Genomic DNA, 144,179 nt, shown 5'->3' on the forward strand with positions numbered 1-144,179 from the left:
GTGAATTAAACGTTACTCGACTGTGATCGATGTACTCTTCATCTTGTCTCTAAACGGGCTTTTAATATATTTAAAATTGATTCATTTATAAAACCTAACATTATGTCCACAGGAAACGTTTTCGATCCCAGCGAAGAATAATTCAGTTCGCTTTATATCTTGTACTACCGTCCTAACGATTTTGATAATGTCAATCACTATGCAGCGAAAACGTTACTTCTATTAGCGTGGCTTAACAATTCATAACAGCATAAGCTACGTAGGGCCGACTGAAAGTCTACAAAGCCATACCTGTGAGTTTGAATTTGTTATTGTTTGCCTGAGAATATGCTTCGTCTCCCAGTGTCGTAGGGCCAGCTCCTTATTAACTCAAACTGTTTTTATGAGGGTTTAAATTCCTTGAAAACGGGAGATATGTAAGTATTTTTCTTCTGAAAGCGCTCTCAAAGATTGTTTGAATCACGAGCCAAACTCGACTGGAGAATATTCCCCCGGGATGGAAATTAGTAGCAAAAGTCAACAATGATAGACGCAATTCAATACTTGAGAAGAAATATATATTTTAGAGTATGTATGTAAATTGAAGGGTAGTACATTCTTGACATTTTTACGACATGGGTTGTGTGTCCCAACAACCGCTTTGAGCCACACTTTGCCCTAGAGGATTTAAAGATTTTATAGTGCTGAAATGATAAATAATAATTATTTCTCTATGAAATTAATTGGCAGTGTGGCACGGTATGCAAACTTAACACTTTCATCATGCAAAATAGTATTTTTAGGTCTGTGGTCTCGACTGAACAATAACTATATTGTAATAATGTGCCTAATGCCGAAACTGCACACTCCCTTTGTAGTTGCTAATATTAGCAATTTAAATCCGGTTAAAGCCATAAGTAGCCGGCATATATACAAAAGCAATATATTTAACTTTACCGTCAAATTTCATCTGAAAGATAACGAAAAGACCCGAAAACAAACCCGCCCACAGGTTTCTTTTCGCATACTATGCAATCCAGTGACAAAATAACATAACCTGTACATGTAGAATCAAATGCGGGTATTGCGGAAGTATAAAAGTCAGTAAGATCATTATCTTTGTTGACTGCTGTATAAACACGACTAATGGAAAACTCAAATCGTACATGCTTTCCCACAAATTGAAATCAGTGTGTTTATTTCAACCTTTTCTCATTCAAACCATTTGTTTTATTTCTTTATATAAACACTGTCCAAAACAATTCTCTGCGTAAAACTACTCTATACATCGTACTTACATTGCATAATTGCATGTTACAAAACGGTTCATACAACTGTAATATATCAGTAAATAATATTACATTACACTGTTCATATTCTCCTTTTTCCTCCGCTATCCATCGAGCGTCTTCAAATTAAACCCAACGTCAGTAGATTACTACATTTCCAGACATTTTATCTTCTAATGTTATCACCGGCCACAGAACGAAGACACAGCAGGCATACGGCTTGGTTTCAGTTTAACACTGGGCAGGTTCGTCATTTCTCCTCAAGCTGTTCCTATAGATACTCTCCCGATACTTTCCCCGAACCCAAGAGTTCATTTCTTTTTTAAGCGTTAAAATAAAATAGCTGACAGATCTGATTTCGGTTAATCAAATGGAGCCCCAGATTCGGTCTGGCATGCAAAAAATTTTCAAAGAAAGAAACACCACCATCGATGATGCGCGCTCTACTAGTACTTTGATCGACTAGACCACGAAGGTTGGTCCAACATTTATCGTTTCATTTTAACAAGCCGGGTAGTTGCTCTTCGTCTCTTTATTTGTCAAATACATGAGCGGTAAAACGGGCGGGCAAAGGAAACTAGAAAGGGAGCAAAAGTGTCAACGGTTATACTTTTGAAAATGTATGTTGACTAGCATACGAAATTAAACGTTAAGCTCATAAAATGAATGTTTTTAAAATGTTTATTACCGCTGTTTGTTTTATATTTTTTGATCGCAAAAGTCTTTACCGCGGTTGGTCCAAATAATGGACGATCTGTTCTGTGGGGAAAGTCCACTTTTATTGTGCTGTTGAAAATTGTAGTAGCGGCTACTATGATTCCGAAAGGAGTCGGGAGTGTGAGCCATCGTGAGTCAACGATTCTTCACGCACACGGGCATCATATACATCGTGTTACCCATTCCCGTCACCAGATCCCTGTCACTCTTAGCCGGCGGGGCCTTGACACGAGGAAAAGGTGAGTCTGGAGGCATGATTTGATTGGCTAGATTCTTACACTGAGTAATTTAACGTTCGTTTCCTTCCTCAAAATATGATGTATCCACTGGTTGATCTCTATAACTAACTAAAACAGTATGATTAACAGATGTTTGATTTATTACATTTACTCCATAATTACAAAAATTAAAAATTAATAGTTATTGAGATTATACGAACAGGAGAAGGAGGTGACCAAAGGCACCACATAGCCATACTAGGGAAATCCCCATGAATTAAATGTTAAACTATATATACATATGTGCAATACGTTAAAGAACCAAACCTCTATATAAACCCAAAAAAAAGAAAACTTATTACTCGAAGAAGACTTCTAACCTTTTTTTTAAAAAAAAGAAAAAATATATATATAGATATTTCATCAGCATCTCTAACTTGACTTGGCAGTCTATTCCATATTCATAGATGATTCGATTAAAAAGCTATTTTCAAAACTATCAGGTCTACAGAGGTCTTGAGAAACCTCGTTTCTTAAATTGTAGCGAAGCGAATTTAAAACAGACTCAAGATTCTTACCACAAATGCCATTGATATGTTCGTTATTGAAAATTCTCCCCGTAAACAAGTTTTAACGTTCCTGAAGATCAGTTTGTAGGTCCTGAAATCGAACAGTTTTAGTCAAAGATCGACAGAGCCATTATTTTCTCGCACAAAGCCGAGAAAAAAAAAGATCAACAGAGCCATCTTTTTCTCCCGCAAAGGCCCCGCGGCTAAGAGGGACAAGGGGCTCTGGGGACGAGAATGAATTCAACCGGCAGTCCGACACCAACCATTTGGTCTCGAGAGGGTTCTACATTATCCTTGCGACAGCCAGTAAAAAGCTTTTACTGTATCAAACACAAGGCAATCAGATACCAAAAAAAAAAAAAAACAAAAACAAACAAAACAAAAAACAAAACAAAAAAAAAATACTAGCTATAGTACAAAGTCTGCTTATTTCCTGCAAATATCATTGTCTTACAGTTTAGCAGTGGACTTCCTGGCTAAACACTTCTGTTGAGGAACACGCCGTAAGTAACATGAGAAAGAGCCCTTTATTTAGCTGTTTTGATGTGGAATTTTGGTTGCAGCCTTTCGGCGTGTATAATGCACCCAAATTATTAAAATATTACGGCTAGGTTATTAAGTTTATACATGTGTATTACATGCTTTGCGTAGTACTGTTATTTTGTATTTATGAGATGAGATCTCACAGAAAAAGGAAGATATTTTCTTGAGAAAACGGAAAATAAGACGCTAATTGCCCATAAAAATGCACTTACCACTAGCGCTTCCCTCTTAAACGCCTTTACTGTTTGAAGAACTTGTTATGAATTAAAAAGGAGTAAATATGTCCATGGATGTCGCTTGGTACAGCCGCCATCTTGTGTGCGGTCACTCAGATGCTCTTTTCGTTGATACCGCTGAAAATAAGAATTTCTTGCTCAAATGACCCGCCAAATATTATAAATATAGTCATTTCAATTTTTCCCGCAGCTACCCTGCCCTGTGCCTTTCGTAGAGAAGTACACTAAACAAAGAGCTAATTAAGAGACAACTATAGAAAAAAAATTATAGAGCCAAGGCTGTGCGAGAGCTATTTGAGATACCTGTAGAATATTGGCACTGGTTTTCCGAGAACTCGCAGCGAACACGTACCAACCGAAACAGATGGCGCTTACTAATTATAATTTGTTTTCGCGACTTCTGTTAGAATTTGGAGACTGAATCAAGAGAGGAATGAACAAATGACAATAAGAAAATGCCAACCTTCTGTTCCGAGCAGAACGAGGGGGAACCTCAGTGGAGGTGCCACGAAATTTTCCAACGAAATTTCCTGAAAATTCTGTACCATATATTTGATTTTCCCTGAAGAATTTCGGAAGTTAACGACGAATTGTACGCAACCCCAAACTCCCTCTAAGATGAAGGCAAAATCTGCGTGAAAATTGGCAGACTTTTATACCCCGGAAATCTGGAAGCTTCAGAGCCATATCCCAAGCATTACTGAGACAAGAAAAAAAAATGCTTCACGCACTTTTATAAAGATGTTTTACATTTACAGACTGCAAATATCGCAGAAATTAAATGAAATACCATTGAACTGACAGGGTATTTCATTTAGCTGCTTTCAATGATTCCGTTGAGTTTCAGAAACAATAGCATTAAAAATTTAAACTGAAGCACGCGAAACTATAAATTAGCCAATACGCAGTCAGGAGAATAAATGAATTCATCGATGATTTTTTGCTAAATGTCGACGTTTTCAACCAAATAATAATAAAAAAGAATGATATAAGAACTTAACATGATCTCTAGACAAGTATATGTTATGTATATTTTAGTGCCAAGATGTGCTAATATTATTTGTGCAACAGACGTTATGATTAGGAACTTGATGACTCATTACGGGCAAACAGTGAATTAAATATTCAGTTGTTTTTAATTATTTATGGTTTCCTTCTTTAAAAACGACATTCTGCCAAAAAGTACCGTCTTAACCATGTAATCCTCTGCCATGATTAAGGCTAAGTTTTAAACGTTTATCTTTTTGTCAGCCGTTAAATAAGTACAGATATCTTCCTTGCGAGAAAACCAAAGTTTGCGCTTTGTTTTCAAGGAAGTTATAACATTCTTTCTCTAGACTGCGCTCTAGTATATTATTATTGTTTCAAGTGCCTAATTATCGCACTTTAGTCCAATAATTACCAGCTTTGGAGTGATATGTCATTGTTGTGGCAACCTATAAAGTGAATGCGGTTTGTGGCAAATTTAGATATGATGCTTCGAAAACGTCATTGTTTTTGCAAATTGTTTCCTTAAGGTACTATCTGATCTGTTTCTTCAAGAAACTTTTAATCCCGAGTCAGTTGAACGAAAGGAGACTAAACAGAATCCAAAACAAGTCTATGGCGTACTTGACGACTTCAGTTTGGTTTAATTTGTCACCATACAGTTTCTAGATCTTCGTCACTTCTACCTCGCTCAAATGTTTTTGTCAAAGGATTTCTTTGGACCTCTGTGGATTTTGTTGTTTTCTGTCCCGCGTTTCCAAGGTATGGCATGTCTTTACCGATCAAGTAATTTACAATATACGATCGCTACGTCTTGCATTTTGTCCCAAATCTTATTTATGCCCTTAACTGATCGAAATACGGTGGAAAAGTAATAGACTTTTCTCGCCGTAATGTAGTGTTTTCCCCTGGAAATGGTTGATAGGGTACACATCTTAAATTAAGTTGGCTTAGTTATAATTCTCGTAATAGATTTTATATATGTTGCTGATATAGTTTGACCCTGTAAGGCTTCAATCTATAGCTTCATTTTTTTATTTTCGCTAAGTTTTAAATTACATCTAAAAAGTTGAGAAGAACTTTCCGATATTTCAATGTCCTTTCTTATAATTTCTCAGCGCCGTGCAATGTTGATTAAGATGCAACTGAGATCGATTGGTAGGCAATTAAAAAAAACAAAAAGATATTGCAGATTGACTGAAAAACGGTCCTACTTACTTCACTGATGAAACCTTGCTGTAGTAACGTACTAGGAAATCTATTACATTGTGATTTTCAGCAAAATCTTAGACTTCAATCCGTTTCACCGTATTTTCGATATTCTCATCACTTAATAACATAACAAGACTTCACTTTTTCCTTAATTATATTCAGTCCAGAACTGGGAGATTTTCAAGATCACAAAGAACGGATTGACATATTAATAATAAATTCTAACCGATAGCGTCGAACGAAATCATTCAGGATTCGTGTTGTCGTCTTTGAGAAGCCTTTTATTTGTCTAGAGGATACGTTTACTAATACGTTACACTATATTTGAGGAGGAAGGGACTTTTCTTGTTCTCTCGTGCCTGCAATAACGCCGACCTGGGTTGAGGACCATGAGACAACTGAAATTTCACTTACGAAGAAACATGGCCTCTGTACTAAAGTAAGATAACGATCCCGGTTGAGGCACCCACCGTAGGTGATGTAACGGTTTCGAATAGTTAATAACAGTTATGTTGTTAACTAAGTTACACACCCTGAAAAGGGTTTTCTAGCATTGAAATAACAATTAAATAACTGAGATGACTATATTTTAAGTTTTATTGGACCAGTTGATAAACAATTTCAACTTGTTAATAGAAGACAGTTTTCTTGGAAGAATACAAACATGGTCAACTTACTCCATGTATATTTTTCACATCGATCAACGTAGTTGTACAAAAATCTTTTTCCTCAGAGTTCTGCGCGAGACATTCTTAGTTTTATTTGTTATTATTTATGTATATTTTTCATATCGATCAACGTAGTTGTACAAAAATGTTTTTGCTCAGAGTTCTGCCCGAGACATTCTCAGTTTTATTTGCAAGGAATATTATTTACTCCGTCACTGGCTCAAAGAAAGCAGATAACAGTGGATGAAACAACACACATTAAAAGAAGGCACATAAGTAACCGATATCAACTGATTAACGAGGCTGATATCTCAGACGTCGACTGGGTAATAATTACCCAGGCAGTGAGGCCTGGGTTTAAATTTCGGCTTTTTTTTTTACTCGTTCAGTCACAAATCGCCGTCTGGTCTCTAAGGCGCATGCGTCACCTGCGCATGCGTCACCTGTACATGCGTACAGCACATGGAACAGAAGTTGTCGTGAAGGGTTAGCACGGATTCCATGATTTCTGGGGCATTGAAATCCTATACAAACGAACACACCGTTCGAGGTAGACCAACACTAAAGGACATTAAGCGTTTTCGGAACGGGTCGGTCTGCAAGCCTTACGAGAGATCAATTTACAAGCGAACATTTTGAGTGAATTTATCAAGAATCATGTTATACCAAAGGAGCCATCAACCGGGGCTATCAACTCTTCAACTTGATAAAAAGCATCTTAAGAAGCGTCATCGTATGATCGCGAACCAAGTAGAATCCCAGCACGAACTCAAGAACGTCTGATCAACAAGAGCAGAAAGGTTAGAAAATTTGTTTACGAATGTATCTGTTCGAGTACACCTAAGTAAAACGTTCCGAGAAACTTCGTTGAGTATAATAACGATAAAATCTCGAACTAAACGATATTTTCTCGTTATTTTCTTGTAACAGAGTTATGTGTCTTTACAAGAGTGAAACCCATGTAGTAAATTATTGTACATTTAAGCTGAAAGAAACTAATGTACATGTACGTTGACCCCAGTAAAACAAACAATTCTTGGCTTGCTCTGTCACGCAATCCTGACGGAATAAAAAATTTATTCGACAACCATTTAGTGGATTAAATCAAGAAATTGTGATGTTATAGGAGATTAATAAAGATGACACTTCGCTAATTTTTAAGTCTGTGCGTTTTCCGAAGCGCAGATATTCGTCGAAATATTTTGCACAAATTTACAGAGACCAGCACCTCCGCGGTACGCCAACATTGCGTCCGGAAAATAGTCTGAAATAGTGTAAACATCTGGAGCTTACTTTGGCTATCTAGGCGACTGATTATCTATACTGAACAAACAAGCATTTACATAAGCACTTTTGCTAGTACTTTAACTGCTGATTGGGCTAAAAATCACGGCATAAGTATGTGTTTTTCGAGAAACACGTTCGTAGGTCTATGTCACGCACCACCATAACTCGGAAATTCAAAATGTCTCGCTTCCTCGAGAAACGCAAATAACAACGACAAAGGCTGAGGAAAATAGACTGAAACGTTTATAGGCTGATATAAAAACCTTGACTCTTTTCACGCCCTAAAGACCTGCAAACGTATAATAAGCTATTAATCGATTCCAAGAAATGTAATCAAAAGCAGAAGAGCTTAAGCACATCGATTCGATTCAATTTCGTACAACTTCAAATGCAGACCATTTAGTTTAATTGCAATAAAACTAGTGCTTCTCAGTATAACGACTGCCTGGGTACATGCAGCAAAACGTCTAGTTTTGATATGGCAGGCTTCCCCTCCGTGTTGTAGTGCTACATCCACCGTGAATAGCTATCGTACTGCACTTATGACTTGGGCTGACCCGAAACATGATGCTAACACTATCTTCACCCCCGCCCCCCCCCCCCCCCACCCCCCGCCCCTCTTTTGCTTGATTAAATTCGAGCCTTGCAAGTTATGTAATCACCTAATCTTTGCTTTTTCCTTTAGCTCAGATCAATGAAAGACCGCTGTTTGTGGAAAATCAGTTCATTGCCACATTCAGAGAAGAGGAACCGATTGGTAAACTGTTGACTGTATTTGCCCAAGAGTACGTCGCACCTTTCCCAAGAGAACGTCAGAATCTAAATTCTCCTTAATTATGATAAAAATATTTTACCAAGAAAACGAGTAATGAGAAATTAAAATAGGAGCTCGCCAAGAAATTTGTTTTTCGACTAGTTTTAGAATTCCAAGTTTCATTATTTTTCCTTCGGAATACTGCATTGCATCTTTCTTTTGATAGGTTTTAACGTAATTTCTCATTTTGATGCCATTTACAGGCACCAGAGTGACTCAAGTGTCTGCAACAGACAACGAAGATGACGCGATAACTTATGAAATAGATTCTGACGCTAAAGGAAAGTTCAGCATTGATAATACTACAGGCTGGATAACATCCAATGTGGTCATAGATAGAGAGGTATTTATAGATTAAAAGCAGACATGGAAGTGCGCATTGAGAAAACAACGCAAACCGCGAAAAGAAAAACCCTCCGCATTTTTCCTCACGACGAGACTTTTGACGAACATGTAATGTGTATCGCACCAACATAACTAAGGCACTTCATGTTATGGGAGGGGTCGGTGGTGTAATGATGAGGGAGACCGCTCCGCCTTCTGTAGGTTTGTGATATGGGGTTGATTTGCGCTCAGTGCAGTAAAAAATTTTCAACTTATACTTCAAGTAAATAACTTTTCGTGTGGCTGTTCCGTTTTGGCGCCAAAATGCAGTCGCTAAGGATCTGGGGACGAACTAGCATTTTTATATAAATAGGCGCAACGTAATTAAATGCTTGCTTTTACAATCAACCGAACACATCCGCTAAAAGAACATGTAAAGAGCCGTGTAAAGATGTATGGATAACCCAACAGAATTGTAAGTAACATTTCGTGGCGAATATTTCTAGCCTTTCAAGTGTAATTTCATATTTCAAACGCAGTTCTTTCATTTGCTTTGCAGTTTGACTGTTGCCGACTACTGGCAACCAGTATAAAAATAAAACCGTTATCTGTGCATCTGTAGCCTTCAAATCTAAGTAACGCTTTGCTACGTAAGCGCGAATCAGGGGTCCTGAATGATATTGTGCTATTGGAGTAAGATATATTGCTCCGTTTTATACTACGTTTCTGACAACCTGAGGAAGAAGCTAGTTACTGAGATCAACAGGCATCCCATTAACAAAAAGATTTCATGTTGCCGAACAAAAAAGTGGCACACAAGGTGATAGACGAGTGTCTCCCTAATGTTCTTATTGCATTTTGGCTTTTTAGGTCTCTTTTGTGATCTATCACTGAACAGACGCATAGCTTGCCACTGATTAACTTTTGCATTCTATTGAACAGACTTCTCATATTCAAAGCATCACATTCACCGTGTATGCATACGATGATGTCAATGGAGCTAGTGCCAGGGTAGGCTAACTACAAAGCAAAGCAAGTAAAATTAAAGAAATAAACAGATGTAAGAATGTAACAAAAAGCAAAACTAGCCGAATGAAACAACGCTGAACGCTAACAAGGATAAACTATATATCCTGAATGAACGTGTTGACAAACGAACAATCAAGCAAACAAACCGACAAACCGACAAACCGACAAACCGACAAACCGACAAACCGACAAACCGACAAACCGACAAACCGACAAACCGACAAACCGACAAACCGACAAACCGACAAACCGACAAACCGACAAACCGACAAACCGACAAACCGACAAACCGACAAACCGACAAACCGACAAACCGACAAACCGACAAACCGACAAACCGACAAACCGACAAACCGACAAACAGACAAACAGACAAACAGACACAGACAGACAGACAGACAAAGAGACAAAGAGACAAAGAGACAAAGAGACAAAGAGACAAACAGAAATAGGAAATCATATATAAACTGAACGAGCAGAGGAAAAAAAGGAAAACAAACAATGGAGCAAACATAATCGAAGAAATAAACAAGCTAATAACCAAACAAATGAATTGAAATCATCCATAAGGAACGAGCAGAGGGAAAAACAAAAACAGCAAATTATAAAGTACAAATAAACAGCAAATTACGGAGTACAAACGAAGAAATAAACAAGGAAGCAAACAAACAATTCAAACGAAAAACCAAAGAAACAAATATTATCAAACAAAAAGAAACTGACAGAAAATGTGATATTTTACCATATCTAACCATACCGTTCCCAATCTTTACATCACTTTGCTTACATTGGACTTATTTTTCAGGTATCTGCCACTGTGTTTATCACAATTGAGGATATAAATGACAATACACCGATCTTTCAGAACACTCCTTACAAGACCGAGATAAGTGAGGTGAGAAAAATAGCCTGGATACCGGAGAAATGACAAAACCTGCTAGATATCTTCCCCGCTTCCAAACAGAACGTGAAAGGGACGTAAGCGTAAAAATGATCCCAACAAATAAATGTCCAAACTGTCAAAAGTGTTGATCAATATATGTAGCCTACCTCCCTCGCCAATGCGAACTCTCTAAACACTGCTAAAAATTAATCTAGCGCAGTCTGCAAAATATATTTGAACCTTTCATTATTAATGGGGGACAGAAATGTCCATTGAAGAAAGGTAAGACGTTGTAAACAGTTTCCCGAATGGGACACTGTTGAGTGTGTGGATCAGCCGCTGATAGCCACGCATGGCCGGGGCGATTAATCCTGAACGATAAAGAAAAATGGCTTTCAGTTGTAGTTAAATTTCATCTTGTATACAATAAACATGCAGACCTACAGACAGACAGACGGACAGACATACATACATAGAGACATAAAGACAGACAAACTAACTACAACAATTAGTTTTTATTGATCGCAGGACATAAGCACTGGTAGTACAATTTTCACTGTTACAGCAACTGATGAAGATACGCCAGACCCTCCTGGAAAAGACTTGCTAACTTACACAATTGAGGAAGGAAATGTGGTAAGTGCGATCTCGACAAATGCTTCCTAATTATATAGAGAGAGCTCCAGCGAGGGCATAACCTGAGCGTTAGTCGCACACCTTAAAAAAATTGTTTAACTCGTTCAACTCTTCAAGTTCCGAACGTCCGTCCTTCGTCCGTACGTCCACTCGCATACGTGCGGGCTTGGGCGACGGTCACGCTGAATACATACAAAATCACAGGCATGAAGAGGCTTCGCAGTATTCCTTTAAAACTCGGCTTTTATACGCGTCTTGCCTACATTTATATAGATTCTGAAACTAGCTTTTAGGCCGGTTTTTCTCAAATTTAACTTGTGACGAGCATTTTCGTAACTTTATGTATTGGCCGCAGTACTCCTCTCTGATCTCCAACGCCTAGGCTCGTCAATTTATGACTTGGAAGAAGGAGTTGATCAGCTCGCAACTAATCTTGCAATATTACCTATTTTCTTTTTCTTTTCAGGGAGACAAGTTTTACATCGAGTTATACGGTGGAAATGTTGTGGTTACAAAACGCCTGGACTTCGAATCTATCAATAACTACACCCTGAAAATTGTCGCAAAGGTTGAACCTAGAAAATGATTTGTAACGTACCAGGATCATACTGAATCGTTTCCTAACTAGAGTCACACCCGAGGAGGCTTAAAAGCTACAAAAAGCTGCTAGAACGTAACAAACATAATACAGATCCCTAATCGTATCTTTCTTGGTACTGTAAACAGTACTGGACTAACGTGGACGAACTCCCCAATTATAGGCTACATTTGATCGCAGTCTAGGACTGACTTTGTAGGGTCCTATAGGGAGCCCGAGTTTGCGAAAACGGGATTCCATCGTTTTTATATGCTTGTAAAAAAAATGTTAATCATGTTTTCGCTCATTCTATGAATATTCTTATATCACCTCGATATAACATATTTTATATCACCTTAAAATTAAAGCGATGCCAGAAACAAAGAAAAGTTGGACCACTATAATTTTGGTAAAATTCTAACAGGTTTACTTTATGTCTCTTAGGATAATGGTCCAAACAATGGACTCAACTCATCCACAACATTGAACGTTCTGATCAGTGACGCTGATGACTTGCCGGCTGTATTTTCGCCCTCCTCTTACACAGCTGAAGTGCAGGAAAATGCAGCTAAGGTGAACTCCTCAGTGCCTCACGTCTAGCTTTCTCTAGCTCGAGAAAGGGTGGTATCGGTGCGAGGGTTTTTTTGGAGGAAAACATCTCTTTATATTAAAACTATAAAATATATGAAATATAAAAGTTATGTGTGTTCAAATATAAGACCACTGGCCTGAGATACGGTTTTACACGTAAATTTTATTTACAGGGTACCTATGTAACCACTGTGACAGCAAGTGATGGCGACACAATGTTGAATGCTCCGGTGGAATATTTCATCGATTCAGGTAGCTAGGATAGGGAAAGAAAAGTGTTATCATGCCTTTTTTAAAGACCGTTCAAAACGAAAAACCAGGGAGCCAAGACAACAAAGGAAAGACGAAAAGGGAAGGTGGTTTTTAAGGCTGAACTGAAGGGCGAGTATTCTGCCTCCAATCGGCGACCATATATGGGTTTATGATTTCACAAACACAACTATAGACCAGGAGGTGGAGTGTCCGAGTAACGATTTACGGTTCTTATGACCCAACTCGCACTGGGCCTTTTTTGGTCTTCTGGGACTAACGTAGGGGGTCTTTTGAGGACCTCACCCTGTAACTGTTAGAGTACTAAGGTTATAGTTACGGTCATTTCTGTCTTCCGTTTTGACTTTGAATTATCTTCCACTCCCCTCAAATAAGAGTACCAGCGAAAACCGTCTTAGCACAAGACGAAAGGAAAACTTCAAGTAGTCTTCAAGTAGTCGGAGTAAATGGAAAATTGAAATGTTATATTAAATGAAGACAGGATGAAGGGTTAGAGAATTAATCCCGACCCTCGTATATATTTTATTCCCAAGGTAGTCCCTTTTAGTTACTGAGGGTATTCAGACCTCTTGCAGTTGATTTCACTACGTGCGTTGCGAAGATGTTTTCGTGGAGGATGAAAAGCCGCTTGGGTGTCCACGTGAATAAAAGTCTCAGCTTAGGATTGGCTATTATTAGCCATGCCTGAAGTCGAAGCGGTCTCAAAATAACTAGAGAGGGATTATCTTAGGAACTCTTGTATGTTCTCATGATTAGATTCATTCTATATTTTAATTGTACTACCTATTGTATTCCCTTCTTATGCTGAGCTCGGAAACTTTAAATGCTACATCAAGACTACATCGATAAACTGATGATTCTCTTTATTCTTCTCACCTTTCTGCTGGACAGTGTAGTAATATTGCATGGAGAAATTCGATGTTTTACACCATAGGGAATGATTATGATTGTTTTTTCTTTGAGATACAAACCCTGGCAGCGTATTCATGATTCTTCCCAATAATGGTGTGATCACGGTAAATGGATCCTTAGACAGGGAAACTAAGGACTCGTATAACTTGAGAATTGGGGTGAGTAATTTAGACGTATGATATGTCTGCCACTCCAGTGCGTGCTGGTTGGGTTACTCCTGTATACTCCTGTATGTAGCTGCCTCTAGACAGGATTTTCGAGAAACTTTTAATTTCCAGTAGATTTTCCTACCAAACGGTCTTAAGCCTGATTACGTCGCACGCTCAAAAGTTACCATCAACCCTTCTTTGGGAGAGATTTTCTCAAGTTAAGCTCTGGCGCCTTCGTGTTGTTTTCACAAGGGTATTCTTTTCATCTTTGCTGCTTCGAAAATTTTCTTGCCTTTTTGCCATCACGTATAAGGGCTATTACACCCCGGAAATTTTGGTTGAATAGAAAGCGCTCCTCTACTCTCTAGCTACTGAAGGCTGGTGTAATATTGCGTTCGCAATCGTCCCTTTTCTAGGCAACCTCCACTGATCAAAACCCAGTTTTTGCCACTGTGAAGGTAACTGTCAAGGATGTAAATGACAACCCACCCATGTTTGTGGACGCCCCGTATTCAGGGGCTGTGTTGGAAAATGCTTCTCTTGGAATGACAGTTATGAGAGTAACAGCCGTGGATAAGGATGAGGTAATGGTCAGATAACTTTTTATATATGCCTGACAACCCAGGTTAACGTTGAAGTGAGCAAATTCAGTGCAGAGGAGGGGGAAATAATCATTAGTGACGGGCAGGTGCGACAGAGAACAAATTGGTTAACCTTAAGAAACTGTACAACTGATACTGTCGAGACCTGAAAAACTGTACGACCCAGATCGTAACGCTACATGCCCCAAAAGATTCCTTCCCTCTTCATAAAATAATTAAAAAGCGAAACAAAACAAACCAAAGTAACGTTAGCCATACAACAGTCTTTCTTTATAATTCAATTTTTGTCCAGGGAAACACGGAAGTTTTGAGAACCCTGCATCAAGCCTTTAATCAATGTCTTAATAATTCTTCAGTATAAAACCCTCCTCTCCCAAGCAAAACAAAGCAAAACGACCAAAAAGAAAACAATAGAAGAAATCTAACCCCAAAGTCTAATTCAGATTGCAAAGTTGAAAGCTATAGGTAAATATTAACCATATTTTAATCTTGGGTTTCAGGGCAGCAATGGCGTGTTTTCGTACAACCTCGAACGCGCTGGAGGCAAGTTCACTGTCACGCCTGCTGGCTACATTCTGGTCAATGATAAGATCGATCGTGAAACTGAAGATGTGCATTCTTTTCAGGTCAGTCGCATATAATTATTGTTCAGTAGCTTTGATCACTCGGTATCAGACTTTCTTTGTCTCGCATAACTAACACTACCAAATCAGGCAAAGCATTGCTCAGGAGTTTTGTTTGAATAGTCACTCAAGTCCCTGCTCAAAAACATTTTATAGATCGCCGTACTTGTCATTCTCTAGAGTCTTGTTCTCGCTATTATTAACAAGTCGAGATTGTTATCGTCTTTCATGGGGTTTCACGCCAAGAACATGCGTTTGAAAAGAGTAATGTGATTCTTTCGTAGTGATTAGGTCTTCTAACTACTCCTCAGTTTAAGTAAACCTGCCGAGCACGAAGTAACATATCTCCTCACAGCATTTTCCAAACGCCTCCTCCTGTCTAGTGTACTCTCCTACGAAGAGCTTCTCTGGGTTGTAGCCTGTTTAGCTGGCGGGATTCGCGAGCGAGTGAGCTCCGACGGCGAAGCCGACATTTATCCTTACCAATCCCCACGCCGCTTCGCCGCCAAAACAAAAGCGCTCGCGCGCGAAATCCCGCCAGCTACGCAGGCTACTCTAGCTTCGAAGCTCGTCACGCAAGCCTCTGTGTTGGAGGCTACTCCCCTCCCCTCCTGGTGCAGCCCATGCGCTTATGTTACTCATGAACGTCGTGCTACGAGTTCTGTAAGCCCAGCTCTCTGGCGAAGTTGGCGAAGAAGATCGAGACGCCGACGTCTAAACAACAAAGCTATAGCCAGGAAAAGCATTGGATGTAGACCTTCTACTGGCTTGTCACCAATCTTTTCTTAATACTACCGAGACGAAGGACTGCGTGACAAAGAAGGAGAATGTCAGTGTTTACTACCAGTTAGCTACCAGGTGACTACTTAGGCTGTGAAGAAAATTACTTAACTTTGTACAGTTCGCGCCAAAGCGCTCTGTCGCGAACGGACGTTATGAGAGGTAGCTGTATTGGTAAGCTAGCGGTAGCTTGTTTCGAATAGTGTGTTGTCACTTTTCTTTAAGGTCGTCGCAAAGGAGACTTTGACGTCGGAGCGATTACAGGCCGTTGCATCTGTCACGGTCAATGTCACGGACTTGAACGACAACAATCCTGAGTGTTCTCAAGCCGTTTACAGGGAGACTGTGTCCGAGAACCGACCAGAAAACACGTTTGTAGTACAGGTGAGAAGAATGCGTGACACAGTCACGCATTACTTGTTACTTCATAACTTGTTACGTCATAACTAGGAAACGGATAAGTTTTTGTCTCGTCATCATACATTTTACCAACTAATTATGGATTAGAATTCCAGAAAGAACAAGTTTTGAGACAGCTAAAACGCTATTTCAATACCAAAGTTAGAAACTTAGGATTCCTTATGGCTCGAGAATTATGACTGGCCGAGGAAAATATTGAATTCGGTTGTCGAAGCGGCCGCGTCACAGGAAGCCCAAGTTGTATATCACGCTGAGCAACTGGCAATTAAAAGCAAAGCGCTGTTACCTGACGACTGAACTGCAGGTAATCATGGAAAGACTGTCTCCGAGAAGATTGTGCTGTTATGAATTTGACGGTGTTGGACGGGTATTAGTTAACATATGACATTTGAGTAATCATTTGTTTGCACAGATCTCTGCCTCAGACCCTGATCTAGGACCAAGTGGTACCGTCCGCTTTAGTCTTGTCCCAGACCCCAATGACCATTACAAGTCCTTTACCATTGATCCTCTCAATGGCACCATTTATACCACGGCCAGTTTTGACCGTGAGGAGTTGGGCCTCTATAAGCTAACTGTACGAGCCACAGACCAACCGATCAGTGGACAGGCAAGGTAGAGATTTTACTTTTCTACAATGAATCAACCAGCAGATAAGAATTTATAATGTTCATCGATAACAAAAACAAAAAAAGTTTAAAATATGCAAGTGTTAGCTAATTGTTGAGAATTTGAGACGTTCGTAGTCGTTTGATGCTGTTTTCATTTATTCACTTTAGATTTGGAGACTGTCAAGTACAAGTTACAATTGGCGATGAAAATGACAACAATCCAACTTTTACGAATTTACCAAACGAGACAAGCGTGTCTGAAGGAGCTTCTACGAATACTGCCTTCTATACTGTCATGGTACGTATTCGCACGCTCATGGTGACTATACTTGGTAAAAAAAAGAAAGAAAATTTGGAAACTTCTTTAACCGTTTTACTATGATTTTTATCTTAAAGGCTGTTGACGCCGATGAAGGTCTGAATGCTTTTGTTAGCTACAGTATTTTCTCCGGGAATACTGGTGGCGCTTTCGCTATAGATCTAAACAGGTAATGGCACAACGGACTTGTATAAAACATTCTGTTGATGTTCAGTTTACCTCTTGAGAGAGACGCTTGAGATTTGAGCCCGATGAATTAAAGACACAATCGTTCTAATAGCTTGTTGTTGTTGTTGTTGTTGTTGTTTTTTTGTCGGTAATGAGTTTATATATAGAGCAACAACTCAGGAAAGCTGCTCTAAATTACTGAGTACTGCTTCAGAAGTGCGGATTTTTTCAACGGCTCGAATGTCACTCGTCTCAGCTCTCTCACGACTGATGGAACAAGCACAGGGCAGGAGGACTTGTGCTCTCTCAGGATACCGACCAAAGAAGATGTTATTTTCGTTATCAACTGACGGTGAACATTTCTCCCCTTGGCTTTCAGCGGAACCCTCTCGACTCTTCAAAAGCTGGACAGAGAAAGTAACGCCCAGTTTTCTCTAGAAATCACGGCTAGGGATGGGGGAGGAAAGGTTTGTAGCGCAGTTACTGCACAATCATGTTTTCTGGTTTGTTGAGAAGTTAACGTCATTGTATTTCTCATGAGAGGAGCAAGGTGGATATTGAAGAGTATATGAATAGTAGGCGCAGAAGCAAAGGTGTAAGGGATGATCCAGGCACACACGACATAGATCCTACGTTGGCAACGTTTATCGTATGCGGTCCCTTGCAGTTTTTGGTTTCTCACACACGACATAGCACACTCAGTAGTACGCGCAAGTTAGAGTTCGCGCGAGTAATAGTATGCGCGAGTAAGAGTACGCGTGAGTAAGAATACGCGCGAGTAAGAGTACGCGCGAGAAGAAGTACGCGCAAGTAAGAGTACGCACGGTAGGAATGGAAACTTACAACTGAACACTGTCATTGTTATTCCTAAAAAACCTGCAAAAAGGAATAACGAGTCTATGGTTGCAAGGATTACTTTGACGACGACCAAGAAAAGACAAGTGGTGATTAACATTGTAAACGTTGTGAAAGATGTATTTTGAAGGCGAATGGTGTTTAGCATAGGCATAAGAACCAGCGGCAGACTACACCACAGTATTTTTTAAAGAAAGAAAGAAACCGAGAATTGTTTTGGTCCTGTTCACATTGGTCATGGTTAGTGAAAAGTTATCTGCAATGTTGTAAAGTATTTTCTCTAGGGTGAAAGCTGGTGTTGAGCGCCTGAAAGACGTCATTAGTGACGTCAGACACAGCGGTCGAGAACGCCTGGCTGAAGTTGTTCGCGCACTTTGCAATCTAGTAGCAATACATGCACGATATGTTACTTCTTCACAGGCAACAACCGAGAGTCTAGTGGTTCATATCACTGACGTCAATGATAACCCACCCGCATTTACTGAACCCGAGGGATACCATTTCACCGTAGATGAAGGAAAAGCTGGTCTGATCGTGGGGATGGTCACGGTAAATAAACATCGCATTAGCGGTTTGGAAAATCAATCATTAGAGTCACCAAGTGGTGGTAGGAGATGGGGGGAGGGGATGTAAAATGTAGGGGCAAAACGTAGGAGGGATGTTGAAAAGGGGTTGCCGGAATTAACTGTAAGAATGTAATTTCTGTACCTTTACATGTAGAGCAGGATTCCATACACAGTCTTGCACTATGTCAAGGCAATGATTACTAGGAGCAACACCACCTTAATATGATGCCCGGGGTGTCACAACTGGTTTAATGTCTTCACAACGGAAACTGAACTATCAAGCAGTTTGAGACAGCTGTTTTACTAATAACTCAAACTGTGTCATTTTTACAGGCAATTGACGATGACGAAGGCGTCAATGCAGAAGTCACTTACAGCCTCAAACCTGTAGAAGACTACATGAAGTAAGTTGCTCAAAAAAGTTTTCATGTTGATGTTGACACAGAGTTAGGCTGTTACGAAACATCGTATGTAAACGACTCGAGTTTTCGGAACCGAGCGAGACCGTCTAAAAAGCTTTTCATTGTATTCCAGTATTCATTCTACAAAGCATAGTTAATAGAGGGGACTGGTTATGAGGTCCGGCAAACAAAAAAGGAGCAAACAAAGATGCCAAGATTTATGTTGGAAGGTCCACGACCGTACACAATCTTTTGTTTTTCGCTCATGCACTATGCATGAATTACGCAACCAACACGTTTCTATTGGTTAATTCTTCAGTACGGAGTAAACAACTAAAAAAGAGAACAAAACATACAACAAAGAGCTTTGTCGAATTTCATAACCATTCCCCCTATTAACTATGTAGAAAGCGTATATTCTTCAGTCTTGATATTACGTTTCTTATGGCAGATTTTCGATCGACAAGGCCTCTGGTGAGATAAAGACGGTCACTGCATTAGATCGAGAGACCACTGACCAACACATCATCAGGGTTATAGCTAAAGATAAAGTCAACGAGGTTGAAGTTCAAGTTATGATAAATGTCTCCGACATCAACGATCATAGCCCGGTATTTAGTCAGCGGCACTACGTTGTGGCGGTGAAAGAACAACAACCTGCACATGTCATCTTGAATCTGACGGTTTGTTGACTCTCGTTTCTTAGAACTTGCTTTTGGTTTGTTGTGATACTGAATGTAATGAAACGTTGCAATAATACGTGAATTCGTTTTTGTACCTTGATCGCAGCTATTGCAGGCGAAACGCTAAATATAAGTAAACTAAGACAGAGAAACGCGAAGGAGTAATATCACTGAAAACTAGAGCACTGCGCACTAAGCACGGCATTCCCTAGCCTCTTTCAGACGTTCACTTATATAATTAGTTGGGGCGCAGCGCGAAAAACGGCGAAGGAAAAAATAGGAGTGAAGCAGGATGAGGGAAAGGGAAAGAACGCCTGTAGGCAGACTTAACAAGAGGTCGCTTTATCTCGCCGCGCTTCTCTTCTATTTTTTCGCTCGCCGTTTTTCACGCTGCGCCCCAACTAAGTGAACGCCTGAAAGAGGTTAGTCATTGTCGGATGTTATTTACGCGCGCTTTTGTAGGACAGCTGCATTTGAAAAATTTCCCTCTCTCGTGGATCTAGAGGACAATTCAACTACTTTTACTCGCCAAAAAGTTAAACTTTGCAGCTTTTTTTTTCTCAAATTTTATTTAACCACTTCGTGTCGTCCGATTTTGTTACTCAACTTTATGACCGAAGATCCTACGGTGTATTAACATTACTTAAATGTCTGACTGATGAAAGTACTTTTTTGATCTAGGCAACTGACGGGGATATTGGTATCAATGCTGCCTTTTTGTATTCAATCCTGTCCGGAGATTCTGATAACAGTTTCACTGTTGATCCTGCAAGCGGCGCGCTTTCCACCACCGGCCCCTTGGACCGAGAGGAACACGACTCCTACATTTTATTGGTTCGTGTGTCAGATCTCCATGGTAACCACAGTTATGGCGTAGTGTTTGACGATTCCACAGTCGTTGAGGTGGTTGTCGAGGTAAGCGGGCTTTCTTGTTAAGGCGGATTCCATTCCAACTCTTCAGTGATCGTTATGACAACGAATCAGCACTCCTAACATGAATATCAGAGGCTTTTCTTTCGTCGCGGCCTCTGACCGACCCAAAGGATCTCGCCGTATGACTGAGAATATCAAGGGTAGACATTGTCCATTGCGTAAATCGACTAAAAACGACCGAAATCAAAAGATTTTTAATGGGATTGAATAGACATGGCGGACTTCTTCCTTTACTCTGTTCTGGTCATTTTTTTAACTTCGTTATGCTGATGTAAATTGACAAGGCAACTTTAAGTGATCGTTCTTGGGAATTATTACGGAAAATGCATTTTCTTCTATGAAGGGAGAGATTAAGTACACATAATCTGAAAAATAAATATGCGATTCTTATTTTGTTTTTAGAACACAAATGACCACAGTCCCTTGTTTCCCAACTCTATGTATCAAGTGGACATATTCGAGAACATCACCACCGGTACAGCCATTTTACAAGTCTCGGCCCAGGATCGCGATATCGACCAACTCATGGGCCTGCGATACTCCATTGTCAGTGGTAACAGTCTTGAGAGGTTCTTTATTGATACCTTCAGTGGTGTGATATACGTAAAGAGTCCCATTGACCGAGATCCTCCGAGAAGCGAGACTTCATTCTTATTGACGGTAATGAAACACGAAATCGACCGTTATATTAATGGAAAATGCTCTACCAGGGGAGGGGAAAGGGAGGGGTGCTTTCTTTTCCCTTTTTAAGCGAACCTTTTTTCCGCTAAACTTGAGTCACTTAAATTTTCGGGGAAAAGGACAACTTGAGGAAAGGGGGGAAATGATTCGAGATGTTGTTATATGCAAACAAACTTTTGCCCAGCGAGTGAAAATGAATGAGGAGGAGGAGGAAAGACAAACGTTATGCCTCTAGTTCACTTATTTGGATTAAACTTATAGTTTTAAGGGTATTCCTTGGGAACTTGTCTCATCACCTATCAGCTATTTGAGTCTGTTATTATCTTTCTTAGGTCATGGCAAAAGACGAAGGCAAATTGTCTTTAAACTCCACTACAAAGGTAAAGAAGAAAAGAATAACTGTTTTATTTATTGCGTATTATACTACGCTTTATATGAAAGGAGAACGAGCTCAAGATCATGTCGATATTTTTTCTCAGAAGTGTGTCTCATTGAATAAACGATATCTCTCTCTCCGCATTAGTTTATTTGTTGGCAAAACCAGAATTTGGCTTGGAGAGTCAAATAACTCATAAGTAACCTCAAAAGAGAGTGCAGACTCGCAGGAATTTGTTCCTTTTTTATGGGTAACATTCCGTTGGGCAAAAACGTTTTTTCTTACTTGCGTTTTCTTTGGTGATTGGCAGGTCAACATTACCGTATCTGATGTGAATGACAGTCCACCAGAGTTTGAATCAGGTAAGATCTTTTAGCTAAACTAGAATCGATCGTAGACAGTAAGATCCAGAGTGGTGAGGGAGGAGTAACTGTGTGCGTGACCTTATGTCACGTTCACTCAACAACGCGCTGATATATTTTAAAGAGCGATCAGACCTTGATTTCTCCTGGTCACTAGGAGTTCTGGTGGCACATTATACGTAATAGTCTTCAACTCAACAAAAAATTGGTAACGCATTCTTCATTGCATTGTTATAGCTGTGTACACTGTGACCACACCACCGGTAACTCATTCTTCAATAATTTATTCTAGCTGAGTACGCTGTCACAATGTTATTGGTAACGCGTTCTTCCCCGGGTTCTTCCTCACCTTATTTCTGCTATGTATACCATGAATACAATGCTGGTAACGCGTTCTTCATCACATTATTACTGTTTTACATACCGTGAGTACGTCCCAAGTAACACATTTGTATTATTGTAGCTGTATACACCGTGACCGTACCAGAGGATGCCCTAATAGGGACTGTTGTGCTGCGTCCTGTGAGCAGTGACAGAGATGCTTCCAGCAATAAGGAGCTGACCTTTGCCATTACATCAGGAAATGACCAGGTGCACTAAATCGAGCGTTTGTTTCGTGTTCAAAAATCGTTATATGTTAAAACCGGTTTATATATCGTTCCGGCAGTGTAAAACGCAGACTGCAGACTGCAGACCAGGGGTAAAATGCAGACTGAGGGTAAAATAAAATATTAATAATAAAAAGCACGAGGATCAAATCCGGATCAAATGAAGACTTGGGAGTGTTCGTACGCGTACCCGTGATTTGTTTTTCCAAAATCCCGAAAAGTCAAACCAAAAGGCGTTTCCTAGCCTTAGCCAAACATTACATTATCAAACCTTGAGTTCTTGAACTCCCCATTTCGTTGAACCAAGTTTCCCACAAGGGCCCGAACTAATCGTAATTCTATGCATTTTACCTTTGTTTACGTGTCGGCCATTTTGAATTTTGTTTACGCGATTGGGTCTGGTACCGACCAACTCTTGCAGCGCATTTCCTTCATCCTGTTTTCATCGTCAAAGTCTTAATAACGTTCAAATCACCGCGTGTCTTATAAGTTGCTTAAAATGGCCTTGGAATTGTTCGGAACATAAGGCAAGCAAAACACGACAGCACAACAACAGGGCAAGCTAAACTTGTAGGTATCGAGCCTAGTTTGTGAAAGACGTTCAATCTTTGTACTCGCCTTTGATATATAAAAAACGAGTCTTATATATATATATATATAGGCAATTGTGGAAAACGAGGACGGACAACTTCGAGCGAAAAAAAAATATATATACAGTAAAAAATCTAAGAAATCTAAAAAAAAAGTTTAAAAATTTAATAAAAATAAACGTTTCGGTCAAAGACCTTCATCAGTTGCAGTGCAAGTGAATAATAAATTACAATAACCTTAAATAAGTTTACAGTATAAAAAATGACATAATATTACAAAGATGATTACATAACAGGGCGTGGTAACACATGAAAACGAAAAAATTAACCAATGATAAACAATCGGTAATTACTAAGCGAGATACTATGACAATGCGGTACAAACCTCAAAAGACACAAACCAAATAAGAATAAATAATCGAATATAATACAAATAAGATTAATATAAAAAAAGTAACGCGATTCGTCGAGTCAGCCGAAAGTGTGAAGGGACCCGCGTGTAAAATATTCAATGTTCAAAAAAGGCGGTCCCAAAATCCCCAAACAAAGCCCTTGAAACTATGCCGCGGCAAGGCACAACAGGCGCCCTAAACAGGGCCCTTAAACAACAATAATGTAATAAATTCCCCGATGGGGGCCCCTGAGAAAACCTAGCGCTAACAAAGCTAACAAGATCCAAGGTCAGGGCCTTTGAACACCTGAACTAAGATAACCGCCAAATTTGCAAGTTATTTTTGCGCTAATTGTAGTTTATTCTTTTTTTCGAGTGGAATTCCTGACGTTTGTTCAAGCCAAAAGGTGCCAGAGAGAACAACTGTGCACTCCAATATGCCTCTTTAGTGATTAAAAGCTTTTCGATGTTACTTGTATTGTTTGCATTTATCTGCACTTGATCAATACACTGGAAAGAAAAGTCGTTTAAGTCGTGCGGTGTTCTGTTGAAATGCACCGCTACCTCACAAGTCTTTTTCTTGGTCAGCATAGCAGACTTGTGGTTGCGAAATCTAACTCTAAAATCTGTTGTTGTAGAGCCAATGTATTGTAAGTTACATTTCTTACACGAAGCCAAATAAATGATATTTTTTGAATCACAGGAAAGTTTCAATCGTATCTTATAGCTCTTGCCTGTTTGAAAACTTTGGAAAGAATTTGATTCAACAAAGTAGAATCTAAGGTTATTGTAATTTATTATTCACTTGCACTGCAACTGATGAAGGTCTTTGAAGATGATGAGGTCTCTAGAAATAACGTTTGGCTACCGTAAACGGTTGACGTTTTTCTCGTTCTTTTCTTTCACTTGCTTCTCAAGGAAATATTCTGATCTTTGTTTGTTCCGCTAATGACAGGTTCCTCCTCAGTTTGAGGTGGACAGTTCGACTGGTGTTATATCAAGTTACCAAGAGTTTGATTACGACGAAAGTCCACAGAAATACACATTGACACTGACCGCCACAGACGAAGGACATCCACCGCTTACGGGGTCAGTAGTTTGTTGTTTTCTGTTCTAGCTCTGCGCCCTCCTCGTCAGTTTCGGGGAGCTCCCCTTTTTCTTCACGAAGATGCCCAGTTGAGACCTAAAGAGCCTAGCTAGCTACAGCTAACCCCTAATCTTTCCCTACATACAGCCCACGAATCGCTCGTCTAAGCCTTTTGACCTCTTATATCACTCTTTACTTCCGCTGGCGTTCAAAAACTGCAAAAAAGACTACACTTAACGAAAAACGAAAGGCTTCACTGGGTTCCTATTCAACAAAAAGACTCTGCTCCATGTCAAATCTAGTTAGAGAGTAAAATGAAACAAACGTCAGGGGCGGATCCAGGATTTTTGTTAGTGGGGTGCACCGCTAAGGAATGGCGCAACTGACTGGTGAGGTAAACAAATTTTAAAAGCGAATACGAAGAAGAAGGCTCCATCTCAGAGGAGGGGGGGGGGGGGGGGGGGGGGAGAAAGGTTCCACCTCCTGTGACCCTCCCCCTAGATCCGCCCCTGCTATTTTATCTACTGCGGAGCAGACCGTATCATAATAAAAGCAAACTAGTGATGTCATTAAGACATCGTCTCGTCATGATACTAAGAAACAGCGTGAGCTTCTGCTATCTCTAAATCAAGGAACGTTACATGAATTGTCGCAAAACTCTTTTTTCTTTTAGAAATACAACAGTTATTGTCGAGCTTGAAAATGTTAACGACAACACTCCTTCGTTTACTCAGCAAAAGTTCTTTTTTACTGTAAAAGAGGTAAGCATCACATCGTGTTTTAATTCTTCTTTCTTGTCTTCCCCTCGTAGTGTCTAAACATGAAAGTTTAACGAGAGAATTTTTCGCTGTTTGCTTGTTTACTTTTCTTGATTTCAGGGAATGTATGCCGGTAACAGCAAAGTTGTTGGTCAAGTGACTGCCATAGACAAAGATCAAGATGAAATGAATTCTGTTTATGGACAAATTAAGTACGAATTCGTTAACCAAACAAGTAAGTACAAAACATTAATATCTTGTTGATGGCAAATTCGTTTGATTAATAACATAAGTCGCGAAACAGGTTAGCTTTCAGGTGGCTGCAAAATTACGTTCTGGGCAACGGTGTGGCGTGTGCTGTTGTGGTGTATGTATCCTCAAATGTCGTCACATCGTAAGAGGACTGGGGAGGGGGTAAGTGCGGGGTGTTTGTTGGAGCTACGCGAAGTGTATATGTCAGATGAGCTGAACAATCGACGCGACGATAATCGGAGCCTCTGGAACAGATGCGAGTGGGAAAAACAAGGACATCGAATTGCGATTTCTGTCCGTTGTTCAAAACGTCCCACTGTTATTTTAATTTACGGCTTTAAATTAAATTCAGTTAAATTTCCCTAATCCTTTTCGAGTACGAGCATGCAGAAAGGAGTTCAGTCACGGTATTTTAAGTTATTTGGGTAACGTACAAACTTATCTTTAAATTGGAGGAAGCCTAAAAATAGTAGTTTACTAAGATAGGAAAGCACCAAAGAGATACTAATAAACCATAAAGGAACGAGGCTGGTTAACCTCACCAGATAACTGTGCTACTTGTCCCTACATTTCTCACGGACTTACTACATATACCTTCTTTTCTACCGGGGAAACGCGCCCCATAAAATCCAACCTGACCTGTGAGACTAAAAACCTCATCTACATGATTCAATGTAACCGCTGTAATTTACAATACATGGGAGAGACGAAACGAAGATTAAAAGACCGATTTAATGAACACTGCCGTACCATAGATAACCCTAACAACAAATCTAAACCTTTTATTGATCGAGATCCTCACTGGTACACACGTAGGGTCAAGGAAGCTATTCACATAAGACTTCACTCTAACAACATCAACAGGGATAGTGGAATTGAAATTCCTGAAGCATGGATACCCACGATCAAGAAACACAACAACAGGAGAACGGTACAACAGCGGACCACTGAGGGAACAGCTACTCGCCGGAATAATGGAACAATAGGAGGATCGAAATGCACCAATCACAGCCGACCTTTGTGATATAAATGATACCGTGCAATCAGTCGACCTTATCGCCTGAAGAAGACTAGCAGTAAGCCGTCGAAACGTCGCGATCTACATCTCAAGTGACTACATCGTGAGACAAACGATAATACACTTTATTATTGCATCTACCACGATGAATAACAACAACCTTTTCCTCGACAAATCTAAACCTACTACAGCCGCCGAACATTTCCTGTCCTCTCCTAACCACACTGTTAACGACATGCAATTAATCCCCATCGAAAAAATCGTTTCTAACCGAGACTCTATCCGTAAGGCCAGGGAAGCTTTTTCAATTCAAAAAGGCAGAACAATTGATCCTAATGGTCTGAACATCCGCGAAGAAACATATTAATTGTTTCCATTTGTTTTCTTTTATTATGTTCTTTTATCATGTTATTTTATTTTACCGTATGCTTATCTTCAATTTACACTATCAATTACTTTTGCGTATTTCCGGTATTACGTAAATATCGGCTATATAAAAACACGCACCAATGTAAAATCTTCCATTGTACATGAAGAAGGCTGGTTTGGCCAGCCGAAATATAGTACACCTTCAAAAAATCATTCTATGTTGTGTCGGTTTTTGCTTTTGTATTCTTCACCAGATAAGCATGGATTGCTACAAACAGCGAACTTGAAAAATTCAGGCTAAACTTGTCAAAATGAGAAAACCGTGACTCAGCTTCTTTAATGGCGGGTTTCTCTTGTTTGATATACACCTTTAGGTTTCTATCGTGATCATCACTGGCCTTTAGACCGAGAGGAGAATGGTAAAGTCCTGGACATTCGTGGAGGTGTTCAGGCAGAGCTGAAGAATGGCGCCAAAATAGTCTCGGACCCAGATCTCGGCGACGTGTTGTCACTCGAAGCACCGGAGGCCTGGATACTTATGGGCAATTTTAAAGGTATTTTACCTTAAATATTTACCTGTTGACATAATTATTTTAAGATATTATTGTTCATGTGCTGATTTATTGTAAAGGTAAACTTTACGCCTTGATCAGTTGGGAAAATAAGTGCTGTTTTTGTTGAATATTAATTTAGAATGCATGAAAGGAGTAAAAAGGCCAACAGAACAGTCAACGTTTAAATCGAGTTTTATCGATGTCATTTGCTTTGATAGTAAATAGCCTGATTAATCATTACTCATGCGCAGAGGAGTCATGTGTCAAACGATGCACCATAATTAAGCGAAAGCCCGAAAGTTCATATTTAAATACTCCTTCCTTCGTTATGGGAAAGTCGAAGGTCTGATGGCTGAGTGTTGCCTTTGACGACCTAGGTATTTCTCGCCATAAATTGACCTTCAAATATTTTAACATTTACTTTTAAATCTGGCGTTCTTTGTATTTCTGGACCAAGAGGAGCCATTCATGCAATGAATTATATCTCAGTCAAGTGTACTGGAAAGTTTTCGTTAGTCTTCAAAGTAAATCAACGAATTGTCGGAAATCAAATATCGCGTGTGTATAGCTCTTAGTTAACTTAGTTAATTAAGTTTAGTGTACTAAAATTAAGATCAGAACATTAGGTAAAAAAACGAAAGGCGACAAAATATCCAGTTAAGCATGACAAACTACACGCTGACTGTTAGCATTTTCTTCAACAATTCTGGGAATATAATAATAATAATAATAATAATAATATAATAATAATTATTATTATTATTATATTTGCGGATGTGTTCGAGTTATTGGGAAATGAAGCCATCAATATGATCTTCAGTGAAACCAAAACAAAGCAAGATTAAGACGGCGCGCTTCAACATTTCACTCTTCTGTAATTTCTGAACGCGATAAATAGTTATATTTTTGCATTACGTCATCTATGACGGGCCCAGACATAAGTAGGTGTTCTTGAGTTCTTTTGTTCAAAGGTTGCCAAATGTTAATAACAAATGTAAATTGCGGCAATGTTTATAAACAATGATGTGTTCGAGTTATTAGGAAATGAGGCCATCAATATGATCTTCAGTGAAACCAAAACAAAGCAAGATTAAGACGGCGCGCTTCAACATTTCACTCTTCTGTAATTTCTGAACGCGATAAATAGTTATATTTTTGCATTACGTCATCTATGACGGGCCCAGACATAAGTAGGTGCTCTTGAGTTCTTTTGTTCAAAGGTTGCCAAATGTTAATAACAAATGTAAATTGCGGCAATGTTTATAAACAATGATGTGTTCGAGTTATTGGGAAATGAAGCCATCAATATGATCTTCAGTGAAACCAAAACAAAGCAAGATTAAGACGGCGCGCTTCAACATTTCACTCTTCTGTAATTTCTGAACGCGATAAATAGTTATATTTTTGCATTACGTCATCTATGACGGGCCCAGACATAAGTAGGTGCTCTTGAGTTCTTTTGTTCAAAGGTTGCCGAATGTTAATAACAAATGTAAATTGCGGCAATGTTTATAAACAATGCTTATTTTTTAATAGAGCGTGAAGGCAGGTCAGTCTTCTAGTAGCTTCTTTCCATGATTCGTAGGATACCGAAATGTAAAACCATGACACATGTAGCTTTAAACAGGCTTGTTTTGATCTCATAAAAGGAGACATAGCTAGAAACAAACGGTACATTCGAGCACAGACGTGGACACCGAGTCTTGCTAGTCAACCGTTCTGTTGTCGTTTGCCAAAATTATTTTACAGGGAAAATAAATTAAAACTGATATTACGGAACTAGAATGGAGACACACTTGGAACCAAATTGTTGCGTTTGTTCGTTTCGTTTTGGCCAAGTAGGAAATATCTAAAAATATATATCTTTCTGAATCATGGAATAGACAAAGTTAAATACATAACAAGCGAAATTTGTAAATTTTTCGCTTTAAATTTATTTACCACCTAAGGCTACGAGTCAACCGAAAATAAATTATTGAAAATACCTTCTAAGACTCTTTATTCAGACAGTGGCTTGTGGGTTGACTAGACTCTCCTTCAAGGTTCTAATTCAGTGTTGAAACTATTTCAGAACTCGCCAGAAAGGTTCACAAAATCGCATACAAAAGGTTGTGTCTTACGCGTGCGTGAGGCACAGAATTATGGTTAGAATTATGTACCACAATGACAATATCGCGAAAACAGAGTCAAATAAATATTGAAAGTTCACACTTTAAGTACGTGGTCCGTTGGGTGAAGGATTATCCATGAATGAGCTATCCTTCCCCATAACTTGACTGCCTTTTTTTTCATACATTTTTGTTGAACCCATTATATTTTCGATTTGTTCATTTCTTATAAGGTTTGTTCCTATTTTATAATTTTAAGGAAAACGACCAATTTTTTAAGTTTGCAAGACATGTTTCGACAGAGCTTCTGTCATCTTCAGTTGAATGAATGATTACAAAGCAAGTTGAATAATAAGTAGGCAAAAATGCTAATCAAGACAAATAGTAACAACAGAACGTGAAAAGGTGTAAGTTAAAAGGATAATTTTAGATTTACATGGTGTAATTGCTGATTGAGGGAAGGTAGTTCTTTTTGAATATGAAAGGAGGCTATTCATATTCAAAAAGAACTACCTTCCCTCAATCAGCAATTACACCATGTAAATCTAAAATTATCCTTTTAACTTACACCTTTTCACGTTCTGTTGTTACTATTTGTCTTGATTAGCATTTTTGCCTACTTATTATTCAACTTGCTTTGTAATCATTCATTCAACTGAAGATGACAGAAGCTCTGTCGAAACATGTCTTGCAAACTTAAAAAATTGGTCGTTTTCCTTAAAATCTTTACATGTCTGCTGCTATCTAGATATTTTATAATTATTACAATAGTTTTTTTTAGACATTTTTCGGCCTTTAAGCAATACAGAGGTATTACCGAGAAGGTGAATCAGCGTTTTCTAATTAATTTCACAATTAAGCACAGGGAGGAGGTATTTATAGATTAACCTTTGAATTTTCAGTGCGCATGCGTGACGGTATACTTTGTCTTCCACATCCCACAATTATGCGACGGACAGACCTGAGTCATATAACTACACGGAGTTTACAATGTTGTATCGAGGTCCGGACGGTTGAGGGTTATCTCTTAGAATTCGACACCCCTCTTCCACTAACTTGACCTCATCAGTTTTCTTCTCTCTTTAATTTTTAAAATGTGATATAGTCCTGCCATAAAACTTTTGTATTTCAGTTACATGTATCTTCAATGCAATAAAATCAATTTAGCTGGCCGTTCAGTGCGCGGTTTATTAAGGAAAGGAACTGACGACACACGGAAATCAGTCTCATTATTTGCTCCTTGGTTTCGTTTAGTACGGGAATCCTGTTTCGAACTCGTCATGCAACATCTTTGTGTTTTCAAACAACGCAGCCGCTCATAAACGTAAATCAATAATAAATGACCCATGCTCTCTGCAAAAACATAAACGGAATTAAGTCGCATATGTATATTAAATAATCATTTCACAAAATTTCAGATGGAAACAGACATTATCAGAAAGGTATTATTACCTATAAACGTTAGAGATGCATGAAAAAAAATTTACAGAATCATATACAAACTAAAAATCATTAATTGTGAGAGATATCTAGTTATGGCACTTTCAGCACGTTATGAATAGTAATCATGTTTTTGTGAGATGTTTCATAAATATAGCATTGTGTTACCGTCACGCATCTCGCTCTATTTTATTTCGTCCCTTCTTTTGAACGGGACTGAAATTGAACTTTTTATCTTCGAGGAAAAAAGGAAATAGGCTATTTCCGACATTTCCGAGTTGCCTCTTACCTCGGTGTGCCGAAAACCATACCATATAGTCATCGAACGAAACCATTCACATGAAAATTTGTTTCAAATGCCCGTTCATCTTCATGCAAATCAATCTCATTTTCAAATGAAAACATTTCGCTCGAGGACTCGTACGTCTGGAAACAGAGATAAAAGGCAAATCAGAAATGGTTGTTATCATAGCGCCATTTCTGTTTGACAGTGACTATTCGTTCACAGGCTCAAGGACTTATTGTACAATGATAAGTTCATTTAGTTTATTGCACGTAGACAGAACGCTCGTTCAATTACTGAATTAGTGACTCACTGAAAGGTCATATTATAATTTCAGAGATGCGATGCGAATTTGCATGTATACGAGATCCGAATCGAGTAGCTTTTCTCGTAGAGTCGTTGTGCCGACGCGAGATTTCACGAGATCTCACGCATTTCGTGGAATCGCCGATTTCAGGAGATTTCACGCATTTCGTTGTACCCGCAGTTCAACATTTAATAGCCCTGTTGCGGGCAGACTTATGAACACTTGCAAACTATCACCATTTATGAGGACTCAAACATCACCTATTTAAGAAGCCAAGAAAGTTTGTAGACTGTTATTTGACAATATCAGCCTCAAATCTGTTTTTGCTTTAATGTTCAGGGAATGCGTAACAGCAATTGTCATTTTATGTACAGTGGTACGTTATAAATATCACGCACCATAAGATTGTAGTCTTCGGCAATCTTCGGAATACGCGGGAGGGCGATCGTCGACCGTCTTCGAGGTTTTCGAGACAAAATTCGGAATTGTTGCTCTTTGCATTTGTACTGAAACATATAACAATTTTGAAATTATAATACATGTATTGTAAAGCCTTTTAATTTGCCGAGGGGATAGCAATAAGGGAAGATTAAAGATAAATTTTCTTGTTTCAAACCAGAAAAATATCTGATATTTATTTTCTCAGATGACTGCATCAGTAATCCGACTCTGTGCATTGAAGGGTTATCACTGGCCTTATGGATGAAGTTTACATCGGGTCAGTCCATTATCTCATCTGGAGGAGCATCAAGGTTTGCCACAGGGTTTGATTTTTATCGCGAGTCAGCTGCTGGTGATTTCAAGCTTATCTTGGAAACTTCAACAAAAGAATGGAGCCTAAAAGTGAACGATATACCAAAGGTAACTCTTGTTTAGTCTAGTGCCAGTTAAATACCCACCATCTAGTTAATCCTTTGGAGATCACGAGCTCCTATTTTATTAGACTCCGTGCACACTACACCGGAGGAAATTGAAAACGCAATAATAACCGGTCATTTAGGTATTGTGGTTGAGGAAAACTAAGGGAAGGGAAATCACATTATTATCTTCATGTCATCGTATTCGAAAAGCTTCGTGCATACTTACGTCACAAATACACGCGCGTCACGCATACGCACGTCACGCATCGTAGTCACGTCAGGCAAACAAGAAAAGGGGACCATATTTTGCAGTCTAAATTGCTAGGGGGAGTTTCACAAACTTCTAACCACTTCAGGTTACAGATCTGAAGTTGAGCGCCACCCAGCCTCAGCCACTGCATTTGGAAACGGCCTAGATGATCACACACATACAGAACGATTAAAAGCCATCATAAACTTCTCGAAGAATTATTTTATCTTCTTTTTGTGTATTGTATATTTCGAAATTCACAGGAGTGGTTTTACTTCGCATTCACGTGGGGTGTTGAAGCTGGATTGCGTTACTTTCAAAACGGACAGCTGATCACATCTACCCAGGCCCCAGAGGACATCACACGTGCAAGTGACATTTTCACCCAACTGACTGTCGGGAAATATAACGCTGAAAGTCTTGACCATTACGGTAATTTGTCGGTCAGCGATCTTCTCATTTGGCGCAAGCGCCTTACAGACGCTGAGGTGCTACATTCGTATAAAATTTCTCGTGAGTATCGATAACTGTTAGTTTTATTAGTTATTATTTTACGACGAAATCAGTTTGGTTAGCCTGGGTATAGACGTTGAAGTAAAATGGTAGATGCGATGGGCTCCTGTAGACGTCTGAATGCAGGCTAAGATTGGTCAATATTTTTTAGTAGAGTAAATCTGTTTTGAGGAAACCTACTTAACCCGAGAGCCCTTTACAGAATGTTCCTCCAACAAAAATTACAAGTAACAAAACTAAAACAATATATAAATACATATATATACTATACAACTATATATATCATGAATCTAGTAAAATTAACACAATCAAATAGAAAAGTATAGTAATAGGAGAATATATCTCCCTCGATGACTTATCTAAATTGTTCCATCATTCGCGACTGTTTGCAGCAAAGTTAGTGGAAACCTAGTACATGTAGTTAGCGATTGTTGTTTAAGTTTATAGTTTATAGTTAGTAGTTGTTATTTTTTTATCATTTGTACACTTTTTAGGGCATGTCACTGGTAAAGAAATGCCAAGCTATCCCCAGTACATGGACAATTTCGCAATCTCAGACGACGGTGTAATAACTGCTGTTGGTGAACTGGATCGAGAAACTCAAGCAAACTACAGTTTCGAGGTGCAAGCTATGGATCTAGATCCAGATCACCCTCGATATAATTCAACCGTCGTGGAAATAGAAGTCCTGGATATCAATGATAATCCTCCAGTATTTAGACAGACAAATTACGTGGCGGATCTCCCAGAGCATTCCGATGTTGGATTTGTTACATTGCAGGTAAATATTGTGGTTGATACATTAGATTATATGTTTTATGAGGAATTTACTTGATTGACTGACTAGTGACGCTTTGTATTGCAATTCTTTTTTTTTATTTGGCTGATGATATTCACATTCACACATGCATAACAGGTTTTGTCTGGCCGTTTGTCTAAATGGCCGCCATCTTGAGGATGTGCGTTCTCTCAAACTACTTCAATAGACCAATCAGAACCCGTAACCCGAGTTACCGACCAGTGTGCTTTTTTCCTGCTTAAAATTTACAGTGCGCTCGTATAATCCTTGTTTATAGGTTGAAGCAGATGACAGCGATGGAGGTTCCAACAGTCAAGTATCATACAGCATTGTCAGTGGAAACTTACAGAATGCATTCACCATAAATGAGAGTACTGGAGAAATCAAAGTCGCTAGGGACCTGGACCGAGAAAACGTTAATCAGTTTATACTTGGAGTTCAGGCTAAAGACGGTGAGAAGTTTTTATGAACTTATCGATAATTAAAGCTGACATAAAAACAAAATTATACTTTGATTGGATTATCTTATAGATATGCCCACAAACAAAAAATGTGATAAGAGTTCGCGTTTATAGGAATTTTTAAAATGAATGATTGAATTTGATATCTGCAAGAGACTTAGATAAGTCCCCTTCTTATTGGCCGAATTCTTTTTTTTTTTTTTTTTCAGGAGGACATCCTTCCCTGCAAAACACTGTACAAGTGACAATAAACATCGTTGATGTGAATGATAATTCTCCAATCATCATACCAAACTCTTATGTTGCAAGTGTAAGAGAGAATTTGCCCTCTGGTCAAAGTGTCCTACGGGTAGGTACATTCCCCCTTACGGTTCAAAGATGTCAGCTGTAATTGACGTCTCTGATGCCCAGTTGATTATGCAAACGATCCAGTTATCTGTAATTATAGCTCACTTTAGATGAAGAATTCTCGTCCCTTCTTTCGCCAGAAATTATTTGTTTCTGATCGCCGAATACAGACGAGCCACACCATTCCTGGCCGAAGCGCTACTGTATTCGCAGACTACGATTCTACCAAGCTATGTCAAATTAATTCTTGTTAATTGATCGCTATATCCAAGAACTTCTCTTTTGCAAACTGTCACTGAGTGACAAAATTCAAATCTTGGGATGCTGTCTTCATCACCTGTAAAACCCGTTTAGGTACCTAAATTGCTTGGTTACGTGAACAGCTTTGTAGAGGTTTTATTGAGGATTTTGAACCTGGCATTTCTTGCATATTTTGCTACACCTTATGCGCATGTCCCTTATCTGTGCGTCTCTGTGTTATACAGCTGACAGTTGAAGATGCCGATCATGGCCCCAACAGCCAGGTTACATTCACCGTAAATACTGACATGTTTGCGATTAACTCATCTACCGGCGTCCTTTACACAACCCAACCGCTGGACAGGGAGGAGCAGGCTCATTACCATCTGACCGTGCAAGCCACTGACGGAGGAGGAGAGGCTGCAAAGGTAACTGATTATTTACCGGGTTGTTTGATATTTGCGAACAGTTGTTACAGTGCTAGTATCCAAATATTGGTTTCTCTGAGTACGCTAAGACTGAAGCTCATACTGAATACTAGAATTTTCAGTATCAGATACTGGATCTTGTACTGTCAGACTTGTAAGAAGGCTATATATAGAGAACGAAACTCGCGAATTGTGTAATGGTGAAAAATAAAGTTCGGAAAGTGTCACAGCATAGTGGTATTTCATTGTCAATGATCGACTTTTGCTTCACCTTTCCCAGAATCGGACGCAGTCTGCACAATATTGTTCCCACGTCACTTTTCCTTGCGCATATTAGGTCCAAATGGTCTAGACCTACTCGCGAATCTGATAGCGTGTGATAGATAATACGTAAACTTCAGTAAAAGTATATTATTTTACAAGTAGCTGCCGTTGGTTTGAAAGCTGTGAAAGATAAGAGTAAAGCTTATCAGTTATTCCTTTAAAGGCATGTTACGTGAATGCGTAGAGTTTCATTGAAAAATAAGGATATGCTAAGGAGTATTGGATATTACGGAAAGCTGACAAAAAGAAAATAGTCGAAAGAAGAGAAAAAGTTATGCTCTTAGCTTTTTGTCACAGTACCAACCTAATTAAGAAATCACGCCGCGCCGGTGTCTTCGTGTTTGGTGTGCTTGGAGTTTCGATCAAATGGCCAAACGATCAGACAAGCGCGCGTTAATTGTCGCCGTGTTAAGTTGTTTGGTAAGAGACCTCCTATAGACTAGCCGCCTCATCATACAGCTGGGGTAGAATAGAGCCCGATTTGCAGAATTGTTTCCCTCTACATATACTAAACAAACTGGAGTTTATTATTGGCACCAATATACCATATTGGACCTAAACTGACCTGTTGATAGTGAGAATGTGTTGATTACGTGGTTCTTTGGGTGATTACCATGGTCAGAGAATCCCGAGGAAAATGGAACGGCATTTTCTGATCAAACCGGCCAACCAAGAGGAATGGCTCTTACCATTTTTTGTTCCTTTCCCGAATTTTAAATCTACTCAAGAGAAGTAGTGCAATGAACCTGTTTGTCAAAATGGAACGGCAAATTTCGGTCCGACCGGTTCGAATTTTCCGGTCGGAACGAACCGAAACGACCTTTACATTTGACTTCTGACAAAAATTTCCGGAATTTTTGGCAAAATGGAAAGCACCCTTGTTTTAGACCAAAACAAATTTTTAACCAGTGTGACGTTACTCTTACAGAGCACCACTGTGTCATTAGAGGTCGAAGTTGAAGATGAAAATGACAACTCTCCCCAGTTCACTGAGTCTGTGTACCAAGTGGCCATCAGCGAGAATGCAACTGTTGCGTCATCCATCATCCGGGTATTAGCTGATGACCCGGATCACGGTGGCAACGGCGATGTCGTCTTCACTCTTATGGGAGGGGACGGGGTTTTTGCTATCAACAAGACTTCAGGTGAGTTACGTCCACACTAAATTGTAAATATTTAAATACAGTAAAAAAAGTAATTTTTGGATAAGAGTCAAATTAAGCGATGTATTGCCTTCGCTGTCATTTTGAAATATTACAACCTGAACTTTTCAACGTTTTTTTACGTTCATGAAATCTAACACGAAGTCGACTAGTCGAGACTGCCATAGCGACAAAAGGGAAAACCCCGGACAGAAGATGGTTAATAAATTGCTTTCACTCCATAATGGACGCAAAATCTCTATGTGTATCATGAAATGTGGCATTTCGATTAATAAGCAAAAGAGACCGCCTTTGTTTATTTTCTGGAGTATAATTTCAAGCAATAACTATTAGCATAATTTACAACTGGTATGTTTGGGGAGACGCAGTGGGTTATAAGGTTAGTCCGCCTACCTCCGGATCCAGTTCGAGCCCTGGCCGTGGACATTGTGTAGTCTTCTTGGGCAAGACACTTTACTCTCACAGTGCCTCTCTCCACCCAGGACCGTGTATAAATGAGTACCGGCGAATTTAATGCTGGTGGAACGAGAGGGGGATGGGGAGGAAGGGGTAGGGGGTGACGCCGCAATGGACAAGCATTCCATCCGGGGGGGAGTGGAAGTACTCCTACTCGCTTCATGCTACTGAAAGCAGTGATACACTCAGACCTAATGGGCCACTTGGCTCTCGTATGCAGACTTTATGACACTGTTGTTTCCATTTTTGTGTAGGTGTTATCAGCATCATGGCTAAAGTTGACCGCGAAGCCAAACCCAATGGTTATTCATTGACCGTGACAGCAAGGGATCATGGGTATCCTGTGCCCCAGTCCTCCACGGCCTTTGTCAATATAACCGTGTCCGACATCAACGACAACGCCCCTCGGTTTGATAAATTCACTTATTTGGCTGAGGTGAGAGAGGACAGTGAAATAAATACGGTTGTTATTGTGGTTCATGCTGTGGATGACGATGAGGGACTGGCAGGAGCAATTATTTACTCTATCACAGGTCTGTAATCAAGTCATTGAAACTCTACTACAGTTTCGTTTTTAATTGTTAACTAATACTATATATGGAAAAGTTTTGTGGACATGAATCTGTCGCCACTACGAGAGCAAACCGCTAATTGTAAAAAAAAAAAAAAAAGAAGTTTAGAGAGTCGATGGAGGATAGAAAAAGCGCTAAAAGTTTTGTGTTTTCTATAGTAGCAGATTACAAAATTAAGTGTACATGAATTGGCAAGAATTGAAAAATATTTGAAAAAAAAGCTTTTACTTCGTCATGTCCGTAGTAATGTTTAATTAATGAAAATATGCCTTTGCTGCCAAGCACTCGTATAACTGCTGAAGAGAACCTGACTTTTCTCGTCCAATCATAATTTAATCGGCTCACGCCCCGAAGGTTGCTTAGAAAAGAGTCTCACGTTTCTATGCAATCGCCTTAATAGCGAATAGCTTGGGTTTCTTTTTTGTCTTAGTGAAGGATGCATTGAATTTACTATCATCTAAACAGCAACGGCACTTCTCACAAGTTTTTTCTCAGTCTAAAAGATCCTGTCCTTATTTGATTCAAAGAAAATAAACGGAAACATGGTTATTGATTTGATTCCAAAGAAACTTTCATGGTATGTCTTTTTGTTTTGTTGGGTGCAGGTGGTAATGTGGGTAATGTATTTGCGATCAACTCATCTGGAGTTATACTGGTTGCTAAGAAGTTAGACAGAGAAACAAAAGACGCCTACGAGCTAACGATAACCGCTGAAGATCGAGCAGGTATCTTTTTGTTGTTTTCTCTTGAATGTTGTTATGTAGCCTTGGAGCAATTCAGAACTCCAAGAGAAAGCACAAATTTTGTTCCCACAATAGTTTTTCTACTACTTGTGCTCGTAAGAAAAAAAGAAAAAACACAATTTTCTTGTTGATTTTTTATTTATAAATCACGCTTAAATTCCGCTCAAGTTTAATTTGTTTTCAGGCTTCATTTTTGCAGCTGCTTTGTTCACATAACTACAATGCAAGTATAAACTATATACTGACCAAAGCTTTTTTCTTCTTTCTCAGGTGACCCAAAATCGACAAGCGTTGAAGTTGATATTAACATAGCTGATGCTAATGACAACCCGCCTTCTTTTCGCGAGCTGACACTGAACATTCCTATTAGTGAATCTGCTCTTCCCGGGATGCCTGTCTATACGTTGATAGCTGATGACCCGGATGTTGGTAGTAATAAAATTGTCATCTACTTTGGGTACTCCTCAGAGGGAAAGTTTGCAATCAACCCACAGACAGGAGTTATAACTACAGTGGGAAAGCTGGACTATGAGGAGCAACAGAAGTAAGCGAGAACGTTTTTGTTAATAGTTAGTTATGGACTCAACGATCGCGCCTTTTCGGAACAAAGTAGTTTACAGAGAATCATATTGCATAATATAACATGACCTAACATAACATACGCCTAAATTAACGTTCGCCGTAAATAAATAGGTCCCAGATCGCTGGTTAGTCCCCAGAATGTCTCGTGATTTATGACCACATTTTCTTACACATTCACGGCAAATTTAAACGTGTTTTCTTAACATCAGTGTTGACGACATGCATTAAAACCTGCTAACAGCTTGAGAAATGGTTTCCCGAACCCGTCAAACACCCAGCTGAGGTATAGCAAATATATCCCTAACTTCATCTTCTCGGCCTCTATTGTGCATTGCGGATCCTCGGTTTTTCCGGTTGAGTTTATGGCCCGCGCTTCAGCTTCATGTTGAGCTATAGGAGCAGAACCTCGGTCGGTAACTTTCAGTACAGACCGAGTAGACGAGGCTGGTAAGAGGTTTACATTTCCCTGTCTGATTATCTTTCATGTTTTGGATGAACTCACACTTAGAAGCGCTTTATCTCAGAGACATCATGCTAGAGTGAGGTTCTGTTAAACGGAAAATTGAACTAAATGTTACTTTTCTTCTCCTTCTGTTGTCTAGTTACACATTTTATGTCGTAGCGATGGATCATGGGAATCCACCGCTTAACAGCTCCACACTTCATGTAAACATCACTGTTGTGGATGAAAATGACAACAATCCCAAGTTTGAGCAAGCTATGTACAGTGTGGAGGTTTGGGAAAATGAAACGATAGGTGGTCACGTGGTACAGGTCAAGGCAACCGAGCGAGACTCGGCCACAGGTTCCCGCATTGGATATAACATCTCTGCTGGTGATCCACACGGACAGTTTAAGATTTTCCATACCTCAGTAAGATGTTCTTTACCTTTTCTTGTTTTCTTGCAGCAGTTGATAAAAATCTTCATCGTCAGAAACTCCGATCGCAAGAATTGACCTTTGTTCCTCAACTACTCAGGAGGCTGTTTTAGGCTGGAAAGCTTAGAAATGTGAATGAAATGAACACGAAGGGAACTCTCAGATGAAGAGGTCGTGGATGCTCGTCGTCTCGCTTATGGGTATAAATCAAGGATTCTGGTCTCACTTAGAGTGTTGATGACAAAACACCTCTATTTCAGTCGGCTGTCAAAGTATCTTTCAGGGTGTACTCGAAGAAATGATAATAAAAACGCTCTTATTTCCGTTTTGAAGCTCGATTTCCACCTGTCTCTCGAGTTCGGTCTACAAGCGGGGGCTCATTTTCCTGGTAATTGAACCTATTTCGTTTTAATTGGTATCTTTTAGGGGTCACATAAAGCTCGAGCCATGGCTAGATTGGTCTCCTTTAGGGGTTTGATTCAAATTTTCCGAAGAGCATCCCGATCTTTTCATATTGGAGTCCCCCCAGGGAAGAAATGAAACAACTTTAGTCGAACGTCGTTTTTCATCAAGAAAAAGTGCCACGTGACAGGGATACAACCCACACAATCTTGATTTGTTTAATCTTCCATTGTTTCTTTCACTTTAACAGGGAAAAATCGTAGTACAGAAGCCACTGGACAGAGAAATTATACCAAACTATACGCTACGTGTCACAGCAACAGACAACGGAAATCCTCCAAGATACGGCGAAACATCGGTCAGTAATGCGAGAAACGTCAAGGTTTTCGATCAGTTTCAACAAGAGACGATGATCTCTTGGTTTCAACGGTACAAGTTCGTAAATTTAATCAGTGTATCTCTAATCATATTAATACCATTACATTCATTTAAGCATACCATTTTGAGAATATTTTCTCCCCATTACCAACTCCTGTTGAAAACATATTCTGTCGGGACAAGCCCGATGATGTCACAAGTGCTACCAAGGTTCCTCAGGCCGTTTTCGTCGGCTTTTTCATTCAAGGTTTAATTCTCCTTTAACAGTTTTTTTTTCTTTAGGTTACCGTTCTACTCAGAGATGTCAATGATCGCACTCCAGTTTTTCAGTTCCAGGATTATCAGAGTGAAGTAAAAGAAGACAGTCCTGTAGGTTCAACTGTCACAACAGTGCAAGCAACTGATATGGACAGTGCTGAGAACACAGTGGTAATATATACTTCAGATCTTTGGCTTTCTTCTACAGTCGAACCTCCACTAAATGCCAACTCTCTACAACGGCCACTTTTTTCGTTCCCGGTGGACAGTTTTTGTATTCACTCTTATTTTAACCTCTCTGCATCAGCCACCTCTCCACAACGGCAACGGGCACTGAAACTCCTCCCAGCTTCCAAAATAACCTCTCGACAGCAGCTAGTTACCCAACGAATGACGATTTGTGTATGCAAAACCCCATTTGTTTTTATTTTAAACGTTCACCAAACTTGACCTGTAGCGCGCGTCGTTGGTATCTGTCTCTGTTTTATTGATACAGTTTGATTTATATGTGCTAAAATAAGCATGTTGCACCCCTAAAACTAAGAAGTTAAAGTGCAGACACATCGTTGACGTCTCCTGAATTATTATGTGTGACATAGTACTTAATAACGTTCGTGTTGAACAAGTATACAATCAATTGCACTGGGCTACAAATTAACCCCCACGGAAGATAATATATGAAGCATGATAAGCCTAAGCTTCAACAAGCTAGGAAGTGAAGTCGAAGGAGTGCGCTTCAGCCTTTTTTGGTTTCTAGCAAGTTAAGACACTCTTAAGTCTTTACTTGTAGCAGACAAAGGTGTTTTTGTCTAAACTGATTATCAGAACCTCGGAATACAGACGAGGTGGGAATGGGGTATGGAAAAATTGCCTTTCTTTATTTCGACATCTTGTAATGTTTTCACTATTTGGTTCCTTGCAGCTCACGTATAGCATCGCTAGCGGTGACCCAGACGATCACTTGAACATTAAGACTGTCAAAACGGATGGAAAATACTTAGGAGTTGTAACTGTGAAAAATGTGTTGGATAGAGAGACCAAGGACCTCTACAAACTAGTTGTGAGTGGCACACCTCTTTGTTTAAATACAAAATTTGGGTCCTTGTTTGTCAGTCGTCAGGTGAAATAAAGACAATACAGCTGAAATTTTTGGTCGTTTGTTTGTTCATCCACTCTTTGTTTCCGTGTTGACCGCATCTCTATAACATTTGCAGGTGCAAGTCTCAGACGGTCTCCATAACAGTAGCGTTATGCTGGAAATACGACTGACAGATGTCAATGATCGTGATCCGGAATTCAACTCCTCCTTACAATACTCAGCAGATGTGCCTGAAGTAAACTTTAAGTTTTTTGTTTTCATCAGTGAACTCTAAATGTTCCCCATCTCTGTCGGTTCCTTGCAAGCCGTGCGGGTTGCTCCTAGTTAAGGTTTAGGGCCTGAAGCTCCTGAAGTCTTTCTCCAGCCGGTTGTGGAACGGCCTCTCTTCCTTTTACCCTCTTGTGTCCTTCTGAGAGCAACCTTAAAGATATTAGTGGTTTCTCTAGGGAGCAGGTCAACAACATCCGAAGTAACTTGATCCTAGCTAATGATTTATAGAACAACGTTCATTTATGATAACAATCCTGTGGAATTGTTTTCAGAATTCTCCTGGTGGACTCTTTGTTCTTCGTGTTTCGGCGACTGATGCTGATCTCGGCGACAATGCCAAGATTATATACACTCTTGAAGGTAATTACGGCCACCACTGTTTATTGAAAAACCCATTACAAAGAACTCCACGAATTGCATTAAACTGACAGAGTTAAATAAACCGTCCTGTCTCTACTTTTTGACCACGTAAATGCATTGGAAACATAATTAGCTAAGTGTGAGCGATGTGCTTTCCCTTCATGTAAGAAGTAAATGAACAAATTTGAAACTGCAGTTTCCGTCTTCCCTTAAATTGTATTATTTATATCGACGTGAGTAACCGTTTAGGAGTTTTGGGGTCTCTCCTGTAATAGACAAAATTTAAAGTTCTTGGCACTTTTACTGTCCACAGGGTCAGACGGCAAGTTCACAGTTGACGCCAACACAGGAGATATCAGGACAAGCCCGTCACCTCTAGACAGAGAAGAAAAAAGTGTTTACCAAATGACTGCTGTGGCAACAGATACAGGAGACGGACAGGTGTCTATATATCTATATATTTATGATAAAAAATACTTTTTTTCATTATTTCGAGACGAAGTGGTTATAGTTTGTAATTTTCAGCGGATACTTTTATTTAGACACAGCTTTTACTCCAGGAAATTTTAAAAAATGCAATCGCAGAGCAGATGACCTTCCTGAACTCACGTTTCGTCCATAACACGAGAATTGAATCTAAGAGAAATTATTAGCTTGCCTGTGTGCTCTCTCTTGCACCGAATTTCCTGCTAAATTGAAAGTACCCTCTTTCTACATAACTTAAAAGTATTGTCATAACGAAGGGTTGATGGTAGTAATCTAAACTAGGTTGCAAATAGATTACAAACAAACAAGGTTAGTTTTTCTCTTCAGTGTTTTTTTTTTCCCTTTACTATAACCAGTTAACGCCGAATGCCGTTCGCCATGCTTTCTTCGCGGTGGATGTTCCATGTGACCAGTTCTGACCAATGACCAGATAGAGTATAGAAACAAGATAATATGTGTTGACTCTAACTCTTTTTTAATCAACAGGGTCGCAAAGAAGTCACTGTTCACGTGACTGACATTAACGACAATGCTCCAGAATTCACGCCTCCTACGATGACAGTGATTCTAACGGAAGGGAATTCCACGGCAGGAATACACGTGATACAAGTAAATGCTACTGACAAGGATGATGGAAATAACAAGCTTATTACATACTCGATCAGTGGAGGAAACTTAGGGGATGTATTTCAAATTGATGGTGATACGGTAAGATACACTAAGATCCAAAATCGATTGCAAAAAGATAGCATTATTAACGTCAGTCGTGTGTGCAAAACAAAAACAGTTTTGTTGAATCCGACGGTTTCCAATTCATTCATTCCATATGGATTTCCTTAACGACGTAATAACAATCCACAAATACTTACACTGTTTTGGTTCGCACTGTAACAACTACTACATCATATTACAGATGCCACATATTCACTTATACTATAATTATGGGAGTGGCTTTTCGATCTCAACAATGCAACACGAACTCTACCCACCCCACACCCCTATTTTTTCTCTCTGACGCTATATTTGCTTTCCTGCTTTTCTGTTAAGAAATTGTGATATCTCAAACTTAGGGTGTAATCACAACAAGGAAAGACCTTGACCGCGAGGCGCCTGGGTTAGCAGTTGATGCAGATGGAAGAGGAGTGTATACATTTATGGTAGAAGCCACTGACCATGGCTCACCAACACAGCGGACTACAGCCACGGTGATTATCAAACAATTGCTAATTTGTTTAAAGGAGCGTTGAAATGGAAATGCTTAACGATCTTCTTGTTAAACTGAATTCTGGGGCTGTCTTTTAGAACAAAGATCAGAGTTTAATCCTCCCTAGTGTTGAGACTTTCTTGGTCAGTAATCTACCAATAAGGGTAAAAGTAATGTTGCCAAAAAAACACTTCATAGCATGGTAACTTAACATTTTGAATACAGTTAAGGAGAACTGAAGGAGACTCTCAAGCTGAAAAATTGAATCTGATGTTATCCATATTTTAACTAAAACGGACGTTACATTTGAGTTCAAAACACAATAACGCACGCTTTGAGCCTTCTTATGAGGTTTGACTTTAACTATCTGGAGAATACTTGGGAACTTAACCGCGGGGTCACTCAGAGAAATGAGGGAGGTTAAAGTGAGATGTTTCAAATAGTATTGAAAATGTTACCGTGCTATGAGAAAATCTTTAGTAAATAATTATCGCACTTATTATTCGAACTTTGAACGGAATCCCTCTTAGCTTTTAACAGTTCTTTTATCTTCCACTGAACTCGTCCTTGTGGTTTGGTTACATTATGTTGGCTCGTTCCAGTTCCCCTCATTTCTCTCTACGGGTCCATCTTTCAGGTACGTGTGCTTATTGTTGATATAAATGACAACACACCGTTGTTCCCGCCAAATGGTTACAGCGTTAAAATATCCGAAGGCGCCAAAGCCAACAGTGACGTCATTGCAGCGGTGGCCATTGACCCGGATGCAGGAAGCAACAGCGAATTGGTTTACGAACTGATTTCTGGGAACACTGGGAGTGAGTCTCATGGAATCAAGTTTTAAGTTTTTTTTTGTTTTTCTTATGTTTTTTAACGATTCTTGTACTTTGTCATAATAAATAATTGTATCATTCTTTCTTAGGTGATTTTTCACTGGATTCACATACAGCCATGATCAGAACTCGCAAAAACCTTGAACGTCAGCAAACATTCTCCTACACCCTTACTATTGGCGTGTCAGATCAAGGAAAACCCGCGCGTATCGCTACGGTATCTGAAATTTAATTGCCTTTCTTTCTGATCGTAGTTAACCTTTTTGTGTTCAATATTCCTGGGATAACATTCGTTCCTTTATTATATTTGTGTTCCCTACAATGAAACAAGTTTAAGCTTAGGTGAAGTGGCACGACAAGAGGTGGCAAGAATCAATGCCTAACTTGCGGGAAGCCATTTGATTTGAACTCTCCTGGAGCTGTATAACACTGTTGTAAACTTGAAGGCAGTTACGAGAAACCACTTGTACAAGACTGAGTGATTTCATTGTTGTAATAAACCGTAGCGTGATTGATTATCGCACGTCGAAGTAAGGATAATATTAACTTGCCGTTTAAGAATATTGAAGTGAAGCAGATTTAAATCTGCTTCACTTCAATATGAATTTCATTTTTTTTCTTGCTGAAACAAGGTTGAAAAATACAGCCACTAACCTCTTTGACTGGAAATTTCCAATTAGGCTGCGTGGAACTTTAGTATTAAACATACCGTAATGTGGAAACAATGAAACTTCATGAAAAAGGTTATTCTTAGATTAATACGGAACTTGTTGCCACTCATTTCACTCTTTTAAGAACCACTAGATAAAATCAAAGTCTAGTTTTATTAATGATAAAGATAGGAACACGTAGACAGTTGCATAGCATTTCAAAAACCTGATTTTTTTCTGAATTGTTTTAGACTCAAGTTCACATCGAGGTTGGTGACATTAACGACAATGATCCGGTGTTTGACCCAGTGAATTATACCGTGTCCGTGTACGAAAATTCCCTCGAGGGAACACCCTTGGTCAATGTTACAGCGACAGATGCAGACAGTGGCCAGAATGCTAGGATTACTTATACTGTCACAGGAGGAGATCCATTCTCAGTGTTCACTGTGGATACACAGGTAAGCCTGTACATCTTGGAATGCGTGAATGGATAAATTATCAAAGGAGAGTCGATTGTTTATAGAGGAGCTTAAAAATAGCCTGGAAACCATCTTGTTCGTTAGAAAAATTGATATTAGTGGTGGGATGACTGATGAATTTGAAAAGAAAAATAAGAACAGAAATGGGGACAATGAATGACTTGAATGCATGAATGTATGAATGCATTCATGCATTCATGCGTGAATGAATGAATGAATGAATAAATGAATGAATCGTAATGAACGACTTCCACACATTAAAAGTGCAGAGGCGAAGGAATGGTCCTCTAGCTCTATGTACAATTTACAATTAAACACCATTATATACTACCAGTCCTTTTCCCCCACAGGACACATATGGAACGGTTAAAATCAAAAGTCATGTTGATCGAGAGCAACAGAATAGCTACACTCTGATAGTGACTGCAGCTGATGGAGGGGTTCCTCTTAGTAGAAAGGTAATATATAAACCTGACGTTTAAATACACTCTATTTGTAGCCCGTTAAGTGATGAGTGATGGCTTGCATAATTATTTACCATATTTACAGCAAAACACTGCAACATTTCATGAATTTAGTAATTTTCTTCATTGTTTTTCATGGAAGAAGCGGAAATATCAAATTAAACCTTTTCTAAATTCCATGAATTTTGTTTCAGGCTTATGCTACAGTGTTCGTAACAATACTGGATAGGAACGACAACTCACCGAAGTTCTCTCAAGCCTCGTACACTGGGAGTATCATGGAAAACTCCAGAGCCGGTACAACTGTGGACATGGTGAGTACGTAGAGATAAACAACAGCAACAACAACAACAACAACAGCAGCAACAGTTTTTTTACAAACAAAATATTCACAACCCACAAGAAGTCATTTGGAAAAACACGAACCGAGCTATTTCGTTTAGACCAGTTTTAAATTGAGTGTCGTAAGACAAAACGAAAGAGATCACTCTTGCGAATAATTAAGGACGAAGACATTACAAAGAATCAATCAAAACTCTACATGTAGCTGATGTGAAGCGCGGGAAAACATGTGCGAGCGAGTCACGATTGGTTCTGGCTTCACGTCTGAGTGGATGAAAAAATGCGCTAGCTTTTATAAGGCAATCGTATAGCGCAGCAATGCAGACCACTCTAACCTGGAATAAACGTTACTTTGACACAACTGGCCCCTGATTCACGTTGTAGAAAAAAAGAAACCATTATTTTAAGTATTTTGTTTTGGGGAAGGCTGATACCAACATCCCTGAGTAATGTTCGCATTCTTTTCACAGCATCAAGAGATTAAAGCTACTGACTTTGACACGGGTCTTCATGCGGATATCCACTATCACCTGAATGGCTCTGAGAGACATCAGTTCTCCATCGATCCCATAACAGGAATTATTTCAACCAGGAAATTCCCGCTTCCGACCTTGGACCACGAGAGAATTGCAAACTACTCATTCTATGTTGTGGCTGTCGATGAGCAAGGAGCTGGGCATGCGTCAGTTGCAGCTGTTAAGATTCAAGTTATTGACGCTAACGATAATGTTCCTCGATTTGAGCCATCGACGAAAAACGTGACAATCAGCGAAGATTCTTCAGTGGGTTTTTCAGTGACTATAGTTCATGCCACTGATCCCGACCATCAACTCAATGGAAAGGTGTCTTATTCAATGATATCTGGGGCGGATGGAAAATTTGAGATTGGTAGAAATGATGGTGTTATCCGCGTCATTGGCGCCTTGGACCGAGAAACGAAAGAACATTATGCTTTGAACATATCGGCTTTAGATGGGAGTTATTATCCACTCGAAGGGTTTGGTATGGTATTTATTACCCTGTCAGATATAAATGATAATAAACCTCGATTTGAAAGTTTGGTATACACCGTGACAATATCGGAGGACTCTCCAGTTGGTAGTTTTCTTGTCAATCTCACAGCTAAAGACCCGGATTATGGTGTAAATTCTGATATTTCCTATTCCATGGATCACCCTAAATTTATTATAGACTCCCAAGCAGGAAGCGTGACGACGAAGGGGGAACTGAACCGAGAAACTCAGGACGCTTATTCATTCATCGTTCGCGTTCAAGACGGCGGAGGTCTGGAGTCCACTGTAGCGGTAAACGTGGTAATCTCAGATACCAATGATAATTCACCGTATTTCCTGAGTGCAAGGTACAAGACGGACGTTATCGACAAGACGCCGGTCGGTACCATTGTGCTAACTATTGTGGCAGAAGATAAGGATATCCATGACAACGGCCGTGTTACGTATTCTATCGCTGACGCCAAGGATGATTTGTTTAATATTGATCCAGAAGACGGCTTCATAAAGTAAGTTTATGATTTGATAGTCAAAAACGTTAACTGATTCACACACTTTTGTTTACTCTGGGTTATGCTATGCTTCACTAAATGGAAAATTTAATGGAGCATAACATAGCTGATTGAGGAAAACGTTCTGTCTCGAACTTGTTTTACAAGAACTCAGTATTACGGATTGCGGAAAATAGAAAATCATCAGAAAAACAAAATCACTGTAGGCTGAGCATCTTGCCAACTTTTACTTAATTACTGGCATGGCCTGTACTAAAGAAGACTATCTAAGAACTCTAATCTAGTTTGGTAGAAAAGCTCCTAAAAGTTTATACTAATATCTGGGTTCGGCAAAGAGTTACACTAACTACAAAAAGAGCAACAGCAGCTTAAGCTGCAGTGTACTTTTCATGAAACATTTTAAAGGTTACCTGTGTAGTTTCACTTGAAAGATCATTTCCGGGTGGAGAGATATGAAGTCAAGTAAAGCAATAATTGCAAGAACTGCTGTCACTCTCACGAGGATTCAGTAACATTTGCAATTTTATCCCTGTTCTATTCCATACTCCATACTAGGCCATACCTACGAAACATTCTGTACCTTGAGTTGCGACAAGTCGTCTAGAAATAGTGAGATGAGAGTTGGGCGGTGGGGAAATGGAGGTGCTCGATCAACGCTTTACTGAGATACGTTTGGTGAGAATCGAGCAGTGAGCTTCAATGTAGATGTTCCTCAAAACTGCATTTTAAACATTTTTCTTTTTTTTTTCCCCTTAGAGTACACAAAGCAATCAATCGAATCGATCTCATCCAACGTGGTGTGATCGATGTCAACGGCTCCTTCATTTTCAAGGTTGTGGCACGTGACCACGGAATCATCCCTCGTTCATCTAGCATAACTGTAGAAATGAATATTGTTGACGCAGGCGATGACAGCCCTGTGTTTAATAGGTAAGACCCATTTGGTAATCACAAAGTAACTATCTAGTGACTGACTGACAAACAGACAGACAGACAGACAGACAGACAGACATTCAGACCGACAGATAAGAGAGACAGGCTGACTAACTGACTAAATAGATGAATGAATTTTCAATGACCAATAGCTCACTTAATTTTATTTATTTGGTGGCTCTCACAATTGATACTGTTTTAACATCTTCAGCTTCACTATACATTATATTACAATTAACAGCTTTCTTGACTGAGCGACCGACCCTCGAATAAAAAAATAATCGACTGATCGACTGACTGACTGTAATCGTTGGATGTTGTCCTTCAGTAGCATTTTGAATGAATTGGTAAAAGTTCAATTGAGGCCTTACACTACTGTAAAATGATATTAAAATCTTTTAAAAAATCCAAGCTTTCGCCGATCTACGGCATCATCAGGGATGAGAAAAAATATTCCGCGTAAGGCTTATGTGTGGATATTTTTTACTTGACGTTGATAATGGCTTTCAAAATCGATGCTGTTTTTGCTTCTCAATTCGTCTGTACATATTGCAAGTGAAAATTTGTTTTTGCTGTTTGAATTGCAAATTTTCGTAGGTCCTCTTATGAAGTCAACGTTACTGAAAACAGACCACCGGGAACCTCCATTTTGCAAGTAATGGTTGCAAAGCTAAGACCTGGAGCGGTCCTGACTTACAGCATTGTGTCTTCACAGAAGGAATTTGAAATTGACGGAAGCACTGTAAGTTGTTCGACTTGGCAATGTTATCAATTGTTAAGATATATAGTGTACAACTGCAGGTATTGTAGATAAGCTAAGTACTGACTGTTCACAGCCACTGGAAAAGTTGAAAATTTACATGGACATGTCAATTTTAATTTACAGCATGTAAATATTGATTTACATTCTTTGTAAATTACAATTTACATGTTAGGGTTTTGTAAAATAAATTTACAGGAAATTTACAGCTTTTAATACAGCATGTAAATGTTCTGTAAATAGTGATTTACATTGTCTTTGTCGACAATGATCATTTGAAGAACATGTAAAAACCTGTAAAATATTTTACGCACTTTTACAGTATCTGCCTTTGTAAAAAACATGTAAATTAATTTGCTAAACCATGTAAGAAACGTGTAAATAATTCAAGCGAATGCTATAAAAAGTCTGGAAATGTTATGTTTGTAACCCTGTAAAAACCATGTAAATGAAAAAAGGGGGCCTGTAAGAAACATGTAAAAACCATGTAAATGAAAAAAGGGGGCCTGGAAGAAACATGTAAAAACCATGTAAGTGAAAAAAGGGGGCCTGTAAGAAACATGTAAAAACAATGTAAATGAAAGAAAGGGAGCCTGTAAGAAACATGTAAAAACCATGTAAATGGAAAACCTAGAAGTTGCACGGATGCAGTGGGGTCTGTAAATAGCCTGTTAAAAACATGTAAATTAAAAAGGGGGACCTTGCAAAGGCTGTGAAAACAATTTAAATGAGATAATGGGGCTTTTCGAAAAACTGTTAAGACCACGTTAATGTAAAATGGAGATTCTTAGAAAAAAAAGATCTAAATTTAAGAGAAGGCCTGCCTAAACCCTGCAAAAACCATGTAACGGAAAAGTGGGCTTATTTAATATAACTCTGGTGTAACGGTTCAACCAACGGAGACTGTTGAAATGATGTAAATTCCAAGTTACCGACAGGTTCGCTATCCTCTTGTAAACGGTTGGTTGGATTTTGCAAAGAAATAAATGAAAAGTTACCCCGGCCAGGTTTAACTTTGGGGGACGGGGGGGGGGGGGCGGGGAGAGGGGGAGGGTTGTCTCGGGTAACCGAGAACATATAAATGGGACCTTTTAAAGGCGCGTAAAGTTAAAATGTAACACCGCCTAAAGCTCCGTAAACCTACCGTGAAGCCTCCATTAAGGTGCCTTTTACGTTGAAGCATTTGAACTTCTCTAAAATCTAAGTGTGTGCTATAGTGTGCTTTAAATTGAAGTTGGGTTAGAAGGTATGCACCAAACTAAATCGCTGCATTAATCGACACTGCACTAAGCTGTCTTCTTGTGAACTTTCCGCGCATCCACAACGACAAAATAAAACTAAAATTGTTACTGCACATGCAGGCGTCCCAAGCTTACGTCTCTAGAAAAGAGAAAAATTAATTCTCGGACACGTACGTCTTTATTCATGAAGGACCATGAAAGCGTCACGAGTTGTGTGAGTTCAAGACGGAAAGAGCCCCGGTGACCGAGTTTGAACTGACGCGAGTTAGGTTAGGCAGGGAACCATAAGGGACACGGTCGGCCCAACGACCGTTTTCTGTCGAATGCTTTGAAACGCTGTTTTAGGCTATCTGGTGTACTTTCAAAGCTCTGTAGGTTAAGTTTAGGTTGCGCAAAAAAAAGATTTATCTGTTCGGTTATTCTAGAGGAGCTTGTGTATCTCGTACTTATTAGTGCTTTTTTGTCCATTTCCCGAAAACGTTAGGACTTATCGCCTTTCCGAAAATGATAGCTGACTTTTTTTCGGAAACCCAAAATGACATTTTGTTTTTGTTTGTTTTTGTTTTTTTTTTGGTGGTCTCTACCGTTCTGTGCTTTCATTGCCGTCACTGTTATCCCAGTCCCTTTGTAAGAGCATACCAGCCTTGTGAGTACCCGATCTCCAACAAACAGGAATCAGCGGTCTTCATGTTAGGTACCAGGTCCTCTCGGTTTTCCCGCCATGTTTGGCAGTTCGTTGGAACTTGCATCGAACTCGAGCTCTGTTTTGGCGGGCCAAAATCCACTCTACCTTCGCTTCGTCATCGTGCACGGTTTCAAGGCAAAGTTTTCCGTTACCCAGAAGCTGAAGATAGCGATTACAGGCAACAACAACAACAGGTAAGCATGTTTGGCATAAGTTGAACGAGTAGGGTAAAGTAACGTCAAGATACGTATACATTTCGTTTTGCCTTTGGTTGTGAATGTGTCATTATCAAGGAGAAGTTACACTGCTTGTGGAATCGACTTTGTTGATTTTTACCTGCTGTGCATAAAGGGCTTTGTTATCTGTTATTATCTGTTCTCGATAACCGAGTAAGAGCATGCGACATTTGTTATTGGCTTATATGCACCTTATGATTCCTTCTGATGCATTCTCTTGTAAGGTTATGTTGCCCTCTGATGTGAATGCTAGTAAGCTAAAATGTAATGTGCCATCTTCAGCAGAGAAATTTCTCTTATGCTAGTGTAAGTATTCTGAAGTTACTCAAGTGTCTACAGTTGTACCTACATGCAAGTTACAATATGCTACACAACTGTACATGGACATTGCACCCACTGGTGCTGATAGTAAGTTAAATGTTGTGAAATTTTCTTTCACAAAAAAAACACTACGATACTTTATAAAGAGGTATACATGTACCTCAAACTGTCATGAAAACTACACAGGACTTGAAAAAAAAAGGAAGAGTAACTTGCCCAGGCAGGAAAATCTACTTGTCTTGGACGACACAGTATAGTCAATCGATTATTTCATAACAATCAACAGGAATTAGTCAATGATATCAGAAATCAATAAAAGGATTCGTCATGAGTAATCGATTGTGATCAAATTTTCAATAAGCATTATCAATTTTGCTGATACTAGCTTATCTTTTAAGCAACATTTAATAAGAAAGAAATGAACAAAAGATATAAAGTGAAATATGAAATCATGAATACAATTGCATAAAAACATAACATTGTATCTTGTAAACAGAATATTTTGCTGGCATACATGTATCGGGGACTATGTTTTGAGGGTCTTTGGTAGTGCCTTTGAAATCTACATAAAAAAGTTACAATCAAACATTGCGTTGAGGGACACAATTTTTCTACAGTTTATGTGAACTAAAAAAGAGAGGCCAACTTTCAATTGATTCTCTAATGACTGATAAATTTGGTAAAATCAAATTGATAACTTGAAACCTCTCTAGCATGTGAGTATGAATTTCTTTCAATTGATTGATAGCACTGATAACACTTACATTAATTTCAATTTATTGATTTATATCAATTTATGGATCAGTTTCAATCGATTGCCTTACCCTGGGATGACCAGACAGCATTTTAGAGACCTGTTACAGCTGTACATTTTACTTGTACGAAATTGGGCTCTTACCAAATACATGCAGGTTTCATGTGTCATGCATCTGTTCATTCATCTGTAGCAGGGCAGGAAAAAAATTGTGAGTCACTTGCCCAGTGGGCCAGTCAATTTCAGTTTTCACTTGCCCCCATTTAAATATTGGTTGCCAGTGTGGTGGCCAGTAAGGAAATCAGAGGACAAATGCGAATGAAGTACACTCGGATTCCTAACTAATTCTTGCTTTCAACCTAATAATTAACTTATCTTTATGTCTTAAGTTTTGAAATGGAATGACTGGAAATTATCATTTATCAAGCTGGCATTTTTAGTCAGACTCACAAGACTACTGAGGCTACATGGTAATTTCACTTGCCCACCGGGCCACTCAACTTCTATTTTCACTTGCCCAAGAGCAAAATTTACTTGACTTAGGAAATCAGACCTGGTTTTTTTCTGCCCTGAGTAGATCACAGATAACACCAAAATGTGGTAAAAACAAAAAATATTCACATAAGCCATTACCAGAGTGTGTCACACAATCTGTGAATTTTTCAGGCGTGTGTCACTGATGTTCTTACCACATTTTGATGTCTTCTGTGATCTATTTCTGAACAGATGCGTGACAACGTAGAATCTATCTGCTTTGTAATATATAACAAAGAAACAAAAACAAACATTTATGACATCAGCTGTACCTTTGTCCACCAATAGAGCATAAGTGCGTGTAAGGAACAATCAAATTGTGCCTGCAAATAACTTGACTTATTATTTAAACATTGTTTGATAGGAGTTTGATTTATTGTGCATGAATATTACAATGTAGAAGATAGTGAACATTGAATATTTACTGTCACACATTTTGAGTTTAGTTCTTCTACATCCTCTGACATTCAGTGCCTTCCAATCAGAAATGCAAAGTTTTTGTCACACAGTAGCTGCAGATGTAGATGTAAGATCTGTTTGATTGATGAATATTCAGGGCTCAAAATAATGGCCGGTCAACAGGCAATGTCTGGCCAGAATGGTGACTTGACTGGCCAAAAACTTCACTCGCCGGTCATGTTGACCAGTCATGTCATGTTGAGACGGTCACGTTGTTCATTCTTGAATAAACAATCAAATCCCCAACTGTAAATCTGAGAGTTTTAAATCTCTTTTTTATTATGACCTCTAATGAAAACATACACCAATGCATACATGTATCTGTTCGAACGGCTAAAGACCATTCGCTTGCTGTTTGTCATGCGTTCAAGATCGATAGGAGTGCCATTCGAGTGACTGGGGTTAAATCCGTTCGGAAAAATATTAAGCCAATTTTTAAATGGTCTAGCAGTGACTGGAACAAACAAACTATATTTGTGGGTTTAATTTGGCTCACATTACATGTACTTGATTTTTGCATAAATATCCTGACTGGTCAGAAATGAGACGTGACCAAGCTAAAATTACTTTGGCCAGTCAACATGACGGGCTACAGTCCAATTTCAAAGGTCACAGTATAAATTGGAATGATAAGAAACAAAATAATAACTCCAATGTAAAATTCACTGATTGATATCATACACAGAATTTGCTGATTCATACTCAGACATAACTTATCTTATTTAACAAAATGTTTTATGTTACTTGTAGGATGAAGTAAAATTGAGAGTGGTCAATACATGCATACTCCTTGGTATTGATGCTTGATCAGGAAAAAATCAGCCACTGAGAGGTCTACAGTACTTATGACTCTATAAGGGGTCCAAGGCCCATTTCTTGAAGGCCCTGGAAACTTTTCGGGCCCACAAAGCCATCTTTAATTGAGCTGTGTCTAAAAACTAAGAGCTGTATATGCCTGAAACTTCTTGTGTGAAGGAAACCTCTGTCCATATTGAGAATAAGCAATTAAAACAGCTCTGTAAGCATAAGATTTCAGATTTTGGTATGGCTATCTGGGTGCGAAAACTTTTTGGGACCTTTGAGAAATGGGCCCCTGGTGCATTACAGTCTAACATGGTGACCTTCAACGCTTTGATATGCTCTGGCAGCTTTCTGGCTTAAATTCAACCACTTTAAACGTTATTTTTTAATGCTTTGAAGTATCACCTACACTGTACCTGTGTTAGTGAATTAGCATCAAATTTAAATATCTTAGATTGCTAGGTTGATACTTATTGTTCAATACAGCAGCTATAAGATATCATCATAAAAAGAAAAGGCTATGTTTACATACATGTAGTACCAGAACAATAATTTATTAACTTATGATGTGTTATGGGAACTATGGTACTAGATAGGCCTTTCAATTTCAACAGGCCCCTGTGAATTTTTTTTTTACAGTACAGTTTTTTTATCACAAAAAGAAAAAGTAAAATTTTGAATATTGTTTACAGTGAATGTTTTGTCAGGGGTCCAAAATGTTTGTACTGTTTGGATTCCGTACAGTTTTGGAAAAAGAAGGAAACTGTGACTTTGTAAACATAGCCTAAAAGATGTCAGAAGCCTTGTTTTATGTTATGCAATGTAGTATTCCTTTGGCATGTTTTTATGATGAATTTAAAATGTCAATCTCTATCTTGTGGTAAATGTTTTTTCTCCCTATTTTCTGTTATTTCAAAAGAACAATTCACTCTATGAAAAAAGTTGATCAATACTTCACACTTACATTGCAGTAATTTTCATAATAAGGTTAAGGTAAAGTCTGCATACGAGCCACGTGGCCCAACAGGCTGGAGCTTATCCCGCTCTCTGTAGCAGGAAGCGACTAGGAGTATTTCTACTCCCCCTGGATGAGATGCCAGTCCATTGCAGGGTTACCCCATCATTAAATTCGCTGCTACCCACTTATACACCTGGGTGGAGAGGCACTGAGAGTAAAGTGTGTTGCCCAACAACACAACAGAATGTACCCACCTAGAGCTTGAACCCGGATCGCTCGATCAGGAGTTGAGCGCACTACATGTAACTACGAGGCCATCGTGCCTCCCCCATTTTTCATTATTAAGGCTAATTTAATCCTACATTAATTCCTTAGTAAGAAAAAACAGTTCATTCATTCATTTTATGACAAAGGTATTATCATTATTTTACATTTGACTTTGTGGATTTAGTAAATATTTAAGACAGGTATCCATTCACAAACAATTTTAATTTAGTAATACACCTAAATTGTAAAAGTTTTACTACTTGTAGCTGACAACAGTATAGTTCTTAATCATTTTATTATTTATGAATTAAATAGAGCTGAATATGACATGGTTTTGCACAATCTTGAAAAGGTCTTGAATTTTAGTAGTCTTCTTGAAAAATGCTTGAATTCGGTTAAAGGAGCTCAGTCGTGGTATTTTAAAATATTTCGGCCATGCACAAAATTACATTTAAGTCGTCTTGTTATGGATAGATAGAAAAGAAAACATGTTTTATCTGTTGCAATGTATACATTGTAAACCTTATTCATGGCATATAAAAACTATTTGAATTTTACTGAGTTTGTTCTGATTGCAATAAATTTCTGATTCTGTATAAATTTGCATATTTTCTACTATTATAATTAAGGTCAACAGATTTGATTACAATAAAACAGTACATTCCATGCATTTTTCTTCAAGTTATTATTTACGAGTCATTTATCGTACAGGGTTTCTGCCTCCCTTTTTCGACTTCCATGTTATTTACAGGTTCCCTTTTTCCATTTCCAGGTTATTTACAGGCTCCCTTTTTCAATTTACAGGTTATTTGCAGGCTCCCTTTTTCAATTTACAGGTTATTTACAGGCTCCCCTTTCAATTTACATGTTATTTACAGGTTCCATTTTTCGATTTCCATGTTATTTACAGGCTCCCTTTTTCGATTTACATGCTATTTACAGGCTCCCTTTTTCGATTTCCATGTTATTTACTGGCTCCCTTTTTCGATTTCCATGTTATTTACAGGCTCCCTTTTTCCATTTACATGTTATTTACAGGCTCCCTTTTTTGCATTTACATGTTATTTACAGGCTCCCTTCTTCGATTTACATGTTATTTACAGGCTCCCTTTTTCGATTTACATGTTATTTACAGGCTCCCTTTTTTGATTTACATGTTATTTGCAGGCTCCCTTTTTTGATTTACACGTTATTTACAGGCTCCCTTTTTCGATTTACATGTTATTTACAGGCTCCTGTTTTCATTTTCCATGTTATTTACAGCCTCCCTTTTTTTATTTACATGTTGTTTACAGCCTCCCCTTTTTTATTTACATGTTTTTTACAGTGTTATGGCACCCTCCCTGTATTAAATTTACATGTTTTTTTACGGGTTTCCAGGTTGAATCACAAGAAATTTTCAGGCTATTTACAGTATTTGCAGGAACAGTTTACATGTTATTTACATGATCTTAGCCCTTTGCTTTGAAACATTTACAGTATTTTCTTCATCATTTACATGTTTCACTTAAAGTATTTACATGTTATTTACATGAAACCTCCAAAACATGTAAAAGGGGAAAAATCATGTAAATTATTCTTTACAGTCTTTTTCTGATTGTTTACATGTTAATTACATGTTATTTACATACTCTGTAAATTTTCAACTTTTCCAGTGAGCCTCTCTATTCACGCACGCGAAAAAAAAAAAAAAAAGCGAGCGAAGCGCTTATCTCGGTCCCCATCCCCTACCCAATTAAGTCTTCCAGTTCTCTCGCGTTTCTATCCGCGCTCAACGATCGAATAAAAATACTAGAAAATGGAGGGCTGCGAGCAGTCTGTATTGGCAACAGCACTAATTTCATAATTCTTTCTTTTCAGGGTGAAATTTCGACGCTGATCGCATTAGACAGAGAAGTACGAGACAATTATGTGTTTACCGTTCAGGCCATGGACAATGGACAGACACCACTCAGCGGTTACACTTCGGTACTTAGACTACGTGATATAAGAATTTCGTCTAATGATTATAGACCATTTTCGTATTCGCGTTACTGGACTGGAACTAGCACGCAATGGAGGCTCATGCGGGGGAAGATCATTACAAAGAGATTAACGTCATTTGCATTTGAAAAGACTCCCGCATCAGCCTCAGCTGCAAGCTAGTTCCAGTCCAATACCGAGAATACGAAAATCAGTGGCGGATCCAGACCTTGAGCTAAGGGGGGGGGGGGAGGGGGGAGGGGGGGGACGGTTTTGTTTTGCTTGCCCTGCCGGCTTTTCTTCCTTCTGTGATTTCTTGTTTCTTCTTGCCCAAAATAAAACATGGGGGGGGGGGGGGGCGAGCCCCCCGGGCCCCTCCCCTAGATCCGCCACTGAAAATGGCCTATTCTATCTCTATTTCCGTCCCATATTAATTGAATTCGTCAATTGTGAGCATAAACAATGGATGGGTGGCGCCAGGGTTTAACGCCCTGACAATTTCTGCCATCCCGCTTTACTTAGAAATGGTAAATGATGGGCAATGAATCCTCTTTTTATAAACACACCAAAAGGTCCAAAGCTGAGTGTCTGTATTATGAAGGATGTCCATATTGTAGAGGAAGACCTTATATGAAAACTGGTTTTTCTCGGACCAAGTGATGTAGCGGTGTGCGTATTCTAGAGGTGTTTGTAAGTAGAGGGTCGACTGTAATTCTTTACCCTTATATTCTTCATGGGTGTGGGCCATGATACTCCTCGATTATAGCTCCATTTACGGGTTTCTGTGTGTCATTAGACTGCAAAACAGTCGTATTTTTTGCGAACGCGAGCGACGGTCAATATTCGAATGAAAGGTCTGGAGCGAGTGTAAAACGGCGAGGGAGAATGGGGAGAGACGCTCGCGCGCTTCACACGCGAGGATCGCGCCTTCCGAAAACGTCCGAAAACGGCTGTTTTGCAGTCTAGTGTGTCATCGTCTGATGGGTTCATTCTAAATTTCTTCTTTAAGGTTACTGTCCATGTGACCGACGATAACGACAACGCTCCTCGATTCCAGTTCCACTCTCCATATAAAATGACCGTCATGGAGGATGCACCCCTGGGGACTAGAGTGGGCCGACTACAGGCTTTCGACAGCGATGTCGGGCAGAATGCGGTGTTTGAGTACGCTATTACACATGCAAATATTGGTAAGGTCCTAATATTTGGGCGAAGTATCACCAGCAAGGGTTTGCAAATTCATTGCTAGCGGTGATATTGAGTTTTAAGTTTTAAATTAGAAGTGTCAAGAAAAGGTCAGAAGCACATATTTTTAAACAAATACGAACTTAGATTGGTAAACTAACATTGTTTAGAGAGAAACGGTCTTTATAGCTAGGAAGGAACTGATGGAAATATCTGTTTTGATTAAGGTCCAGGGCTATCAATGATCTCGATCCACACTGACTGTGAAACTCCCCTGGGACTGGAGAATGGTGACGTAAGAGCCAGTGACACAAGCGCGACAAGCACGTACACAGTCCCCAACGAGGATTACTCTCCAACACTGGGAAGACTTAATAACAAGGTGTTCAACCAATTTGGAATTTCTTATAAAGGTAAATAGCAGCCCAAAACTCTCAGAGAGTTGCTAACTGGACCTTAACTTAGCGAACTTTTCAGTTTGAAAACTGAGAGAAAATACCAAATAATTTTCTGTGCTGCTCGTGATGAAAAAAGTTGGGTGCTTAGTATTTATGATTGAATAATTAGGTAATATTTGAAATTTATATTGCGTAAACTTCTTTTAAATAATCAAATGCTCTTCTCAAAATGTTACTTAAAAACTTAAAAAAAAAAAAAAAAAACTAGACAAAAATTGTTCTACAAAAACTGTTCTTTAAAAAGCATGTTCTTCATAGATTAAAACAGGCATATGAATAAAAAATATTTACACTAAGTTAAAAGTATGTTTTAAAAGGTAAGAGACATGATAAAAGGGTGGAGATAAGACAATCAGCCTAGAAACGTTTGACTGAGAACTGAAAAATAGCCCGAACTTTTATCATTGCAACTCTGCTAACTTTTTGCTGACAAATATCACGAGATTTTTATGGATATTTTTATGGACAAATCGTTTTTCCTTCCTACTCATACAAGGCACCAGACAGCTCACTTGAGAAAATTTCAGGTAATGTAGTTGTGAAAATGACATTTTGGTAATAATGTTTTTCAGGTGCTTGGTGTGCCGGGGTGAATAACAAACAGCAGTATCTGCAAATCGATTTCCGAGGGATGCGAAAAGTGACAAAAATCGCCACTCAGGGGAGGCCTGAGTCCAATGACTACGTTGAAAGCTTCAAACTGTCATTCAGCTTAGATGGAAAGTCCTTTGAATTCCATAGAGAGGTAAAATGCGAATCATATGTGTTTTAAATTACCAGTCAATATAGCTTAAAAGACTGCCATTAATTTCAGTTCCGGGTATTTGTGACACTAAAACGGCTGTCTACTGCGTTCAGTTCACTTCCCTGACCCACCGTCGAGTTGGTTCGTTACTGCTAAATAACAAGTTGTGAAACTCCAGAGGGCTATGAGTGGCAGACCTGGGCCATAGCCCCTTATTTTAAAAGTAAGCAACGTTGTAAAATTACGCACTGGGCTAACTGCTAAGGTGTCCTTGTTGAAATTATTATACCTGTTGTTTCGTAGGTTTTTGTGGGTAACACCGATGGTGACAGCATCAACACTAATCGGGTTCTTCCCCCATTTCACGCACGATACGTGCGAGTTCACCCTCAGTCTTGGAACAACAAAATCTGCTTAAGGCTCGAGATGTACGGGTGCGAGTCTACTGGCAAAGATGAAGGTATGGTTTACTTACAAAATTATATCAAATTTCTTTCATATTTAATTTCACGAGAATATGAAACTGGTAAGATTTAGATAGTATAATGGTCAATACTTATTTCAAGAAAAAAGCACCCACTTCATAGTTTGATAAAGTCTTGGCTTATTTCTGTTGTACGGTCACATTGATGACTGAAAAAAGACCAAATTAAGTACAGAATACCGACAACCAGACAAAACACTTTACAACCGTCACACAATCAGAGGCTTGTTGATAGAGATTTGTTTGGTCCAAATTGTGTTCTGTGAAACATTCATAACACCGTCAGCGGATTTTTAGCAGGGTACCGAAAACCTCTAATAGGGCCTCATATCTTTCTTGCGTGTACGAATTTTGTAATGTATCTTTTTGTTTTAGTTACTCTTCCTTTCATCATTAATCCGGACACTGGTTATGTTAGCACTTCACATAGTCTAGACCGTGAACTACAGCACAAGTATATTCTGACAGTGGAGGTAAGAGGGTGCACTAAATGACATTAGTATATTCTCAGCTCCGACTATTGCATTTCTAGCTCTCTGATTGGCTCAAAAACTCCGACTATGAGCCATTAGTCGGAGTTTTACCTTATATGGAAAACAGTGCGCCAAGTTTAAAAATTTTCCGCTCTGTAAAATTGTTGAAATAAAAATCGGCGGCAAAAACCCGATTAAGAATATACTAAAACAATTATTCCATTCGACCTTGTTGGATATGAAGTGATCATAACCAACTCGCGCTACGCGCTCGTTGGTTATTTATCACTTCATATCCAACGCGGTTTCATGGAATAATTGTTAAATAGTAACTCTTTTAACGGTTTATTTTTCTCATTTGCATTACAAAATCCTGCATGTACATGAGGCAATTTCGGGCTATTTTGTTGTTTCGGCCCAAAATTGCCTCGCATCCACATCGAATTACATTGCAATGCAGGTAAGAAAAGCTAACCCTGAAAAGGGCTATATATATGAAACAACAACAACAACAACACAACAACAGCATCAACAATAACAACAACAATAACAAAAACAACAACAAAAAGAGGAACGACAACAAAAACAGTGACAATAACAACAAAAACAACAACAGCAACAGCAACAATAAAAACAACAGCAACAACAACGGCAAAAAAGCAACAACAATAACAACAATAACGACAAACATCAATAATAGCAACAACAACAACAATGGTAACAGCGGTAACAGCAATAGCAACAACGACAACAACAACAGATTAAAGAGTGGACAACGATAACGTAATTATCAAGAGCGACGATGAAAACAGCGTTTGATAATTATAAGCGAATACTATCATTGGTCTGTATCTAATGATGTGATGAATTCAAGATGGAATCTTCTTTCTTCTACACTGTATGCAACGTAGTATTTCGTAAAGAAGTTTCGTACAGATTTCTTTTTAAAGAAAGCACCCTGTATGAAAGTGCGCGCTGAAAGCTGTACTCTTATCACTCTTTAGAAACACTCTGAGAACAAGTCACGAGCTGTTGACGACATAATGGCGCGAGTAAAGAAAATTTAATTTTGTTTTCTACTTCGTAATATGAATCAAGAATCGCTTTTATTTCGAAGAGTGAAAGAGTAGTGACGAAACATTGCTTGTATTTCGTATCGATTTAGCAAATAAGTCAGGCTGCAAAATACCCTATATGTCACGTGTGCCCTTATTAGTCGTAATATCACACGAAACACAACATAGAAAAAACAACTTCGCGACACTAACATCATTACTCTTTGCTCGTCATGTTTCAGGCCAAAGACAAAGGCATTCCATCTATGAATAGCACCACAACAGTTGAAGTACTGGTCATCGATACTAATGACAACCCACCAGTGTTTACGAAACCCGTGTACACTGCGCCGGTACCAGAGAACGCTTTCGGAGGATTTCAGGTATATTATCAAACGCTTTACATTGTATTGGGATTTCACTGCCTTACTGCGTGTTAGTTTCACTATCAGGATTTAGAATTTAGAACATTTACTTGAGTGGAAAAACGCGAGAAAAATCATCTTTTCTTATCGGGAATAAATTTCCGCGTGTTAAATTTTGGGAATCGTGTATAAAGGACTCGCTATCAATGCATGACTCTTTTACTTTTTTAGTATTATATATATTTTTCTGTGCAAAAGTGAGTTTGAGATATTTTGTCGCCTTTGAAAGGTAATACGAGTTACAGCGCTGGACGCCGACGAAGGAAACAATGCTGCTGTTACTTACAATATCATAGACGGCGCAGACGGAAAGTTCATCATTGAAGGTCAGATACGGCAATATATCTTGATGATTTTAATGAGTGAATGGGGGTTGATCTGACCCTGCTAATTTTAAAGGAGCTACGTCTCGGTTTTCACATCTTGAAAAGTTTAGCCCAAACTGTTCAAGTTCGTCGTTTGTAATCCGTGTCAATCTCCTCCATCCTTAACCATCCTTGTTCCTTTGTGGTTTATTAGTATCTCTTTGCTGTGTGCCTATCTTAGTAAACTATCATTTTAAGTTTACCTTCAGTTTAAAGATAATTTTGTACGTGGCTAAAACAACTCAAAATACCTTGACAGAGCTCCTTTAAAAGGTTCAACCAGGCGATCTTTCGCCCGTTTACCATTACTTTGTGTTTTCAGGATCTTCTGGCATTGTTCGTCCTTCTAGCCGTCTTGACTACGAATCGATGGCGGACAAGTTTTACATTCTAAATATTTCTGCAACTGACAATGGCCATCCGCAGTTTACGTCGTATACTGTCCTTAATATCACCGTCACAGACTTTAACGACAATCAACCTAAATTCTCACAAAATTCCTACAACCTGGGCGTGTCCGAGGATGCTACGGTAGACACTTACTTTGATCAAATCATTGCGACTGACGAAGACGCTGGAGAAAACGCAAAGGTAATGAATGGTCTTTTAAAATGTTTTGCTGAAATTCTACGCAAATTATTTGTCTATATTTCAGCTTTATCAACAATTAAAACCACGGAGTCTTTTATGAAACGCTCTTTATTCTTTCCTTAGATAACGTATTCCCTGAAAGAAGATGAAGGTATATTTTTCATCTCGCCTGAAACGGGGAAGTTAAAGATCCTGCGGGAACTAGACCGAGAGACAGAGGACAGTTACCGAATCACCGTCATAGCCACTGATAATGGCGCCCATAGGCTTTCGTCTCAAGTGGAGGTAGCATTAAGCTCGCCAGATCGATCAGTTATTTAATATGAAACGTAACTAAGACACTGATCTGATGGCAAACAAACCATGCTATTCTAATCATAAATGAACTTCCACGAGTGGTAATATGAGTCCACCTCTCACCTCAAACTATGGGAAAAACAAACGCAACCGACAACCGGCATAATGCCGTTAAAACAACAGAAACGGGCGATATCTGAAAATGACTTACATTGCCGTTGGTTATTGATTTCTTTAAGCCTCGGAAGGTTCTTAAGTCACAGTAACCTTTCATGCTGACCAACACGGCACTGAGTATAATTCTGAAACTTCGGTGCTACTACATCAAATATTGTAAATCTCCTCTAATTACTTGCCTCTGTTCTCGTCAAGTTTTAAACTCTGCGCGAGCTTTCTTACTATCCCTTTAAGTTTTTAATGTACTTTTTTCATTGTTTTCAAAAGAAAATTTTTGTTTTTTTCTAAATACTCGAAGGTCTTTATCCAAGTTTTTGACGTAAACGACAATTCGCCTGAGTTTACTCGCGATTTGTACGCGCGGAAGCTGGTTGAAAACGTTGCTGTTGATACAGTGGTGCAAGTGGTGCAAGCCAATGATGCCGACGTCGGCAAAAATGGTCACGTGCGGTACAATATTACGGCGGGAAATGAAGCTGGTAATGTATCTGTAAAACTGTAAACAATTACTAGTATATTACACTGAGAATTTAGCTGAGATCAAATAATCAATGAACTTGGCTATAGCTGGAGATAGATATAGACAGTAAACTGGCATAATGGTTTCATTACGGTCAAAGCCATTTTAAAAAGCTATAAAAATGTTTTCTAAGATTTCCTCAAAGGAAGAGGCGACTGAATGGTTTGATTTCTGATCGGAATAGATGTTTTCCATATATATTCGCAAGAGCCAGGAGCTTGCGAAGTTCCTTGCATTGCGAACACCCAAAGACTTCAATTCTCGTCACATCCAGACTTTCGCTGGTAAACCACTGTTTCGCAAAGGTAAAAACGGTTAGCATAAACGTTTAAGCCTCGGCGTCATGAGCCAAGTTCGATGGGTTGGGTCTATTGCCCAAGCTAGTCAGAGTTATTTGTATGATGTGTTTTAAAATACGACTTGAAGTGGCGCAAAAGAAGCAGGTGAAAAAAACATTAACTAATCAAATAAAATACTGACTTGATAAACAAGTTTTGAATCATTCATTTGAAGGACTGTTTTCAATACATGAGCTAACTGGAGAAATAATTGTGGCGAAACCGCTGGACCGTGAAGTCAAAGACATCTTGAGCATCAGCGTGTTCGCGGTGGATGATGGGGAACCTCAGAGAAGTGACAAAGCAGAAGTGGAATTTTTCCTGACTGACGTTAACGACAATTCACCTGTGATAAGACCACAGAAGAGCGAGGCCTCTGTTTTTGAGGTATTGATTAGAGCTTAGATTATCTTGTTACTTTAATAGAAAATATACAGCCTTGTAAAATTGGAAAAGAACTAATAGAAGCAAATACATTAAACTTAGTCAGAAATCAAATTGTGTAAAATCAAAAAGAATAGTAATAAAAGAAAAGAAAACCAAACAGGCAAGTTTCAGGCAGAGAACACAGGAAAATACTTTGAAGAGAACCATAGCAACAAAATGTAGATATGTGAAAATGAACAAAAACCAAGGTTGATAAACACCACATATGAATACGATTTTATGAGCAAACATTTATCTCCATGATATTTTTGCTATGAATTGCTGAACGTAACTGGTTGGTATCTTAAATTTTTGATTGTCTTACTGAATACCCTTGGTATTTCTTTTCTTGTTTAGAATGTAAACAGTGGATCTTTTGTTTATGACGTTAATGCAACTGATGATGACATCACGCTGAACGGGAAAGTGGAATATGCCATCATGCACGGCGAGGAAGGGAAATTTGTCATTAATGCTACTTCCGGTATAATAACAACAGCTGGAGCTCTGGACCGAGAAAAAAAGGATTCCTACACGGTACATGTTGCCGTACTGCTGTTTAATTTTAGTTTCAACTGTTTTCATAATCCATCTTAATCTTCCTGAAACTTAACTATCGTTTTTTTTTTTCCTCCTGTTAATTACATGCATTGTTTGTTGGGTGTTTTCCATTCAATTTTCCATTCAATGAAAACATATGATACAGTACCTTCAATCGATTTTTTAAACATTTGAGGCGCGGTGGCCTAGCCAATGGAAGAGCGACGGACGCATGATTCGAATTAAAGCTTAGGCCGCCGGGGTCATTTGTTGTGGTCTCGGTCAGAATTCTCTTCAGCTCACAATCCCTTTCCAGTAAGCAGTATAAATCCCACCGGCGAAGCGTTGAATCAAATTGCTAAAATTCTGGGCTGTAGACTTCCCTCCCTCAAAGAAAAACGAAAACAGATGACATTTCGGCGAGTACTAAATATGTAAAAATCAAGGCATTGATCACTGAGATCATCGTCAGAGTGTTCACAATAATTACAACACCCCATGACTTGACTCCTATATTGTACCTTACCGGTAGCTTATTGTCATGGCACGTGATCAAGGAACAGTTCCGTATATGGACTTCGGAACAGTAGATGTCGAGATTCTTGATATGAACGACAACACACCACGCTTTACAACCGTAAGTAGACTTAAATTCATACTTGGTAGAGTATACCCTAAAAGAGGTTGACTTTTTCCTAACAGTAACTATAAACAACTTATTAACCAAGACTATTTTTTTCAGACTTTTGGACCGTTCATGGCGACTGAAAACGAACCAGTGAACACAACTATAGGAAAGGTTTTTGCTGAGGATAAAGATATCGGGAAGAACGCTGAAATAACGTATTCCATTACCGGTAGGTCTTTATTGGTTGTCAGTGTGATAATTCTTAATTTAATCTATTATGAGAAAATAATCCCTTCAAATGTCCTTCCCGGCGAAACTAACGTAGTGTTGATTATGTATGATTAAGAAATAGTTCATTGGACCGCAATCGGTGGCTAGCAGTACCAACCCTTGAGTAACGCTAACAGTTATAGATATTGGAAAATGTCAAACATCAAAGGTCTTCATAGCAAGATAAGGCTTCTTTTTGCAGGTTTGTTTTCCCTCCAAATTTTCCTCCCTCCATGAAATTGTCTCCTCGAGTGCCAAAGTTCGTAATGCAGTGTAGAATAGCAAATCACAGATGACCTGCTTTGAAATTAGTCAGTAACTGAACAGTGGCAAAAACATCAGCATAAGTTTTGTGAATGAATATTACCTTGACATAAAGGAGAACCTTCTTTTCCAGTCTAGGCCATGGGTCACAACAGCACCTGCTTTAATAGTAAGGACTACCTTACTACACTTTTGCTGTTTTGCCCATTTTACCTGCAATCTGGAAGCAAGGCGTATGAGCACGAGTAAATGATTTTGCTTTCCTTTATTATTACCTTTTTTACGCCAGAAGGAGACGTGGATAACTGTTTTAATATCAACGGAACTTCAGGAACAATTTTTACCAGGAAACCTTTGGTAAGTACTTGGTAAACTTATGATGGAATTTACGTTAAAATGATTCCAGTAGACTCATGGAAGAATATATCGTATTGGGTGCTTCTACGACTTAAAAAAAAATCAAATAAATTTAAAGTTCAGAAAAGTAATTGCAGCCTGTGTTGAGGGAATTCTCGTAGGGGTTGAGTAAAACCCCTCTAGCTAATGAGTATTCCTACGAGAACTCAAGCTTCACTGAAAAGACAGAGGTAATTCTTTACGTTTGATTTTACTGGAAGGACAAACAACTAATTAATAATTTGTAGTATTTCATGTTATGTTAGATTCCATTTTGAAACATCATCCATGATAAGTTACCCAGTCCTGTCTATTTGATCTAGGATCGCGAGAGGACTAGGATTTACGATCTTACAGTATCAGCAACAAACATCGCGTCCAATCCTTCTCTGAGCAGCAGCACGACGGTTAGAGTCAATGTCCTGGACACCAACGATGAACCGCCTCGCTTTAGTGTTTCAAGCTACAACGAGACCATCTCCGAGGGAGACAAAGCTGGGACGTCCATCGTGAAAGTGTCCGCGCAAGATAAAGATCTGGTTGGTGTTTGAATATAACCAGTGTATTTTTATTTTGGAAGCTACTTAGGGCAACGGAGAAACCAGATGGTTAGGTTGTTTGGCCAAAGACACTGTATGCATGCGTTTTTTTAAGCTCTACTTGAGGCAAGCTAGCAAACCAGATAGATGTCTAGGATGTATAGTCAAAAGGAGTGTGTTTTTTCCTTTGAAGCTACTAAAGTCAAGCTAGTAATTATAACCCAGATGTCTACTGAGGATGTGTACATGAAGTCCGAGGCAGCGTGTGTTGTTTTTGTAAGCGAGTCACTCAGAATTTTCATCAACTTCTTTATCAAATTGCAATGTCAGCAGTCAGAGAACAGGCATGAATGTTGAATGATGCCTTCTTGATGGGTCTCAAGACCTTGTCTTGTGCTGGCAGGGGACAAAGTTAGCAACTTCATACAGCTACTCACCATTGACTCTGGCTCTTTGAAATATCAGCATGTCTAGAGCAGTTTTCACTTAAAATCACCTAACTAGACAACGTGTGACTCAAACTGAAGTAAAGCAGACACGAACAAACTAAACAAAACAACAACAACAACAACAACAACTACAACAACTTCAAAAGATAAATTTCGGTCCTAAAAAGAATTTGAGGCATCAACAACGTTCTATTGACTTCCAGCTCACGACCATGTTTGAATTAATTTTCAATGAAAAACAAGTTTGAAATCTTAAACCACTACTAATGCACAGAAACAGTTTCTTGGACGTAAATAAGCACTTAAATATCTTTTCCTAGGGGACGAACGGGCGAGTGTTGTACAGAATTCTATACGACGAAGTAAACACAAACGTGTTTAGCATAAATCAAGATTCAGGAATAATGACGCTGAAAAACACCATTGACGAAGAAGAATACAGACGATTTATGGTCATGGTAGAGGCCAAGGACCTTGGATCGCCCCAGCCCCTCTCGTCCGTTGTACCTGTACACGTTACTGTTGAAGATGTAAATGACAACCAGCCCATATTTGATAAACAATCCTATAGGTATGTTTTTCTTTTACCCTGTCTAAAAGATAAACGTTAGCGTGCTTTTTTGTTTTACCTGTTTTGGTAGACGAAATCATTGCATCTTTGTCAGATGCATCATGGTAATGTTAAAGTGTCTCGATGTTTTTGTTTTATATGATTTCAGCTTCGCTTTAACATTATTGGGGAATTAGTCTTTGCCAAAAAATGTGAAATCATTTTGAAGTACCTAATCCTGAATTTAAATTTAATACCGCAATCATTTTTGTTGAGAAACTTCCACTTTATTCTGAGTTGATGCTATTTCTACACTTAATATTCCTTATATAACTCACTTTGGAGGAAACGTCTACATCTTTAAAAGACGTTTAATGGAATAAAAGTAAAAAAAAAAATTACCCTTAACTGATATAAATACCAATAGCAAATTTGTCTTGTACCTCTGTACTTATACGTCTTGTCCTCTTAAAGTGCTTCAGTGTCGGAGGCCGCTGCTGTTGGTCGCTCAGTTATCAAGGTCAGAGCAACAGACCAAGATACGGGAACTAATGCTGAAATAACCTACGAGATTATAAGTGGAGATGATCAAGGTAACAGTGTATCAAGAAACGTGTTGCAGTGCGTCAGGAAAATTTTTATCGATGTTGCGCAGAGCACGAGGAACGTATTGGTTATTTACGTGTTCTGAGCTGTGTGAAAGTGATATCATACCCCACAATGCAAAATGCAAACAGGTTAGTTAGAGGGGATAAAGAGTGAAAAGACTGTTGAAGAAGAACCCACCCACCCCCCTGTTGACAAGCTGGTGACCCGTATGAGGGTTGTCTTTGTTTCGATTGGCAGGTTGTTTAACATTAACGTGATTCTTAGTGTAACAATATGTATGGATTTTCTATATTTCCACTTGGACAGACAGTAGTATAAAAGCCGGCTATGAAAACTTAATATGACGGACGCTGGCTGTAAAAATTTGGAATATCCCAAAACAGATGTAGACGCACTCAGCTAAGGGTAGTGTGCTATCAATTAAAAGAACCGAATCGACGCTAACCGAAACCCTGATGACAGATTCAGTCACTTCCTTTCACCAGGTGATTTCCGCATAGACAACACTGGCTCTGTGTACGTAAACAGAGGATTGGATAGAGAAAGAATTGCCACCTATTCGCTAGTGGTTGGAGCTTATAACTATGAAACCAAGGCCTTTAATGAGACAAGCCGACCACGGCAGAGAAATGTGGACGGTATGACATCTCTTCAATTAAATTCAAGAGTATGCTTTGATTTCTCTACTTTTTTTTTCTATTTTATCAAAAACATGGGCATCAAATCTTCAGTTTGACTCAGCTCACTTTGGATGGCAAGCAGATTTTAGTGTCTTAATAATTATTTACTAATTACGATAAACATTATTCTTTCAGCTGAGGGTTATCTGTATGACACTTCAACCGTTACGGTAGCTATCACTGATATAAATGACAACGCCCCAACGTTTATCAGGCCACTTTTTACGGGAGGTAAGAAAACCAATGACCTCACTAATGGCTGTTGTACGTATTGCATATCTGTGTTCTCCCGGGCTGCGCCACATAATTTTCTGGGTGACACATGCATTGTGGCGGGAAAGCAAGGCTCTATGCATTCCGTTAGATAACGCCCAAAACTGCAAGCCTTCTGATTGTTTTTCTTACAAACATAGACTAATCACTTGCAAAATTGATGAAAAAACACCGCCATTATGGTTGTGGGGGGTGGGGGTGGGGGAGAGAGGGGAGTCCTTAATTACAACCCGTTAGTAATAAATGAGTTTAAAAAGTGCAAATTTCATTAAAGTAACTGGAAATGATTCACACAGCACTTTGCAAGACATTCTCCAACAATAGATTGAAAAAAAAAAAAACAAAAAACAAAAAAAACAAGGTTCACTCAATAGATTGAAATACAAATGGACTGTACATTAACTGGCTACTCCTTAACTTTAAACATAAATTGTATGGGTAACTACAGTCTGGTGATACTTTTCGATTAAATGATACACGTGGAAACGAGTGACTTTTGGTGATTTGAAACTCGTGATTTTGAATTAATTTTAAATATTTTATTTTTAGGTATTGCAGAAGGTGCAGATCTAAACACTTTCATCATGAAAATCAGGGTGGGTAAAAACAACTATAAAATGAGTATTTTAAATAACATTTCGTCCCATGTTGCGCTTTGTCCGATACGTTTAGAGCCCCTCTTATACTTATTTTGACAATGAAATTCGCCAGATATGGTATCTGCGAAATTTTACCATGTGAGTAGCTTTTGTGAACTCCTTGGCTAATTGCGAATTTGGGTTAGCAATGCTATTTAGGGTAACGTCTATTTTTATCGCAGGCTACAGACAGAGACGCGGGTAACTTCAGTGTGGTGCAGTATAGAATATCATCTGGAAATGACGGTGGCTTTTTCAAGATCGATGAGAACACAGGATTCATAACGACAGCAAGTAACTTCAAAGGGAAGAAGGGTCAGCGGTTTACCATTAAAGTGAGTGCTTACGACAATCATGGGAAGGCTCCTACAAACGAAGCTGATGGAGAGGCAACCGCACAGGTAATGACTGTCCGAATTTGCTATGATTTTTTAAAATTAGTTTCTTTTTATATGATTCCAGTCTTCTTGAAGGTCGACGTGGTCTCATGAACAGGTTCCGGGGGGAGGAGAGGAGGACGGGTACTCTACAAAGGTTTATACGGGCAGACTCCACCCCAAGGTTCAACCCCTTACCCTTTTGTATACCATTTTGAAAGAAAAGATACCCCTTTCGTAGACCTTTTTATTGAAAAAAAGCACCTCTTTCACTTCCCTACTTGAGAACACTGCATCCCTTTTCTAAACCCTTGGAATGAATGAGCAATATCACCAGAGAACATCAAGCATAACCAGGAGAGATGTTAACGACACAACTAAAAGAAATTTTATACTCAGTTCATGTTCACGTCGGACCTGCATTTCTCTGCCCCTTCATATACCCCAACTTGTGAAATCCCTACCCAGGTTTTATACCTTAAGCCTGAAAAAGGTACCCCTTCCGTGCGGAGCCTCCTCTAATAGGACATGATAGGGGGTATCCCCCGAGACAAGTCTTTAAATAAAGAAAAAGGTAACGATCTAATTGCCAATACATCTCGTCATCTTCGCCTCCTCACGGCAGGAGGCGCATTGCGCCTTTCCCATTGCGTCTAACCGTATCCCTAACCCTAACCCTAAGTTTAAAAACCCTGTTAGCTTTGTGCAGTGTGAAGAACGCTTTTGCGACATGGCTTCTTTGTTCTCCAGATATTCGTTCTTGTTGATGAACAGAGAGTCACTCTCAAGGCTGAAGTTGATCCATCTCTCATCGAGCAGAATAAAGAGGAGTTTATCAGGTTATTATTCTATCTCTTCCAGTTTTACGCGGGCGTTACTAACAATTGTAACTTTAAACTATTTATGCATCTCATCTTCATGATTAAGACTAGCAGAGGTTTACAACGATCGCCTATTTGAATTCTAATCAAGTTTTAGGGTAATTTCTCTGTATCATGCCAACAATTCCATCATAATCTTGTTCTCTTTTTTTTTTTTTAAAGTGACGAGTTGCTTTATCCGAAAGTTACTTTTTTTATCATCAGCATCATACTGTGACGCATGTAACGTGGAATTTACATGTACTGTAGTTTAAAATCAGTCAGTAGCTTTTTTGATATTAATAAACGTGATAGAAACACTTCTTAGTTTTTGATGCCGCCCCTCTAGTATGTTGAATAACATCACTGAAGCCGAGGTGAACATAGAAGCGATATTCAAGGTCTTTGCTGAGACTACCGATGGGAGACAGATCGCTAACTCTGAAGTACTCTTCCATGCTGTCAATGTTGAGCATCAAAACATCATGACCAGTGATGAAGTGTTAAGGTAAATGAACTTTAAAATACTAAGCGAGGAATGTACCTTTATTAGCAACTGCTAAATGACTAGGCCTTGTTTATTAATAAGTTGCGGCATGCTTCACTAGCTACTTTGCTTTCAGGGGCTGGTGAGTGGTACATAAAAAACGCAGGTTCCGGGGACTATCTTAATGCGACCTCAAAATCTTTGAAGGCTTTGCGATGAGTCACTTCATCTCGGTTTTGTTTGCTTGTTTTTTTTTGTTTTTTGTTTTTTTTTGCTTTTTTTTTACCGTCTCGGGGGTAAAATCCAGTATCAACGAAAAAAAACTGGCTTTAGCCTTTAAAGAATTGGATCTTACTCAACATATCATAGGTTACATATAATATCTTTACTAAGTTATATCCGATATAAATTGTAAGACCAGCCGGCCAAGCCCGTGGGTTTTTCTCGTTTGATTCTCTTTTCTGTGATCTCTACAAACACAGGACGACGCACCGTTACTTCAAATTAATTATAGTATATCAGAGCTATAGTTTGAATTCTAATTCCTTCGTTTCAGTACAATTGAAAAACACGCTGACAAGTTAGAGACTCTGTACGCCAGATGGAAGATAAGGGCTCCGATTTCCACTACAACAGAGCCTCCAGCAGATGATAGTGGCCTGGGTAACGCTGAACTGGCGCTGATCATCTTGGGATCTGTTGTGGGGCTGCTTTTGTTGCTTGGTCTGTGCTTCGCTATTAAGACCCGCTGCAGGTAATTTAAAACTGATCTTCTCATTGGCCCAAAATGGACCCATTTTGATCGCTTTTCAATTGTTTCGACCAGGTTACTCATCATCGTGATCATAGTCACCAAATCAATGTAAAATACTGTCCTGTCACAATTCTGTTACAGGAAAGGTTGAACTCTTCTGTCACTCGAAAAGGGTTCTGTTATCTACCTATCGTACTGCTTACTCTGGATTCCCTTGCTAATCTGTTAATTCAGTCCTTAGTACGTTGATATTGATATCGTTAGGAGAATTGTGATGTTGATCACTCATTCAAAGGGTTAGATCACCGTGTTTTAGGTAAATCTGTGTATTTTGGTTAATTACGAGTTGCACACTTCAAATTGGCAGAGCAGCTGTCTGTTATTGGCAAAATCATGGTCACCAAAGTCCGAACAGTATAAATGACACTCTCATACAAATTCAGAATAAGCTTGAAAAGATTCGACCGTACGTTTTTCAAGTTTGGCCAAATGCAGTCCGTTTTAGTCTTTCCCAATTTTCCCATCCGTGCTTCCTTTTTTGGCTTTTCTTTGTTTCTTTTGAGTTTGTCTAGATTTTTAAGACATTACTGTGATGTCTCAATCAATTCATGACCGAGTCATTAGCCACTTTAAAGGTAAAACACGGTACAGTAAGGCCCAATTATTTATTGAATGGCCAATCTTTATATTCCTTTGTTCTATTTACAGAGTTAAGAAACGTGACATGTACAACTCACCAAGAGGGCGAAGAAAGTTTGGTGACGTTAATCGTCAGTGAGTATTTTACATCTAGAGATGTCATTTTCCGTGTGTGTTTCTGGTCATCTATTCCTATACAGAGGGCTCAGTTTTTTGGTATCCGTTTAATCGTTTAGAAATCAGGCCGGCCATATTGCCAGGTTTCATAGTTACTGTTTTTTCTCTGTTTTAGTGGATCCTGGTCACAGTACGATGACATTATCGGTTCTATTGAGGGCAAAGGCGTTGCCTCCGTCAAGTATGTTTCAACCTTGTACCTTATACATCTATGGTTTTGGAATTAAGTGTTTTTTTTGTTGTTGTTTTTTTTCTGGAACATTTCTCATTATAAAGTTGTTTTTACTGTAGAATGTCTCGTCCGGGAAGTTCATATGGAAGCGATCCAGGAATGTTCGGTTCACAATATGCCCTGACCAAGAAAAGGCAGTAAGTCAATAACTTGATGTAACACTGAAGGAATTTGACCTTACAGAAATCTGTTTGTTTATATTAACCCTATTACATGTTCATCATGATATTCCCACAGCCACCATCTTTGATCCGCCATCTTGGATTTCTTGATTATTCAAAACGTCAGAGAAACGCCAGAAAACGACTCAAAAACAATCAAAATTAATAAAAAGCAGAAATAAGTAAGCGCTAGTAGCTTTTCCCCCACCCGTAGTCTGTACAGGATAAATTTTACTCGCTTCTTTTGTTTGCATAATATTTTTTTGTTACAACTGGGTTTGTTGTAGCATTGAAGAATGTCATTTATTACTTAGTTTTTCGCAGTAAGTTTGACGTAGCGTGCCCTTATACGCGTGGATGTGTCTTAATTGTGCAATTATAGAAAGCTATTTACTGTATATGTCACTGTCTTGAATGTAATAGATGAATCCATAGCGCATCAATTAAGTTATAAACTTTAGAAGGAAATCCTAACTTCCTTTTATTCTTTTCATGTAGTTCACTGGAAGACAGAATTTGGGATGAGGGTGATTATTACTTATCACAGGTAAAAGCAGAATTGAAACTTCCTGGAGTGCACCGTGCGCGATTTAGATAATCAAAGAATTTTACATTAATAATTGGATTTAGGGACAAACTTAAAACTGTTGCCAAAAAAAAAAACACTTACAAAAATTGAATTCTGCTTACGGCATATTTGAGTCAAGAAATTCCTTTCAACCAATATTCCAACCCTTTTAGTCTAGTGTGCAGTTCTAAAGGAAGGTGTGGTCTCGAAACGGTCTGACTCATTGTAATGGGCTGCATCTATTCAGAGGTCACATACAGAATGATCCTTGCGTTATGTTATTGTACAACCCTCTTGTATTACAGTGCCTCAACCTCTCCCTATATATGATGCTGACTCAGCATCCCATCCAGGAGAAACAGCCAAAGCTTTCTTTATGAAGCTAGTGGATTAGGAAAAAATATCACTTTTGACAGTTGATTTTTCAACAGGATTCCAAACTGGACTCGTATCTTGATGATGACGGTGAATCGGACCACGGAGCAGCAGCAAGTGACATCAGCCAGGCAAGCTCTGCTCATTCATCAGGAATGACAGCTGATGGCATGGTGGTTACTAAAGTGTAGTAAGAGACACGGATCGGAGAGGTGTGGAGGACAACTTACAAACTACGAACTTCCTTAATAGAGCAATTTTATTTACGACCTTGAAATGATTACGAGTGACCATAAGCAAAACACAAAATGGGCACTGTAAAATGAATCGATTCCAGGCTTAGTGAACGGAGACAGGCATTTTGGTTGTGTTAGCGAACACGCCAAGCAAAGCTTACGGAATACGGGCAGCATTTCTTCTTGATCATGAAAAAAAATAGACGCTATGACGTTTCGGCGCCATCTTGAACGACTTATTAAATCTGCATTTGGGATAATGGCGACAAGATGACGCCGAAACGTCATGTTACAGCGTGTATTTTTCTTTTAGGATATCATGAAATCTCTCGGGTTATTTTTTACTGAACAAGGAAAATAGTAGAAACTACTCTCTCCCTTATTTTTTGGATTCACGAGTAATCTTTTCAAATACTGACGGATAAACGACATCGTTAACAATCACGAAAACATCTTCTCAAGGTAGCACGAAAATCGTTGAGTTAAAACTGGTTGTTCGCAGATGAGAGAAAGTTTCCATGACTTGATAATGGCAGGTGATGTCCTGAATTGATTATGCTTTAAAATGGCATAAATGTCACGCCAAACAAACACAACAAGAAATAACTTCTTTTCAGCAAACAACAAATGAATAGCATTGATAACAGTAGTAAAAAATGATAGGCTGCATTTTTTAGCTTTTCACACTTTGGCTTTTGATATACTGTTTCATGTATCGATCACGATGTCCAAACGAGGCTCTTTGAACTTTTCATTGAAGCGCTGAAAGATGTAGAAAGCGCAGTTTGCATAAGTCTCTTCAAACAGTGCTTTCTACTTTTAGACTTAATGTAAAAGGTTTAGAAGAACTGATACTTAGCTTTTGGACACAACAGCTGATTCTCATAAATGGTGAATTGCTTTTATCTGGGAAATGTCACATCCAGTTGCTTTTACGCTCGACGCAATAGGGCATAGCCTCTTGAGCAGGAAAAAATCAGGGTCCCCCTGGACGAGAGAACGCTTAACAAATAGGATCAAGTTAATATTGCGAAAAATGCTATAAGTTACGCGTGCGAGACTCTGTTTTAAAGAAGTGGTACTAAGTTTCATTCACCGACATTTTTCTGGGTTTAAATTAAATGTTACATTGTCTCTAATTATAGAATATAAGCCAATAGATAAAGGGTATTTTTAGACCCTACTGGTAGAGCTTCATAGCTGATCATAGCTACATGTATCTATTTCCTTTTTCCTGCATCAATTCTGATGCAATTCTTGATGAGTCACCAACGATCTTGTTATTTGAAATACTTCCACAAAAAAATTTTTGGATTCGGTTAAATCCTCGATTTTCGGTGCCCCGACGAAATCTCGAAAATAGCCCCAAAACACCGCCATTTTGTTTCACGACCGAGTTTGAGGAGAATGGGCCCAGCGGCTGTTGTGACGTCTACCCAGGAAGGTCGAATATCTCACGTCCTCTCATCTCCTTCAGGATGGTGCAATACACATTCGAAAAGTGCACAGAAATACCTTCTAGAAGTGCTATCGGTTGTTGCAGCAATATCCCAGATCTAAAAATACTGTACAATTTACTGGCGATGATCGGTCAATGGTACAATAAAGACATAAACCTAGACGTGCAGTAATGCTAACATCAACAGCTGTGTTCAAAAAGTTCAAAAAGATCAAATTCCTTAAATAGAGAATCTTTTAGTCTCCAGTAAGTTAAATTCACGTCTTTAGGAAAAATTCCGAGGAGTTCAAACTCTGATGCATCATGGCGTTCAGAAATGCACGGAGAGCAGGCTGCTGATATTCGTACCAATCCTGTAATATTGATGTTTTACACTAGAAAATAAAGCAATTGATCACATTTTAGGTATACTTTATTTTGTTACTCGTCATTACTCTTATGTTTTCCCTTGCCTATGACGTTTTATGGCTTTATGCTATAAAAAAAAAATAAACAACCTGATTATTGTTTTCGCCGCAGGGTAACAATTAGACATGGGGTAAAACAGGCCAAAAATTTAGAAATTAGGCGTGAAAATTGGAAAATTTTAAACGTTAGCCGTAAAAAAAATTTAAGTGTAAAAACATTTTTAGCCACGAGAGTAAAAGTCTCAAGATCTCTTTTCAAAACTTTTCAGTCTGTGTTTTGTTTTTTTATAGTAAGCTATATTATTCTTAAAGTAATACTTTTTTCCACCCCGGAATGGTCCTAAGCCCTTCAATATGTTTTACAGTAATCAAAAATAAAAAGCCTGGCCAAACGGTGCATGATAGTCGACGATAGTGGAATGATTCTCCTCGAATTTTCACCGACTATCATCAACTATCATCTACTATCATGCACCGTTTGACCAAGGCTTAAGGGAAACAAATTAACCGTTAACCGTGAAAAAAGAAAAATATATATATATATATATTAACCGTTAATTGTATAAATTAAACCACCACCCCAATGAGGCCCTCATGTATTAATGGCGGCAAAAATTGGGGCTCACAAATGCAGAAAAATTCTTTTGATAGTTAATCTAAAACAAATGAGCAACACCTGTTGCATGCTCCGACAATGCTTGCCGTCATGTGGTATTTTGGCTCTTTGTTTTTCCTTCCCCTATCAGTAACTAACCCAACAATAAAGTGGTTTATGTTGTTAACTTACTTCTTTTGTGAAGCTTCAAGCTCTTATTAACGTTTGTATATATTCTTTTACAAAACTTGGCATATACAAAGCAGTTTAATTGAATTGATTTAGATTTAGTTATTTTTCAACCAACGCCCTGGTTCTGGCAATTAAGAGAAAGTTTCCCCATTTGTAATCAAGTTCAGTAGAGTTCACATTTGTCATTGAAACGAACAATTGCTTCAAAGACTACTAGCTAATTGTTTTGGGCGCCGCAGTGACTCCAAGAGTGCAGTCTTCTTCCGTCGAAATGATCCCAGAAGAATTCGATTAAATCGGGGGATTCTTATGGTGTACACTATGGGATTCGCAAAGCTGTTACTGTAATGCAGGAGTTTAGCAAAGGTGAAAACTTCATAAGGAATATGAGAAGACTCCCATTTATCATTTACGAACACCACGATGTTTAAAATGTAAAACGGTATCCAGGTCAAAACAAAAACAAGCGTTAATATGAGGAGAGTGGTGACCAGTTGTTTTTCCTGCGCGCTTCTCTTCTGCTGCTCAAGTTCTTCTTGATATCTACTTTCCCGTTTTGGCTTTTCTTTTTTCTCTTTTGTCACGTTTGCCCATATGAGAGCATAAGCCACGCAAATGACTAAAAGCGAAGAAAATATGAAGAACATGATGAAATAGAAGAAAATTTTGAATTTGAATACTTCGAAGCCGTTCATAAAATACAACACAGCAACCAGCAATGATAATAACCACACAACTGCTATAAGGCCGTAATAAGTAGATTTTGAGGCGATCCGATGTCGTAATGGACGCATAACCGCACATAATCGTTCCAAAGCTATAATTGTGAGAGCGAAAATCGAAGCAAATCCTGTAAAAATGTCAATAGCTTTGGACGCGATGTAAGTTCCTTTGTCAGTTCCTTTGTTTGTTTTCCAGTAAAATATAAGCTCGTGAATGTACATCGGGACAGCAAAGGCGCCCACCAGAAGATCTGCAACAGCCAGCGTCACAAGGAAGTAGTTGGCACGCAGACGCAGTAGTTTCTTTCGAGTGAAGACTGCGATGGTCAGGGTGTTGCCAACGATAATGGCGAAGGCTACCAAAGCGAGTGCCACACACCACGTGACCTGCTCGGAAAGGGGAATGGTGCTGATCTGCGTCGGTGCTTGTGGAGTAGAATTGGAGCTATTCTGAAAATAAGGGTTCGTAAAATTTCTCCCCATGCTTCTGTTCATGATTCCATGGAATTATATCTGAAAAGAGAAAATTGGAATTGCATTGTTAGTTGTCGTGTCTATGCTAGTTATGCAACGTTTTCGTGTTGTATACTATGGAATAACCTACGAGCCACTTTTCGGTATACACACAAGCCTTTGGGACATATTCCATGGTATATCAAAGGAAAGCTTTGCAGAACGATTTTATACCAGGTCATAGAAACAGTGGCTAACACAAAATATGCATATGCCACATACGCACAGCACTCGATTGGAAAGTTGGATGTAATACTATTGACCATACAACGGCTTTCCTGTTTTCTTATTGCCTGTATTTTCCTTGGCATGGTATAAAAATATGTATCAAACACAAGAGACGGTATTTCATCCCATTTCCAAACAACGATTACAGAGATTGAGATCCAATTACGATTCGAAAGCCCTCTTTGAACAGAGACAATAGCTTCGAATTAGCCAACATCTAAGACACTATTTGAGCCCCCTATATAACCCTTCTTAACATTCACAATTTTATTGTGGCTGATGAAGTTCGGTGGGACCGAACTAAATATTCCACTTTGAATTGCGATTTTTAATTGCGCTCTGACTACAGAAAACGCATGATTTTAGAGTAGGAACTCAGGAATTTTTTTCTAAACATTACCGAATTAAAAATACCACGTGCTAACGAATTAAAGTATAAAACACTTTATATCAATCAAGACTGAAACTTGGAAGAAAAGGGAGAAGTAAACTCGAAAAAATCTATGCTTATTAAGATCCGGATGTCACTGGTATGATTTCGTGCGTTTTAAACCCATGAATTTTATAACGTTAACTTTTCAACGCTCAGGTTTAAACTGAGTTAGAATTTATAAATTTTCCTATTGCAAGAAACAGAGCAACAATGTTGGGAGCTATTTGGGCTAATCCAAACCGGAAATGAAATAAGAATTATAGTTTTGTTAAGCAGATCGACCGCTTTGTTACAGTTCTGATCTAATTGGGCAAATCTTTCCGCAGTCCTTTGCGGCTGAAAACTCCACAATTTCGATTTTCTGTGAAGATGAAAGTGGAGATGTGATTACACTTTTTTTAAAGCAGATAGAATCATCTCCTTTCTTCTGATGACTGTACACTGAAATATGCCCTTAGGAACTGAACTCGCCAAACTTACACACTCGGCAATTGCATGGCGAACATGTCTACCGGCATGGATTGATTGCAAGCTAGGAAAACCTTTTAGGTATACAACGTTAATTTTCACAAAAGTCATGCAAAGTTTTACTGTATACTACTCGAAGCTACAGACCACCAGTATCTGACTTATTTTAATAAGTCGAATTATTAAAATTACAGTACGGTCTGTCGATATTCTAAAGCCATCCTCTAAATTTTTGCTCATGTCTGTACTTATATACTACTTTATCCTTCCCTTGGAATTGTAGTATTTTTAAATGATTCCGCTTTGTCTACCATGAGGTTTAATTAACATGACTGTTTGGATTTCAGTATCCGGTAAAATAACTGTTCACTGAGATAGCTGACTAGTCGGTACTGTGCATGGTTAAAATGAATGCACCCGTGCTTCAGGGATTCCACTCTGAAGGAAATGCTACAATTAATTACCTGCAACTGTATGGCTGTTCTTACAGATGGAAATCCATTTCAGAGTTGAGTTTGAAACAGAAAATCGGCGTACAATGCGACGATTATTATGAATGCAATTAAATATGATTATGGCAATACAATTGCATAAAAGTGACCACAAGAAATTTGAAGGAAATCCGTTCACTCAAGTAATTATGTGAAGCATACCGACCGTTGTCTTCCATATGGTAAGACGTCGCATTAGAAGGCACTAGATATTAACAGATTATCAGCAGATTGTCATCTGCCTCCACTTTTGTAATTACTGTTCAGCTGCTGAGCACTGTCAACAGAAGGGACACAATTCACAGTTACACTTTACAATGGCAAAGTACCTAACGAGCATTAATTAAATTTGTATGTCCCCTTTGAAAACCGCAGTGAGGATGGCTATAATCGGTCATTTTTCGACTGCCGGAGATAAGGTTGAATTCCGAATATTACGTACCTTGACTGATGAAAAGTCCCCCGATAAAAGACAAACATTAACTCAGTTAATTCGAAGTTAATTGCTCGAATCTGCAAAGCAATGAAAAGTTATTCGTCTTTGTCAAATCGATAGTAAAAAGGCCGCATCAGTTTAAGATAAATCAAGTAGCCAAGGAACTGGAATATTTTAGCTTGTTTTTTCTTGATCTTCCCTGCTCTGTTATCGATGACAAGAGATCTAGAGATGTAATTAATGCTCGTATTAATCCGGAATATTAACGTTCAGCGCCTCAAGAGCACTTCTCACGCACTTACATGTACATTTGGTGCGAGTAAACAAACACGAACGATCAAATTAGGAAACTCGGTATTTAAATAAAAACGAGCAATTATCCTACCAACTTTCTCAACTAACTGTTGTGAATCAAGAAATGGTAGAAAGACATTATGGCTGGGAATCTCCTCGCAAATAAACGGGTACTAAGCAATGTGAACTCCAGCCCCTCTTCAGTCTTTTCTGTTCTGCTTACACGTACGACGCATTATTCATAAAGAAATGTAGTTTCTTATATAGTAAAGTAAATTAAATTATATATCAAATTGTGTAAGTATTTCAATAAAAACCCCATCAATTTGAATAATAACTGTTCCGAGAAGTAATTTTAAAAATGCAGAGATAACATGATCAACAGTTCCGATTACCTTTCCAATTGAGAATGCTGGATATTAACATCTGTGACATCGTATATTACCTGTCGGATGCCATTATACATATCGTCATTGGCGCTTTTAAATTTGACGAACGATCGAGGAATTACCGTCCATGAAAAAAACGGGGTGGTACGTACAGGGAACTAGATCTAGACGTACGGAGACCGTCAGATTCTCTCATATGACTTGCCCCCTCCTAACTGCGACACGCTTTTCTTACTTTTCATCGCCAATTCTTTTTCTCGAGGCATCTGGCGCCACAAAGTAGTTAAAAAGGTATCTCGAGAGATAATCTTAAATTCGAAACTTTAAGTTAAGTGCAGGATTAAACCTTGCCACGCTAAACTATGCGAACACGCTTGACTGCAAAATGTGTGAAAAATACGAGCACGATTCAGCACTTAATCGAAGACATTCTACTCTGTAATGATATTTATTTCTCTTTCTTTCACGTGCCAAAATCGTCTTTCAGTTTTCTTTTTTTGGAAGACAGGTTACAACATTTGCCAACAGGGGTATTATTGAAACACGAGATTTAACATCAAAAACTTTTAAATTATTTCACAGCTTCCTAAGAACTTTATCTCATAAGCTCCTATCATAACTCAGTTTCGATGTTGAGTTATTCCTGAATGACATCATGGGGGACGTGGTGAGGAATTTGTTGCCTTATTTTTCAACATTCAACCTCGGCCCTCGCTCGTTTTCTTTCATCATTGAGTGAATTTGAGGGTGTTTTTGAATACGTGTGTAACGGAGAAATCACCCTGAATACTCAAAGTTACCCCGTGGAACATCAAAAACTTATATCAGCCAAACTAGAAAAAAGATATCAAATTTAATACAGCCGTGATTATAAAACCAAATAAAACTGTACAATAAACAAGAAAACTGCTCAAAGCATCGAAGACCTTTACCTTGCAAGATTTTGAAGATAATAATTTAGTCATTGAACAGTGGATAACAAACTTCATATTTTCTGAGCTAACCTCGTTGACAATGGCACGTAGGTCTCTGCGGTAGCATATACTTGAGCCACAATTCTCTCCCATCTTTTCTCTTGGTCGATTGCTACAGCTGAACGCCAGTGAATTGATCAGAAAGACCAACGGGAAAGAAAACCACAGCTTTGAGTCGAGTAATGATGCTGACAGCCACGTTCGTAAAACAACGAATTCAGATTTAAATGAACGACTGGATTATAACAGGATGTATTTCAGATGTGATATCTTGACGATACACGAGGGAATTCCATTTGATTAACTTTGGCCAAAGTTATCTGCCAGAGTGATATTAGACGCTAATTGTCACATCATCGAGGTTAGGACTTTCAGTTAAGGGTCAGAATTAATACCTCTTTTGTCTGCATAGAATTGCTGGGAATAACTGGGATAACATCACAGATCAAATCACGCTTTTTGAATGCTGAAAACACCCTTGGAGCTGATTAAGAAAGGACATGGCAATAAAGAAAAGCACCAGAATGAACTTTCCTGTATACGAATTCGGACTCCGCTTCAGACACCACGCAATCATGTCCCCAGCGGTGTTCATTGTTGTCTTATATTAAAAGCAGGCAGTGACGACCGCAAAGCTGTCTTGCCTCAGGCTCAATTCAGATGTCAAACTTTTAAATCGAACAATTTAATCTGATGGTAGTTATATAGAGGGATGAATTCGATTTGGGTTTAACAACGCATCTGTTTGATGTGGCTTGATTCAACAGTTCAACTGTGAAGACAGGTAATAATTCATTTAAATATCACTCGTTTTGCTTCCTTTTGTGTTTGCTGGGGATAAAGGCCGGGGCTTTTGAATTGATAAAATGAACCACCTGTGTTCACTTGATTGCTTGTAATGGAAAGTTGAGTCGAGAACGAGTCACAACAATGAGCAGGACTGGGTAGACCGCGCTAGGTGTCTCAATGATTCCCAGCCCAGTTTTTATACTAACAGTTACATCTGTGGAAGCTTTGTAAATATATTAGGGCTTTGAGGTTTCAGGTTGAATATGTACAGTATAAATTGCTAAACTGTATTTTCTAGAGGTTAAAGATTTATTACTTACTCCAAATAAGATGTCTGACAAAAATATTATTCACGAAGGTGTCTGTAAGCGCCAAAATAATGTGAGTCATGATTTCCAGAGCATATTCATTTTGTTATAGTATTAGGACCATTCTTTCTTGCAATGCTCGTTTCGACCTGATATTGGACATACCAAATGTGGACATACTAAGATGTTAATTGTTGAACCTTCACGTTGGGCTCGTTAAGGCACGAGCTGGCAGCTCTGCAAAGGGCACTGAAACCCTTGAAACGACTGCAGAACTTTCAACAGTGCTATTGGGAGAAAGTGGCAACTAAACGTTACGAGTTTTTCTGAGTTATTTGATTTCCTCGCGTCACAATACAAGCGAGTCGAATTTAAGGCGACCGAACAAAATTTTCGCGAGCGCTCTTGCTAATACGAAAAACAAAAAAACAAACAGACAAACAAACAAACAAACAAACAAACATGGTGTCGATACAGCGATCATTTTGTTTGTTCGATGCCGGAGCCATCGGTTCTATTTTTCTTCATAAATGACATCCACGGTGTATTGGTGCCAGTTTTAGTCCTTTATTAGTAAAGTGTGTTGGAAAACGTAACGATGCAAAGAACCCAGCAATTCTCAGATTTTTCGTTGTTACCAAAAGAACCCAGTTAAATGAAATGCATGCATGGTAAGTCAAAAAATTGAGAGTGAATGCTGAATAGCTTTCTCGGAAATACGCATATTCTTCGAGAACCACGCATTAGAATTTCAAGACATTTGGCGAGAAAATGCTTCAGGAAATAAGTAACCGGAGTATTGACATCCTCCAGTTGAAATCTCTCGTTTTAAAAGTATTGCTAAAACAGTAGTGTTAGCTTGTAAGCAGTGTCACAAGTTTGTTGCGTGGAAATGATGAAGAAAATCTAATGACTAGATTTTCTGCACGTAAATACTGCCAAAAAAATTAAAGGCCTGTTTATATTTATTTATGTTGCCATGCCAATGGCACATACGTCTGCTAAGCTGTCCAAAAACCAAAGTTTGTGTTGTTAACTTGCGAGTTGCCATTTTTGGCCACCAAAGGATCAAGGGTTCTTGAAAAGTTGTTCATGAATCATATTAATTTATGCATAGTTAATGATGCAAAACTCGCCTTTTCGATTTTTCCGAATCTATTACTAGAAAACTTTAATTTTTTAGAAAATGGTACACTGGAAGATAGTTCCCTGAAAGTGTTCTTCAAGCAAAGTATTGAGATTTTCGAATTTTCGAATTTTCGAGCCACTGGAAAAGTTGAAAATTTACATGGACATGTCAATTGTAATTTACAGTATGTAAATCTTGATTTACATTCTTTGTCAATTACAATTTACATGTTAGGGTTTTGTAAAATAAAATTACAGGAAATTTACAGCTTTTAGTACAGCATGTAAATGTTCTGTAAATAGTGATTTACATTGTCTTTGTCGACAATGATCATTTGAAGAACATGTAAAAACTTGTAAAATATTTTACGCACTTTTACAGTATCTGGCTTTGTAAAAAACATGTAAATTGCTTTGCTAAACCATGTGAGGAACGTGTAAATAATTCAAGCGAATGCTGTAAAAAGTCTGGAAATGTTATGTTTGTAACCCTGTAAAAACCATGTAAATGAAAAAAGGGGGCCTGTAAGAAACATGTTAAAAGCATGTAAATGAAAAAAGGGGGGGGCTGTAAGAAACATGTAAAAACCATGTAAATGAAAAAAGGGGGCCTGTAAGAAACATGTAAAAAGCATGTAAATGAAAAACGGGGGCCTGTAAGAAACATGTAAAAAGCAGGTAAATGAAAAAAGGGGGCCTGTAAGAAACATGTAAAAACAATGTAAATGAAAGAAAGGGAGCCTGTAAGAAACACGTAAAAACCATGTAAATGGAAAACCTAGAAGTTGCACGGGTGCGACACCGCACTAACGAAGCTGTCTTCTTGTGAACTTTCCGCGCATCCACAACGACAAAATAAAACTAGAATTGTTACTGCACATGCAGGCGTCCCAAGCTTACGTCTCTAGAAAAGAGAAAAATTAATTCTCGGACACGTACGTATTTATTCATGAAGGACCATGAAAGCGTCACGTGTTGTGTGAGTTCAAGACGGAAAGAGCCCTGGTGACCGAGTTTGAACTGACGCGGAGTTAGGTTAGGCAGGGAACCATAAGGAACACCCAACGACCGTTTCCTCTCGAATGCTTTTCAACGCTGTTTTAGGCTATCTGGTGTACTTTCAAAGCTCTGTAGGTTAATTTTAGGTTGCGCAAAAAAAATTTGTCTGTTCGGTTATTCTAGAGGAGCTTGAGTATTCTCGAACTTATTAGGGCTTTTTTGTCCATTTCCCGAAAACGTTAGGTCTTATCGCCTTTCCGAAAATGATAGCAGACTTTTTTTCGGTACCCAAAATGACATTTTTAACAATCCGAAAACAACAAACATTAAACTTCTCATATCGCGAAAGTTCGAGGTCACAGTTGTGCCCCTGAACCGCTGAGAATGAACGAAATATCATCGATTTAGAGCGTTAAATATTCCGAAACATGCACATTCTACAAGTAAGATTAATACAACTAAGTCTGCCCTTGCATGTTCACTGTTTCTTTGTTTTTTGTTTTGTTTTGTTTTGTTTTGTTTTGCTTTGGTGATTTCTACCGTTTTGTACTTTCATTGCCATCACTGTTATCCCAGTCCCTTTATAAGAGCATGCCAGCCTTGTGATTGCCCGATCTCCAACAAGCAGGAATCAGCGGTCTTCATGTTAGGTACCAGGTTCTGTCGGTTCTCCCGCCACGTTTGGCAGTTCGTTGGAACTTGCATCGAACTCGAGCTCTGTTTTAGCGGGCCAAAATCAACTCTACCTTCGCTTCGTCACCGTGCACGGTTTCAAGGCAAAGTTTACCGTTACCCAGAAGTTGAAGATAGCGATTACAGGCAACAAAAACAACAGGTAAGCAAGTTTTGCATAAATTGAACGAGCAGAGTAAAGTAACGTCAAGATACGTATACATTTCGTTTTGCCTTTGGTTGTGAATGTGTCATTATCAAGGAGAAGTTACATTGCTTGTGGAATCGACTTTGGTGATGTTTACCTGCCGTGCATAAAGAACTTTATTATCTGTTATTATCCGTTCTCGATAACTGAGCATGAGCATGCGACATTTGTTATTGGCTTATATGCACCTCATGATTCTTTCTGATGCATGCTCTTGTAAGGTTATGTTGCCCTCTGATGTGAATGCTAGTAAGCTAAAATGTAATGTGCCATCTTCAGCAGAGAAATTTCTCTTATGCTAGAGTAAGTATTCTGAAGTTACTCAAGTGTCTACAGTTGTACCTACACGCAAGTTACAATATGCTGTTATACACAACTGTACATGGACATTGCACCCACTGGTGCTGATACTGTAGTAAGTTAAATGTTGTGGTATTTTCTTTCACAAAAAAAAAAACTATGACACTTTATAAAGAGGTGTACATGTACCTCAAACTGTCGTGAAAACTACACAGGACTCTTTTTTTTTTCTACACAGGACATGTAATGTGCCATCTTCAGCAGAGAAATTTCTCTTATGCTAGAGTAAGTATTCTGAAGTTACTCAAGTGTCTACAGTTGTACCTACACGCAAGTTACAATATGCTGTTATACACAACTGTACATGGACATTGCACCCACTGGTGCTGATACTGTAGTAAGTTAAATGTTGTGGTATTTTCTTTCACAAAAAAAACACTATGATACTTTATGAAGAGGTATACATGTACCTCAAACTGTCGTGAAAACTACACAGGACTTGAAAAAAAGGAAGAGTAACTTGCCCAGGCAGGAAAATCTACTTGTCTTGGATGACACAGTATAGTCAATCGATTATTTCATAACAATCAATAGAAATTAGTCAATGATATCAGAAATCAATAAAAGGATTCGTCATGAGTCATCAATTGTGATCAAATTTTCAATAAGCATTATCAATTTTGCTGATACTAGCTTATCTTTTAAGCAACATTTAATAAGAAAGAAATGAACAAAAGATTTAAAGTGAAATATGAAATCATGAATACAACTACATAAAAACATAACATTGTATCTCGTAAACAGAATATTTTGCTGGCATACATGTATCAGGGACTATGTTTTGGGGGTTTTTGGTAGTGCCTTTGAAATCTACATAAAAAAAGTTACAATCAAACACTGTGTTGAGGGACAATTTTTCTACAGTTTAGGTGAACTAACAAAGAGAGACCAACTTTCAATTGATTCTCTAATGACTGATAAATTTGGTAAAATCAAACTGATAACTTGAAACTTTTCTAGCATGTGAGTACGAATTTCTTTCAATTGATCGATAGCACTGATAACACTTACATTAATTTCAATTTATTGATTTATATCAATTTATGGATTGATTTCAATCGATTACCTTACCCTGGGATGACCAGACAGCACTTTAGAGCCCTGTCACAGCTGTACATTTTACTTGTACAAAATTGGGCTCATACCAAATACATTTAGGTTTCATGTGTCATGCATCTGTTCATGCATCTGTAGCAGGGCAGGAAAAAAAATTGTAAGTCACTTGCCCAGTGGGCCAGTCAATTTCAGTTTTCACTTGCCCCACTTAAATATTAGTTGCCAGTGTGGTGGCCAGTAAGGAAATCAGAGGACAAATGCAAATGAAGTACACTCGGATTCCAAACTAATTCTTGCTTTCAACCTAATAATTAACTAATCTTTAGGTGTTAAGTTTTGAAATGGAATGACTGGAAATTATCATTTATCAAGCTGGCATTTTTAGTCAGATTCACAAGACTACTGACGCTACACTGTAATTTCACTTGCCCACTGGGCCACTGAACTTCTATTTTCGCTTGCCCAAGAGCAAAATTTACTTGGCTGAGGAAATCAGACCTGGGTTTTTTCCTGCCTTGAGTAGATCACAGATAACATCAAAATGTGGTAAAAACAAAAAACAGTCACATAAGCCATTACTAGAGTGTGTCACAGAATCTGTGAATTTTTCAGGCGTGTGTCACTGATGTTTTTACCACATTTTGATGTCTTCTGTGATCTATTACTGAACAGATGCACAACAACATAGAATATGTCTGCTTTGTAATACATAACAAAGAAACAAAAACAAACTTTTATGACATCATCTGTACCTTTGTCCACCAATAGAGCATAAGTGCACGTAAGAAACAATCAAATTGTGCCTGCAAATAATTTGACTTATTATTTAAACATTGTTTGATAGGAGGTTGATTAATTGTCCATGATTATTACAATGTAGGAGATAGTGAACATTGAATAGTTACTGCCATGGATTTTGAGTTTAGTTCTTCTACATCCTCTGACATTCAGTGCCTTCCAATCAGAGATGCAAATTTTTTTGTCACACAGTAGCTACAGATGTAGATGTATGATCTGTTTGATTGATGAATATTCAGGGCTCAAAATAATGGCCGGTCAACGGGCAATGTCTGGCCAGAATGGTGACTTGACCGGCCAAAAACTTCACTCGCCGGTCATGTTGACCAGTCATGTCATGTTGAGACGGTCACGCTGTTCATTCTTGAATAAACAATCAAATCCCCAACTGTAAATCTGAGAGTTTTTATCTCTTTTTTATCATGACCTCTAATGAAAACATACACCAATGCATACATGTATCTGTTCGAACGGCTAAAGACCATTCGCTTGCTGTTTGTCATGCGTTCAAGATCGATAGGAATGCCATTCGAGCGACTGGGCTTAAATCTGTTCAGAAAAATATTAAGCCAATCTTTAAACGGTCTAGCAGTGACTGGAACCAAACTATATTTGTGGGTTTAATTTAGCTCACATTACGTGTACTTGATTTTTTCGTAAATATCTTGACCAGTCAGAAATGAGACGTGACCGAGCTAAAATTACTTTGGCCAGTTAACATGACCGGCTACAGTCCGATTTCAAATGTCACAGTATAAATTGGAATGATAAGAAACAAAATAATAACTCCAGTGTAAAATTCGCTGATTGATATCATACACAGAATTTGCTGATTCATACTCAGACATAACTTATCTTATTTAACAAAATGTTTTATGTTACTTGTAGGATGAAGTAAAATTGAGAGTGGTCAATACATGCATACTCCTTGGCATTGATGCTTGATCAGGAAAAAATCAGCCACTGAGAAGTCTACAGTACCTATGACTCTATAAGGGGTCCGAGGTCCATTTCTTGAAGGCCCTGGAAACTTTTTGGGCCCATAAAGCCATCTTTAATTGAGCTGTGTCTAAAAACTAAGAGCTGTATATGCCTGAAACTTCTTGTGTGAAGGAAACCTCTGTTCATATTGAGAATAAGCGAATAAAACAGCTCTGTAAGCATAAGATTTCAGATTTTGGTATGGCTTTCTGGGTGCGAAAACTTTTTGGGACCTTCGAGAAATGGGCCCCTGGTGCATTACAGTCTAACATGGTGACCTTCAACACTTTCTGGCATAAATTCAACCACTTTAAACATTATTTTCAATGCTTTGAAGTATCACCTACACTGTACCTGTGTTAGTGAATTAGCATTAAATTTGAATATCTTAGATTGCTAGGTTGATACTAGGTTGATAAAAAGCAACGGCTATGTTTACATACATGTAGTACCAGAACAATAATTTATTAACTTATGATGTGTTATGGGAACTATGGTACTAGATAGGCCTTTCAATTTCAACAGGTCCCTATGAATTTTTTTTTTTTTACAGTACAGTTTTTTTTTATCACAAAAAGAAAAAGTAAAATTTTGAATATTGTTTACAGTGAATGTTTTGTCAGGGGTCCAAAATGTTTGTCCTGTTTGGATTCTGTCCAGTTTTGGAAAAAGAAGGAAACTGTGACTTTGTAAACATAGCCTAAAAGATGTCAGAAGCCTTGTTTTATGTTATGCAATGTAGTATTCCTTTGCCATGAATGTTTTTATGATGAATTTAAAATGTCAATCTCTATCTTGTGGTAAATGTTTTTTCTCCCTATTTTCTGTTATTTCAAAAGAACAATTCACTCTATGAAAAAAGTTGATCAATATTTCACACTTACATTGCAGTAATTTTCATAATAAGGTAAAGGTAAAGTCTGCATATGAGCCACGTGGCCCAACAGGCTGGAGCTTATCCCGCTTTCTGTAGCAGGAAGCGACTAGGACTATTTCTACTTCCCCTGGATGAGATGCCAGTCCATTGCAGAGTTACCCCACCATTAAATTCACTGGTACCCACTTATACACCTGGGTGGAGAGGCAGTGAGAGTAATGCGTGTTGCCCAGCAACACAACAGAATGTACCTACCTAGGGCTTGAACCCGGACCGCTCGATCAGGAGTTGAGCTCACTACATGTAACTACGAGGCCATCGTGCCTCCCACATTTTTCATAATAATTATTAAGGCTAATTTAATCCTACATTAATTACTTAGTAAGAAAAAAACAGTTTATCCATTCATTTTATGACAAAGGTATTATCATTATGTTACATTTGACTTTGTGAATTTAGTGTATATTTAAGACAGGTATCCATTTGCAAACGATTTTAATTTAGTAATACGCCTAAATTGCAAAATTTTCACTCGTTGTAGCTGACAACAGTATAGTTCTTAATCATTTTACTATTTATGAATTAAATAGAGTTGAATATGACATGGTTTTGCACAATCTTGAAAAGGTCTTGAATTTTAGTAGTCTTCTTGAACAGTGCTTGAATTCGGTTAAAGGAGCTCAGTCATGGTATTTTAAAATATTTTGGCCATGCACAAAATTACATTAAAGTCGTCTTGTTATGGATAGAAAGAAAAGAAAACATGTTTTATTTGTTGCAATGTGTACATTGTAAACCTTATTCATGGCATATAAAAACTATTTGAATTTTACTGAGTTTGTTCTGATTGCAATAAATTTCTGATTCTGTATAAATTTGCATGTTTTCTACTATTATAATTAAGGTCAACAGATTTGATTACAATAAAACAGTACATTCCATGCATTTTTCTTCAAGTTATTATTTACAAGTTATTTATCGTACAGGGTTTCTGCCTCCCTTTTTCGATTAACATGTTATTTACAGGCTCCCTTTTTACATTTCCAGGTTATTTCCAGGCTCCCTTTTTTGATTTACATGTTATTTACAGGCTCCCTTTTTCAATTTACAGGTTATTTACAGGCTCCCTTTTTCAATTTCCAGGTTATTTACAGGCTCCCTTTTTCGATTTACATGTTATTTGCAGGTTCTCTTTTTCAATTTACAGGTTATTTACAGGCTCCCCTTTTCAATTTCCATGTTATTTGCAGGTTCCCTTTTTCGATTTCCATGTTATTTACAGGCTCTCTTTTCCATTTACATGCTATTTACAGGCTCCCTTTTTCGATTTGTAAGTTATTTACAGGCTCCCTTTTTCGATTTACATGTTATTTACAGGCTCCCTTTTTCGATTTCCATGTTATTCACAGGCTCTCTTTTTCCATTTACGTGTTATTTACAGGCTCCCTGTTTCAATTTACATGTTATTTACAGGCTCCCTTTTTCGATTTACATGTTATTTACAGGCTCCCTTTTTCCATTTACATGTTATTAACAGGCTCCCTTTACGAGTTACATGTTATTTACAGGCTCCCTGTTTCGATTTACATGTTCTTTATGGGCTCCTTTTTTGATTTCCATGTTATTTACAGACTCCTTTTTTCGATTTACACGTTATTTACAGGCTCCCTTTTTCGATTTACATGTTATTTACAGGCTCCTGTTTTCATTTTCCATGTTATTTACAGCCTCCCTTTTTTTTATTTACATGTTGTTTACAGCCTCCCCTTTTTATTTACATGTTATTTACAGTATTATGGCAGCCTCCCTGTATTAAATTTACATGTTATTTACGGGTTTCCAGGTTGAATCACAAGAAATTTACAGGCTATTTACAGTATTTGCAGGCACAGTTTACATGTTATTTCCATGATCTTAGCCCTTTGTTTTGAAACATTTACAGTGTTTTCTTCATCATTTACATGTTTCACTTGAAATATTTACATGTTTTTTACATGAAACCTCCAAAACATGTAAAAGGGGAAAAATCATGTAAATTAATCTTTACAGTCTCTTTTTGATTATTTACATGTTAATTACATGTTATTTACATACTCTGTAAATTTTCAACTTTTCCAGTGAGCCTGGCCAATGATCCTAGATCGCTATTTCCAGACAGTGACTCTTAACAGCAATATTGACATACGAACACCGTAAAAATAACAGCAAGTGAGTCAATCATATGACTTACCGATATTCTTTGGTTGCTAATCTTGTTCTTTCTTGCTATGGTGTGTCTCCATTCTTTTGGAAAATTCGCTTTTCACGACGATTAATTAGGATCGTCCGCCTACTTCAATTAACATAATTTTCAATATCACCTTATTTTTTATACATAGAGAGCTTTAAAAATTTGTGTTGGAGATGGGAAGCGGAGAGTTACTTGTTACTTTCGCCGTCGATCATTCTTTTCTGGTAAAAGTTCGTGCATTCTAAGTTTCCTGGTGCATTTTGCTTCATGCTTATTCCTTATGTCTGCTGACCTAACCAATACAAGTTACGAAAAAAAAAAAGGAACAACAGAACAGCTGGCCGGCTTGAGAACGTAAAATGTGTGTGTCGCTTCTCGGTTTATTGCTGCCCCTCATTGAAGGAAATAAGATCAAAGAATGAAATAATTTACGAATTAAACCGATGATATTTCGAAAATTGCATATTGTTCTAGACAGCATCTACAAGGATTGTTTAGTTATAGGTTTGTTTTTTAATTGCGGGGTTGAATTAGTTTAATTACACTCTGACTGGCAGCGCGCCAGTCATTTTTCCTTTCGTTATTTCAATTTTTTTTTTTTAAAGTCAAAAATCGAAAACAAAATAATTGTAAAGCCGGACCACTTTCTGCAAGTGTTCAATTTACTACTCAAAGTATCAGGTGCCCTACTGTGTGATTTTTACAGACTGCTCTGGTGGCAGCGCAGCAGGTTTACTGCTCTATCAAAGCGCAATTTATTTGCTTTCAGCTAAGTTAAAACAGAGCACGTTACGTAGTTGTTAAACTTGTTGTTACTTCCAAGTCATTCGCAATCTGATGCTTACATCATGTAGTCTCATTCTTCGTGCTTCAAATGTCCACGCAGGTCCTTTCTTTGCCAATTAATATTTTGAAAATCAGCTTAATTTAAGGTAAGAATAACATTTACTAAAACATATATACATCTTCAGCGTCCTTAGTTTGAAATCATGGACTCTTGTAGAGTATTGCCAGGATTGGTTATTAATAGACGTTTGGAAATTGATATCTCCAAAAAATACAAACACCCCTGTTTAAAATATGGTACAATATATTCTTTCAGACACTTTCATTGCCATGCATATATTTTATAATAGTAGTAGATGTTTTTCGAAGCTTTTGTATCCTAGGCTGCATGCATATCTATCCCTCAGCACGCTGGAAGTAAATAGTAAGCCTTCATGCCGTTTGATGTTTGTACGGAATTAACTCACTCTTCAATAGCAAAATTTCAGAGAAAGTAATATATATCACCTAGGATTAAAAACAAATTTGTCGAAATTAAATTTTCCTCATCGATTTATAATTCATGACGAATTTTGTTTCTGCGGTCAAAAAATTCAAGGCGGCTTAAATTAATGCAAGTGAATAGGAAAGACTCGATACCTAGCCGAACTGATTTACCATTTCATAAAGTTCCGTCGGTACTTTAGATTTTAACTTTTAATGTTTGTAACCTTTAGGTTTAATCTAGTCAAGTATTGTAGTGGGAATGACCGAAAGAAAATGACATGATATTTTTATATCTTTAGGTTACACCGTGTGTTTACATAGAACATTGTAAAAGGGACTGTTCTGGAATAGACTACTCATTGATATAACATCAAAGTCGAAGGCTTAGGTATAAAGCAAACATTAACAATCAATTAAAAGCTTATTCTTTCCCTTACCACGAAGACGAAGTTCTCGATTCTGAAGTGAAAGCTTGTGTACCAAAATAAAAATCCCCTTCTTCACTGAAAACACCAGTCTTCTTGCCTCCAGACATGTATTAGAATTTTAATTTGTTAATATCAATTTTAACTTAAACAGTGGGGTGGCTTGTTTTCATTGGCCGAACTCTAAATGCCCTCCCTTTGATGTATTTTAAAGCACGTTTTGTGCTCTTTAATTATTGCAAATATCAGTAGCCTCAACCCAAACTCAATCCTTTAGGTGAAATTCAGTTATCATCGCTAAAAAGATCTCGTTCTCTGTCTCTAAAGTACTGAGAATTCAAGATTGGTAAAACACAATAGCTTTAACCCAGTCACCTATCTTGCCGTAACCGGGGAACATGTTTTCCAACCGGGGAATCTTGCCTCAAGGGTAAAAAACCGCAGAGAAACCCTACAATGGCTACAACACGGGCACTAAACACGGACCTTTTCATTTCGACAACCGTCCTTAACAGAGATTATAATAAAGTTTCCATATAACGCGCGCTCTGATTGGCTGGAACAGCGTGCTTTATCAGAGAACAGAGCACGGGTTGATGACGGTAAGTTGGCTTCCAAATTTTGCTTCGGAATTTTGACAAATTTGACCCAAATTAAACATCCCCTGTGACTCAGACAAACGCACTAGAAGCGAGCTATTTTTCTGCAGTAAATATGGCTCACAGAGACCATTTTTAGCAACAGTAGTGTTAAACTGTACTAAAATAACAAGTTTTGCTAGATTCCCGCCGACAAAACATGTACAACTGTAGCGAAATACACAAATTGTCAACCTAAACAGTGCTTCGATAAAGACATTAATTTTGTTACGAAGGCAGAAATTATACTAAGAAGTAAAACAACGACAGAAAACAATTGAACTGTCTCTGTTTATGATGAGAAGCTTTATTTTTGTAAATTTACAATTAAGAATGCTCATTTGCTCAAACAACACTTACATGCAGTGTAGTAACGCTCGTTCTCCGGTCATCTTAGCGAAGTAAACCAACGAGTGGTCAGTGCAACACTTGCTCTGATATTCTCTTCTGTGCTCGAAGTAGAACCAGTGGGAGTCGTTAAGTCTTTCTAACTTTTACGCTAGTTCGGGCAATCTTGCTGCATGCGGCTACAAGCCGTAAATAACTGTAGCTCCTTTCAAATTCAACCCGGCATTTCGCATTTTCATCCACAAGCTTTGAGCTCCGCGTTTCGTAATTTCCACTGGAAAAGTGCTCGTTTTCATGGGCCACAATACGGCCGGATTCCTCTGGACTATAAACCTTTACCTGCCTTGAGATCCGTATTTAAAAATTAACTTAAAAGCGAACTTTGAAGGCATCATTCTTCTCTCGAAAGCCGCTCAAACTTCTCGAAACTGAAAGCTTAGCTGAAGTCCAGTTTGTGATTGACAGCTGTCGCTTCGTTAGCCAATCAAATTATTTGAACAATTCTAACAAGGATTGTGATTGGCTTATTTTAGCGTGCTTTACCAGAGAACAGTGCACGGCTGACGCCACTTTTGCTCGTTTGGAAAATAAAGTTTGGTTTGAAAATTCAGCCGAATGCGTGGGGAAATTATCTGATTCTTTATCATAAAACAAATAAAGAAGCCTCGACTGTGCTCTGTTCTGTTGTAAAGCACTTAGGAAGCGGTAGAGCACTCAAGAAGTAGGGAAAAACACTCGACTACGTCTCGTGTTTTCCCCTACACTTCTTTCGTGCTCTACCGCTTCCTGCGTGCTTTACAACAGAACAGAGCACAGTCGAGGCTTCTTTATTTGTTAACTGGAGGATTAAAATGATGTAACTTTGACGTGGTTTTAAGAATTAATGCAGCTCGAGCACCGGGAGCGTAGAGTAGACAAAGACGACAACTGCCGAATCAAACTTTACTTCCAACATGTACCTGGAAACCACCTTAGGAAATAATTACTGTAAAATACGATGGTTCTCAGTTGTCCTTCGCATAGGCTGGTAATATTATGATTGGTAAATGTCACTGCGTTGCAGTATAAAATGTCCAAAAATATATTTTGTCCCTTTCGAAGTACTATTTGACTTGAAATCCTTCTTCAGCTAGCTTTGTCTGTAGTCAGTTGACTAATAAAACATCATCACTTTCCAAAGTACATGTAAACCGTTGCAAGGGGCTTCCAGACAATAGCTGTGTCCTCTGTTGTATTTAACTATAATAATAAAATATCTTAAGCCCGGTGGAAATTGCAAATATACAGTAGCTTAAAATTGTTAAGTCTAAAAATGTTAAAAAAGTACGTATACAAATACAACAAAATCCTAAGATCTAGTTATTAAAATAATGAAATTTGATTACATACATATTTTATACAAGCTTCTGAAATAAATCTAGGCTATCTGCATCACTTGCCCGTTTCCACTTGACATTTAAGTGAAATCCTGTCATGAAAAAGGCCTTTCTCAAAGAATGAAGAGAACCAAAACCAACAAAGCACTTAGTTTTTTACCCTTGCAAAAAGTTTCTCAGGTCATTGCTCGCTTGATGTCTGCCTGGAGATTTCCATTTTTGAGGTATTAACTTCCTGGAAAAAAAAAAAAAAAAAAAAGCAGACAAACCAAGTTTTAAGTTATTTTACTTCTAAGCCAATTCCCTTTGGAGGTTTAGATTAACGCGAACTGTCCGCAGTTCCACATGCAGGCTTGCTTGTAGTCCCAGTCTCTCATGGTAGAGTGAAATGTTTACACTTACTTTTATTTCCAAAGTCAAATGTGACGTTATCCCCAATCAGCACAAACGTTGCCCACTCAGAAATCTTGGCAAAGCCGTTGCCTCTCATCCACTTCATGGCCAGGTAAAGAGATTCACTGGCACTCTCCCCACGGACAAGATGCTCGTAGAAACGATTCATAAACTGCCTTGTTGCATTGTCCGCTAGGGCCCACAGTGCCACTAACATTGAGCGTGCACTGGACCCTAGGAACGCTCGAGCAATGCCAACAACTCCTTCGACTTTAATCTGCCCGCGAGCACTGTGACAGCAGCTAAGTACAACAAGTTTGGCTCACAGCTGAACTTGCGAAATTTCACTTACCGTCAACAAGCAGTCAGTTTCATGTGGAAGTCGAATACCAGTTCTAACAGGCGCAAGCTTTCCGCATTACTATGTGCCTCTAAGTGTATCAGGCTCACTGAATTTATCTCTTGAAGTACCGCCTGCTTAGTTGCTTGTTACCCTATCTTGCACAGGGCAATGGTGGGATGGCTTTTCCGCAACCCTTCAAAAGTACTTCACCAACCTCAGGATCACCCACTATCAGAGCTCTGGTCTGACAGTGATAGTCGGGAGGACTGTCTTGAGTGCATTTGAGAGTCGTCAATTAAGGAACAATGCGAATTCTGAAAGTCTCTGAAAATTACATTCCACGGTAAGTGGAAATGGAACACGGTACAGGTGGCGATCACGAACAATGATGAACTTTGCAGGTTCACGACATTTTCAATGCCAGATCATGTTTGCGGGTCAGCTGAGATTTCCCTTTCAACAGAGTGCTGAGCTGCCATCAAGTCTGATAGGGCCCTAGACCGTCGTAGCCCTTCAACCTAGAGGGCTTTGTTATATTAGGATTCCCAGCGACACAAGACAAAGTACTGAGTGCCTTGTAGGGAGAGTTATACCCATCTGAAGAAAGTACCTTGAATTCATCATTGTCTTTCAGAAAACTTCGGCAATCTTCTTATTTTTGAATACTTTCAAACAAATACTTGGAAACACTTACAGTTCTTTTTCCTGCCGTATCATCGCCCGTGCAAAGTTCTGGTAGCAGAAAAACTCTATTTTTAAAGTTTTGAACCTCTTAAGCTATTGAAAATGCATTCTCGAGGTGTTCTTCCGCCGTAGTATGTTCATTGTTGGATGTAAATAGACTCCCCAGGTCAACGTAAAGAGCTGCTTCATCTACTTTGTCGTCACTTTACTTGCTGACAGCAAGTACTCCCTCATAATGTTCTTTGGCCTTGACATCATCATCCAGACGTTGAAACAGATTTCCTAGATGTTTGTAACATCCTGTTTCGCAGTTTCTGTCACCAATTTCAGTTGCAATCAGAAGTGCTCCTCTGAAACATTTGTTAGCATCAGCATATTTTATGCCGAGAGACTAGGCTCCTAATTGTAGCTGAAAATATGGTTTTCCTTGTCGATCACTAATTTCAGTTGCGATCGCAAGTGCTTTCTCTAGACATTCTTTTGCTTTGATATAGTCACCAAGAGCTAGAGACAAAGTTCTTAGGTTTCCATAGCTTGACCCCTCTCCATGTCTGCCACAAATTTCAATCCTTTAATTAAGCCATTGATATTATATTGCAGCGTAACATGGACAAGCTGCTGCAGCCACGACAACACAAGTAAGATGTTCAGACTGCAAAAACGCTGTGCTCGTATTATCCTTGACGCCCAACAACGCCCTAGCACTGTAGATTTATTTAATACCTTAGGATGGGTACCATATTACATCGAGACTGATATGAAAAGATGTACAATAGCTCATGAAAGGATTATTGGTGCTTTCCCGTTATACATAAACGATTTATTAAGACTAAATAACAGCCAGCACAATAGGAATACACGGGGCGCTAATTTTACCATTTTACCGATAAGATTTAATAGAGCGAAAGAGGGAGGTCGCACGTTTTCTGCAACGACTATTAAATGCTGGAATCACCTCCCCCTTAAGCTGCGCGCCCCTTCATCTGTAAATGTCCTTAAGAACGCTTTGTACAAACATTTTAAATTAAGTCAGCTCAAGAATAAGATTTTTCCTCCTTTTTTAAATAATAATTTTTAAATTGCGATATTTTAGTGACAATCTTTGATTATTGTATATAGTAGATTTTTAACTTTTAGTACATTTAAGAGGGCCACAAATTTGTTAGTTGACAAACTATTACGTGTCACCCTGTGATTTGAAGTCCTTTCTCTTTTTTCCCTTTCAATCCCTCTTTAAGCTTCCTAAAATTTCATTTAAGTTCATGTTAACCTTCCCCTTAAGTTAAATAAAATGAAAACTCTAGTTTGAATTTCTAGAATTTTGCAACTAAAATAACGAGTCTGTATTACTTCTACGTTAAATATTTTAATAAAAAGAAATAAAAACTTGACACTGGCTAAAAATATATACTGGACGTTTCGGCTACTACCGTTGCCTTCTTCAGCAAAGATAAAAATGCAAATGTTTAATGGCGTCCTGCTTGGTATATGTATACAATATGTGATAAAACTAAATCACGCCTCGAAGGAGTGTAACAATAGTCTCTAGGGTATTCTTAATGACTCTAAAAATTCTTAATGATATTGTAAATGTTTGGTAGCGCTATGTGTACGTTTATAGCGTTCCTATCCCGCATGGAATGCCAAGCTTCAAGGATTAGTCTTTGTCGCCACGTCGATGATCTGTCAACAATTTCAACACTCTCCAAATCTATTTGGTGATTGTGAAGCATATGGTGTTTGGTCAACAAAGAGTTTTTATCCAATGTGGCAATGGCCTTTGCGTGTTCCTTTACGCGTGTTTTTAGCGCGCATGATGTCTGACCAACGTAAACACAATCAGTCTTTACGTTTGATCTTGTACACGATTCCTCTGGAAGCCTCTTTCTCGATCTTGTCCGTTTGGCTTTTAAAGTGTGTTCGAGATGGTGCGAATAGGCTTATGGGCGACCTTGATGTTGAAACCTCGGAACTACTTTACTTAAATGATAAATAGAGATTCCTGATAAGGTTTAATTAATAGCTGAGAATTGACGCGTTCGTTTAAGGTAGAGATTAACTTTTTTTACATTTAGTTTGAATGATGAATGTTCTCAGTAATAAAATTGGTATTCAACAACGTCCATGTACAAGGTAGTTTTTGGCAGAAAGGTTTTATCAATTTGCGAATTCCCGACTGCGTGGCCGTTAAAACCAGGTTCTACTACAATTTGTTTAATCGTCACTTTTCCCCTGTTTGAAGGAAAGCAGCCATCTTTAGCATGTCGGATTGAATTTCTTCTTCTACGGCAAGCACTAAGGTCCACACTAATCCGGACCAAAAACGGATCCAGAGCTTTTCAAAAACGCTCTTCAAACTGGAGGAATTTGAAAACGGCGGCTTTGAGTTTTAGCGTTTCAATGTGATTAACCCTAATCCTCAAGGGTGCAGTAAAGCGTTTCTGCTGCCGGCGATTGTTCAAATTCCTCTGTCTTAGTGTGGACGTAAAACATTTGATGCCACAGCGGCGTTTTACAATTCTCCGGTGCAGCGTGGACGAGAACTTAATATAATGAAATGGTGTAAGGGTGGCTATCCGGCTTGAACAGGTACCTGAAAACTGTCAGGAAAGATTGTCGATCGTGCTGGGACAAACAGGCAGGCATGGTAGGGGGCAACCTGCAATTGACCAACATCCTTCAAACTGAATTAAATACATTTTTTTAGTTTTTTGAGGAGCCTTAGTTTAACGGAGCTAAGGCATACAATTTAAGGTCATAGAATTCACTAAAAGATTAAAAAGTTTTGCCGAATAAAGTGGAACTTGAAAAACGTCTGATCTACTACAATCGGTTTTATCCCAATTTGTATGAAAGTGTATGTTTGTAATGCTCAGCAATTATCCTTGTTTCCCAACAAGTTGCCGTGCCAATTTGAAGTTTAAAGCTCAAAATTAACCGTAGAATCAACAGATCCAGTCCCTTTCGATGGATTGACAATGACAGTTGTAAAGTAACCAAACTAAACAAAGCAAACTGAAGTTGCCCAATGCAAAATAAAGTGTACAGTAGCCTGCAAAAATAAAGCATAAAGTTCGTAAAATTGAATCGCTGCCAACCTGAATGACAGCAAAGTTGTCACGAATTCCATGAGGCACTTATTCATGATGGTGTTCAGCAAACAAATTTAGTACACCAGTTCCATCATGATAAGTTGAGAGCCGCAACACCGTAAGTATACTTCTGGTTTCTGTTGAGGACTGAGCAGCAAGAACCTTAGCATGCTGTCATATTTTTCAATAAGTGACATTAAAAAATTTTAATTGGAGGTTACAGGTTATTTTAATGTCTCAGCCAACTCAGAACCTTACCTAAGCAAAATTAATTTCATTTCTAAACCAAAAATATGTTTAGACGGGTACTTCTAGTTATTTGCGACTTTTTTTATAATACAGTGCATTTAATAGTGGCTGAGCATGACTTAAATCGAGAGAAACCCACCTTTAAATTACATGGTAATCAACGCCTTAGAGCAGTAACGAGATCGTTATTTTCCCTATATAAAGAACAAAACGATTGACGTTTTGTTTCATTGGAACTAATTGAGAGTTACCCGGGTTGAGCACCTTTTTTGCCATCGCTGTCAATAGCTTGCTAAATCGATCCAGCGTAAATAGAAATCATCGAAAAGATATCCGACCATTTTATATGCTTATTAAGATTACCTGTCACTGTATTCAAAGTGATCTTTTAAAAACAGTGGAGTGTGCTTGGCAATGACTTTCAAAACCTTTCAATGCATCATTAGCGTCACAATTGTATGTGTGCGTTAGCGTCACAATGCTGTAACTGAGCCTTGAAAAGCTTCCTTTTGCTCGTTTGTTATTACTGTTTACGACACTAGTTCAAAGGAGATCGCAAATGACGGTTTGTGATTTCGGGGTGAGTATGATCAGTTTCACTTTTATTCAAAACTGTAGTGTGCACAGAGCGCATCTTGTTGAGAATAGTGCGCATTTTGCTACAGCTTTTTTGAGAAAAAAGTGTAGACATTAATGTAGAATTAAATTGAGGGTAGGGAAAGTTATCAGTTGTCTGATCGGAGTTCACGATGTTCCAGCGCCAACGAAATAGAAACTATGAATACGCGCATTCAGCTGTCTCCATCTATCGTGCTGAAACAACTTCGACGAAGCAATGGTAATCTGTCACTACTCATAGTCCCTTTCGGCATCACTGCATCCGCTTTCACGCTTTTGTGCGGCAGCCTTTCTCAAACAGCTGTAAAAATAGAACCCAATTCTCTTAAATGATACTTTTTGGCCCTAAACAGTCTCGATATTGCTGTAAAACTAGCGATTTCAAAAGCTCGCGCTTAGGGCGATTCAGTAGTCGCGGATTCAGTAATCGCAGAGCGTGCCACCTCTCTCATGCTTTGGAGCATTGAATTGAAAATAAAATTTGTTGACAAGTTATTTTAAGAGCTATGTCATTTCATTGATGACATGAATAGAATGCTAGCTGTATATGTACTTAATTCACATGACAAACTAGAACAACAAAATTTATCGTTTTTTTCCATAAAAGGCGCACCATCGCTTATTCTCATTCACCGTATTTCAGCGAACTAAAACCCGAAGACGAAGCGCCAACGGTCAGGGAATTGCTTTTCTCAAAGCAGGGTTTGCTATAGCGGGGTTTTGTCCAAGGTATTTTCTATCATTGTAGGTAACTTTGGCATGGCCGAAGATTATCGTTCTGCATTAAAACAGTGTTCCGCTGCAGTTTATAAGGTCTGACTATGGGATGGTACGCAATGACGTACCGTGCTTATCATAACTACAGGTTCAAATGCGGTTCCAAAAAAAATTATCCAAACAAATTGATCCCTTAAATAAAAGAATACGATATCCCGATCAAACGCACTTAGCTCACTTAAAAGGAATCTTGGAAGAACAAATTTGCCGTCTTTAATAATGAAAAAATAAACAAAACAAAAACGATTTTGACGAATTTTCTACTGAACACCAAAACCAGTCCCTTGTGGGCCTTAATTTTCTTTGCTGCCATTGTTTATTTTCATTTTGTTAAATTCGCTCAAGTATCTAATGAAGTTCAGTCAGCATAATGGTTCCTTCTTGCTTAATAACTGTTTAGCATCCCAGAGGGTCTCTGATTTGCTTATGTACCTTCATATGAAGACTGCCGCAATCACGTACTGATCTGTAATTATTACACCATGGTAGTCATGGTGCAATTAAGGGTGGTGGGTTAGGATGGTGATGTGAATGCGTCATTCATGCAGCGACTGCTTATGAAAACAAAGAGTTCGTTTATTTTGATTTGCGCAAGTAAAGTTTACAAAACCTGAAAGCCCTTAGCGTTATTGCTTGTAAACAAAAGAAAATTTTCTCGCTCTTTTGCGAACACAAGTTCATTTTTGTCGGTTTCTATTATTAGTATTTTATTTTTAGTTCCCATTTTAGGTAACGGAATAAGAAGAACGGGAGTGAACGACTTTTATTACTTGGTTTGAGCTTCAGCAACGTATGTAGGTAAGAGGAGGATTACATGAATTTTCATAAACCAAACAAACAAACAAACAAATCAACCTGAAACCCAGGCATCAAACTGAAAGCAAAGAGTATAAAATGGCGATAATTTTTGCGGTAAAATTTTGTGAAGGAGACGAAGTAACGATGCTGATGCTTTTCCCTTAAATCGGCAGAATGTCCACTAAAGCAGTTTCAATGATGATTACTCAACAAAACCGGTGTAGGAAGTTCATTAAAAACATCACGATTGTTAGGATCATTAATAAATTACCTTTCGTACGTTGTATTAGATTGTCACCTCTCAAAAAGGAGTTAGAACTATTCCGGTATACGGTATACTTAATTTGAGTGGCTGATTTTGTTTTCCGTTATTCACATTATTATTTACCTAGTGTTTAACAAAGTAGGAAATGCTATTTTTTTTTTTTTGGAGTCGATGATGACATATTTATTAACTCCTGTATTCTCTTTTTAGTTCCAAAATATTTAGGAGGCAATGAAGTTCATTGAAAGAAATGCCGATGCAACTGCTTGGACTGTAGCTTTTGCTGTTGTTGGTACTATTGCAGTCGTGGTAAATATTGTGACATTGTACGTCTTCTTCAAGACCAAAGCACTCCGAACTCGAAAGCACGCGATGATTATAAACCTTAGTGTGGCTGACCTTTTGTTTTTAGCTACAGGGATACCATTGTACGTGATCCATCTGTTACAGCCATCGATTATTTCTTATTTGATGTTGCATATACTTAGTAGACTTTCTAAGTTGGCGTCAGTCCTTACCCTTGCTGGGATTGCAGTGGAAAGAATGCACGCCACAGTTAGGCCTCTACGTCACAGAGTTCTATCCAGGAGAGTCTTCGTAATAACCGTCAAGTCGATTTGGATTTCAGCGGCGATTTTAACAACGTTCAATACGTTTGAAACAGCTGGAATTTTGAAACAGGATTTAATTTCCTCAGTTATAATATTAACAACCACCATCGTAGTGATAGCTATTATAGTTTCTTGCTACATGATCATTTGGATTTCATTTCAACGAAGGCGACGACAAAACCTCGGTGATTTAGCCGACCAAGAAAAGGAAAAGGCTTTGGCTGTCACTCTACTACTGATCAGTGGAGGTTTCATGGTCACGTGGTCTCCTGCTATGCTGTATTTGGCAATAACTCGAGTTTGTAGCAACTGCATTCAACCAAGTCGGAAAGGGCTGGGCTGGGTGTTCCTACTTTTTGCTATTCAGTCTCTGATGAACCCGATTATTTACTGCTTTCGGTTGCCTATGTTCAAAATAAGTTTGAAAGCGGGTGTCAAAAGAATATATTTAAAGTGTTTCGGACGGAGTGGAAGCACCCCCGTTAGACAATCAGCTATTCACCCTGAGATTCAAGTAAAGACTGGTTCATTATCATAGCTACAGAGGGGATGGATGGATATTCGGAATTAACATACCTCCATGACAAAGGTTATTCTACGGGGACAATTTCGCCTTAACATTTGGAACTTGTTGTCACCAACACCATTCCTTTAAACGCCACCATCTGAAAAGAAAGCCTACAGTAGTCTAATACTATAAAGAACACGTCGACAGTTACACAGCATTTCAAACCGGATTTTTTCCTCAATTATTGTTGCATCTTTTTGTTTGTTTTTTTGACCTTGACCGTGCACAAAACACAAGGTGTGCACGATCTAGGACCTTGCAAAATAAATCTTGGCATTTTTGGTGTCATCCTTTGAAGTTTGCCGCGCTTCAAAACCATACTCTTTTAATGTCTTTAACTATGGCATTACGTAAAAGATTGAGTTGCCACTGTTGTTGATCCCAAGTCATTTTCAAAATAAAGAGGTCCTAGACGTTTGAAACGTGTTTCAGCCGTCTAATACTTTTGTGGAGTTTTCGATATATCAAACTTTTGTTCATATGTTGTCAGTGCACAGTTAAGAAATTACTCGAGAAAAAAATCTCTTGATATACACATCTCAAAACTCCGAAAGTAACGACCTTCGTTACTTTTAAAATTAGCAGCCTTTGGGGCTGAGGCTCGCTTCTTTCGGGGGGCCGTTACTTTCGAGAGCGGGGGTTGTGGGGTGGGGGGGGGGGAAGAGGGTTAAATCTGGTTGATAAAAAACAGATATATAAAGCTGGTGCGACTAAGCGGAAATTCTAATAAAAGGTTCATAATTAAAACATGCATGACATGAAATTCCACCAATTGAAAATTATGTTGCTGAAAATTAGACCGTGTTGTCGGTGGTCGACAGCAAAGGCAGTCAGATATCGTAAGCTGTTTGTACTTCATGACGCGCTGCTATGAGCTGCTATGGTAGTCTGCTGTATCAACTGATCTCGGCATTCAATTTTAATTTGATGAAATGATACATTAGATACGATCCTGTGGAAAATAATGCAGAGTTTTCGGCAATTTCAAGGGAAAAGTTCCTGTTAGTTCGTTACCGTTTTAGCTATACCCAAGCAAAATTCTACGGGTTTTGTTTTTATACTGCGACATCAACTCGTAAAGCACGAAGTGACATTTCACAACGCTTCTAGGCATAAACGATTCCTTCCCTTGTAGTAGATCGCGAGTACCTTAATCATTTTGGAATTTATTAGCGGCGACAAATTTTTGGAAGGTACTTTCGAGGGGAAAGAGGGTGGGGATAGGGGCGCTGCTTTCAGGGGGATGATATATTGGGAATTTTACGAAACCTTGTCGAATGCCTGCTATAACGAACACTTCAGTGTGGACACTCCCCATAAGCGAGCATTTAGTGATGGTCCTATACGAGCGAGTAGCGAGGGAGGTCGTAGTGTTGTTGAATGCCCCGGAGAAGAAGCAGTTACGGGTTAAAAAAAAAGCGGTTTGGTACCCCTAGAGATGTTTAGCGGGCTCAAAAAATACACAGCGGGAGTTTTCATAGTACCTTTTAGGGTATTGAGCCAAAAACAATATGACAGGAGATATTTGACAATCAACTTTACATGTAGAAGGAATTCGAAGCAATCGCCTTAATCGGGATCAAAAATTATGGAAGTAAGTGTCAGTTAATGTGTTGTTTTAGAATGAAACCTCTCAGAGGTGAAAAAATCTTCAAGCCACGCCCACAAAACAGGATCTTGGTACTTCTTGGATTTTCCTTTCGAAATTTCCGACAAGGAACCCCGTCCTTTTTATATGAGAGTCTCTCCCCTCCCCCCCCCCCCCCCCCCCCACCGCGCTGGGGCTGGGTGCCCCAACGCCTCTCGCCGTAAATCCGCTCATTCACCGTAAACACAAATCTAATCACGTTTAAGGATAAATGACAAAAGGCAGAAGACAAAAGTGCGTTGATTTTACAAGCTAGCTGGAACAACAAAAGTGATGTTTATCTGTCTGTGGAGAGGAATTAGGATTCTTGAATCAATTTAAATATTCAGTCATGCTGCACGATTTCCCACAGGGTGATATCTGCATTGTCGTGTTAATCGACATCCATCCATCGTCGATTTTTCAATCCGCCATATTTTTCAAAATTTAATTTCTTTAAAACTTGTTCTTGAGTCAAAATGTTAATGGTTGCAGATGTGTTATGTTTTCTGTTTCTGATTACAAAATAACGTTAAGCCACGAGAGATAAAACTCTGATTTTAGAAAATATACATTTAATCTTTAATCTTTAATGAAAATTCGAGCGGTCCGGGTTCGAGCCCTGGCCGGGGACATTAAGTTGTGTTCTTAGGCAAGACACTTTACTCTCACAGTGCCTCTCTCCACCCAGGTGTATAAATGGGTACCGGCGAACTTAATGCTGGGGGTAACCCTGCGATGGACTAGCATCCCATCCAGGGGGGAGTAGAAATACTCCTAGTCGCTTCATGCTACAGAAACCGGGATAAACTCTGGCCTGATGGGCCACTTGGCTCGCATGCAGACTTTACCTTTACCTCATAATATAGTCTAAGAGACAACTGATCCCTGGATTACCTGTAAAAAATAATTATACTAATTTCCAACAACAACATCAAATTAGGCTAAAATCATAATGGAAAGAATGAAACACCAATTTTCTCCACACTTCTTAAGATATATATTGATATCTTGGCTTCTGGCGTAAGAAAATAACTTTTAAACTAGCGTCTACCTTCGCTCTATTTGACGGCTGGTTTTCAATGAAATCAGCAAATCAAGGTGTCATTGCTATGTTATTTACTCTAAAATTCACCCACTTTTAAACTCAAATAGCCCAAAACGTTAGGGGTGCTATGGGGCGCTTTCCCAAGAAAGTATAATATATGAATCGAACATTAAATTCATGAGATTTTCGGCTTCTAGCTTTCAACCATCTTTATACAAAACGCGACTGAATCAACCCACTACGGCTGCTCGAAAACAAGACGCCATTTTGGAATATAGCACTTAAGGGCAACGTTATTCCTAGTTATCCAGCGAATATATCGCAACAAAAGATCCATACAGTAGCCTTAATCACTTCCCTTTTTGTGAAGTGCTCAACAGTTCGTTTGCTACTACTTTATGGGTAAAATCGCTGAAAAACAACACACTATGCTTCCCTTTGCACTCGAGTCGAGGGACCGTGTCCAGAGAGAGCGAGGCCTCTCATTGGTCAATGGCACCTCCCATACTACATTTCGGACCGTGTCCAATTTCCTCTGGTGAGATGCACAGGCCTTCAGGCTGGGGTTTCGACGGGTAGGTAAGGGTCTTAAGCCCCCCAGTTTCAGAAATTGAAATTTTTCGGGAAAAACGCTCATGATTCGGGCATCAGAACTTCGGGATTGAAGGCTTATTTCTCTTACGTTTGCTTTGCAAGAACGTAAATAAGGACAAACGACATGAGGGATCCTAATCCAGACAACTGTTTTAGAAAAACCATATATCAGTTAAATGAAAATCGACGATGTCAATATTATTTCCATTATAGATTTCCCATCAACAAGGCGATGGCTGTCTATAGAGGTCATAGAGTATAACTCGCTATTTGTGGAATTATAACAGTTTCGTTAGACATAAAGAAATGTGATCGTTTTTGTTTTTACTGCAATTTGATTGCTTTTGTATCCCGTTTATAATACTCACGCATTCGGGCATTGCGCATGTGTTTTTTTTTTCACGCCCCGTCGCCCAAGTCCGCACGCCCGCACCAATAATGGAAAGTTTTTGTAGTGTAATTTAAATATTTGCTTGCGAATAGGATTTTTATGTTTTTCCCTGAGAATCTAATCTTAAATTATCTTGTTGCGTTACGGGTTGCGTGTCAACATCCGGGCATGTGCCGAGAGGTCATGGGGCTATATCAAAGGATGTCCCCTCTAGGGGCATGCATTACCATTGCACAGTCAATTACCGTCGTGTCAGTCAATTCTTTGACTCACTGGGGAAGGAGTGTTTTTCCCTTCCCAACCCTGCCCTAGTTTGTCCTCTCAGCAGAGTTCTGGGTTGTTGTTTTGCAGTTTCGTTTTTGAGTGCCGTCACCTTTACTGGGCCAGAAAAATATTTAATTTTGTTCCTTGTAACTTGATCATGATCTCAAAACATAATTTTATTAAAGCAGCTATGGGCCTTTGTTCATAGCAATTTAATTTCAACAATGGTTTGTTCTGATATCATGTTGGGGCCCAGCAAACAATCTTCAGGATATGAAGCACTGGTTTATGTGTAGATGGGACGAAGGGGAAAAACATAAAGGAACATTTTTGATCAGTACGTTTGGCGATATCAGTCATTGACATTCATTTTTGTTTCCTTTTCTAGTTACTTTTGCAACTATCATCATTGTGATTTATGACGCCGATTTGTTTGGTCTAAATGCGTTTCAATTTTGATTGGCATTTTTCTTGGAAGAATTGTTACTTATAGTTGCGTGGTAGATTTCATTTCATTTCAAGTGATAGACTTTGCTTTTTCCTACGTTACAGCGGACAGAAATCTGAAACATCAATGAAGAATTGTAATACCATAAACAAAGAACAAACAGAATCTGATTTTATTTCTTGAAGTATAGTCTATGCTGGGTTGGGGATTAAGGTCATTGTCTTAAACGCCTTGGCATTGTGTATCTTCATCAAGACCAGGTCACTCAGAACTCGAAAGCACGTGATGGTTATCAATTTTGTTGTCGCAGACCTTTTGTTTGGAGCTTTCTTACCATTTTTGTTGGTCTACATACTTAAAACTCCTTTATACCTTACTTAACGGGCCATATTTTGACTACTTTTTCGAAATCAGGCTCTCTTATTACTCTTGTTGTCATTGCCTTGGAACGAATGCACGCAGTTATCTGGCCAATATACGACACCAAGGTATGGACAAAGTCTACAAAATAGCCCTTGTCGTTATTTGGATTTTATCGGCTGCTTAAACAACAATTCTGGCGATAGACGAACCTTTATTTCATTGCCTTTTAACGTCAATGGTGATCACATGAGCGACCTTCACGATAGTTGTTTGTAGATATCATTTCGAGGGAGAAAGCGACGTCAACTGGGAATTGCTGCAGTCAGGCGGGATAGTACCTTAGCAGTTACTCTGCTTATGGTAACAGGTTTTTCGTCTTTGGCTGGGCTATTCTCGCGTTTTATCTATGTATTATCAAATGGAGATATGCATGCAAACATTGTTACAAGCAATCTCCGACAGTTCTCAGATTTACCGTCGCAGCTCGTATAAACCCTTCAATCGCTGATCAACCCAATTATTTATTCCTCGGCACTGCGCGCGTTTAGAGCTAGCTTGAGAGTAAGGTCAGTACGAGATTCGGGGACTCGTGAGTCAAGAAGGTATCCAGGAAAAGACAAACGACAACAGAAACTGAAATGGCCAGTGCTTCACTAAAGACTTGAGTATAATTAGTGGGTTAACTATTCGCCACACAGGGAACTTCCTGTTGCTTTTAATCTCGATCGCTAATCGACTAAGATACACGTGGAAACAACATGGTACTGGCAATGGTATCAGATGCTGCTCTACATCAGGATCAAGACAGCTAGTAAATGAAGACAAGCTAGCTGAACCGAAAGGTAACTTGCAATACAATAACAGTATATTTGATTAGAGTTGACATAAAAAAAAAATTAAAAAAATTAAAAAAATAACCTAAAGTTATTCTACTTACTAAATACAATTCGTTTGATTAATTAATAAACAAAACTAGACTTAAAGGATAACAAATGCATGAACTGAAAACTTATTCGTGTATTTATTTATTCTTTTCTGTCTATAAAATGTACGTTTTTTGTAACCATGAGTACAAATGATTTACAAATATATCGTGATTTGCTGGAAAGCAGATCAATTATTTGCCGAAAATGAAGGCCGAGGCAAATAATTGATCTGCGAGACACTGACAAATGACGATATTTTGCGATAACCGAGTTCAATAAATGCTATTTTATTCGATCACAAATTTGTTGTCTTATTTAGATCACTCTCTGACAGCTCAGGGGAGCAATGTGCCATTTTTGACTAGAGATCATGGTTACAATTACGCACGACTAGACGTATATTTGCAGCAACAAAATTTGGATTCTGTCAACTCTGGTGACGGCAGCTGCAACGTTACAATGGAATGGATTTTGGCAGATCGAAAACTTTGCTCCCCTTTTATCACCAGTCGTCATCGCTGGGATAATTTTCACTACAATTACATGTTACGTGTGCATCTGGATAACAGTTCGACGAAGAAGACAACACAGACTTGCTGCCTCAGCAAAACAGGATAAAGCCCTGGCTGTGACCCTCTTATTTGTTGGAGGGGCCTTCTTAATCACGTGGGGCATTTCGATATTGTATGTGTCCATTGCTCGGGTCTGCAAAAATTGCTACCAGCTACAGGTTACAGCCATCAGAGGAGTAATGCTCCTGTTTGCTGTACAGTCATTGGTCAATCCGGTTATTTACTGCTTTCTACTGCCATCGATTAAAGATAGTTTGAAAGCAGGAATTAAAGAAATGGTAGGTTCATAGGCTACTCAAACAAGAGAACAGGTTCGTTAAAGAAAAATAATAGTTGAAACTGAAATGCACTCTACCTCGGAAATTGAGGCCATTAATTAATTTCTCCAAAATACCATAGTTTAGTCAGGCATGATCAGTGGTATTGAACTGAGACTAAGAAAAAGAAAATGGTGCCACGGGCTAATAAGAAAAATTAAAAACCATGGGACGTTTCGATTAAAATTCTGTAAACTTCTTCAGAAGATGTAAATGATGTGCTTTTAAGAACGGACCTTAATAAAATACAGATTATGTGGGGATATTCTGTCACTCACTCAAAGAGCAGAATCAAGAAACGCCTTAAATGGTTGGAGAAACCTCGGTGAGGTTTCTAGCCTCGGTACCTTTTCGGATTCCTCGATTTTAAATTCTTAACAAGAGTTAAACATGTCAAATTTGCCTAAGTATTTTAAAATGTCCTTTCTTCATGGTGGGTGCTTGGCTTGATTAGGCACCCGCCCTAACAGAAATTATGAGGCATTTGGGTGAGTTTCCTGGCTAATGTAATCCTTTATTGCTACGTAACTTCCAATGCAAGACTGCGAAACCACAGGTAGCCCAAACAAGCGGCGTGCCTCTTTGTATGTTCGAAGTATAAAGAAATGTATGGGAATATTAAAGAGTCTTAATATCGTAAACTGATGTCGAATAATGTCCATGTTAAAGCTCAAAATAAACGTAAATCTACATCAGTTGTTGTGTATTGTCATTTCTGCGGCTCAAAATGGCGAATTTGAGCGATTTGGTGGGTTTTGCGTTGACTGTTACCACACGTTATTTCGAGCTTTAACATGGACATTACTTGATATCAGTTTACGATGGTTAAGATTCTTTAATATTCCCATACATTTCTTTATATTTCGAACATACCAACAGACACGCCGCTTGTATGGGCCCCCTGTGGCGAAACAATCGTTCATTCCACCTGACACATTCCACCGGTTTTTTTTTTTTTTTTTTTTTTTTAATTTGGTTAATAGACAGTTACAAGGATGCATGCCACTGATGACCTATACCTTTACACTTTATGTTTTTTGCCGCCTCGGAACTGCTTCCACCCTTGGCACTGCTGCACTACTGTTACCATATTTGCGCTTGAGGCAAGTTTCACGAGAGAGCTCTGTATAAGAAGCCTTTAGCCTCTGTTCTTAATAAAGTTCTCGTGCAAAGCGTCAGATGAAAAATGAATTTCTCTCACGACAATGAACGTGCATTTGAAACTCATTTTCACTTGAATGGTTTTGCACAATGACTCGTTTTCACAAATTGCCAAAGGCAGCACGGAAATGAGCAATTATTGTTCGAATTAACTGCTTACTAGTAATGTTCCCCAGTGGTATTTTTACCTCCAGTCGTTGATCATGACGGACTGAGGTCGCTGACTTCCAATCGGCTAAACGACAACAAGACGGGAGGAGCTTCAACCCAGCTGGTATTTTCTAGCTGACTTAACTGCGATTGTCTTTCTCGAATTTTCCCTTTACAAGCAAAGATATTTCTCAATGTCTTCCGGAACTCAGGCATTCGATAACTGTATATTATTGGATTTACCAAAGAGTTCGCCAACCGACAAATCTGTCCTGCCAAATACGCATCTCCTTCCTTTTTTCCTGTCATGGTGCGAAGAACATTAGTTACTCCATGCGGAATCCAAGTCATCACTGACAACAATGTGACAATAAAAAGAGTTTTTGCCAGTTTCTTGTTTTGTTGCCGACGATTTATCGCTAATCTCGGATCGTCTTTTGTGGAATAAATGAATATTGTTAGGTAGGCAACGGAAATAATTATCAAGCAAGAAGCTGTAAAGGTCGATATAACCACAGGTTGAAGTATATGGTCAAGTGAAAGGTAAGAAAAAATGGAATATGTTGTTATGATAAGCATTGCTGAAACAATCCAGGTTGCTCCAATGAAGTAGAAGTAGGTTGATGTTTTCGTGGTGCGGTGGCGTAAAGGACTTACGATGGCATAAAGCCTTTCTAAAGCAATGAGAACTAAAAACGACAGTGATGCAATGCCACAAGTTGCGTCTACTAAATTTGTCTTTTCAGATATCTGACACACGTTATTTCTTATCGGGAGACACACAATATCATTAATGACACCAACACCAACCATCAGATCAGCGACGGAGAGGTTTATCAAAAGATAGCTAGTTCGCTTCAGCGTTGATCTTTGTTTCCAAAAAACAACGATGCTGATGGTATTTCCCACAATTATTGCTAAGCTTTCAAGAGAGAAGACAGTCATCCAGAGAATTAACTCTGTGTTCGTAAAGCTCTCTGCCATTTTTTTCTCCTCAGGTGAATGCTAAATCCTGAAGAAAACCGCTAGGAAATCCGCCAGAAATGCTCACCTCTTGTGACTCATTAACAGCATTAACTAGCCTTATCAGCCGCTCACCACTGCAAAATAGTTGATTTGTACATCTACGTTTTCACCGAAGTGGCCAGAGTCATAAGCGTTAATTTTCTCATCTCATTGAGGAAATTGCACTATAGTGTGTTAAATGAACACAAACCGGCACCAATGGTGGATTCTAAGGGTTTTTAATTAACGACTGAGAAAATTGCTTCATTGTGATTGTCAGTGAGCCAGCCCGTGATGTATCTTTAATTTTTAATTTGCACTGCTGTGGAAATTAAAGCGCGAGCATTCGTAATTTTCTTGGTCATGTAATAAATGAGTTATCGTGCGTATGAAAGCTCGAGCAATTGCAATTAAAAATCTACTTGCGATTCGTGATACTTGAAAATTCTTTAAAATTGCACTTGCCTAAGGGTAGTGCAATTTTGAGAGAATTTTGAAATTTCACTTATAGTGTTAATCCTTAATTGCACTTGCATTCTTACGATTACCTATATTGATAACGAGATTATTTCCATTCGGTTTAAGCATTTTCCAAACACAGCTGCTTATGTAACTTCAACATGGCTGTCTTATAATATATAGAGAGTGTAAAGGATATTTCTATTTGAACCGCGAGTATAAAAATCTGTTCTTTAATTTGTCCAGAAGAAGTTAATTGAGTATGAATTCGACTCTTTTAATACCAAACCGATGTAATTGCAGTTGCATTGGGTTTTGGTAGAAAATTAATTTTGCTCATAAATGTAAGCTGAATATTCATCTTCTCTTTGTAAACAATGCTTCTGTTTAATAATAAATAAGTTACCTGCTTTAAGTCTACCTCCGAATAACTTAATTTGTATACTTTTGTCGTGTAGGGGCAGCTGTTCTGGGAGACCACTGTTACACAAGATATGATTCCTTAATAAAAACTTAAACTTTACTAATCTACGGAACGGAACGGAACAATGATCGACTACGTGGAGCTGTCGTTTGAGAACGGAGACAACAACGAACCTCTGGTACTGTAACACCGATATCGTTTTTCCTGGTAGCTCGGAGAGCTCCGTGACTGTCATGTTCTTTCTTTTTTTGAAGTGACTCTGGGGTGACCAACTGCTTCTCAGTCCTGCTCGGGGAAAGCCAATAGCTATTAATAATGATTTTAAGTCCGTACTGCGCACTCTCGAGAGTTTATTTGCGCTTTTGTTGTGCTTCATTTACGACGTCGACTACTTACATCAGTGTAGCAAATTCAAAGTTTCATGTCAACCGTCATTAGGCAGTTTTTATACAGTTTTATTTATTCCCATTACAAATTAAAAGTCACAACTTACCCGCGTATAGCATAGTCTAATCTAGGCATGCATTGTAATAAATAATAATACATTAAGTCACAATAAAAAAGAAAGAATAAAATTATATTAACTAACACCTACAAGCAAGTACAACGAGTCGAACTAGTGAAGTAGGGCTAATGATCAAAAGAAATGTACAGTCATGAGATACAATAATTATGGGTATTCAACATCAAGACTAGCGAATGGGCGTCAACATAATCATCCCCAATCCCGAACACAGTTCTAGTATAAAATGTTCCAGAATATTCTTAACATCCGTTTGTTTCACATTTTAAACATTTTATAATAGTCATGTTGAAGCATTTTATTAGTACTTTTTAACTGCGTGCCTGCCTTCCTTCCTTCCTCCCTCCCTCCCTCCCTTCCTTCCTTCCTTCCTTCCTTCCTTCCTTCCTTCCTCCCTCCCTTCCTTCTTTCCTTCCTTCCTTCCTTCCTTCCTTCCTTCCTTCCTTCCTCCCTTCCTTCCTTCTTTCCTTCCTTACTGCCTACCTGCCTGCCTTCCTTCCTTCCTTCGTTCCTTCCTTCATTCATTCCTTATTTAATCACTAAATTACTAAATTATTAAATTCTTTAATTGCTCGTTTGCTTCCTTCCGTCCTTTCTTTAATTTAGATAAATAGGCCCCGTTTGCCCCCGATGAAATGAAATCATACTCCCGCAGACACATTAATAATAATAACAACGACAACAACGAGGACGACGACGACGACAATAATAATGATAATACTAATAAATTTAATAAATTTAGTAAAAAGGAAGGTCTTGAGTCCTATAAAGTAAACGATCATAAACACGTGTTCTATCGATGTTGTAACTTCGGCAAACGTTTCTGATGTTAATGAAGCATGTTAGGAGAAGCAGCGATGGCGTTGACATTTCTTAGTGCGAAAATTCGATTCTCTCGTTTCCTAAAGGAAGCTTTCGTCAGTAAACCTCTATACTCGGGAATTCGGAAGCAGTAAACTATCGGATTTATAAACGAGTTAGCCAAGCGAAAAATCTGTCCGGTACGATACAAATCTCCCTTCTTGGTGCCATTCAGGATGTAGGACCCTATGTAGCGGTAAGCATTGATAACTGCATGTGGAAACCAAGTCATCACTGACAAGCTGGTAACGATGAAAAGAGTTTTGGCAAGGCTCCTACTTTGCCTACGTTGACGCTGCTGCATCCCTGGAGCTTCTCTCTTAGTATAGATGAATATTACTGAATATGCAACGCAAATAATTATCAAGCCTATTATTTGTAAAAGCGATAAAAACACAGGCTGTACTGAAAGGTTGATTGAGAAGTGAAAAAAAAGTGGGTATATAATCAAGAAAAGCATTGCTGACAACACCCAGCCTGCTGAAATAAAATAGAAGTACGTTGACGTTTTCGTCCCTCGTTGTCGTAAGGGGGAAAGGACTGCAAAGAGTCTTTCTAAAGAAATGAGAACCAGAAATATCAGCGAAGCCATGGCAAAACTTGAGTCAACTAAAATTGTTTTCTGGATGATGTTGTATCCTTGGCTGTTTAGCGGAAGACACACAATATCGTCAATTGCACAAACACCAACCATGAAATCAGCAGCCGAGAGGTTAATCAAAAGATAGCGAGTTCTTTTGAGTTTTGATCTTTGTTTCCAAAACACAGCGATGGCGACAGCATTTCCAACAATGATCACGAAGCATTCCACAGCGAAAGCTAGCGTCCATAGAATTACTTCAAAAGAGAGGTCTTCTGCCATATAAGTTTGGATGTCTCTGCAAGAGGGAAAATTACGTTGTTTATTTTTGTGACGCCTGTTCTCTCCAATTCAACTCTTCAGTAGGTGGAAGACTATAACGGGTCGCTACATGCAAGTTAGTTAAACCATGCCAAACTCTAGCCAACTTGTTTCTGCTTCAGCTTGATCTTTATGCTGATTACAAACTCAGTTTTCTAAATTGGTGCGGCAAAAACGAGTTTTTCATTTTAGCTTAGCTGTGACCTTGAATATCCAGCTTTTTCCTTCCAGACACTAATGACAACTTTAATATGCTAAAAATAATTTGTAAAGAAAATTAGACACACCTGTTTTCGTTACTAAGCAACATTTGTGGTGAAATACTAAAGAATGGAACTTGTTCATGCTACCCCACAGAAAGTGATCCAAACTGTACTCTATGAAAAGCAGTCGTTTGTCTGGCAACTCCCTCCAGCGTAAATTAAACAAATGACGCAATAAGAGCTAACCCCTGCAAGGATAGCAGTTTTGATAATAGCCGTTTAATAGTTTTTTTTTTCCAAGTTTGAGTAAAAGTATGCACTCGACATGAACTGCTCATTCTACTGTGAGTGAATATTACAATCATGATGTCGAAAGTGAAAATAATTAGGGACCTTACGAATATACGAAGACGACACCGAGGAAGACGCCTGTTTATTAAGGCTGATTTTCACTAGCGCATAAGCATATAGTGATATCGTCTTTTATTGCTAAATTTCCCCGAAAAAGGGTGCTAATAATATACGTCACTCAAGCTTAACGCCCTAGTCAGTGAAAACCAAACATTAAAAAGCGTATAGTATTTATATGTTAATTCAGAATTTCGTAATTATCTAGATCGATATAGAGTGTCTGTCGGTATAAAAGGGTGAAAATTATTAACGTCTTGATGAGTCGCTTATGCTTATCCACTAATAAAAACCAACCTTTACAAAAGCGTGTTTATACAGTCAAACCTCCGGTTGCGACCACCTCACGTAAGCGACCACCTCTCCTCAGCGACTAGTTTCCCAAATTACCCTATTTAATATATATATATTGCCGCAGCTAATCGCCGTCGCAAAGTACAGCAACGACGCAGCTCAACAAGGTCGAACCGAAAACATACATTTAAGGATCGAGAACCTGAAAAACCATACCCTATCCCGCAGCACATACCTATATAGCCCATATATAGGAGTATTCCCCCCCCCCTCCCTCCGGGAAAATGTCTTTTGTTGTTAACCTCCCGTAAGCAACCACTCGACGGATGATAGAGCGGAAATTGGATAATAAGGTGTTGTCACATTATCGTATTCCTGAAGAAACGAAAATTTCAAAATGGGAAGTACCGGACTTTTTCTTTTTCAATTAACTTTGGACATGAATAAAACATTTAAAACATGGGCAATTAAGTCTCTGCAGTTACCATTTACTAATGAGGTAAAATTTTGACCCAATATGGTCTAATGGTCAATAAGCGACCACCTCCCGCAAAAGGACCATGGTCGCTTACGAGGAGGTTCGACTGCATTACAAGTAGAAATACGAAACTGATAAGCCGTTCTGCAAAATGCTGAGAAATTGGTTATTTCAAGTTCTTGTTTTGCAAAAGACAGCAGTTAAATGTACAAAGGTGCTTAATGAGCGTGCTGATCCATTGTTCTGCTCATTAAGCCTTTTGTCTGGTGACCTTCTCGTTGCCGTTGCCGTCGTGTTTTGAGTGAGGTCCATATTAACAAGGATCATGGTGTCTCATGCATACATTTGATATGAGCAGCTTTGTTCAAAACGCGAATAAAAACGCTTCATATATATATCCTTTAACGTTTGACTGCATAAATATTAATGTTTCTAACTACATGTGCCTCACACATTTCTAGTAGAAATAATAAGAAAAAAAACTTAGAGCAAATAAATATTTGGTTGTAAACAGTACCTGACTCCAATGTGACTTTCCAGCTCGAAATACACCCGGTAAACCAACGTGCAAGGTATAAACCCTACTAAGAATTCGACAAAGTTCTCCAGTAGGCCGGCTCAGCAAAAGGTAACCTATTTGCCCTGTTTGTAATACTCTTAAATACGAGAGCTTATCAGTGGTTAGTAGGGGTAAGTGCATAACATATTTGACTAATTGACTGAGACAATTTATTACTTCAGTATGATTGGCTGAGAGGAGGTCAATTTATTTTAATTTGCACCGCGGTGTAAATTAATACAGGTGCGTTCGTAATTTTCTCGGTCATATCACAAATGAGTAATATAATAAAAGCTGGAGCAGTTAAGGATCTATACTACTCGTTATATTTAAAATTTTTTTCAAATTTCTCTTGCCTAAAGGTTCGTGCAAGTTTGGGAGAATTTTCAAAATGTCACTTGCGATGTCTATCCTTAATTGCACTCGCATTCATAAGATCTGATTGCCAATGCTAATACGACTTATTTTACAGCTGTGCGATCCTTATCACGCCGCAGAGATATGATGTATTAAACTTAGTCTCAATCTTCCCATCGATGCACAAGGCACAAATACACCGTTTTCGATATATTTAAAATTCAGCTTGGCAGTGAGGTTTAGATGACTCAAACAAGGGAGACTGAATGACCATGTTTCTCCATTTATTTTGTTTGTGTCCTCTAATCCTCATTATCAAGCTGAATTTTAATATATCGAAAGTGGCCTATTGGGTCCACCTAGAGGTCAACCACCCAGCTTCTGGTAAAACTGGGCAACGATGCTCTTCGAGAAGACCGCTTTACATTTTAATTTTTTTTTTTTGTGCGGTGTAACAATAAAAGTGCTGATCAATCGTTTTGTACTTGTCTTGCTTCCTTGCATTCATTACTGTAAACGATGATTTATGCATTTAACTTTACAAATTCTATTGCCATTAATATTTCCTTGGTATTCCAAGGCAGTCATGAGTTAGAATTCTTTTCACTGCTTTATGAAAGGAATAAATATTATAGAAGTAAAAAACTGGCATGAAAAACGACTTGAGATACAAGAGAATTCTAATGATATAGAAAAACATTGCAGAAACAGGAATACAAAATCCACAGAACTTATTATATGTGAGAAATAAATAGGGTAAGGCCCATGTCAAAATGTAAACAGTACATGACTTCATCATGGACCTTCTGACTTTCTTGTCTTCATCCCGATCACTCTCTCGCTCCTTGCCACATAATTGTGAAACCATGACAACGATACACGTGACAACCACGACAAGCACAGAAACACTAATAACGCCAGCTGCCACGTAAAAGTAAAATAGGAAGGGAATATAATCCAACAGGCATGCCAAGTTTACGGCTGCTGCGCACCCAGCCATAACAGTCGAGCCCGCGATGACCAGGAAGAAATTGCGTCTTCTGGGATGGCCCGCGTATCGTGTCGGGGGCCTAAACGTCGAGCACAATCCTTGTATGGATAGACCCACGAGAATGCAGGCTGACCCGAGACCAGAGGCGCAGTCGGACGCTTCGTAAATATAAAAGCCATAGCTGGGCCAGCGACTCATGTTGTACAGGAAGGTTGGAATTGACACCAGTCCTACTGCAAGGTCGGCACAGGCCAAGTAACCAAGGAAGTGCCGCTGACGAGGGAGGAGAGGTTTTGTTGTAGAGAAGGCTCGCACTATGAGATAGTTCAAAGTCAAAATGGCGAGACTGACGATGGAGTAACAAACTAACAAGATTATCACCTGGTACGTTTCCATGGCTGGATCTTGGTTGAACTTGCTTGTGGGAGGTTGACGAGTTGTGCTGGCCTCTGTTGAATTCATGCTGAAACCCAGCAAGAAGATATTAGAAATACGTAGATTTCTTTGCACGAAAATATCGTAAGAAAATTGAGATCATGATAATCCCCCGAGAAAAAAAAACCGAGTTCGGCACCTTAAGGTATTTACAGATAATTACAAAAGAAACGTTATATCGGAACAGTCTTTCTTGAAGTTCATATGGGACGACTTCCCGAGTCTGAAAATTTAAGGTGGGTCAAGAAATTAACCTATACATTGCAATAAATGTCACATTATGGTTAATACGTGTTTGAAGTCTAGAATTGTTAAATTAACAGCTACAGTAACAACCTCTCAAGAATAAGAAATCTTGGCAAAATTGGCAAAGAGATAAATTTGATTAAACTTAATAAACCCTCCTCAAAGTCAGATTTATTACTAATATTAATTGAATATTGTAAGATGTATTTTAAGTCGGTTATACGTTGGTCGACAAAACATAGACCTTATAATTATCACGGTTAATGAAGCCATCTTGTCGAGAACTTGTACCCGTCTGAAGATCATTGGACACCCACCTTATCACGGTTTTGGAAACCTACCTTGACGGGAACTTGTCCGCAGCTTACAAGTTCGCGCCACTTCGTTGAAAAGAATCATGAACAAATGTATGGAAAATTAAAAACGAGGTGGGACGCTTTCTAGCACAGCTAAACCCCTCAAATGTGGTCAGTGCAATCCTTTGCCAAGTATTCTAACTTTGCAGTTTATTAATTGTTCATAATGCGATATTTAAGAATTTTCTTTGCCATCTGATTCCCACAAAAGCACTGAAATTTTTTGCGTGTGCTGCCAGCCCCTCGCGATGGCTTCTAAAACCGTGACCAGGTCTATTAGTCTTTCGCAAATTAAAGAAAAAATATTCAGTCTGAAGTGCGAACACGTAGTTTGTTGTCCTGTAACTAAAAAGACGACGGAAAATTTCCAGAAGAAAAATCATACAAGGTGCGCTAAAGTAAAGTCCTCTTCAGTTTGACTTCCTATCTCTTGTTCCAAAATTGCTTTCCTGCTATATTCTCACTTTTGGCGAAAGTATTGTGCCAACTCCAGCGTGGCGGGCTGAATGCCGTGAATTTACATTGTAGGTAGCTACGGAGATCAATGCCACTGGCGTAAAAACGTGTTTCATTATAAACTGAGTTCTCCACAACATTTCCAGTTGGTAAATGAAACAAAGACTTCATAGTAAGGTATATCATAGAAGTGGAAAACATTACTTCCATTCAAAATATAGGTCCTCGAGGTTAATAAAGCTCAGTTTGCGCTAAAGTTCTCGAACAAAAGAAAAATAAAAAGAATATAGAAGACAATTAAGTAACCACGCAGTCAATAACAAAATTCATTATATTTTAAAAGAAACATCAGCTGTATGACAGTATGTTTGGAAGAAAATGCTTTGTGGAGTATACTTGTTAATAGGAATCCGGAAAACTTCCTGCTTCGAATAAAAACAAAATGAGCTGTTATTATATTGTCAAACTACTCGCTCTCAGGAAATACACAACTTTATCATCGAGATTTTACCGACAGGTTTGTCTATTTTTGTTTTCCCCGAAGGAAGATATTAAATTATAGGTGTTATATGCCAAGAATCCGAAAGCTTGCGGATAAATCCGTTGTTTTTGTGCAGTCTCGCGTTTAGTGTTTTTATTGTAAGACAACTGCAGACGCGAAATGAAATCGTAGACCATAAAATTAAGCCAAGCTTTTAAGTCAGACTTTCAAAAAAATAATAAACGTATGGAACTAGATTAAATTGTTATGTCTTACAATTGTTGATCGCTTTCATTCTTTCAAAATAGGTTGGAAACTCGGCAAAATTTTATTACGCGATGTTACTCGCCACTGACTAAAACTCGGCAACAGCACAATTCCCCACTTTGCAATCACCTTCGATTCCATGAGATTAATGAAAAATTCATTGTATTTCCAACCCTCGCTGATTAAGTCAATTACTATGAGTGTGGCTTTGCAGTCATATGAATGGCAAGTGGAAACTTAATGGTACTTTCTGCAGGAAAACGACTATCAGATATAAATCAAGGGAACTTGAAAATTATCTCAGGCTTCAAAAAATTAGAGATTCATATTTCGTTATTGCGATTTGATCCAAACAATTTTAATTCCATAAACCCAATATAATAAAGAATTAATTAGACAGGTTTTAAAATTTGTTTGCTTTCAGATCAAGGAAATTTGACAAATACAGATGAGTCGAGAATCTATTCTTAAATTAGTGTATACATTTTCCTTGAAAATTTCTTCACAACTTGGAAACACCCGAATAATTAAAGAAATACTACTAATAGCAAACCTGACTACAAAAAAGTATCTAAAATTTTGCGTGATCGAGCGCTGCGCGACAGTTATTTTTCCCGACGGTATTTGGAATGTCTACAATTGACCATGTCTGGGATTAGGCAGCAAGCAATGGTTATTCTTCGAGTTTTGACAGTCTGACGGCGAAAACCGTCTCAATCTCTGAATCTGGAATTTCTAAGATAGAAAAGGTCTCAGAATCAGCTTCGAAAACCTCAAACCATGATATTTTCCCCTGAATATACAGTACAGGTCATGCATTTAAAATAACTATTTAGATGTCGTGGCCCGGCTCTCGGCGAGTGTCGCATTTTTTACCATTCCATACCCCTATAAATCATTCAATAAGCTATCCAGTGGAACAGCACTTACTTGAATTCTGAAAAGATCAGATTAGATTTTCAGTAAAGTGGTTGCAATGTTGTCTATCCACTCTGGTCTCCGAACGATTTGAAGCTTCTGCACAGTTGATGTATTAGCCAGCCTGAAGTTGATGAACTTCAAGGATTAAATAGAGTTGCTAATTTACATTGACGCTGCTGATGTTTATTTGCATATTACTGAGGTTAAACCTTGACTTTTGTTTTCAGCTCCGCAATATTTACACGATCTTTTGTCTTTCGCATCTCAAGCGATGTGGTTGGTCAGCTGGATCTATCTGAGTATTACAATTAAGATTGAAAAGCTGGTGGAATGCGTTTGTTATATTTATGTAGTTCACATTATACTTCGTTACACCGTTCACCAGGTATTGATTCTCTTTTAGTTAACTGGAATTTTCAAAATCTAGATACAGTCTTCCACTTTCAGCAACATTCTAGAGAAGTTTTCGTCTTCCCGCAAATTAACTTCAAACATAATACAAGCAGCAAAGCACTTCCACCACAAATTTGTTCCAGAAGTTTTTTTCTATTTTTTTTTTTTTTGGCTTGAAATTTATATTAGTGTTCACGTTGCTTTGTTTTCAGTATCACAATAACACAACGGGGGGGAAAGGAGGAGCTTGTTATATTTTTGTTTTGTTACACTTACATTCACTACCAAATTAATTCCATGATTCCATGTAACCTCTACTTCGTTTGTCAACAGATTCAATTCTTGCCAGGTTGGATGTTTCTTTTTCTTTTCAGCCACGTCAGCTTTTTTTAAGGGCTTTCATTAACGTGTAAATTCTACCGAAAGCTAATGTATGGAAAACTGAAAACAAACCCATCTATCAATAAATCATTTTATTTTGATTAACAAATATTGAAAATAATTGACATGGTGGTCAGAATTTTGGAATGAAGCGCGAACTTGGCAAAAGCGTAAAACCCTATACCTCGCCCATGCAAGTTAGAATGACAGGAACGGAAGCAATCACGTGATCTAAAGCCATCAGGATCTGGGTAATGTACGACCCCCGCCTCCCCTTCTCCCGGAAAATCTGGTTTCGAGAAGGAACTATTATCTCCGGCAGCCGAGACGTCATGCTAGATACACCTCTTCAGTCTGTCCACAGAGCCTCTATTGTGTCTTCAGTTCGTCGAGATCGCAAGAGAGTATTTCCGCAGGGGATTTGAAAATGCCCGAACGCAAGTGGGGGGCTCTGGGGAAAGACAAACATTTTGCACCCACTTATCGACCGGTCTCGCGCTCCTCGCTCGCTCGCAATCGCGCACCCCCGCATAGCTCGCGTGCTTGAAAGGAATTTGGAACCTCGTTAATCCAGTCACTAACGGGTCACAAAAATCTGGCCGTATTAACGGGGTGGCCGTAATAAAGGGGTTATTTAAAAAAGAAAATTACTGATTGAGCTTTTGTTGGGGCCAGAATAGTGTGGCCGTAATAACGAGGTAGCCGTATTAAAGGGGTGATGGTAAGGTGGGATTTCACCGTACTCGTAGCAAAATTTAAATGCATGTGGGCAGACAAACCTCCACAAAACCGTCTCAACCCCCTCCAAAAAGTTGTTCAGTGACAATTTTTGTACTCGATTATTAAATTAATTCGAAAGCTATTTTTTGTTAATTTATTCTTCGCCGTATTTCGAAGTATTTGCCCTTCTTCGTTAAAGCAAAACAAGCGAATGCTCTCTGGGGCAATCTTAAATGAAGAAAGTACCCAGTGGTGGTCCCTTGGTTTCTGTACAAGTAGAATATAATTTACTGCACTTTTAAATAAAACGCGAACTCTGAAGCACAAAACCTAACCGACGACTGCGTTTTTGGCTGCCGTCGATGATAATTACGACGACAACCAAAGAACCTTGAGAAAAATAAACGAACAAAATGGATCTTCCAGTCACAGCCTATAGACGACTGATTGAGCAGAGGTCGTGTGTTATTGAAAGGCGCTGTAAAACTGGCGGCAGAGTGTTCACCGAAATAGTGGCCACGGACTTTTGAAAGTAGGAAGAACGGCTCTTGAGAGAAAGTGTGTGGGAGGAGAGGAGCTGACCAGCTGGCTATCTACAAACGCCGTACAGTACTACCGGATACAAATCCCACCTGTGATAGGGAGGAAAATCTGAACCCCAGACGTTCGGGTTACAAGTCTATCACTCTAACCATTAACCCAAATGTCCTTCTCTTGAAATATAAATCCCCGCCAAATTAGTAAATTGACAACCTCTAAAGTATTATCATTTTGTACTCTATATTTAAGATGAAGAAGCACTCTTTTACATCTTTAAAAATCATGACCTACTAATTACCTATTACTTCACCTTTGTGATGCTATCGAGTCTTCACGGCACACATAACTTGGTCATTCTTATGCACAAAAAATTCAATTTACAAAGTAAAACAATATTTACATTACTACAAGTAAAACGCATTCGCTAAAATCTGGACCCACAGAAAAGATGATAAATCATATTAAAAGTAAACTGCTCATAAATGGTCGAGGCCGCGAACAGTATACAACCCCTAAGGTAGCCACCCATAAATTTTATGTTGTCCCTGCTTGGTTAAATATTCTTTCTTCAGTAATATAAGATATATACGTATTTTTTTTCTCAATTATGCCGCCACAATCTGGAACCCAGAACTGTCCGTCCCATTTACTGCGACTCACATCGAGGATATTCTCGCCATAAACTATAGCTACCGATAGCTTTATTTATATTTCAATACAATTTTCTTTCTATAGTTCATGTTCCACGTGACTGTGATTCCGCTTATCGAATTTCCGAGAAAACAAAATGAAACCACATCCACTGGCAGTAACTCTTACAGCTATAGCTAGTCTTAGCTATGTCAACTAAAACAGTAAAGTAGTTAAACGGGACTCAGAAATTCGATGAACGCGACCCAGCACTTAAGTCCATAGAACGGTTGACTTTACATCAAAGCTAAAAGACCATTTGACAGTTGTCTGCTTAGTGACCTGGTCCTTGAATGGCGGCGAGTTCGGAGGTGACCTTGTTTTGACACAGACCTTATTGCTTTTGTTGTGTAAATCAAGTTGTTCCTACGCTAACTAAATGAGAAAAGCAGAGAGGTCTGAATCAAAGCAAGGTCACCTCCAGCCTCGCTTGCATTTATGGCCAGGTAACTAAGCACATAACCGTAAAATGCTATGTACTCCCATTGTTATGATAAAATACTCCCAAATTGCTACTTAATCTGTGGTAATCTCTGATGCCAATTCGTTGAAAATGATTCACATAACATCGTGAATTATCACGTGTTTATCACACCAAGGAAAAATTAAAGAAGTCAGCGCGTTAAATGCATTATAATTAGCTATAGTTCCGATTACATACCTCCTGTCTCTACGGCACCCTTGTCAGATCGCTTAAAATAGCGATCTGTTCCTAACTGTCAAGTCTGAGCGTGAAACGCCAAAATATAACTATTTTTGATTGTCGTATTGTAGTCCTGCGGCACATTTATAACCCCGTAAAAAGGTTGTGTTTTAGAATAGATATTCCATAAAAATTTGGGCTCTTTAGCAGTCCAGTGAAAGAGCTCACGGGGACCTTTAAAAGTACACGCGATTAAGATAACTCATCCTCAGACGGAGCTATTTACAGCTTATTGAAGACCAACCCCAGTTTTTCAACGAAAAGTTGACCTTCATGTACGCTTTAAGCTTATACAAGAAAACACATAATGTACGTCGACGATTCTTCAGTGTGACGTACGCTTGACTACCAAGAATACACGAATCGTTTTATCCTACACGCGACGTACAGTTGATAAAAGCACCGAAACTGGCATCTAATTTGGCGGTGCTGCTCAGTTAGAACAACCTCCGTCCACTTCTGGGGTAAATAGATTTGGCTTTCAAACTACATAAACAGTCCATTGAGTAATTCATTAAACTCAATAGGTCTCATGTTTAGAGAAACACTTTAATTAGCTATTTATTAATTTAAAGTTGATAAAGGTAAATTAACAGCCGTATTGAAGCTGACGCTTCAAGTGTTAGCCATTGGCTAAAGCAAAGTGATGACGAAGGCTGACAAGTTACCAGTAGATAAATAGTTATTTGCTTCACTAGTCCGCTGACCAGGCAAGACAGTTTCGTAAGAATCTGATACTCTTGAACATTCATTTTTAGAGAGGCTGGTTCTTTGGAAGCCTTATGCACACTTTCATAAGCACATCACATGAATGCTACTACTTAACAATTCGATAAAGAATTCGAGATTTCTATCGCGTGAACGATCACGCATAGAAATGGAGAGGGAGTAATCTAACTTTTTCAGTGTAAATTCACTAGTCATTCAAATCTTAAACAACTAGCTAGGTTCAAGATTCTTCGAAAACGCAAAGAAGCAGCAGCCATTTTGTTAACAACCGCACACTGCTAGGCTACTCACAATTTTTTTACAAAATATATAGTGAGTAGCGTAACCAATGAGAAGACGGCATTCGTGATAGAACGCCAGTAGATTTATACTGTCGGGCACTCCTACGATTGTGTGAAACCACATCTATTTTTCTTTGTTTACCAAAGATAAATATAAATGTTAAAACTTACAACTCATTTAGACGTATTAACTCTCAGCATGGATAGAGCGAAATAATGTTTTTTCCCTCTGGGAGGACTCACCAGCTGGGCGTTCAAATGTAGTCGTACCATGAGTGTAGTGCTATAATTAATTGAGACTGTCATAGGGCGCACTCGCAGTTGCCATTAGCCTCTGCCGATTCGCTGGTTCGCAGCGTGCTTGCTCTTTTCCGTCGCTCCGTTATCATCCTCGAGGTAGCTCTGGTAGACGCTCCGTAGGGTGGCCTTCCAAATATGGATAACAGAACTCGTCGGAAGTCAGGCATCTTAAAGGTGTAGATTATCGGATTGACGAAAGAGTTCGAATACTGCATGAATTTAGTGAGGTACACAGCTGTGAATATTAATTTTGGGCAGGTGGAGCTTTGCGGACACAACTTAACGTAAAAGATATTAATGGCATGGAATGGAACCCAAGTCATTACAAATATTGCAGTCACTAAAAAGAGAGTCGTGGCTAGTTTCTTGTCCTTCTCCAGCGTTCGCTTTGTCTTCTCGTGCATTCTTTGGACAACCTTGATCCAAATACCGACATATGCCAGGCAAATCACCAGCAAACAAATCAGGAAAACGGTAATGATGAGGTAATTGAAGACATCACTTTCAACCTCTTTCTCGTAAACAAAAATTTTGATACAGACAAGCATACCGGCCAGCGCCCAAGTGCTGGCCAATAAAATAAAATACATATACTTGGGCGTGGTTCGGTGCCAGTTTGGAAGAGCGACCGAGTACAAACGTTCCAGAGATATAGTTGTCAGCGCAAAGACTGACGCAAACCCTGAGAAAATGTCCAGCAACGTCGATATCTTATCGATATCCGCGAGGTTCTTTGAAGTCTCACTCCGAGTAAAAACGACCAGTGTGTGAATGAACAATGGCAATGAAATCGTGCCGATCATCATGTCCGCGATGGCTAAACACAGCAGAAAGTAGTTCGTACGCTTCCGTAGCAACTTACTCCGCGTAAATACGACTATAGCGAGGGTGTTGCTAGTGACGATAAGGGCGTCTATGATACCAAATCCAAAACACCAGGCTATCATCTCCTCATTGCTGAAATAATTTGCCACGGGTCGGGGCTGAGTCTGGTTCTCAACAATGTTGGAGGAGTTATTCATCGTGCTGGCAGTCAGTCACTAAACAAAGACAAAATACAGTAAACATGCATTAAAGCATTGAACGTCCCACTTGTTCGTACTGTGTGTCTTTTCTGTTTTTTTACCATTAAAAAAATACGGGTGCATATTAAACAAGACAAAATTCCAATAAAACAACTTCACCAGGTATTCCTTACATACGACTGGCGGGCTGAAATTTGAATTGGCCAATCAAGATTCAGTAGGCGGCAGAAACAATGTGCGGTCATGACGCCAATGTAACAATAACAATAGTTTATTGACACTCCGCTGAAGGGGCTTTTCAGTGACAATACAAGAGAGCTATACTTATTGACTTAAAAGATAAACATTAAACAATAATCATAAAACATACAATTCATCATACAACAAATATCAAAATGTAGTGACATACAATCATGACGTGCCATTTAAAAAATCAGTAATCAATTTGTTTTTCAGGTAAAATTTAAAAGTAGAAATCGATTTTGCGGTTTTAAGGGTATTGTCTAGATTGTTCCAGATGTGCACCATGCGGTAGTAAAATGTTCTTTGTCCGGCACTCGACTTAGGTAAGTAAACAGGAAAGTCATTGCAGTCGGGCAACTTTTCTCGCTGCAAACGACACTAAATATTTACGAAAAAGGATTTATAATTCCAAAAACCATATCACATTGCAAGAAGTGAGAATATGAAACATTTTTTTTGTCGCCAAGCTTTTAATTTGGCGCCAAAAATGGGTTGCCCGCGTCCGGTAACTCACTCGTAGTTCGCCGAGTGTCGCCAGGCATGAAAATAGTTGTGCTATTTTGAACAAGACATGTTGTCCTTCGTCAAGTTAGGCCCAGAATTCTTGACTTAAATATGAGAAGAGACCAAAGAAACTTTAGCATTGTCTTTATTCTGTTGCTACGAAGGAAAAGTCAATTATCGTGTCGTTTCGGATAGACAGTTCGGTTTTGGCTGCAGTTCGTACTGCGGGCGCAGTCGCCGTATGCAAGGTTGGCCCTGATCGTATTTTTTTGAAACACTTCGACCGCATATCAAGCGAGGTTTGGGGAGCCATGGTTCATATTGTGGCGAGACGCAGTCGAGGAAAAAGATCCATAGCCAAACCAAACGAGCCTTCTATGCCACTGAAGTGTACCAAAAAGGTATGAAAAGGTTTGCACCGCACCCAAATTTGACCAAAAAAAATAGCATATTCGCTTCTCGGGCAAATATTTGTTTCAAGAACATCAAATTTCCGCGGGCAACTATCAGGCGATAGTTCGTCGACAGAAAACTCTATTGTTTAAGTAGTGCAAATTTATGGGCTTACAATCAGAAAAAATTGTTCTGTTTATCAAGAGACACCTTGGCACCTTGTAGTACATGTACATGTATTATATTTGGAGTGAGGGTGAGGTATGGGGTGGTTGGTGGGGTGGTTCTAAGAAGAGGGTTGCATAACCGTATTTATCTATGTTCCCATAGCAACGTTAAAGTACGGTGTTCCACGTGTAAAGCATTGAAATGGAGAAAAAGAGGGACGTAGGAACATGATTTTTGTCTCACTTACAAAAAAGTTTGTTTGCTCATTGTTCGTCAATCTCTGTCTGATTACATTTGCACTAAACTTAAAAAAAAGAGGTTGGTCATACAATATTTCTGGTGTTTCTGTGAAATACAACCGCATATTAGTCGGGAGTTTCCAAGCAAATATCCACAAAACCTAATCCAAAGCACTCACAATGTCCAGTGAAAACAAACGTAAACAACCAAAGAAACAGTGCACACATGACTTGCACCAAGAGCGGGAAAACGCGCGTGACTAAGTTTCGGTTGTCCTTGGCCTTGTATTCGTCATGACAGGTTGAGTTTGCATGTAGTGTGATACGGATGGCCAGTGGTCCTTCACACACCATGGGTCTCGCAAACGAATCTCACGGGTCTCGCAGTCTCGTTCGTGTTTTTTTTTTTTTTTTTTTTTTTTTTTTAGCGGTCTCGCAGTCTCCATTTTTCACCAATCTGTCTCGGATCTCGATTCTTGGCAAGGTTGCAAAAGTCTCGAAGTGCCGATTTTTTCGTTTGGTTTTATGAATGCCATCTGAACGTCTCAAAAAGCCTAAACGTCTCGCGCCTCGGTCCGGCAATTTGAAACGTCAAAATGTCTCGGGCTCGCAAAGAAAAACGCTAGTCTCACCTTGTCTCTGACTCTGGCATGTACTATTCACCACCCCTAATAATAAATCGTACTAAAGCAAATATCAGGTGTTTATTTGTTACCGGCGCCACTTGCGTTCTAGCGCGAGGTGAAAAAGTCATACATGTTTTTTTTTTGAAGCTGATATTTTAAGGCAGTTTGAGTTTCATAATGCCGCAAGGGATAGGAAACAAACAGTCTCCGGTATGACATTTTGTGGTGGTAAATGAATACAGAACCACAAGAGGGAACCGGGATGAGTTCACGCCGCCATGAAAGTAGTCGTGCTATCATGCACACATCCTCTTACATAAGACGCTCAATTGAGAAACGCTCAATTGAAAATACACTACGAAGCCACATGGTAGAGAAGTACTGATCGTAATAATTGGAGCAAATAAATATATGTAAACTACTAAAAGAAGAGGATGGGCGAACCCCAGAGGAAAGACTGTTCCACAACTTTGTTATTTAAGAAAAAAAAAAAAAAAACTGAAAAACTATAGAATGACCTCTCACTGACAAAAGCAACGATTGCATAAGCAAGCAGAGTCTTACAAACTATTTGATACAAAGATTAAAAAAGGAGTAAATAAATAATCTATCCGTAGGTTTCGCAATTTCGCCCAACAAAAAACAAATATCCTCGACAAAGAGGAGAGCTTAAAGATACACTACTTGTAATCGTCTCAAAACAACTGCTAATATTATACAGTGAGATCATAATGTCACTCGTATTGTCGGTGTTCAACACATGTATACGTTGAAAAACAAATATTGAGATCATAATGTCACGAATATTGCTGGTGTCCAATACATGTACACGTTTCAAAACAACTGTTAACATAATCCAGGAATATGTAGGTGCTCAATAAACTGTCTCAGAGTGTCTCATGGATAATACACATGTTGCTTTGAATTCCAGCAATATTTTGATGAGCCATAACTTGAAAATGAAACATTCAAAAATGTTGTTTACAAAGAGTTATGGCTGCGGCAAAAGGAGGTCAAGTTTGAAGTGATTCCAAATAATGCGCGCAAGGCAGTGCCTAAGCGAGAAAGGAGAGTTTGTCTATTGATCAGTTTACTTTATGAGCATTACATTAATTGTGATTAGTCATTCGGTCTGTCATAAAAAAAAGCACTAAAACGATACGGAAGAAACTTACTCTCAAGCCGGTTTGATGGTTTTCTTTGAGATAATTTTCCCTTAACAGAAAGACCGATTTCGATTTAGCAATGCCGGATATCATTGCTCACTCAGTCAACAGCCTATAAAACTAATTAGACTCGTTCAATACATTTATCTGACGAACTCATTGTTATGCAATATCAACATAACTGCAGCTCCTTGGAAATATGTCCGCTATCGTAGACTATGAAGCAAGGGTGAAATATCATTTTGCGGAGGATACCGGCTCAAGAGAGAAACGTGAAAAAATGTCTAGCAAACGAATTACTCTCGTTCTTTCTACGTACCTTGGCATTTTCCTGTTCTTATGACAGTTGGTTACGTACAAAATAAGGAATCAACGAGGCGATAAGACTCTGCTTTTTCACAAGCGCAAACATAAGTCAGGGGTCTTTCAGGTGATATCAACGGATGTCGTGACGGTTTTGTGACAACAACATACATTACATATTTTAGCACCGAAGGCTCCGGAAAGATGCCAAGAACCTTGACGTTATGTTTGGCTTATATGACGTAACTTTTCATTGTTTAACGATACAACTTATCGTTTCGATCAAAGATTAAGAATAGTTAGTTTATATCAATTTGTGTTGTCTTCTACTGAGAGAAATTATACTAGATAATGAAATGACAAAATTGCACTCCTTTCTGAATGGAAGTGGCTCTTGTTTACAGTTCTAAACGATTAAAAACGAAACTATTTCCGACGTCGACAATGAAGTATGGCAAAGCGAATATAAGTGGTGTGATAAGCTTCTAAGACTTGTCAAAACAATATAATGATCACGCTTTTGTCTCTATTAAATGTACCACAAAGGTCGAGAAGAAAACACGATTGAAAGAAAGGGTACAGAAGTCAGCGATCTTTTGTGTACGTGAGTCACGTTTGTTGTTTACGTGTTTCTTGTGACGAATAAAATCCAGCTTCCTGTAGAGTAAGCTGAAAAAATTTTATACACGGATTGGGCGGACTATGTTAAATTTTTTTGGCGGATGTTCGGCATTCTTTTGCTCCCTGCTCACTTCGTCTATGACGATGTACTTGTTACAGCCTGGACACCGACTGAAATCGATGAAAGGTTGGAACGGCAAGTATGTAATGGGATATTGACAGAGGCTCTACGGAGAAGTTGAAGAATTGAGCGACAAAATATTATAGACTATGATTTACATTTTTGATCCAATATGCCCGTAATGACATCTATTCTCCAGATTTTGCCTACTACATAGCGAAATAATTTCTTTCCCGCTGAACAATAAAACCTACCCGAAATCTGCCGGGGTTAGTCCATGCAAGAGTCCAATTTTGTGCTAAAACAAAAAAATTAAAGTAGAAATAATAAATACTAAAATGAAAAAACAAAAAAAAAAGTGTATAAATAGAGATAAATAAAGAAATGTGGTCAAGTCACTCAGGCGTGATGAAGCTGACTGGGGAGAAATTCAACTCCACTCTGAACAATGCACATTATTTTCATTAGGATACTATTTGAATTATTCTCTCATGTTACAAGACACGGAGAAACCAACTTTTACCACATTAGAAGTAAAACGAATTCAAATTCTATTGCCGTCGCGCATCAAAGCTGGGTGTATTTAAAAACGTCGCAGCGTGCACTATAAGGTACATAAATAGCGGGAGCCTTTCATAGACTGCGACAGCGACAGTACCGCCGGAGACGTAGCCAATCACTGGCATAAATTCGCACATCCATAAGGTGCAAAGTAGTACAAGAAACATTGGTTCCTGCGATCAAACACAAAGTGAATAAAAGCTGCCTCCGCCTTTTAGACTTACGGGAAGCGAAGACCTCCAGGTACTTTGAAGGGCAAAGGTGAGTCGAATTCCATATATTTACGTTTCTCTTGTGTCAATCTACGGGGGAATCATGCATACTAAGTCTTTAAGTTTGACGATAGATCTAAATGCTGGGGAGACATTTGCCTCAACAGTATTGAGATCAAGCTCTGAAGTATCTACCGCAACAAATAGCGAGGCAAATCAAGGCCTAAAGATTGAATTTTACTAGCATTGTTTTTCATCCAACGTACTTCTCGTGTTTCACTCGAAACCAGATCATACGAGTTTCGCGAACGCAATCTAGTATAACAGCTTGCGAGCACAGTAAGAGATTCTACAATTGGCCAGAAAAACACTAATGGAGATTAAGAAGTTCTAACAAAGCTATTTTCAATTAGAAGCAGGCATGTCTGATTTGATTATTCGCGTGGTACGGTTAGTTTGTTTTTTGAACAACAACATAAACACATAAACAGCTTCATTGTGACATTTGCCACACAAGCTGGTAGATTTCAGGTTTGCCAATCGTGTACTTATGAAAAATCACTGTCAAACGGAAAAGTGTTTCGCTTACCAGGGTATCTTCGTGACTGTTCCTGAATGTCTAGATGATCATGGATGTCAAAGAAGTATAAGGCTTGGTTTGCGTATTGACTAACGGCTGAGGTATTTGCAGTGATTACGTGACGCGGATACGGTTGGTTATAATTACAACACTCCTAAAGTTTAACCTCGTTTGCATAGTTTTGAGATTTGATATGTTTATCTTTAGGGAAGCCACGCTTGAATAAACTTCCCTACACCGTTGCCTTTTACATGTATCCGTTTTTTGTCTTGCCCTTTTTGTCTTGGTTCTTGATTGTTCTGTTCATTAAAATTCTGAAAATAAGTCGAAAATGATATTGATAGCGTAAGCCAACTCTAAAGCATTTCAACCAGAATCCTAGACAAAACTATTAGTCATTTGACTGAAATATGTGTAGCGTTGACAGGTAAGGTTCGTGACCGGAGGGTATGAAAAGGTTTTCCACGCAACTACTCGAGGTAGACTTACAGTATTCTCTCCGAAATTCACTCAGCTGGCTCGTGGAATGAACAACTGCACGAACGCGATCGTAGTTTACTGTCGATCTTAGGGCTGAATTGACCTTTTGAATGGAAATACATTGCAGCTAAGAGTAATTGCATGTTGGGTGTTTGAGCAAGCCTCCGGAAGCTATAGACAGTAATTTTCTTTTGAAAACAGATTGATGTATCCTCTACACCTGCTCTTTTCCTATGGCATTATTGAAAAGGAAACATCACGCTAGTGCTAAGAAATTGAGGAGTGCCGGGTTTTATTAATTAAGATTTAGCTCAAAACAGCTTCAGGCTTAGATCGGCTGAATTGTCCCTACATGCGAAATAGCGGACCATTTTATCCGTTCTTTATTCATTTTACATCCTTTGCAAAAAATAACGAAACTCTCATTTCATTCTTTAGTATCGACCAAACAGATTGAAGCGCACTTAAACTCGCTGTGTGGGTGATGCATGGGGGCGAATATACCAGAGAGTTGTTTTGTTGAAGACGTTCAGCGTTTAACGGTGATTGAATTCTCACAAAAACTAAATTACATTAAAAATCGAGAAATTCAAGATTGTCGCTGCTGCTAAGACAACCATAACTAACTCAAGTGCTTTTTTCTCGTGGTTGAAATTGTTCAGTTTAGCTTTCAGCTTGAATTCAGTGAAGATGGTTGAACGTAAATTTTGACGAACATTAGACGAAGAAAAAATAGAATTAAGAACATTGAACAAAAACAAAAACAAAGCAAAGGTGGAATTGTCGCAGCTTGAATTCAGTGAAGATGGTTGAACGCATATTTTGACGAACATTGGACGAAAAAAATAGAATTAAGAACATTGAACAAAAAGAGAAAAAAGGGGGGAATTGTCTTCCAATTTCTTTCTTTTTTTAAGTTAGAATTGTTATTTATTTATTTATTTATTTATTTTTTTAACATGAATTTCTGTGGGCGCACTCGCGGTGCACGATTCAGAATTATACGCCACCCCAACTGAATTAAGTTTCCTGTATTTTATTGCCGTACTTTTTTCCGCATTATTTTTAGTTTCGGATTTGCTAATTAAGTATGCTCCTGAAAATGTATTTTGATTTAATTTTGCTCTTTAATTAGAAGAGATTTGTGGCTTCATCTATGCTACTATGAATAAATGTAAAGTTGTGATGGAATACCAAACAGGCAAATTGCATTTTCTAAGCCAAGTCATTAGAAATTGGAGATGACTCCTTCCTTCGAAGAAAATAGACATTGATTATATTAACTGAGATAAAATTGAACAGGAATTGCTAAAAAATAAGTAAAAAAACTCGCCCATGTTAAATGTAAACGGGTATTTATAGGGGAAATACTGAGATATGTCCTAGTGCGAAAACTCTGATCTGATGGAAATCGCCAAATCGCAGACTACTATGAAATTAAATTGGCTTTATTGGATTAAAACAGCAGGTTATTATGAATTGAACGTTCCAAGAAAAGCCATTGGAAATTTTGTTTCATCTAACATCGAAGCCCATAACATGTGAAAGCGTTCTTTCTACAACAACAACTGGCAGGGTTCCAAGGCAGTTCTGGTAGGCCGTCCTTTCAATGGCAGTCGTAAATCGTAAAGCTTGAGGTGAGCTGTTTATGCGGCTTGCAATCTATTTGGCTTGGTTTACCACTAAAACTGCCCACTATAGTTTACGACGTTTTAAACGAATGTGTGCATGTGCTACACCTGAATCTCAGGCTAAAAGGATTAGATAAGGAAGATAAAACTCATTTCGAGTTGGACATTTCATTTCACACGAAACTTGCAGCACTCACCTCTCGAGGGCTTCAGCAATGTCAGTCTCGTTTTGAAAACTGGTGCGGAATCCTCTTACGGACGAAAGCTCAAATGGCAGCAGTGATGGAGAATTTAGGAATTGAAATCTCTTGTGTTATCAAACATACAAGAACGGTTGGCTTCTTCCCTGTTCCGGAAGTAGCAAACAAACATACATAGTACGGTGATTGTTGAATTTTGGTCATAACATATTCACGAAAGATATATACACAGTACATGCACTCTATTAATCGTGGGAAGGTAGGCCAGGATGAATGGAAATGAGCCCTGTCTATCGTTCAAACGGTACGAGACCCACACCAAAAAAAAAAAAAAAAATTAGGGTAAAGGTTTTAGGGCTCTCTTGGCTGCCTCACTGCGTTGGCTGCTTTCTGAAGAAACATTAAAATTGCAAATTTGCTCTCACTAAAGATTTCTTTGTTTACTGTTGTAATGACCTTTTCAATGACCTCTTCCTAACCATTTATGTTCTTTAAGTATACAGGGACGCAATTTTAAGTGCTATAGTTAACATTTTCGAAATCATCCATCTACTATATAGTGAGAACTGTAGTTAAAAAAAAAAGAAAGAAAGAAAGAGAAAGAAAAAACTATTTTCCCGCCAAGTAAACTATTTTCACAATTGACTTAGAAGAGAACAAGAAGCCGAACTATCATTTCAAAGCTAATGCCATTGTAAATCGCCTTTTGCAAACTTTCGATTTGTACCTTTATTCACAAGCGACAGAACAGTCGGTTGAACACACAGGGGTCCGCACGTCATCCATAATTTTTGTCATCCATGACTTTTTTTGTCCCTAATTGAACAATACAGTGGCAATGCGAAATCAAAAAACTCAAATGAAATGATCGACGTAAACCGGTAAACCTGAATATCAACAATGAATATTTAATTCGAACTTGTCTCCTTTGCAAACTGGCGTCATGTTTACGAAATTGACTGTGCCACTCGGCCGCAGGTTTTTGGTAGGGGTTCTTTACAAGTTTCTAGAAACTCAGTCACTTTGCCAAATTTAATATGCAACTTGATAAAAAATGTCATTCCTATCCTGCTATGAGTAAACAATACTCGACATGACATGTAGAATTCCAAGTAACGAGTCTGTTTCAATCTCAGAACGGAAAGACGACGTACCTTATCTGAAAACCCTAGAGAGTTGCGAATAATGTGTTTTATTCACTATGATTTAACGTTTTTAGTCCACGTACTCCTCAAAAAGTTGGAAGCATCTTACATGCTTCGTTTATTTCGTTAATGCACACTTTTCTACAAACTTGATTAAAACTAGCAGAGCATCCCGGTAAGCGGAACAGCTGTTGTTACACACGCTTTCTGTAATCTTAGCGAAACGTCAACAAGTTTTTGCCTCATGTAACACTCCAGAATGTGAAACTTTTTCTTCAAGAACGGTCATGCTGACAGCATTAGGGCTCACCCTTTTACCCTTGAAATATTCTAGAAGTCAATTTAAGCGATCATGTACCAGAACTGTTCTGGTGATAAATCTCGCCGATTCATTCACCATTCATTCCATTTTTAAAATCATAATGAAGTGAAAACGTGAAACACTTTTGAACATCGTGTTTTAAGATTTTGTTGTAGACAAAATATAACAATTTATGACATCAATTAGATGGTTCTTTTATGGAAACAAGCGGAACTCATGCGTACAACAAGCAACTACGGCGTGTATTATAGCATGTATTTGTCTAAGCGTTGTTCGCTTTGTGTGTTGGAGATCTTACCGTGTCGATTTAAAGGTACCAGCTTACAAGAAGTCCGCCATGTTTTTTTTTTTTCCAAATACAACTTCTTTCTTAGTCGCAGTAGTTTTCCGACCGTTATGGCTACTGAATGGAAATGCGTTGATTGCTTTGATGGCTTTAAGTCATTTCTTTGTCCTTACAAGTGCATATGGAACCTAAATTACACAAGTAAACGAATTGCGCATGAAAGCAAACAAGTCTGAATCGAGATTATGAAGTTTACAGCGCATCATACGAAAGAAATCGGTCTTAGAGATTATAGTATTTCTGGCAGTATTTCTATGGCAACTCTTGGGCTTCCAAGTCATTTCCCTTGATCGATAACAACCTCCTGATTACATGTCACTAAATGGTAAAACAAATAGAAAACGACGAGTGCGACCTATCGCTCCTGACTGCTCAGTTTAAATGAATTGAATCAATGAAGAAGAGAAACGAGTGAAAGACAGATCATCAACCAACTAACTAAAACTAGACCGCTATCGAGAACAATTGTGATCAGGGCAAAACAATAATAATTCCCTGCTACGGTGCAACGCAGGTGGGCTACGAGATCTAAGAACAGCCTACAGGGAATACGTTTCAAGAAACCAAGGCGGTCAAGAGGGTTTACCTGTAAAGTAAATTCAGCGGAGGGTTAAGAGCTCTTGCACTTCAGTTTCGTGATATCCTATGTTGTGAATACCAACTGCTTCAAGTGCATCTTGCGTTGTCACTTTGCATTGAAATGGACTCGCGACCGCCGCGTAGCGACAAATATGCAAATCGCGGCGCGGTTTATATTATTTTTATGTCATTTTGCGTTAGTTTACCCGCCCGAACAATGGGCTAATTGAATACTTGAAAAAGCCGTGTCGCAACGCCCTCGCTCCTGACTGTAGTCGCTTACGGCTGTTTTTAATAATTTCATTTGTCAGACTACGGTTCACCGTATTCACCTGCATGGGCAAGACTAAAAAAACAACCTACTTCCTCAGGAGATTTAGATGTTATGAAACATTGCCAAATGATGGTGAGGTTTTTGCCCCAGTTCATTTCCCTTCTTCTTAAACCGATCCTTCAGAGAAAACTTAGAGAGTATTAAATGACCATGCAGTCTACTCATGAGCGATTAATCGATCTAACTTAATCTTCCGCCTCTCGCCCGTGGTCTTCAAAATCGGTTCATCATTCAGTATGTTTCTGTTCAACCTTCTTGAGATTTCTTACTCTCAGTTTTTTTAGAATCATTCCACAGAGGTACTGACTGAATTGATTAAATAACTAATAAACATCCATTTACGACATTTACGACTCAGCGATCCGATCCCAGTTTGCAATATGCAAATAATGAGATAGAAGCGTCGACTTGAGGTTATGTTTTTTTAGTAATTTTATTATAATTTCCCATGTTGTGTTAAGCAGCTAGTCACGAATGCTAACCGGCTGATTACACTGAGGTTCACCTTCGTTTGCTGGATTGGACGGTATTTTATAACAAATGCAAAATTATACTTCTAATTATCGACAAAGTTAAAGGGGCTATCTAAACCTACATTTCAGTTCCACACTAAACAGGTGGACTTGTTTATGGAAAACTGATCACTTAAACAAAAGGTTAAACTGCTCCGAGCTGCTAGCCAGACCAACATGACAGTGATATCGAGTCGCCAAATGATCGCTGTCTAATTAACGTCGATTTTTGCAGCGAGTACAAAATATTTGCTTTCTGCCGTGAAGGCTTCTGTCATAAACGAAAGGCAAAAGTACAAAGAAATCAATATTTTTGCGAAATTTTGAATAATTTGTGTTTAAAGGTCTTTGTTAATTAACGATAATCGTTTCTGTTTTTTTCGTCTTGCGGTAAAACTTATGCAAATTTTAAGATTAATCAGTCAGCGTAGAATTCTTTTGAGTCGCTTACGTTTGTACTTTCATGGCGGTTGATTTCATTTCCTGTCTGAGTAAACACAATTCAGATGAACAATACTCACACCATTGCAGTTTTTCCTTTATTAAAACAATCAGCATGGTATTATGTGATGTTAGTTAAATCTTCGTCTGCTTTCTGAGATCGCATAGTTCTGTGAATCGGTCCC

The 144,179-nt window shown here is 38.6% G+C and overlaps 7 protein-coding genes, 2 long non-coding RNA genes and 1 pseudogene across 20 annotated transcripts in view; 4 read left to right on the forward strand and 6 right to left on the reverse strand.

Annotated features, from left to right (window-relative positions):
• LOC110050961 (beta-1 adrenergic receptor-like) overlaps window positions 1–638 on the reverse strand; it is a 5,528-nt gene extending 4,890 nt beyond the window's left edge. For both annotated transcript variants that reach the window (XR_016203725.1, XM_089277813.1), the window contains exon 1: window positions 292–638. The gene's annotated coding sequence lies outside the window, so the exon portion shown is untranslated. The remainder of the gene's footprint in view (window positions 1–291) is intronic.
• A 6,561-nt stretch (window positions 639–7,199) lies between these two features.
• On the forward strand, window positions 7,200–79,413 carry LOC110056604 (protocadherin Fat 4-like). The gene is made up of 87 exons (XM_089278449.1): window positions 7,200–7,218; window positions 8,391–8,462; window positions 8,723–8,862; window positions 9,786–9,854; window positions 10,678–10,767; window positions 11,284–11,391; window positions 11,858–11,959; window positions 12,413–12,541; window positions 12,733–12,811; window positions 13,793–13,899; window positions 14,307–14,474; window positions 14,993–15,118; window positions 16,121–16,279; window positions 16,728–16,930; window positions 17,095–17,224; window positions 17,323–17,414; window positions 17,793–17,880; window positions 18,689–18,817; window positions 19,168–19,238; window positions 19,687–19,918; window positions 20,600–20,833; window positions 21,254–21,511; window positions 21,865–21,912; window positions 22,219–22,270; window positions 22,734–22,861; window positions 24,815–24,948; window positions 25,620–25,707; window positions 25,825–25,939; window positions 27,718–27,897; window positions 32,682–32,896; window positions 33,409–33,658; window positions 34,153–34,439; window positions 34,735–34,909; window positions 35,128–35,267; window positions 35,752–35,934; window positions 37,187–37,403; window positions 38,132–38,410; window positions 39,055–39,174; window positions 39,463–39,736; window positions 40,377–40,647; window positions 41,306–41,413; window positions 41,716–41,862; window positions 42,614–42,751; window positions 42,906–43,025; window positions 43,333–43,420; window positions 43,734–43,861; window positions 44,393–44,614; window positions 44,977–45,111; window positions 45,748–45,928; window positions 46,033–46,160; window positions 46,845–47,054; window positions 47,426–47,533; window positions 47,734–47,853; window positions 48,352–49,400; window positions 50,160–50,333; window positions 50,934–51,078; window positions 59,213–59,320; window positions 60,324–60,504; window positions 60,727–60,912; window positions 61,530–61,702; window positions 62,006–62,162; window positions 62,562–62,659; window positions 63,957–64,097; window positions 64,369–64,465; window positions 64,827–65,095; window positions 65,219–65,380; window positions 65,868–66,048; window positions 66,603–66,814; window positions 67,211–67,390; window positions 67,926–68,030; window positions 68,136–68,250; window positions 68,845–68,912; window positions 69,275–69,490; window positions 70,260–70,510; window positions 70,964–71,082; window positions 71,584–71,736; window positions 71,914–72,009; window positions 72,601–72,647; window positions 72,872–73,090; window positions 73,817–73,905; window positions 74,276–74,434; window positions 74,970–75,167; window positions 75,876–75,941; window positions 76,099–76,164; window positions 76,275–76,352; window positions 76,875–76,923; window positions 77,376–79,413. The coding sequence occupies exons 9-87, from the start codon at window positions 12,775–12,777 to the stop codon at window positions 77,508–77,510; spliced, it is 12,765 nt and encodes a 4,254-aa protein (XP_089134575.1). The 5' UTR covers window positions 7,200–7,218; window positions 8,391–8,462; window positions 8,723–8,862; window positions 9,786–9,854; window positions 10,678–10,767; window positions 11,284–11,391; window positions 11,858–11,959; window positions 12,413–12,541; window positions 12,733–12,774; the 3' UTR covers window positions 77,511–79,413.
• Window positions 52,138–58,022, forward strand: LOC149098250 (uncharacterized). Of its 3 annotated transcripts, none has more exons than XR_016203914.1 (2): window positions 52,138–53,564; window positions 56,077–58,022. It is a non-coding gene; the product is annotated as an uncharacterized LOC149098250 (long non-coding RNA). The 3 variants fall into 3 exon arrangements; XR_016203915.1 differs by lacking the exon at window positions 56,077–58,022 and having other exon boundaries at window positions 52,138–53,216; window positions 53,483–53,998; XR_016203913.1 differs by having other exon boundaries at window positions 52,851–53,216.
• LOC110056352 (substance-P receptor-like) lies at window positions 79,409–81,571 on the reverse strand. Its single transcript, XM_020762822.2, has one exon. The coding sequence runs from the start codon at window positions 81,423–81,425 to the stop codon at window positions 80,412–80,414; it is 1,014 nt and encodes a 337-aa protein (XP_020618481.2). The 5' UTR covers window positions 81,426–81,571; the 3' UTR covers window positions 79,409–80,411.
• A 6,373-nt stretch (window positions 81,572–87,944) lies between these two features.
• LOC149098251 (uncharacterized) lies at window positions 87,945–94,277 on the forward strand. 2 transcript variants are annotated; one of them, XR_016203916.1, is made up of 3 exons: window positions 88,888–89,215; window positions 89,799–89,845; window positions 92,363–94,277. It is a non-coding gene; the product is annotated as an uncharacterized LOC149098251 (long non-coding RNA). The 2 variants fall into 2 exon arrangements; XR_016203917.1 differs by lacking the exon at window positions 89,799–89,845 and having other exon boundaries at window positions 87,945–89,215.
• An 18,240-nt stretch (window positions 94,278–112,517) lies between these two features.
• On the forward strand, window positions 112,518–114,733 carry LOC149098252 (uncharacterized; annotated as a pseudogene).
• A 781-nt stretch (window positions 114,734–115,514) lies between these two features.
• Window positions 115,515–117,105, reverse strand: LOC110056197 (adenosine receptor A3-like). Its single transcript, XM_020762647.2, has one exon. The coding sequence runs from the start codon at window positions 116,862–116,864 to the stop codon at window positions 115,932–115,934; it is 933 nt and encodes a 310-aa protein (XP_020618306.2). The 5' UTR covers window positions 116,865–117,105; the 3' UTR covers window positions 115,515–115,931.
• Window positions 117,106–118,712: 1,607 nt separating this feature from the next.
• On the reverse strand, window positions 118,713–120,014 carry LOC149098253 (galanin receptor 2a-like). The gene has a single exon (XM_089278561.1). The coding sequence runs from the start codon at window positions 120,012–120,014 to the stop codon at window positions 119,121–119,123; it is 894 nt and encodes a 297-aa protein (XP_089134687.1). The 3' UTR covers window positions 118,713–119,120.
• A 2,764-nt stretch (window positions 120,015–122,778) lies between these two features.
• LOC149098254 (uncharacterized) lies at window positions 122,779–126,629 on the reverse strand. Its single transcript, XM_089277975.1, has 2 exons — window positions 126,515–126,629; window positions 122,779–123,806 (listed from the first exon to the last, which is right to left on the reverse strand). The coding sequence occupies exon 2, from the start codon at window positions 123,803–123,805 to the stop codon at window positions 122,909–122,911; it is 897 nt and encodes a 298-aa protein (XP_089134101.1). The 5' UTR covers window position 123,806; window positions 126,515–126,629; the 3' UTR covers window positions 122,779–122,908.
• A 2,133-nt stretch (window positions 126,630–128,762) lies between these two features.
• Window positions 128,763–142,872, reverse strand: LOC110057345 (somatostatin receptor type 2-like). Of its 8 annotated transcripts, none has more exons than XR_016203658.1 (3): window positions 135,926–136,075; window positions 129,681–132,282; window positions 128,763–129,545 (listed from the first exon to the last, which is right to left on the reverse strand). XR_016203658.1 is itself a non-coding variant. In XM_089277603.1 (3 exons), the coding sequence occupies exon 3, from the start codon at window positions 132,262–132,264 to the stop codon at window positions 131,245–131,247; it is 1,020 nt and encodes a 339-aa protein (XP_089133729.1). In that variant the 5' UTR covers window positions 132,265–132,282; window positions 136,906–136,949; window positions 142,715–142,872; the 3' UTR covers window positions 128,763–131,244. The 8 variants fall into 8 exon arrangements, 7 of the variants coding, with proteins under 7 accessions (XP_089133729.1, XP_020619606.1, XP_020619591.1 ...); XM_089277603.1 differs by lacking the exon at window positions 135,926–136,075 and adding exons at window positions 136,906–136,949; window positions 142,715–142,872 and having other exon boundaries at window positions 128,763–132,282; XM_020763947.2 differs by lacking the exon at window positions 135,926–136,075 and adding exons at window positions 136,906–136,949; window positions 140,313–141,354 and having other exon boundaries at window positions 128,763–132,282.
• Between the last annotated feature and the right edge of the window lie 1,307 nt (window positions 142,873–144,179).

This window comes from Orbicella faveolata, unplaced genomic scaffold (assembly GCF_042242905.1).
Source record: "Orbicella faveolata isolate gen_17 unplaced genomic scaffold, um_ofav_v1 contig_46, whole genome shotgun sequence".
Classification (NCBI taxonomy): Eukaryota; Metazoa; Cnidaria; class Anthozoa; order Scleractinia; family Merulinidae; genus Orbicella; species Orbicella faveolata.

Excerpts from the sequence above, each read along its gene's own strand:
- LOC110056604 (XM_089278449.1), top strand. The coding sequence starts at position 12,775 with ATGTTGAATGCTCCGGTGGAATATTTCATCGATTCAG. Across the intron at positions 25,940-27,717 it reads CGAATTCGTTAACCAAACAA|GTTTCTATCGTGATCATCAC; the intron begins GTAAGTACAAAA and ends ATACACCTTTAG. Across the intron at positions 37,404-38,131 it reads TGCTATCAACAAGACTTCAG|GTGTTATCAGCATCATGGCT; the intron begins GTGAGTTACGTC and ends ATTTTTGTGTAG.
- LOC110056352 (XM_020762822.2), bottom strand. The coding sequence starts at position 81,425 with ATGAACAGAAGCATGGGGAGAAATTTTACGAACCCTTATTTTCAGAAT.
- LOC110056197 (XM_020762647.2), bottom strand. The coding sequence starts at position 116,864 with ATGGCAGAGAGCTTTACGAACACAGAGTTAATTCTCTGGATGACTGTC.
- LOC149098253 (XM_089278561.1), bottom strand. The coding sequence starts at position 120,014 with ATGGCAGAAGACCTCTCTTTTGAAGTAATTCTATGGACGCTAGCTTTC.
- LOC149098254 (XM_089277975.1), bottom strand. The coding sequence starts at position 123,805 with ATGAATTCAACAGAGGCCAGCACAACTCGTCAACCTCCCACAAGCAAG.
- LOC110057345 (XM_020763968.2), bottom strand. The coding sequence starts at position 132,264 with ATGAATAACTCCTCCAACATTGTTGAGAACCAGACTCAGCCCCGACCC.